General features: G+C 37.7%; 2 protein-coding genes across 5 annotated transcripts in view; both read left to right on the forward strand.

Moving 5' to 3' along the window:
- The window catches only part of HRH1 (histamine receptor H1), an 18,766-nt gene extending 5,928 nt beyond the window's left edge, over positions 1-12,838 (forward strand). Inside the window, exons 2-5 of one of the 3 annotated variants that reach the window (XM_082767844.1) lie at positions 779-858; positions 6,664-6,789; positions 7,352-7,447; positions 9,007-12,838. In XM_082767844.1, coding sequence (XP_082623970.1) covers positions 9,127-10,554 — 1,428 coding nt within the window. In that variant the 5' untranslated portion in view covers positions 779-858; positions 6,664-6,789; positions 7,352-7,447; positions 9,007-9,126 and the 3' untranslated portion in view covers positions 10,555-12,838. The remainder of the gene's footprint in view (positions 1-778; positions 859-6,663; positions 6,790-7,351; positions 7,448-9,006) is intronic. The other 2 variants (XM_082767846.1, XM_082767845.1) reach the window with 2 other exon arrangements.
- A 3,779-nt stretch (positions 12,839-16,617) lies between these two features.
- ATG7 (autophagy related 7) lies at positions 16,618-119,515 on the forward strand. 2 transcript variants are annotated; one of them, XM_082768334.1, is made up of 20 exons: positions 17,754-18,122; positions 19,973-20,162; positions 20,397-20,451; positions 23,229-23,346; positions 24,618-24,695; positions 25,265-25,381; positions 26,599-26,748; positions 27,701-27,789; positions 28,851-28,972; positions 29,990-30,086; positions 32,045-32,189; positions 32,766-32,924; positions 35,940-36,134; positions 40,296-40,499; positions 40,753-40,868; positions 41,603-41,678; positions 44,812-44,892; positions 60,074-60,196; positions 99,232-99,294; positions 118,685-119,515. In XM_082768334.1, the coding sequence occupies exons 2-20, from the start codon at positions 19,985-19,987 to the stop codon at positions 118,715-118,717; spliced, it is 2,199 nt and encodes a 732-aa protein (XP_082624460.1). In that variant the 5' UTR covers positions 17,754-18,122; positions 19,973-19,984; the 3' UTR covers positions 118,718-119,515. The 2 variants fall into 2 exon arrangements, with proteins under 2 accessions (XP_082624461.1, XP_082624460.1); XM_082768335.1 differs by lacking the exons at positions 17,754-18,122; positions 99,232-99,294 and adding an exon at positions 16,618-16,652.
- Positions 119,516-136,290: the final 16,775 nt, after the last annotated feature.

Genomic DNA, 136,290 nt, shown 5'->3' on the forward strand with positions numbered 1-136,290 from the left:
TAATGGGTTTAGGAGGGCATGGTCAAATCACCAAAAGAGATAGTTATTTCTAAGGGAGACAAAACTTTTCACAGGCAGATATGGTACACCATTGTAATCAAGAGTTGAGCTCAGACAGCACTGTGGTGACACGTGGATTCACACACCCCACTTCCTTACACAGTTCTGTCCTCACACAAAAGCTAAGGACTTGGGATGGATGGATGGAATTAAGGACATCATGGCTGCACGCAGAAATTTGTGCTAAAACTTTGACTATTTCAGAAGGCTATGGAAGTCTAAACTTTTTGCTGGCAGAGAGCTAGAACTGTAGTAGTTTCAGTTTGATGCCTAGTGAAGCCGGTGAAAGTATAAGAAACAGCAATCAGAAAAATCTGGTCTGACAGCAGCTGCCAATATAGGCTGCCAATTTAATTGATGCAAGTGGCTGCAGAAGCAACTGCACCAATTCCAGAGAAACTAAAGCCTGAAAACATCAGGTACAATCAAGTCAATCATCACCTACAAGATGTAAGTGGAACTTGACTTATATTTTCAAACCCCTTCTAGCCTGCCCAAACATCCTCTTGCTCTGAGGCAATATTACGCTTTGTTTCCTTAAGTGATGCATTGTTCAATCAAGTAAAAGCAGAAGTATTTATTTGCAATCCGGATAGTCCATACCCTAATAATACTCCCCCCCCCCCCCCCCCCCCCCCCCAAAAGAGTTCAAAGTTACTTAAAAGTTCAAAGTTCCCTTCAAGATATGCTCTGAGCTCTGTCTTTTTGTTGTTCTTAGGGTCTGCTTGCTATCCTCAGAATATCTCTATCCAAGTTAGAGGAATAAGGATAAATCTGACATCACAGACCAGACCACAGGTAAGCCATATAGTTCCTGTATAACAGGGCAGAAGCGATGACCTCGCTCTAGTCCCCCTGCAATACTGCATTAAGTGGTGTCCCACTCACTGCACCAAGCACAAGAGGACCCTTCACAGTGTACTGTATGTTTAGAACAAATGGATGCATGAACTCCAGGAGCCTTCAGTTGTTGTAGTTTAAAAATCAGTTGTCATGTGGATTTCTAGGAATACTTGAATAAATGTATCTCAGGAGCATGGAAGTAGCTACCTTACTCCTTCTGTCCTGCTTGGTTCTTGATCTGGTATTACACAACCCATTTACTGCATTGAACAGGCAAGAGATGACTCAACCAGGAAGAGGAGGAGAAATGTAATAGTTACAACACTGAACCAGTCCAGCTCTTCAGAAGTGAATTTGAGGAGGTCTCAGAAACAATCTGCTTGTATTTGCCCTCCCTTTCACCACTAACCACCGACATGCTAAAGGCCTGCACAGTTTTCGAGGGTGTCTGACTCCTGGGATCAATATTCAAATCACAGATCTGACAACTGACAGCACTTTCCTCTGCTTTCTAAGTGGTAAAGCAGCTTCAGCACAGCTGCTGTTGCATCCATCTGCTACTTTAGTTGTGCCTTCGTCTGTTTCCCAAGACATCATTTACATAAAGAGCCGCTGCAAACCCTCTGGCACCAAATGCGTGTGATACGAGGTTATGCAAAACTGACAGCCAGATGTGCAAATCTTTTGTGGTAAGCAAGAGTCATAACTTAGATATGGAATGAAAGTATTTATGGCAGTCTATCTTGCTGGCTCATGTAATGAAAGATTCGCTTTTAATTGTCACTACCTTTATTTAAAAAAAAAAAAAAAAAAAAGTATGTAGGGAGAATGGGACCATTTGGGAAGACTGTTAAAGTTTCACTGAATCACAGAATATCCTAAATTAGAAGGGACCCATGGCAACCATCAAGTCCAACTTCTGGCTCCACAGAGGACCACACAAGAATGAAACCCTATGTCCGAGAGCATTGTCCAAATGCTTCTTGAACTCTTGCAGGCTCAGTGCCGTGACCACTGTCTTGGGGAGCCTGCGCCAGTGCCTGACCACCCTCTCAGTGAGGAGTCTTTTCCTAATACCCAACCCGAGTCTCCCCTATTGCAGCTTCATGCTGTTCCCTCGGGTCCAAATTTGACTGGTCCTGACATTAAGGCTATAAATTATGCTGTCTCTTCATTTCAGGCTAAATACAAGAGACAAATTAAATGTAGACACAGTCCATTCTTTCCATTAATAGTGGCAGATACTTTTCTGGAAAAATCTGTCTCTTCCTGGGCTTAGGCACTAGGTCATCTGGATGGAAAAATGCCGTGCATCTTGCAGATGAAAGGCCAGCAATAACAAAATATGCTAGAGTAGCCAAATATGTATTTGAAATTATATAATTTCAGAATTATATATTCTGAAGCATTTTTTTCTCTCTAGGTAGATCAGACAGGTCACTACAACCAAAGAGAAGTCTAAAGGGAATTGCATGCATCTTGTAAACTCAACTTTGTGCAGGCATTTGGAAAATACTAAACTGAGAACACCATTGACTGCTGTAGCCAAGGAGGCTTTTTGTTCCAACAGGAATCACTTGTAAGAAACTGAGATTCAAAACCATGATATGTGTTTTTAAACACTAAGAGGTGTAAGCCACTGGAGTAACTTAACAACAGTCGTAATCAATTAGTCATCCTGCAAATGCTTTAGCATTAATAAGAACCAGACATCTAATATGGGCGATGAGACGCTGGAGAGCAGCCTAGAAGAGAGGGATCTGGGGGTCGTGGTAGACAGCAAGTTGAATATGAGCCAGCAGTGTGCCCTGGCAGCCAGGAGGGCCAACCGTGTCCTGGGGTGCATCAAGCACGGCATCGCTAGTACGTCAAGGGAGGTGATTGTCCCGCTCTGCTCTGCGCTGGTGCGGCCTCACCTCGAGTACTGTGTGCAGTTCTGGGCACCACAGTATAAAAAGGACATGAAACTGTTGGAGAGTGTCCAGAGGAGGGCTACGAAGATGGTGAAAGGCCTGGAGGGGAAGACGTACGAAGAATGGCTGAGGTCACTGGGCCTGTTCAGCCTGGAGAAGAGGAGGCTGAGGGGAGACCTCATCACAGTCTACAACTTCCTCGTAAGGGGGTGTCGAGAGGCAGGAGACCTTTTCTCCATTAACACCAGTGACAGGACCCGCAGGAACGGGATTAAGCTGAGGCAGGGGAAATTTAGGCTTGACATCAGGAGGGGGTTCTTCACAGAGAGGGTGGTTGCACACTGGAACAGGCTCCCCAGGGACGTAGTCACTGCACCGAGCCTGTCTGAATTTAAGAAGAGATTGGACTGTGCACTTAGTCACATGGTCTGAACTTTTGGGTAGACCTGTGCGGTGTCAAGAGTTGGACTTGATGATCCTTAAGGGTCCCTTCCAACTCAGGATATTCTATGATAATATGCGTAGATGCAACATGGACCAAGTGTATCAACAAAACTCTAGGCCATCTCATGTAATCACAACCAGCTATTCTAAACTAGAGAATTGCCAAAAATGGATTGAACATGAATCACTGCACTGCTTACTTCCTGCAAAATAAGGGGAGAAAAAGGTAAAAACAAAGAACAAAAAGAGATGAAACTACACTGATATCAAGGTAACTCTTTGTAATTGCCAGAGAAAGCATATATGTACTGAGTATGCATATAGGATTACTTTACCTCAGAAAGCTTTATCTAATAGAGAAATAAAAAAGTCTTTGAAAAGAAAGTTTATCAACCTCAAGTATGTTAATGCTTTTAACGCACAAAGAAAAATATTTAAAAGGTCACTAGAAACAAATGTGTTTCTTAAATACAACACGGTCGATGTGAAATCTGACCCTACCGTCTGCCTCGGACTTAGAACAAACAAGGTGATGAACATGAATTTTATTCCAGATTAGCCTTTTCTTGTTGTAGATAGAGCTTCTCTAAAACTCTCTTACAAGAAATATGCTAGCATCTGTTTGTAGAAACTTTATCCCATTCAGTCAAGGCTTAATAGGTTGCACCTGCACTACTGAGTCAAGCAACTACTTAGCATCTCCCAGCAGACTCTTCCTCAGAATTACCACAGTGATACAATAACAAGCAAATCTCAATTGCTGGTTTTCCACGCAGGAAAAAAACAACTCTTTAAAGACAGTAAAAGTGAACAAAGTACTTTCATGATGAGGTCAGGGTTTAGAAATTCCAAAGAGCTGTCCAAGATGTTAGACTGATATTTTTATTACTTTTTTTTTTTTTTAATTTAAAATCTGTTATTTATTAGTGAGCTTTGGCCCAGTATAATGAGTTAAGCCACCCAACTATTAAAACACATGTATTTGGTATTCTTATAGCTCCTCTATTGGGAACTGAGTTCTAGATAAGGAATTAAGTTCTGCTGAACAGGGGTGCGTAAACAACAAACAGCTTATGGCCACTACAAAATGGTGTGTACATCTAGGAAAGAGCAAGAAGTTGGCATTGCAGATCACAGTGCTCTCACCATCGCTGAACACTGACAATGCTAATATCACCACTATTGATGATGGTAGGAAGTTTAAGAAAAAAGTTTGTAGATTATAGTCTTCACTAGAGTCCAGAAGGGGTGATCAGTGGATTACATAATATGGAGTAGGGTATATTATTTTTTTGGTACCTTCCAGTGGACAAAGCTGTGTGGCAAAATGTGCCAATTCTAGCAAAAACTGGCAATCATGTAGCAATTCAATGTAAGCTCAGTGGGCAAGACTGTGGTACAAGGGTCAGAGCTCCAAATAGAGGCCAGTGGGCACTGACTGATGACATTTCTTCAACTAAATACTTTTCCATTTTGTCTACAGTTACCTTCGCTTCCTAGGAGAAGCTCAGTGTATTCCCTCTTACAGTTCTGTAGAACTTTGTAGGAGAAGGAGATACTGATCCCCTGCAACTCACTCCTTATGGAGAGAGCATGGACACTTACAGGAGCAAAATGCACAGAGGCTAGTGTGTTGGAGGTCTTCTTTGAGCATCTAGAAGGCTCAAGAAAGCCAGAGACCTCTGTTCCCTGTGCAAACATCAGTGTAGGATAGCAGCATGTCTGATATGCTGCTGAACACCTATCATTACGTACTGTTAGGTAGAAACAGCAGCAGCATGTGGTGTTGCATGCTAGGGAATGCAAAAAGAGTCGCGATGACTAGATCGTCCAAAGGTAACACTGCATTTTTCTTCTGTTCTAAGCATTTTGTGGCCAACTCAATCTCTTGTTACACCTTTCTAATGGATTCAGAGGCAAAATGTCTCCTCATATAAAAATAGGTAGGTAGGAAGTATGTGCTGGCTATACAGCTTCCATGCTGAAGATAGGGGGGCCCTCTTCTAGTTACCTCTTGTAGTGGCTCCTTTTCTCATCACCACTCAACAAAACAGAAATTGCCCAAACCTTGAGAACACTCACAAAGTCAGGGGCGTTAAAAACATTATATGTAGAAAACATAACTACTCAATAGGAAAAATGCAGTGTTACTGTAACATTCAAGCATCCTAATCCAGCCTCAAGAACTACTCACCCTAGACCAAGGCAAGTGGTTCTTGCCACCCCTCTCTAGTGAGTAATTAACCCATTTGTTACTGGGTATGGTCCCACTTCAGTTATATTAGTCCCTGTCACTTAAATGGCCTTATTACAACAAAGATCAAAAGCAGATTAAGTTGCTTGCACTGGATTAAAGTTTAAAAAATAGGCATTTAATTTCTAAATCAGTATTGTTTGCCTAGGGTGTCTGAATGAATTCAGACACAACATCTAGAAAAAAACAAGACAAACAAACAAAACAGTATACTAGTTAGGACACTGTTTGGAGAGCCAGGGAGCTTTGGCTGTTTTTAACTCTAACATTCCTGTATGATGTGGAGCAGATCACTGTGACCTGTTCCTCAATGTCACTTTAAAATTTAATAGCGCATGGCCAAGCCTCTATGAAGTACAGAACATAAAATCCAACAGGGACTTTGAACTGCTCAAATGCCATTGCCATGAAAATTACATTATCAGACAGAGAGTACCTGTTGGCATGTGCATTTTGAAAAGTTTAAAAACACATTATTCTGTATTTTCTTTGTTCTTAGCAGTCTCAGATGATTAGCATGTAATTCTTGGATTTTTATAGCCTGTACAACACTTGACAACACTTGACATTCTCCCTCCTCCAAAACAGCAAAGTAAGCAGACTCTGTCACTTAACTAAAGATCAAGAGTGGAGCAAGAGTTGAAAAACTGGAACTTCATGCCTTCTTTGGAACAGAAGTACTCCTAAAACAAGACCTAAACAAGTTCTGTTGGCTGTTTCATAAGTCCTACCCTTATGTCAACCTTATCAGCAGTGCTAAAGAGACAGCTTGGAAAGCAGTCAGCACCATCTATTGTAATAAATAATCTGATTCATTCCATATGCACTTGACAAGTAATTGTGGAGAGCTGTCTATCAGGTACCTTTCTTAGCTGTTATTCTTTCAGCTGAAGACTCAAGGTTGCTGTCTCTCCCTTTATTTTGTACATTTACTTGGAAGTATGAGGAAAGGAAGATCTATAATTTCTTATTGACTTGAGGCAACTGATATCAACTTCCTGACTTGACCATACCCTGTGTACTTCAGCAGAGAGATTACACCGTATAGCTGTCAAAAGAACAGTAACAGACTGGGATGTAACCATTTCCTGCCACCAGACACATTGGTTTAAGACATGTAAAGTGATATCTGTTCCCTTTCTCAAACAGGAGATGCTTGAGGCCTCTCTGATCTTCTGACACTAGCCATCACTGAAGAACGGTACACAACAGAACACAAAGGTTGTGCAGAACACAGAATTACAGAACAGAGCTCTTGAGCTCATACTCCTCAGTGTACGTATTTCCCCTGCCTATACATGCTACTGCAACCAAGCACACCTCCTTCACCTCCTTTTTCATAATACCAGGCCTTTATGGGTAAAACTTAAGGAACAAGGAATTTGATCTCTCAGAAGAAAGCATGCAAATGTTTCAGCTCCATCTTTGATTGTTAGAATAAGAACAAGATAAAGCTAGCATGAAGTTAACATTGAATAATGCATTACACTGCATTGTTTTGACTAATATTAATATTTTAGTCATTATTATTATTATTAATAAATAGTAATTACAAATATTGATATTTGGATTAACAAATATGAGAAATCTAATAAATATCTATCAGTGTTAGCTGTATGAATGTTGTGAGCCAACATGTCTAAAATCTCAGTTTCTTTCCTCATTGCTTTAAGAGATACACCAAAACACAGACTTGGACAAACACTATAAGAGAAAAATGGCAGAAAATATTTATCACTCTTACAGATGATTTTCTTATATATCTTGGAGATAGAATTGGTCAACTGATGATATGCTCCAAGACTTACAATACTGTTAATTCTCCTTTGAACTTTAGATCAATTCACAAAGTTAGCAGCTGGGAAGTAGAAGATATCAAAGGCATAGAGAATTTGTAGATAACAGAAGAGCATATCTACTCAGCTTCAAAAAGGTACTTTTTGCTATACTCCCTCACTTTCTTTTCCTTCTTTCCCATTTTATTGCCAATATTTGAGTTACTATGCTTGTGTTAGAAAATGGAAGAAGTAACATGCTTTATAATTAAGGCCTTTGATCTCAATAGAAACCTCTATTGTGAAACCATAAATGAAGTATGAACCTATATTGTTTCCCTATGTAGATCAAGTCAACATAAAGCTACACACCACCGTGTCTGTAAAAATGAAATCTGTCACTCTGATAACACCTGCCAAATAGTATGTAGAAATAAATGCCACTAGAAAGCAAGATTAGTTGCGCAAATGTGACCCTCTGTGAAATAGGTTTTGTATATGTCATGGTGGATGTTTAATAGGTTTTCCCTTTTTTTTTGTACTGCAGCACATGTACTGGAATTTTGAGACACTCTAATTGTGGGAATATAGACGATTTAAATGAATTTTAACTCTGAAGGCTCTGTATGTGTCTCATGCCAAAGTTTAAGCAAATAAAAGTAGCTCATTTATTAAAGACAAATTATCAGAAAAAGATACTTAGGCATAAAGCAAAGGTTTGCTATGTGTCCAGCCTCATCTCTTCCTATTTCCAGTTTAATTTCAAACTCAATATGGCAAACAGCAACAGCAAGCATGCACAAATGATGTGGCTTCTACAACTTAATGAACAATAGCTCTTGTGTATGTTTCCTAGGCACCTGAATGACTCCTAATCTTCAGCGTATATTCATGGTTGTATATCAACCATAGATTGATATACATTTGAGAGTTGAATATCATGGTTGTATATCAACCATAGATTGATATACATTTGAGAGTTTGCCAGATGCTTATTAATCAAAAAAATCCTATTGCTTTCCCTGAAATTATATTAATTTGCATTTGAAATAAAATATATGCCCATCTTTATGATTTGAATATATGTAAGCCTAAATTGGGTAGAAAGAGATTACTTGTAACATATAATTTTAGCAACAGCCTACCAATGAAAACATAGGCACTAGCTACAGCCTTAGGAATTATTTGTGACTTTATCTGTGATTATTTGTGTATCAGCCAGAGGTGTATACTGACTGGAGCTTTTTTTACTGTTTGGAATACCAAATCCAACTGCTATATTCAAACTATTGGATATAGTTTGTAAATAATCATTGTTTCGTTTCAAACTATTTAGTACAAAATACGATCATAAGTTTTTTTAAGACACTCTAAATTGGTTTGCCAGTATGTAGTTTATGTTATGGTTCATGATCATCAATTTAATGAGAAACTCAAACAATGAGGACTGAAATTTCTTCTCCAGATTCCAGGGTCAGAATTACAAGGAACCCCAAGGAGTACCTTTACAAACATTTTTTGATTGGTTCATAGAAATTGCTTCAATACTTTTCATAGAATATCCATGACATTTGATATTACTCCTATGTAGAATGATGTAAAAATGCATTATTTAGGGAAATCCTAAAAGGGAAATTGATAAACTGAAGGACAGATTAGTTTCATTAATTTATTTTGGGATTACAGTGACTGAACATATTTTTTTTCTTTTCGATAGTTCCGGAAATAAAAGTCGCAAAGCAGCCCAACAAGTTTTCATCCAGGAGTGTAAACGAAGATTGAATTTCCAAGGCCTGGGCACCTTCTCTGATTTTAATTCTCTGTACTTGAGCAAAAGATGACAGAAAACGCAACAGTGAATTCAACTGTTAACACTCACTCAGCTCTCCTAGGTCTGTTTCTGGGTAGCATTTCACTGATCACTGTTGTCATGAATATATTAGTACTATGTGCTGTGAAAACTGAAAAGAAGCTGCAAACAGTTGGCAATTTATACATTGTCAGCCTCTCTGTTGCAGATCTTATAGTTGGTGCAGCTGTTATGCCCCTTAATATTGTTTATCTCCTAAACAGCAATGTGTGGACCCTGGGTGTAACAGCCTGTTTGTTCTGGCTGTCCATGGATTATGTGGCCAGCACTGCATCTATTTTCAATCTCTTCATATTATGCATAGATCGTTATCGCTCAGTCCAGCAGCCACTGAAATATCTCAAGTATAGAACAAAAATGAGAGCATTACTAATGATTCTGGGGGCTTGGTTGTTGTCTTTCTTGTGGGTCATCCCAATACTAGGGTGGCACATTTTTGGTGGTGAGGGGGAAACGAAAGAAAGAGTAAAGAAGTGTGAAACTGATTTCTCTAAAGTCACCTGGTTCAAAGTGTTCACAGCCTTTGTCAATTTCTACCTACCCTCTATCTTGATGTTATGTTTCTACTGCAAAATATTCAGAGCTGTTCGTAAGCACTGCCAACACCGAGAGCTCATCAACAGATCATATTTGTCTTTCTCTGAAAGCAAAAGTGTACATCCTGGTAAGACAAAGGACAAGCAAAGTATTTGTCTCCAAAAGCAAATCTTAGATGAGAACACACCTCCCAAAGACAAGCAAAGGTCCCCTCAGCCCAAAAATACGGAAGCAAAGCTTCATTTCAGTGATCCTGACAGCTCTTCAAAAGTTATCGTTAGCAGGAGTAATAGCGAAGTCCTTAAATGGAGCTGTTTCCCTCTCACCACTGCCCAGTCTGAGCCAGGCCTGGATAAACCAGGAGAGAAGAGTGTAACAAAGGACAACAAAAATGAAGAGGACCTTTTCTCACAGGACAGTGACTTGAGTGATGCATCAGACAGCCAGACTTTCACAGAGGAGGTACCTTGTGGAGAGGAGTCCAGGCCTAACCCTGAAAGAGCCTGCAGTCCTCAGGAAAAGACAGAGAACAGGGACTTCAAAGGACTGACTTACCTGAGGAAAACCTGGCAAAGACTGCATACTCGTTCCAAAAACCATCTTCGAAGACTGCACGTGAACAGGGAGCGGAAAGCAGCTAAGCAGTTAGGGGTCATAATGGCAGCCTTTATGTTGTGCTGGATTCCCTATTTTGTATTATACATGGTAATAGCTTTCCACGATGATGAACGATATAGCACAGTACAAATGGTCACTATATGGCTTGGCTATGTGAATTCCACCTTAAATCCATTCCTGTATCCTCTTTGTAACCATAATTTCAAAAAGACATTCAAAAAGATCCTTCACATTCCCTGATAATTGTCTGATTTATTTTGAGCTAAAAAGCATCTCATAAATTCAATCAAACAAAATGTTCCGGTTTCAAAGGCTGGGTAAACGTAAGGCATGGATAAAGTAGAAGGTTTTGGAAAACTGTCATTTATAAACAAGTCTTTGTACAAGTGGGAAATGTGCATATAACACCTTTAACATGTTTGAAGAAGAACTAATTCCAATCAGGAATCTGAAAAACTCAGGGGTCAATCTCAGAACTGTTACATTATTGTACATATTTTACAATTTGAGATTCTCTCTTTCATCACGTAGAACAAAACTGGAGATATGAAAAGAGATCTTCAGTGATTATAAATTATTCAGATAAGGAAAAGGCAGAAACAGAGTATGGTTTCTGTGGTTGGTCAAGTGGTTTTTTTTGTTTGTTTTTTTTGTTTTGTTTTGTTTTGTTTTTCTCATTTAGCTTACTGTTTTAAACATGGGAGCACACTGCTTGAGAAGAGAGATCTTCTGCAGGAAAAGGTACTTTGCATAGCCAAAAAAGAATGTTCTACTGTTTGAAAAATCTGACCTATTTATTTATATCTTCCTTCAAGTCATACACTTTTTGGAAAGCCATATTGTAACATACCATTTCTCTTTAATAACATGCTTGCTTCATTTATACCAGTACCTGTCAACTTCACTGAAAAGAGTAGTATTTTTATGTCCTAGATACTTCCCAAACTCCTCATAGTATCACTAATCAAGAAGGATAGGCTGTTGCCTCTGAACTTACAGAATGCGGTTAATTCTGGACTACGTGTATTTTCTTCTTCCTGTGCCTTGGCAAATAGCCTAAGCTTGCAGTGGCAATACCAGTTCACGTATATTTTTATCTTACAATAGGAAAACTCTTCTGACTATAATGAGGGAGAGTCATGAGCAGCAACTCAAGCTTGCAAAACAGGAAATAAAATACATGAAGTAATTTTTTTTACCCTTTCTATCCTTTATATTTAATTGCTTATTATAAGTCACACTGTAAATGCTGTTAAATATTTCAGGAGAAGCATAGAATGATACTTAATACTTCAGGTTGGAAGGAGTCTCAGGAAGACATCTAAATACAACCTACAACTCAAAGCTGTGCTAGCACTGACATTACATCAGGTTGCTCAGGGTTGTCATGTAATGTCACTGTTGTCATGTAATGTCACCTGATGTAATGTGACTGACATTATATCAGGTTGCTCAGTTCAATCCAGAACTTTAGCAACACACCTCTGTGAAAAGAGCTTCTTTGGAAAGGTTGGAAGGCGGCACTGACAGAGGCGTTTGCAGATACATTTCACCCTATCAGCTCCAGGCTTCCCCTTGCTCAGCCATTGATTTAACTGTTTCTAAGTATGAACACTAATTCCCAAAAGCAGGCGTGCCCTTTTATATAGCAGCAATCAATCCCCTCTCCCTACGTGCAGTGAGTTATAGGGTACTTCCCAATCATGGGAGGAAAATACAGTTCCTTAGCAAAGTACGTAGTGAACTACATTATATGAACTATATTATATTATAACTTATCAGGAAGCTGACAATTTAACAGAACAGTTACACCAAAATAAATGAGTCCACAGACTGGGGAGAGAGACGAAGAACTGAGGCCAAGGAGATGTCTGGCCCTATATTACTAACTTCAGCAGCTGAAGTCACATTTGCATATAATGGTGAGTTTGTGTATGCATTTTTCCATAAGTTTGGGGATGATTGGGGCATTCTAAGGGTTCAATGTACAATGTACAATGTTCAATATCCTCTCACTGTCATTTTGCTGTGTTGATGAATTTATCACATCCTGAATGTTAGCTTGCTTCAGAAATTGCTCAGTTAGCTTCACAACAAAGGTCTGATGGAACTGGAGCTGTTTTAACTGAGTACTGTCAAGAGTTTGTTGGGAAAAGTTAAAGGGATGTTCTGTGTAACGTGTTTATTACTTCAGAAAATAAAATGGTTGTTTAATGGTTGTAGGAAAAATTCTGAATTCTGTGTTCATAATTATGGATCTTGAGCTACTTACTCTCTCTGTGCCACATGTGCCTATTTTGTAAAGTGAATATGACAAAATTTACAGTGACAATGCGACAGCTAAGGTGACTGCATGATGCTTATAAACTTTGGATATAATACACTAACTAAATGCAAAGTATTATTGTCCTCCATCAGTTTTATATGTCTGAATTACATGTCTGAATGTCAGTAGTTGTATTTAAAGTATTCAATATTAAATGAAGCCCTAATATCTCTGCAGTTTAATAAATTGGTACTTTGATATTTGGAAAAAAATCTGCTAAATGAATGAACTTTAACTCAGTCTGTTTTAATGTATCAAACAAGGTTCCATGATTTATCCTCTTTGGTCTTAAGTGTTATGCAAGAATAGCTGCCATTAGGGAACTCTAAACTAGAAAAAACATGGCAAAATACAGAGGCAGAATAATAAATATAAGTACCAAAGTTCATTACAGAATTAAGGCAACTGTTCCACTGCAGGAACAGGATCTGCACAAGTAATGAAGAACACCTTCTGTTGGGCTATAGAGAAGCATCTTTTGAAACATGCCCTTATTCAAGGTTTTTTCACAAACATTTGCTCAGATCAACATCCTTTCTGCCTTTTTTCTACTGTCATATGCAACAGCAATTCTAGCCAAAATAGAAGGTAATTTAGGTGAGCCCCGAGGAAATCAAAAAAGCAGCATCCTAATTCATACACAATTATTAGTTAACACGGCTGAAACGTGCTCACCTACGGGCTACTTAGCTTAGCAAGAAGGCTATCCTCTTGATCATGACAATTGACTTTTCTTACTTTAAAATGCTTTAATACATGAACCAGCAGCTAAAACAAAATCAGTGAAAGCTGGTCTAAAAATGACGACCATTAAAACAAAGAATACCTCTGGTACGATTTAAAAACATTTAAACATAGAATAGATAAAATTAGGCAAATACAGCTGCCTGGATGATTTTGTATCCTTTCATTTTTATCCATAATCTTAGTGTCACCGTGGCAATGACAAAAACAGGGTATTGTCACAGTAGACTTCTCAGATGCGATGCATACAATAGGTAATAATAAAACAGGAAAATGGAAGACTGCCTATTTGAAACTTTCAGGTAGCCAGGTGTGTAACAGGATTTACCAGTTTGTTTCACTAAAAAAAAAAAAAAAAAAAAAAAAAAAAAAAAAAAAGCAATCCAAATGGCTCTAGATGCAAGAGAAGCAGAGGAAGGCAAGTTAGGGTAAAGAATGGAGAAGCCTACTACCATGTGGGGCCAAGCCTCAATAGAACATTCCAGGCGTGGTTTCCTATAAATATTTTCAGTGTTTTCCAGTTAATAAACAAGGTCAGAGGAGTCGTAGCTTTAAAAGAACATAACAAACTTCTTGGAATTTCTTGGACTGGAGTTCTACTTTGTTTAAGGTGTGGTAAGAACAATCAACTTTTGAGACAGAAAAAAAAAGTCCTCTCCCAGTTTTTTCTGTTTCAGTTGTGACATCTAGCGGGCAACGAGCAGAATTCTGGGCTTCTTGTGCCGGTCCAAGTGCCGTGCGTTACTTAAGTTTATTAAGGGAGCGACGCAGTTTGGAAGTGCATCCTGCCATCTAGTACATGTTTCGTTTTCCATCTTACTTTCAGGAAATGTGGAACTCAATAAAGGAAATGGTAGTGTTGGTGCACACTTTGGCTTAATTCCATAACTAAGAGGATATCCATTACATCCTCTGTGAAACCACTCTGTGATGCTCTTTGTGCTAGCGCAGTAAATGAAAATGACTGAAAGATTTGCTTTAAAAATATATTTCTAATCCTAAAGGACTAATATGGAAGCACCACAGACACCTCTGGATAGAGCAGGTCCTGAATTCTGCAGATTGGTATATTTTTGCAGCACTATCAGAGATGCTAGAAGACTAGCCTCCTAACTAAAGATGAGGTGTAACAATACACCTGCAAATTTCTGTCCATGCATTTCTTACACCAGAATAAGAAACAGCCCATTTGGAACTGCCACTTAAGTTTAAATACTATGCACATTTACTTTTGTTTATTCATTACATACAATGACAAAATTATTAATTTTCATCAAATTATTTTTCTATTGAAGAATTAGAAGGGGAAAAAAAATACAAATTACACTGTGTGAGAAATAGCTCATGGAAATAGTTTACAATCTTTATCCCAAATTCCAAATTATCTAAAATATATACCTGACACCAGAATAAACCATTTCTACACAGTTATCTGGCAGTCTAAAACAGAAATATAAAAAGGCAAATGTGTGATGTACACTTTACACATGCTCAGACACATGACCATATGTACCAGTCTACTACAAAATTGCCATTTGAGATGTCCACCAGTTACAAAGTATTAGAGCTCCCACTGATGAGATGTATGCTTATATGTGGTGATGATTAAAATCATATGGACATCTGCTAATTCTAACAATATTTTTATTTTCAAAATTTGTTGTATTCCTTCCATTGTGTTTTGTTTACGGAGATATTTTGTTTAAACTGTGTTGTGTTTCAATTGAAACATGCCTTAGAAGGAATACACAGCACCCATTACTATACATTGATACCATATAATTAAAATAATATTTACTGTATAAGTAAATCTAATAAAATCAAATGTATTTGTTTTGATCAGGCATAATGCTGTCTTCAAAAGCAGCACAGTCAGACCTGGGAACAGAGCTCAGGTCTCCTACATGGCAACCTAATTTTCTCCTCACTAGACATGGATAACCCCTCAACTCAGTCCCCTGAGGAGTAACAAATGTTGCTCTGTCTCACAGCAGAGTGCTCATAGCAGAGTCAGCAGCCTGCGCCAGAGAAATTACGGATGGTGCTCACAGGCATCTACCAACATGGCAAGTCAATACCTTTGTCAGCATATTGCTACCACTACTGTTTCTTGTGTTCTTTGTTAAAACATATTTTTCTAAGTATGCAACCTCTGCAGCAGTGAGAGGTGTACAGCATAGGACTAGGTGACTTTTGACAGTTTTTTTTTTCAATAAATTGAGGAAATAATTTTGCTGGTGTGCCTGTACTTTGTGATCTCATTTGCTGAGAATGCTGTATAAAAATCATTTAGATCGTTAAATGATCTAAACTACATAAAAGCACTACATAAACCCAAAGATGTATTATTTTTATTAAACCATATAATAGAATCTAATCTGAACTACATAGGCCTGGAAAGTTACCATCTCCAAACCATGTTCAGTCCGTATTTAGAACTGTCTTTGTTGCAGAATGTAACTATTTCCTTCCATCTTTACTGTGTGCGTCTCTGGGAAGGATTTGCCCCCATCTTCTTTGGAATGCCCCTTTGGGTTATGTGAGACCTGAGCTCACATAACCCTTTAGCCTTGTCTCTGCATGAGGCAAACCCAGCTCTCCTAGCCTCTCATGCCATACATTGCAGCCCTCTGACCCTCTCGGCAGCCCAGTCCTGCAGCGTACCAGTTTGATGTCATCTCTGGGCCTGAGCTGGGTTTCCTCACGCAGGTGGGTGATGGTGATTATTAATTAGTTGTTAATTAACATCACCAGCCCTGGTACCAGCCTGAGTGGAGAGCCCCCGAGAGCAGCTGTGGGCTGTTTCACAACGCGTTGAGCACTTTCGGTGCCCCACTGCGGGGATTCAACCCAGGTTGCGGTCCCCCTGCGCCCCTCAGGTCGCTTCCCCAGCACCGTGCTGGGGGCAGGGGCTCCATGGCAGGGGCTGCGCGCACACCCGGGCTGAGGGCGTTTGCTGACACAAACCTTCGCCATCCCCCGGTGCTCCAGCACCACACGTTTCACGGATCGCTTCCAGAATATCAGCTGCGGCTGCAGCACCCTAAAACCCCCGAATGCTTCTCCACGACCACCCCCACCACCGCGCGGGTCCCTCGCTCCCCGAAGAGCAGCAACATGCACCCACCCCCCTCAGCGCCGCCCGCCCGCCCCTGCGCAAGCCCCGCCTGGCTGACGGGGAGCCCCCCCCCTCGGTCACGTGGCCGCGGCAGGACGGCGTCACTCGGCCGGGCCGGCGGCAATGCCGGAAGTGCGGCGCGGGGCAGCGGTGAGCGGGCGCTGAGGGGCGGGAGCCGGGGCTGCGGTCGCGGCCCCTCAGCCCCGGTCCCCCCGGGCCCGGTGGGGGCGAGAGGCGGCGGCGGGGCCGTGCCCCGGGGGGCAGCGGGGGGCTCCCGGTCCCTCCCGAGGCAGCGGGGTCCTCGTGAGCGCCGGGGCTGCGCTGCGGGGAGGGCGTGTGGGTGTTAGGGGGCTGCGCCCGCTGGGTATAACCCCGTAACTCCGTGGATGTTTTAAAGGGGGTTGAGCCCCTCACCATAAAGCATCAGTGCATCGGCAGTGATCGCCTGTGCAGCTCTGCGTACATCTGCACAGCACAGTGAGGTCCCCTGGTTTTGTGCTTCCACTTCCATAATAGCCATGATTTCGACACAGGAATAATGGCAATAAGTAGGAAGTTGACGCTCCATCCCAGAGGATGCTTGTAGGTGGCTGTTTTCGGTGTGTGGTGCTCCGCTGCTGCCAGGGCTTGTCGTCTGGCTTCTTGGTCGTTTGGAGTGTTTGGCAATACGCTTCAGTTGTTGCGTATGTTGTGGACTTAATAATAGAAAAAGCTAAAGTAAAAGCTTTACTTGTTCCAAAGGCTGAACGAGAGCAGCAGTTACATCAGGGTTAATTGTCCTGGGTATAGGAGATGCTTTTATTGCCTAGCATGTTGCTTTTCTGCTGGTAAAAAGTTTAACGTAAAGGAAACTGAGAATGAGTAAACTTCTACTTATAACAGAGGTTGTCTGGCAAGGAAAGTAATGACTTTATGTTGCTTTCTTTGTTATTAGTTATAAAAAGTAGTAAGTAATAGCTTTCCAAACTTGCTTCAGAAAACAAAGAGGGGAGGAGAGGCTTTAATGGATTAATATTGTCTAGGCAGCTATTGAACCTCTGATTAAAAGTGTTATAGAAATCTTGGCACGATGTGCAATGTAATATGACTCAGGTATTGCTAATGTCTACACGACACACAATTGCCTGTTTTATGATGAGCTTTCTTTGGCATTTAGTCAAAAAAAAATCTGTAAAGCATTTGTAGAAGTTAAATGAACTGGTTACCAATACATAAATTGATGTGACTCTTATATCTTACATACAGGAAAAAAAAAAGGTTTATGAAAATGGTCAGAAAATTCCATACAGTCAATACTACTTCTTACAGTCCTTGTACATGGAAATTTTCAAGAAACTCATTTTCTTCATGCTAATAAAAGTGGCATGAGAGTTTTTTTTTTTTTTTTTTTTTTTTATATATAAGTAAGCCTTCAACAGTTCATGCTACCACAAATTCCAGCTGTTAAGAAAATAGGAAAAAAATGAAGTGAAAGGAAGTGGCATGTTTGTAATATCCTGGTTGAAGTAGACATAATGACAGAACTGAAATATATTGTTATCTTGATGGAAAAAAGTGGAAATCATCAAACCCATGCCAGATAAATACATAATTTACCAGCAAGGAAGAAAAGCCTTTACGGTAAGAGAAGGCTTTTAAAATCTGTATGATTTTAGCATAGAATGAACAGCATGGATTACCTCAAAGACTTTTTTTAAAGAAAATACTGTAAAAGGAAATACATAACTTTGACTTTCTTGGAACAATTTTAACACATCTGAGAATTTCTTTCAGGGAAGAGGTTGGCAATGTGACAGTCACTAAGAAATTAAATGCACCTTTCATTCCCTTACCCCGTTCCAAAAAGAAGGAAAGAGAATTGTGAAAGCTCATCCTGTTGCACAAGAGACCTCACGGAACAGTAATCTTGGAACTGTTCAATTTAATCCAAGCTATGCTACAGCATGGGAGCCCTATCCCGATTTTTCTGTATCTAGAATCCTACCATTGATGTATGTGTAAAGGTAGCAGGGCTTTTGTGAAGGGCCAGTAACAAAAGCAATCACATGAGATTATGTTGTGCAAACTAAAATTTTAGTCAATGTGGTAATTGAAGGATTAATTTCCAAATTATTATTCCAGAGTTCAAATCATTGATTTGATAGGCATCATGAATAAAACCAAAAAAGGTAGTGGTTGATTTCCTTTCTGCACTTAGAAAGCAGCAGTTACTAGCTTGGTAGAAGGATGTATTGGATCTTATTTTTAATATCTAGCAAGTCCTTGTTCTGCAACATTTTTGCTTAAATTACCTATTTAGTCTAAAGCAATGCAACTCATAACAGGCAGACCTTCCCTTCCTCAGGTGTGCATTTGAATACTTTGTGCTGTTCCTCCACATGTCAAGGACTGTCTCTGAAACCTGCATGTTAATCTGCGTAGGCATCAGGAGGAATACTGACAGTAACTAGGAGCTTCTCAAGCAGAGAATGTCAACATTTTTATTTGATGAGTTATGGGGGGACGGCTGAAACACCTCATGGCAAAGTGGATGCTGGTGCTAATGTGAGCAAGGGGACTGTTATGTGTGGTTGAAGTAGAGGCACGCAATTGCCCAGTTTAGCTAATACATTCCTCATTCTGGTGTGGAATCTTCAATTTGGAGAGGTGTTGTGAATTGAAGACTCGGCTTATAGGAATACTGATATGGAATAGCGATTTCTGCTGATTTTTTAATTAAAAAAAAAAAAAGTTCTACTTACACAAAGTCTATAGAAGGAAAAATGTGTAAGAAAATCTAGATTTGTATATCACATTGACATTCAAATGGCAAGTGAAACTATTAAGGAAGTTTTAGGTTCTGTTTCCAGCTTTGCCCTTCACTGGCTGTAAGACTTCTCTTGGTTTGTTTTCCTCTGTTAGTTTTACTGCTAATCTGTAAGCTCTTTAACTCATCACAGGCTGAGAGGTGAAGAGAAGACCCAGTTAAATGAAATGTATGTAATGTTGGTTTAGATTTTAAATGCCATCAGAACTTAAGTGGTACTGAGAGGTTTTTAGACTGAGTTCTTTCTGTTATATAGATAGTGGATATGGGGTATAGTGTTTTACTATTTTTATCTGCAGCAGCAGCACTGTACAAGTTATAAATCAGAAGTACGTGATTCACGTGCAGTATCCCATGTAATAGGAGAAATCATGGAATGAGTGTCAGAAAGTCAGGTCCTGCTGGGTAGCTTGGCCAAACAGAACATAAACTTGAATAACTTTACATACGAGAAATTGGAAAGACTTTGTTTTGACTGTAGAGACCTCTGATGAATGGCTTGAAAAGTAGAACTTAGATGTTCAGAGGAGTAAGGCTTTCTATACTTTAATGAAACGCAATGTATTAAAGAGAAATTTTAAGTAGTCAAGAGTAATGTGGTCAGTTGAGTATATGCTTATACTGCCAGTCTGCTTTTATAAAAACTTGTTTCTTTGTTTAACAGTGAACTACAACCATGGCAACTGCCAGTAATGAGGCACACCATCCTGTAGATCCTGGCATTTCAAAGCTGCAGTTTGCTCCCTTCAGCAGTGCCTTGGATGCAGGATTCTGGCATGAACTAACCCAGAAGAAACTCAATGAGTACCGACTGGATGAGACTCCAAAAGTTATCAAAGGATATTACTACAATGGTATGCAGAAACAGAACATCGTGCTTAGAAGCTTGGGTTTCTCCTGTCATTCCTCTAAGTAGCCATGTAACATATTTTAGGTATTTTGCTGAAACATTGCTAGAACTAGAAAACAGCGCCGGATGAGCTGTGAGTTCTGGTGTGTCTGTGGGTAATTGATAACTTTGATTATTCACTCTTTTTGTAAATACATGTATTTTATTTAAAAGATGCATGTTGCTGCTTTTTGTCTAGGTGATCCTTTGGGCTTGCCAGCTCGCCTGACGTTGGAATTCAGTGCCTTTGATATGTAAGTGTGTATGGGGGCTTACCTTAATTCAGATACGGAGACGCTTTCTTGTATAACAGTAATGCTTTGACAGAATGTCACTTGGGCCAATTATACATTAAAATAAACATATGTTTTCGTGAACTTTAACAGTGGAGATGCTGCTATGAGTCTCAAACACTAATGCCCTGGTTTTGAAGTAGTGTATTCATCTGAAGGGCCAGGTTTCAAATATGCTGGCAAGTCTCAATTTCACTCACTGTTTATGTGTGTTTATATAATACCCTTTTTTCCCCCATTTTCACAGGCTCTTCTGTGTAAAGAAGGATATTTCAGTCATCTGATTAATTTTTTCCGTGGATCTTTATTTACTTGAATGTTCTTTGTTAGAATTAAGATCTCAAAATAGTTTTTACAATCCCTGGTTGTTACATTGTGTTATCTTTGAATCTTTGAAAGTATTTAACGTTTGACTGGAATTTTGTGGTTTTTTTTTTTTTTGCTTTTACTCACGAAGTGGAAGCTAGAACAAAATTGTCCAGTGTATGCAGCAAAAGTGAGATGAGAGGGGAAGTCTTTTTTTTTTCCTCACCTTAATTTTCTGCTAGAGCAAAAGCCTAAGTTAGTGTAGCTAATGTAGGCACAGAAGAGGTCTTCATAGTTAATGCCTTATATGTTTTAAATTGGTGGATCACAAAATTGTAGATCACAGAATTGACGTTCTCTTCCTCACAGGAACATCCTGACCAAACAAGGCATAGTGTGTTTTGAGATAATTTCATAGGACACTTTACTCTGTTCATTTTTATGTAAGGACCTTTCGGCATTATACTGAAAGCTTGTTCAGTGAAGTGCAATTGGAAGAAATCTCTGATATGGGAACAGGAATTTCAGGTTAGGGAAAAATGTATGGTACCGTGGTATTTGATCTCACTGTTATGAAAAATAAAATGATGGAAAGTTCACTTACATAGTACATAATTATTCCTTCTGCTGAAGGAGTTTCCTCTAATTGTTTCTGTACCTTAGGTAGTCTGTTTAGATGATGAAGTTCCATTTTAGCTTTTCCAAAAAAAAAAAAAAAGCCTGTAAACTATACATCACATATACAAACGGCTGTATGTGGGCTTTAGCAGTCATCAGAATCATAAGGTCAGGAGTATGATGTTAAAGGATTCAAATCAATCGGGTCTGTGAAGTTATTTACAAAAAACAGGGTCTCTAGCTGCTGATGTTACAAACTGTATTAGCTACTCAGGCTTCTGTGTGGTTTAGGCTTCCTTGGGGGTGTCTTTTTAAACACAAATTTTTAACTAAATATCTGTTGATGTGAGTGAAGTATTGACATGTAAGTTCAGTCTTATTTTTTTCTTTGTGGATGTCACATTTGTCATGAGTAGTTTATATTTGAAATGAATTTTTAAATCTTCCTTCAATCTCGTTCAGTGCTACCTTGCTAGAAGCAATATAGATGCCTGAACTATTTTTGAAGTCATCATGTACATGTTCATTTGCACAGGTTCTTATATCACGGAATCACAGAATCACAGAATTTCTAGGTTGGAAGAGACCTCTAGATCATCAAATCCAACCTCTGACCTAACGCTAACAGTCCCCACTAAACCATATCCCTAAGCTCTACATCTAAACGTCTTTTGAAGACTTCCAGGGATGGTGACTCCACCACTTCCCTGGGCAGCCCGTTCCAATGTCTAACAACCCTTTTGGTAAAGAAGTTCTTCCTAACATCCAACCTAAAACTCCCCTGGCGCAACTTTAGCCCATTCCCCCTCGTCCTGTCACCAGGCACATGGGAGAACAGACCAACCCCCACCTCACTACAGCCTCCTTTAATGTACTTATAAAGAGCGATAAGGTCGCCCCTGAGCCTCCTCTTCTCCAGGCTGAACAAGCCCAGCTCCCTCAGCCGCTCCTCGTAGGACTTGTTCTCCAGGCCCCTCACCAGCTTCGTCGCCCTTCTCTGCACCCGCTCAAGCACCTCCATGTCCTTCTTGTAGCGAGGGGCCCAAAACTGAACACAGTACTCGAGGTGCGGCCTCACCAGAGCTGAGTACAGGGGGACGATCACCTCCCTAGCCCTGCTGGTCACACTGTTCCTAATACAAGCCAGGATGCCGTTGGCCTTCTTGGCCACCTGAGCACACTGCTGGCTCATATTCAGCTGACTATCCACCAATACTCCCAGGTCCTTCTCTGCCTGGCAGCTCTCCAACCACTCATCTCCCAGCCTGTAGCTCTGCTTGGGGTTGTTGTGCCCCAGGTGCAGGACCCAGCACTTGGCCTTGTTGAACTTCATGCAGTTGACCTCAGCCCATTGGTGCAGCCTATCCAGATCCTCCTGCAGAGCCTTCCTACCCTCGAGCAGATCGACACACGCACCTAACCTGGTGTCATCTGCGAACTTACTGAGGGTGCCCTCAATGCCCTCATCCAGGTCATTGATGAAGATATTAAAGAGGACTGGCCCCAGTACCGAGCCCTGGGGAATGCCACTAGTGACCAGACTCCAGCAAATTTAACTCCATTCACCACAACTCTTTGGGCCCGGCTATCCAGCCAGTTTCTAACCCAACGAAGCGTAAATCCATATCAATCCATATTCAATAAAGCATTGTGATAATAAAAATGTTTTTACTAGAGCTTTTGTTAGCTCTTATTACTGTGCCTCATCATTTTTCAGTTTTTGGACAACCCCACAATGTAGGATAACAACTGCTGCTTCTGCTGTGTTAAAGACCTTAGCATACAATTCTCAGAGTTTTTTTCCTTTTATTCAGGAATGCTTCAATACCAGCACGTTGCTGTCCTGCTTTTGGAACATTGTATAATACCAACACTTTTGAGACTTTCAAGTCTTGTGATAAGAAATCACTTCTGGAGAAAGAAGCAAATGAGGTAAGGTTAAAAATCAAATCAATTGGTAGAGAAGTAGCGTTGAAAGTCAACAGTGAAGTGTTTTAGTTTCTGGCCTGAATATTGAATATACTGTCCATACTCACCCATATAGTAGCCTTAGGATTTAAATTATTATGGAGACAGTAGTTTGATACTTATTTTTTTTCTTTACTCTTCTTTGCAAGAGAATAGCAAATTACACTTCAAGAACTTCATTTGGTGTTCTAAGCCACAGTTTAAATTTAATGGTGCTACCAGAGGTGCCAGAGTACATCTTATAATTTGTTTTGACACCAGAAACCAGCAAGTGTCTGGTTTAAACTGTAGGTTGCTTCAATCCATCTGTGTGATAAAGTGATGGGAAACAGCCAGAAGATTGAGGTAAAGCGAGAAAAAGTTGTCTGTCAAAGGAAGGGCTTATCTGCTTGCACTGTAACCAACTAAATTAACTGTCATGGCTTAGGGACAAGAGAAAATCAGACAAAGACAGCCTTTTAATTTTGGAGACACTGTACTTTGACTAGTCTTTGATTTCCTTAAATAGATTTATTGGATGCCTGCTGGCTTTGAGTAGCAAAGTTTTCCTGTATATCATCACTCAAGGCTTGTATTCCTGTGGTGGAGTACTTCCCTGTCAGTGGCAGATACAATGTGGTAACTTTAATTATCCTCAGAGAAACTGGGAAGGTCAGAAAGCTTTATTCACTCTTGCAGATTTTTTATTATTTCTAAGGCAAAGCTCAAACAGCTCTTCCTCGCATATGTTATAGCTTCATGTCTCACCAACGTGCTGTGCATTGCATTCCTCATTGTCTCTGTTTTTTAGTTAAATCTCATACTAGGTTATTCACAAATCTAGTATCTGCAGATCCTGTGAATGAAACAGTGAGAATAATAAAGGGCTATATTAGCATCACAGTATGTTCTGTATTACGGCAGTGCTAATAGCTCACATACATGACAGACTTTTCCTGGTGAGGTTTATTTTGTTTGATTTAGTTCTCTACTTGGTCCCCAGCATTTGTAGTTTGTGTTAGATAGTACATGCCTATGGTACCTTTAGAGTCCTTTTAGTGTGCATAATAGTGTGGATGAGATTAGTGGGAAAAAATCCCAGGGGATTACTGGGAGTATTAATTTCAGTATTTCTTCTGCAGCTGGATGATGGGAACATTTCAGTTGTTCTCATATTGTCTTTGTTCAGTTGTTCTCATATTGTCTTTGCATTTTCTGTCCTTTCTCTTCTTTCTTGGCTCCACTATCAATGACAGATATGGCAATCGATAAAATCCGGAGCTGCGCTCGAAAATCCTATGCTCTTGAACAGGTTCCTGCTGTTGACATTTGCAGTGAGTAATGATAATGTCTTACATACTTACGGCATTGAAATGGAAAAGTAGTAGTTTCTTTGTAGGAGAAATAGTGAATTATTATTGCTATGTTAGTGTTATTAGGGTCATTCTCAGACATTTAATATATCCCAGAACACTTTAAAACAACAACAACAACAAAAAACTCTAAGTCATTCACATGTACAGATATAAAAAAAAAAAAAAAAAAGTAGAATGTATTTAAAAAATGCTGATGCCATCTCAGCTTGTTTTCTTCAAATGTATGAGAATGACTGCCTTACAGATTTTAGTAAAACAACTTTCATGTTCAAAAAATTTAAACTTCTAATGCATAGTGCTCTAACAAGAATGAAAGCATTGTACACGCGTTGTCTGTTTAAATCCTAAATAAAAATGTATGTGGAGAAAGGAAGTGTAGTATTTTTTTCATTATTTTTTTTAAATCGTGACAGTGCATTTTCAAGTAAGAACTATGGTTAGTATCATCAACCGTCAGTAATGATCAGTATTTCAAAAAATATTTCAATTTTTATATCTGTTATCTAATCTTATTTTTCTTTTTCTAGGATTTAAAAAAGTACCACTTCTATTACTGGTTTTGCTACCCTGCTCTCTGCTTTCCTGATGGAATACATATAATTCAGAAACCAGTGTGTCTTGGTGACAGGTTCTCTTTAAATCAGGTATACTTAATACCAAATGTTACGAACTCCGCATAAAGCATGAAGGGGTTTTATGGGCTGTAAAATGCAGTTGTTTTGTTTTTTTTTTTTAGCATGTACTGAGTTAATTTGAAAACCTAATTTCTTTTAAAATCTCTCCTTATTTCTACTTGGTTTTTGTTGTTGTTGTTGTTTACCTCTTTTTATTGTATAATATCTGTCACTTTAACGTTGTTTCAGCTTTATTAAGTTAAATGCAGATGTGGCAGACAATTCTTGGAGTTAGTTGTATTTACCTTAATTTTTCCTATTCATCTTATTGAATATATAGCCATGTTCTTGAAACTTATGACTACTTAAAAATACGTTTTAAAAGGGACATACTCAGTGTGTGCTTAGTGATTAGCAATTACAAAATTCTTAGTAAGAAAATAATAAGAAAAGAATGGGTAGTGAGTAATATTTTATGCATAATAATATGATATGATAGTGAGTAATATTTTATGCATTTTTCTTATGCATAAGAAAAAATGGGTAGTGAGTATTTTAGTAGAAAAGTTAATTTTTCATAGTTTGATTCATATTTCAGTGTAAAAGAACAAAAAACCAACTTTCCCAGATGTGCTTTCTTCTCTGACAGAAGTTAATGTGAAACCTTGAATGGCTTTTGATGTCATAATCCATGAGAAAGTTTTGTTTTTTATTCAGTGGAGAACGCTTCTCTTATTCTCACACGACCCTTACTACTCTTACAGAAATAAACACTGAAAATATCTCTGTAATTGTCCAAAGATGGAAGAATTTTGACTGAACACTGGAAATAGATGACAAAATGGATTGAATGATTAAGTGTCTATGGTGTAGTATGGTGATCAGTGTTTACCAGTACTTAATCCTGTACTGAGTATTTTTGTAGTTTGGAAACAAATCAGACACTGTTTCCATGCTAGTAATAGAGGGGAATAGATTTATTTATCAAGCTGTTATGACTACCAAAATGAAATTTTCTTTTTTTAAACTTTTGTTGGTAGAGCAGTTTGCAGCAGTGGTGATGGTGCTCATTTCAAATTTGCATTGACAATTACAATTTTAGCAACTGAATTTTTGATTTCAGTTACTGTGGTAATAATAAACTTTAAAATTTCTGAACGCGCTTTATTTCCAAATGCTAAAACAATTTCAATGTTTCCGTATAAGAGCATTACAACTGTTGGTTTCAGTTATCTTTTTGCTTTTAGATTCAAGCACTTCAGAAAGCATATGATGACCTTTGCCAGACAGAAGGGGTTACAGCCTTGCCTTATTTTTTAATCAAGTATCATGACAATTCTGTGGTGATATCTTTGCTCAAAAAGTGGGATAGTTTCTTTCAAGACCAAGAAGGGAAGGTAATGAGAATTGTGCATCTTCTAATAACCTGCACATGTTTAATTTACAAATAATTTGGAGATTGTCTATAATGCTGAACTGGGCAGCGTGGTTGGCCAATGAATGGATACAGTGAATATCTGAAGACCACCAGCTTGGCTTGATTTCTGTGTCAAGAGTTGAGTGTCTCTAAGTTCTTACCTATAAGCCAAGTTACATTAGATTAATGGTTTGAAATCTGGGTTCTTCGTGGTCTTTTTACTGTCTCCCTTGTTATCAAAACAGGAACAACATAAATTTTTGAAAGTGTTATCATAATGATTAAAGTTTTCCAATCACTAACTACAATGCTATTATAATGTAGAACACTTTTTATTTGTCTAATGAAATGTAGTATTCATATATTTTAAGGTTCTGTTGGATGTGGTAACAGTAATAAGAGAATACTTAATTAGATAGGGATATACAAAATCTGTAAATATCTGGAATGTATTTCTTTGTAAATGCCTTTTTTTGGAGGGATATGCCAAAATTTTAGAACTATCAGATAAGATTTATTGAATCATTGATACAGTGATGATACTGACTCTGGAGCCTGGCAGTGTTCAGGGAGCCAGTTGAGCTTGCTCCCCTGGAAGAAAAACTTTTTTTCTGTTGCTGAATTAACTTCCTGCTAGTTTATGAAACTGGAGCAACTTACTAATGCCATGTTTAATGAATGAAAGGAAGGTAGACATACTGTAGTGAAATATGAGTGTCTGTAAAGAAGCTAAAATGAACAACTCTCAAAGCTCTGGCAAACGTTTGACTTAAATCTAGTGTGACCATGCAGTAAACACTTCTAAGTATGTAAAATGCATGTAGTCATTTTCTGTCCAAACGTCTTACATGAAAAATGGCAGGTAACTTTTATCATGAATGAAGTATTAGTATGCACAGATAAGTTTTCATTTAGAGCAATTTTTTTTGCAGGTGACAGTTGGAGTTTATGACCCATGTAATTTATCCCACTATCCAGGATGGCCACTGAGAAATTTCCTGATCCTGGCAGCTCATAAATGGTGTGTTTAATTATTTCCCAGAGATTATTTATTTGATTAGAGTCAAATTAGGCATTTTTTTCTCCATGACATTTTTTGCATCATGGGTCTGAGGCTTAACTTCATTCCTTGAAATATCCTGACGTTGAGATGACTCACCTTTAGTGGTTCTGTTTTCATGTATTAACTCCTTTTTTTTTACTTCTATCTGTTACAAGTTCCTATTATTTCTTATCCTCACGTGTGCACGCTTCAGACCATGTCAATACCCTCCTTTTAGGCTCTAGGTGTTTTAAATATTTTAAAAAGTATTCTGTGATATAATTAATGCCAACTGATAGTAGCCCTAAAGTTTGAATATCAGATACATTACAAGAAAACCTAGAATTACCATCTTGATTTTTTTTGTTGGGTAATAGTTGGAGATATTCTTTTCAAATACCATAGCATAAAAGTATTTAACTAAAATTGGGTTAATGTAACAAGAACATAATTAAGTTGTATTTTCATAGTTTTGGCGTTTACATTTTATTACAGAAAGCACATTAGGAAGAAGAGATCCTCAATTAGGCGCAGCATTTTCTGGGCTGAAGGATGTGCAAGTACCTGGAGTGCTTTATGCATTCTAATTTACACATTCTAGGATTCAGAGGTTTTTAGGCATGAAAGCTCTAAGTCTTTCATTTGGAACTGAATTATAAGAAGGAAAAATGATATTACATGAAGAACTATCCAGTTTTGGTTGTGCCATGGGGAAGTACAGGTGTACATCATTTCACCTGATACATGGTCTGATACTTTTCTGCTTTTCATTCTTCTAAATGTGCTATTTGTCCAGCAGCATGATATAAACAACAGAGGACAGGCTGCCAGTGTCATTTCATTGGAACTGTTTCACAACAAAGCGGTCATTTTCACGCACTAAGCAACTGTGTTTTTTTTTATAGTTAATAAGAACAGTAGTGTTACAGTACTAACAACAACAAAAGTAGAATCTGCAAGAGACTGAAGCTTTGTGAAGTAATGTTAAAAGAAAATTCCTTTCCTACTAAAGTTGAATGTGAGTTTTTTTTAATTGTCAGGGGGAGTGTCCTTCAGACAGTTGAAGTGCTCTGCTTCAGAGACAGAACCATGCAAGGGGTGAGAGACATAACACACAGCATCATCTTTGAAATAAAACTTCCACAGAGAGCCTTTGGTCAAGGTAACTAGTTTAAAAAACCAAACCTTTCCCTTTTTTCTCTATCCTTTATCACTGTGAAGAAGGAAAAAAATATTACTGCAGAATCATTGCCTAAACTGACTTATTTTGAGTGAATTTAAAATCACTTGAATCTTGGTTAGATTCGATATCTGTAATGAAATGGTTCCTTATTTAAAAAAAAAAAAAAAGCTCTTTTTTGAATTAGTAACAAGATTTAAAGAGAACATTTGAGGAAAAAGTCCTGCTGGTATCATAAGAAATACAGAAGTTAGATGGTAACTTACAGTATTTCATGCTATATATAGCGATTAAAAAGCAGTCTTTTCTTAAAATTTGTACATGGTCCTTGGCAAATGCATATGATGGTGAATTTCTGTGGTATAAATTTTCTGTATATTTATGAAGAGGTAAAAGCCTGCTACAGAGTGGGATTGTTTCTTCAGTCTCACATGCAATAAGCTTGTAACATTAGAGCATAAACTCAGAGTTAATTTCTACGTACAGGACAGCATGATTTTTTTTTCTACCTCATCTAATCTAAGAAGTTCTAAATGCTTTATATATGATAGTTGTAATTTAATTACTGTATAATTAGGATATGTAATTCTCTACTGAACGTACAAATGAAGTCTCAGGAATATGGTGAGGAATATGATTGAACTTGGCAAAACTTATTGTAGTTAATTCTGAATTTACTGAATGCTGAATGTGGCAGTCTGTTTAATGCTCAGGATCATGAGGCTTGATGAGGAATGATGCTGTCTCCATCTTAGGTTTGAAGCAAGCTAAACGGGCAAAAAACAGCACACCAGGCACCTTATAGGGAAGTGTTTCTCCAAGAAGCCATAGTTTCATTAGATATGAGCCAGCAACACTTGTATAGCCACACACACTAAGATGCGGATTATTTGTTTACAGGTTTATTTTTTTCTAAGAATGTTAAATCCAACAAAACTTTTTTCTGTCCTGTGATACTAAGGCTTCAATTCTCTTTCCTTCTTTCCTTCCATCTTTGAGAAACAGATTGCCCAAAAGCTGTTGGATGGGAGAAAAACCAAAAGGGAGGCATGGGCCCAAGGATGGTCAATCTTAGTGAGTGTATGGATCCAAAAAGGTTTGTTTATCATCTTCTAGATTTCTGTAGTTTCCTCCAGTTGGACTTAAGCCATACCAAGTTGAAATGTGAGGACTATCTGTCTGTTAGTTAAGAATATACAGTAAGACATATATTACCAAATAGTTTTCCAAAGAATATTCCATGCATATGTATCACTCAATCTCTGGATGGTCCTGGTGGAGGTACAGATCTTATTAGAGAAGAGTGCACGGCATCCAGCAGAAGTGTTTACAGTTTGTGACACTAGCTTAAAATTTCAAAAGCATTATGTAAAACTTAGTGGAACATGGGTCATAATGTTATAGACCTGTGTTTTTTACTGAATTCTGTAACCTGCAGGTTGTTAAATATAATGAAAATAAATATGGAGAACAGTTCAGCCTCTTGAAATTGTTAGGATGTGACAGGAAACGTGACTTTAGTAATTTTTATCATTTTGCGCATGATATGCGGTAGGGGATTGAAAACAGTCTAGTTCTACAACCTTTTGGCTCATCTGCTTTCACTGACTACATGTGGGTGCCTGACTTTGAGATTGTCAGGGCATGTTGACCTCATCATTTAGGTTAACCTATTTTACCTAACAAGCTAAGCAGTTTTTGTCTTGCAATTATGTCAATTTAGGGTAGACATTAGGGAAGGCTCATATGAGGGCTTTTAATCAATTAAGTAAATGCAATTTCACCTTCTTTACTTTTACAAACTGACTTTTAATTCTCACAGAATGTTGGTAATCTGACAGCCTTGTCAGTTGTGATTTTGAACAATTGCTCAACAAATAATGTGCTAGATACATCATGAGCATAATTTTCACTGTATAAAGGAATGAAACTGTCAGGAAGACGAGAGGCCAAAGAAGCTTAAGAGATTGTATGAGAGGGACAAGCATTACTGTTCTGTGTGAAGCAATACTCCCCTTTGTGAGGAGGAATCAGGGAAGTGAATGAGATAGTCATGCTTTTTTTTTCTTCAGATATTTTACCATGCTCTATGGATGGATGGCTTGTAATAAACTTATTTGATGAGTGCTTTAAGACTTCCTATTTTGATGAATATGTAAAAAATGACATTAAGTTAAACCTGGATTCCTTACCTCATTTTCCTTCAGAATGTCCACAAAGAACTTACTTTCTTGAGAGAGCAAGTATAATAATTGGTGTTATTTAAAATAAATAAAAAAGAAACAAATATATGGACAAATGGTCTGTCTTACCATTCAGCTTAACTGGAAAGGAATCTTGACTGAGGCACTTTATTTTCATGCTTGCATCAATTTTGCTACTAATTTTTTTTATTTTTTTTTTTTTCAGAAGCCCTTAGAAACTTCTTTCAGTAGTGATTTCCTATGCTATTTTAAGCAGTGCAGTTGCAGCTTTGGAGAAATAGGTATAGGTATCCATTTGTATATATTTAGCAGGGTTTTTTTTAATGTAGATTTGTTGGTGAAAGGAAAAGCTCAATTTAAATATGTCAACCTAATCACTTCTATTTCTTATCAGGGAACTAAGGCCCTCCTCTTCTCTTGGCCCATTCATGTCTTCAGAATCCGTGTCCATAAGTAGTATGTTCTTGCACTTGAATACCATCATATAGCAGAAAGGTAGTAGAACAATAGATCTCAGACCTAGTGAGAAAGGAGAAATAAGGCAAAAAGATAATAATAACTTTGGAGACCAGAAAAAACATGGGTTCATTGCCATCAACAGTAAAAACAAAGGAAAGCCAAAAGGCAGCGGAGATCAAATACAGAGGAAGGGAAGGGTGTTAGAACTACTGGCATGTGCCTTAAGGAGGGAAAACATAATGGTCTGTCGCATTGTTTTCTCTCCTTTTTAAAAACAGCAACAACAGAACTTCCTCAGGTGAAATAATTAATTGCTCTGTTGAAAAAAAAAAAAAAAAAAGCACAAGAACACATTCAGAAGCATTGTTACTATTTTTTTTTTCTGACATAGGTTAGCAGAATCATCGGTGGATCTTAATTTGAAATTGATGTGCTGGCGGTTGGTCCCTACGCTTGATTTGGAAAAAATTGTGTCTGCCAAGTGTCTGCTGCTAGGAGCTGGTACTCTAGGTTGTAGTGTTGCAAGGACCTTGATGGTAAGTCTTGAATTAATCATAAAAATCTGCTCTTTCTCTAGATTTCTGTATGATTTTTTTTTTGAGCAGTGGCCATGGCACACAGGGAAAAACTTTATTCCTCTGTATTAATGTACACATTTGTATTATAAGTTGCAGGGAAGAGGTAAGATCTGTGGTGTATGGAAGTGACTTGAAATTCTGCAAATAGTAGCTAGTAAGAGAACCTTAACAGAATAATAATTTGTATTGAATTCATGTAAGATTGAAAAGTTCTGGAAACAAATATTAAACAAAATCAAATTCACAGTGAAGCATGTGAAATAAGTAGCTGTGCTGTTATTTGCTTTCAAGGATGTTTACCACATTCCACTGAATTCTGTAGCTTTTGACTGATTACTGCTAAATATAGACAAACCAATTTACCTCTTCTCTAAGTTCAGAGTAAGTAAAAGGTTGTTGCTGTGAATGGCTTCAAAAGCTTCTGTAGCTTGATCTTGCTAGGAAAACTGAATAAAGCTTTTTTTAATTTTTTGCCATTGGAGAGACAAAAGTATATGGCTAAGCCCATTATATACAAATTACTTTCTTGTTTAGGGTTGGGGAGTGAGGAAGATTACATTTGTTGACAACGCGAGGATCTCCTACTCCAATCCTGTGCGACAGCCACTGTACGAATTTGAGGACTGTCTTAGCGGTGGGAAGCCAAAGGCACTTGCAGCAGCAGACAGGCTACAGAAAATCTTCCCAGGGGTGGTAAGACTAGTATTTAAAAATCTCATAATAAAACCCTTAAGAGAGTACTGATGACTTTAAATAACTCTACCAAGTTCTAGTACTATTTAAGAATTATTGTCAGCACATGAGGATGGAGGAGGAATGCAAAATACATCACTTATTGATAAATTTATAAGCGTTTTAATGGATGGCAAGTCCTTGAAATAAGGTGTATTGAGACAGTAAATATTTCTAATGATGAAATATAACTAAGGATCATCTGAATCATCTTGTGGCTCATGGATGGTTAAGTAATTTTTTTCCATGTCTATTATGTCCTATGAAACTTAGGGTAGTAGTTTGTAACAGCCTGGGGAAGTTAGCAATACTTTTGGCCAAAGTACTTCCTCCTTTGAGGAACCTGGAGGTAATAACTTACTATCAAAATTAAGTAGTCGAAAGGGAAGAAAATATAAGAATTATTTTTTTATTATTTTGGAAGTGTATGATAAAAGACCCACCAATGCCAGTCTTTATCCTTTTTGACACCAGGAGCATGCATTATATGAACATTATTCAGTGCACGGGTTTAAACACTCCTACTTTTTTCAGCACTAAAAATTAGATTTAAATATATATACAGGTTTCTTCTGTATCTGTAGCCTTCTTTTGGGGTAGGAATTGATATTGCCTATAATTTCAGAATAGACACACTCTCAGATTGCTCTATCATTAACAAAGTTTCTTTATACTCACCAGGCACATGATAGAAGTCTCCATTGAGATGTTCATATTTTTTACTTTGGAATTGGGACTGTCTTAGAGTTGGTAGCTATATTTACCAGAGCTCAACTGACAAGCAATATCTTAACCACTGAGTTTAACAACTAAAGGAGTTATGTACTGCTACTGTACAATTCTGTATTTAAAATGCTTCTGTTAGTAGTCAAAATATTTGATCAATGAACAGTGAAATATAGATCAGTTATGTTGTTGATGATCAGCATTGTTAACAAGCTTTACAGAAGCAAGCACCTTTCCAAACACTTTTATGCTCATTTTGATTCGATTGCTCTATGTTGTTCTGTTTTTATTTGTATTATTCCTATTATTGTCATTATTTAAGAATTTCAGTACTGGTACAAAGCAGTTACTTGATAAATACTATGCGTTCTTTGTTTCCTCATACCATGGACAGGTCATATTTGATCGCCTTCCAGTGTGACTCAAACAATTTTATAGCTATTTTTCCAGTGCTTGACTGCAGAAGTGTACCTCAACCACTGCTACTGGTGACTGCTGTCTTTTTTTTTCCCAAGGGACAGTTATTCAAATAATGTTTAAGGTATTGAAGCTGCTAGGTTTGCGGTTATCTCTTTAGCCACTGGACAGAGCATTTCTGTGAATTCTAGTAAGATTTTAGTATTTTGTAAACCTTGTTAACAAATTTCTGCGCAGCTAGTCTTCAACTTGACTTGTTCATTTTAATTTTTGAACAGCAATTACCTTCTAAACCAGCATTCAAATGCCTTACAGGGCCTTGGTAAGTTGTTCATCAATACATTATTCATGTACAGCAAGGATTAAGTTCTATGCTCCTGGCACAGCTTTTCAGAGCAGGTAATGGCAATGGAAAGTAAAACCTCCACCAGTAATTGCCCAGTGTCTGTACTGATGGTGCAGATTCTGGGCTGTCGTAGCGGGGACAAAGTGGAGTTACTCTGTTAAGAGCATTGTAGTTCACCTTGGACTCCACATTTTACTCCTGTAGGAGATCTGAAAAAAAAGAAAGCATCCTTTTGCTATCATTGATGAAAATATTACCCAAATGAATTTCTCCAAGTTGATATATTTGTTGTTGGGTTAGCTGATACTTTTTTTTTTTGTTTAGGGATGAGTATGATATGTAGAATGTATACTTGTTTCTTCTGGTTGTTTAGCTCACCTGGATTTATGATTTGTGCGTGCACTTGGAGTATAGAAAATTGCTTTCCACCAACCTTTCTTCTCTGTCCATGTGATTTTTTTTTTTTCCATGTGATTTTGTTTGGTTCATCAAGCTTTTAAATTTTGGCTTTAAAATTGTTAGTTGCTTAAGGTACAGTGATAGCCTTGGGTAAGGCCTATGCTTCTGCAACACAAATGGAGGATCAATTGTTCTCTGATACCAGATGGCTGACAGATTGTGTTAGTGTGTTTCCAAATGAGCGAGCGAGTTGTTTACATTGTATATGCTTATTTGGCTCTTTAGCTATTTTCTGCTCAATATGTTTTATCCAAATACGGAGTTGGAAGAGATGAATGTTTCTGCAATACGAACGAGCTCTTTGAGTATCTGTGCAATGTGAGCCTCCAGGCAGCCAAGGTCTGGAGTCTCAAGTCTCAGAAGTGGTTTTCTTACGTATCAAGTTCATGTATGGCTGGTGAAATTACATGAAAATCAATCAAGACTATTGTTCTTCTCTGAATGAATTTAAAACATGAGAATGGATATGTTGTATCCATCTTAGTGTAACTGAATTGATATTCAATATTAAATATAAACTTAATAGTGTCCATCCTGTTAACGTTGTGCGTAAAGTGGCTGCAAAGACAATCCAGGTTTTGCATAACTTCAATATTATGGTAATTGTAAGAAAGATCCATCTTATTGCTTTTCTTGTGATGTTTGTTCCCTCTGGGACTAGAAGCAGTTTAGCTATCTTCTGGCAGTGATTTGTTAGACCTAATTAGCCTCCTGAGAGACTGGGATGTTAGTTCAGGCACAGAGCCACCTGAACATCATTGGTTTGCTCTCATGATCCAAACTATCCAAACTTGTGTTGAGCTGCTCTGTTTTTGGATAAATATAGCAGCTGAGACTACCATTCACTCAAACTTTTGCTCTGTGCTTTAGTTTGTAGTACTGATACACTAAGAGATGCAAAGAATAAAGTTGCCATTCTGCCAAACAGTAATTAAATTTATATTCTACAACTTGTATTGCACTTAGAATTATTATAATGTGTTATTTTTTTCTATTAAGTCACATGTTTATTTTTTATTTCCATGCAGAATTCAGAAGGCTATAACATGAGCATCCCTATGCCTGGCCACCCAGTGAATTTTTCTGAAGTAACGATGGCACAAGCACGGAAGGATGTGGCTACACTTGAAGAGCTTATTGATGCTCATGATGTTGTTTTCCTACTTATGGACACTAGAGAGAGTCGGTGGCTCCCAGCTGTTATTGCAGCCAGCAAGAGGAAGGTAGTGTATTACACATTAATAAACAAGAGCTGAAATATAGTGACAAGGAGGTTAGCAATCGGCCGTATATACCTAAAAGACCCATATGGGGCATTGAAACGTTTTATCAGTCTGTTATGACTGTGCAAAGATGTTGTCTTGCTTTCTGTATCCTCAAAGGTTCTGTATAAGACAGAAAGAGAATGTTGAAGGGAAGAAATAGGTACTTCAATCACAGAAGCATATAGATTGAAAGGGTCCTCTGGCGATGATCTGATCCAAATCCCTGTTTGATTTAGGGCCAGCTTACGGCATGTTGCTCAAGGTCTTCTCTAGTCATCTTTTGAGCATCTCTAAGGGGAGATAGTGCATAGTAAAGTGGCTAAGAGAAGTGACTTTGTATAAGAGAAACATTGTAAGGAGGACTAAATCCATTAAAATAATAAATGACTGAAAGGGGATGTGAACTCTAGCAACTTGTTTGAAACTATATTTTCAAAATTTATCTAAAATGTGAAAAACAGAGTGCGTTCTGAACTGAAAACGCACATCAGCACTTTTGGTCAAAAGTTAATTTTTTTTCCTAATTACCTTATCTGATATATGCTGTTGTGCTGAGCCGATGCATCTAAACTCTGTATATGACTCTTAATCAGGTAATGCAGAAATAGCTAAAGCAATCAACAATGTATCAGCAATATTGTCATGTTAGACATAGAAATGACACGAGAGGGCTACAGTACATGAAATTAAGATCTTGAATTCTTTTATATTAAAAAGGAGTATCCTAAACTTTATATTCTGTATAGTTAATATTATAGGAGATCGGTAACGCTATATGCATAAGCGTTAACGTGGTCAAAATGTCAAAACATCTTTTGTGATAGGTGTACATGAAGCAGATTGAGAAGTTATGTATAAGCTTAACAGAAATGTTTCCAGGAGAGTCACAGAAGCATTTGGGGAGAATAGTTTGAGCCACTTTTGCCATGTTCTACAAATCAGATATCTGAATCAGATATGGATAGAGGAGACTTTAATTTTATTTGAATATTCTTGAAGACAACATGGCATCCAAACTTTTCCTGTGAAAGAATATTCTAAATCACACAGGAAACTGCATAGTTCTCTCAATTACTACAGTGGGAAAATAGTGTTTTGTAGAATCCAACTAATTTATCCTGAATATTTATTTCCTTTTCCACTGTGACATAGACCTTTGTAAAACAGTCTCTACTAATCCTGATATTTCTTAATTTAGGAATTGTGCAGTTTCATGTTTGCTCAGATAAAATAGCACAATTGGAAAATACCCATGTTAAGCTTTGAAGATGTCAGCTTAACTGCAGTGCACATCCTGTGTGTTTTGTGGCACAAATGTAATGATGTCCATAGCAATTTAAGTTGCAAACTGAACAGTAAAAGAAAACAGTACATGTGACAGGGCTGTGTCAATGTTATTGGATATATATATATCCAATTATATATATATATAATTTCTTCAGTGGTTTTTCAGCTATGGCAACTCTAGTTTCCTAATCCTTAGTAGTTGTGTGTGGTTTCTTCTGTTTGTGTGTTGCACCTGGGGCACAACAACCCCAAGCAGAGCTACAGGCTGGGAGATGAGTGGTTGGAAAGCTGCCTGGTGGAGAAGGACCTGGGAGTGATGGTTGATAGTCGGCTGAATATGAGCCAGCAGTGTGCTCAGGTGGCCAAGAAGGCCAACAGCATCCTGGCTTGTATAAGAAGCAGTGTGGCCAGCAGGGCTAGGGAAGTGATTGTCCCCCTGTACTCAGCTCTGGTGAGGCCGCACCTCGAGTACTGTGTTCAGTTTTGGGCCCCTCGCTACAAGAAGGACATCGAGGTGCTTGAGCGGGTGCAGAGAAGGGCGACGAAGCTGGTGAGGGGCCTGGAGAACAAGTCCTACGAGGAGCGGCTGAGGGAGCTGGGCTTGTTCAGCCTGGAGAAGAGGAGGCTCAGGGGCGACCTTATCGCTCTTTATAGGTACCTCAAGGGAGGCTGTAGCGAGGTGGGGGTTGGCCTGTTCTCCCACGTGCCTGGGAATGGGCTTAAGTTGAGCCAGGGGAGTTTTAGGTTAGATGTTAGGAAGAACTTCTTCACTGAAAGGGTTGTGAAGCATTGGAACGGGCTGCCCAGGGAAGTGGTGGAGTCACCATCCCTGGAGGTCTTTAAAAGACATTTAGATGTAGAGCTTAGGGATATGGTTTAGTGGAGGACTTGTTAGTGTTAGGTCAGAGGTTGGACTTGGTGATCTTGGAGGTCTCGTCCAGCCTAGATGATTCTGTGATTCTGTTTTCATAAAAAGTGAAGAGTGCAAAGGAGAGAATACAGATTTTTGGTATTTGCAAATTAGTTTTATCTTGTAATTTCAAGTATATTCCCCTTTCTCCTCATGTTTGTTCTTCTGAACTTAACTGAATTTCCTCTGGTCCTGTTTTGCAAGCAAGAAAGATTTTTTTCAAATCATTTAACAAATGAAAACAGTAAGTAGAACTCTCCTTTTCAGTTTTGTTTTACAAAAGCCAGGAATATAGTTTGTTCTTTCTTAATTGACGTTACTTATGGTATTTCATATGCCAAATTAAAACGTTATTCAATTTCCTCAGGTTAAGCATTACAAACAAGTAACCACTAAAGTTAGAGTGTATTTTCTTTAATTCTTTATCTTAAGTCAATTTAAAGAGATTTCTGATCCTAAGCAATAGCTCTATATACCAAAGTTGTCTTTGGTACTGTACTTTGAGGCCAAATTTCTTAATTTCTTCGATAGTTCTGTGCTGTTAGCTTAGTGCCTGACTTAGTGTCTGACTGCATCACTGTTATTTCATTTTCATAAGATCACTGATGTATGCAGATGGGATTGTCTGTCACCGGATACGCACAGCACGGAAACCTCAAGGCCTCCCAGCTGAAATGCTTGGCATCAGCTTTTCAATGTACTTTGTGTTAAGCATATAATGAGAGTTCTACTTCAAATGTGAATTTGTAGAGCAGCTGCAAATCTAAAGTACTGCTGAAGTTTTGACCTTAAGGTCTCAAAACAAGCATGTGGGGAAAAATGAAGAACATTATGATAATCTGTGTAAATTTATCTATAAAGGGCTACATGGGTAGAAATAAGAGTCAGTTTCCATACGGGGTTATCATTCAGTTGCCTTAATGATCTTGCATCTACCTGCAGTCCTTCCTCCCAAAACAACTTAAGTTTAAGGACAGTTTAAGGACTGGTTCTCTGATATTCTGGTCATAACAAAAACTTTATCTGCTTAACTTTTATATAAACTTCAGATTACTCTCAGCACTTGTCACAAGCTGAAGGGGAAAATGATGACAAAGCAATCGTGCATCATTGCTGCTTGTGGCCCCCATGTGACTAAACAGATGCATATGAAGACCATAAGTAACAATTGCTTTCCTCTCTGAGCAGGATTTTTGGGGATAACAGAAGTCACATAGAAGTGTTTAAAGTGTTATATTGGAGCACAGTGAAGTGAAAGAATACATACTGAGAATCTCAGATGGTATGAAAGCTTGTTCTGATAGCCACTGTGATACTTAAATGGCATTTGAAATATTGTAGCACTCAGAGTTTCAATGTTTGGTATAGAACGTGCAGCAAACTGGAGAATAAATTCTAAGCGGGAACCAAAATAAGATGTTCCAGTAACAGTACTAATTGCTGTGTGAAAATTGGGCCAAATATGAATATATGGGTGTTGATCCATTTCAGTGCATAACTGCTCCAGTAACGTCAGTGAGGCACTGAATGTTACTGTGAAGTTGCCTTCAAATGTTAACTAAAGCAACACATTTATGGAGTTCCTGTGCCAGTGTTGTCTGCAAGTGTACCTAAGTTTGTGCAAAGAAAAAAGGAAGTCATTCATTTGTATCACCTTGCCCTGAAATTGTCCCCTAATTGTGGACTTCTGAAGCAATTTAGCATTTTTTTTAAATGCATTACAGTGGGAATTTTCCACATATCAGAGAATCTGGTTTGGGGTTTGCTGTTTTTGTGGCTAGGATGATAGATAGGTGGTGAGGTTGTCTGTATACAGATTTTTTTGTTTTGTTTTTGACGCTTACAGTGAACCTCGAGGCCTTTTTTCCTCCTCCCCTTTAAAGCTCAGTTCAAATTTGTTCTTCTGTCTTTATTCTTCATAGCTGGTCATCAATGCTGCGTTGGGATTTGACACATTTGTTGTTATGAGACATGGACTAAAGAAACCAAAACAGCAAGAATCTGGTGATTCGTGTTTCAGCAACGCCTCCAGTTCTTCTGACCTGTTGGGATCATCACTCTTTTCAAATATCCCTGGCTATAAACTGGGTTGCTATTTCTGCAATGATGTTGTGGCACCAGGGGATGTGAGTAGAACCTTATGCAAATGGTGGTGATTATGCATCTCTTTCATTGTGAATTGAATTCTTATTTCTTTTAAATGGTATTTTGTCAGGGATCCTTTTAATGTTGAAGTATAGATGATTAAAAAATAGTTCATATTTTATTTGGAACATCAAATAAATGAATTGCACATAACTGAAGATATTTTGTGTAGTAGAGCAGCTAATTACTTTTGAGTTACTTTTTTCTTTTTTTTAGAATTGTCTATCTTTGTAGTCCACCAGGGATCGGACATTGGATCAGCAGTGTACAGTCAGTCGACCTGGATTGGCAATGATAGCTGGAGCTCTTGCAGTGGAATTAATGGTTTCTGTTTTACAGCATCCAGAAGGGTGAGTCATTTCTGAGACATGGAGTGGTGTTTAAGAGATGTTCTCTGAGAAATAAGAGTTTTTTTTAATATAATCTTCTGGGAGAAGGAAGAGGGAAGTACACATTAAGTAGGGCAATTCTGTAATGTGTGATGTTGCCTGTAAGTTAATCTAATTTATAGGCCATATCTTCTGTTACTGTAATTTAACAGTATTAAGAGAACTGAATGATCAAATCTATATATAATTTTTTTTTTTTGTATTGGAGATTGGCAGTTTTCCCTCCTTCTGAGCTCAACAGTAGAAAAGTACTGAGAATATTTCAGAAGAACAGCGTGTTTCCTGTTACTAGATCTTGGGATTCCTTTGCTGAAGAGTGTGTTTTAGTGTAATGAGGAACTGTAATAACCACTTCTGTCACACAAAGGGCTTTCAGATAAGCAAAGTGTTTCAAAATCTTAGCTAAAATTATGTGGGCTTAATTCAGAAATGACTCTGGAATTCTGTAACCTGAAATTTAGACTTGTTTTTCTTTTTAAAAATCTTTGAAAGAGAAGGAAAGCTAGGTTTGGATATGAGTATGTTACAAGTCTCCAAGTTCTGAAAAAGGATTTTTGTATTTTCCTGCTGAAGCCTGGTTACTACTATGAAACAGACTTTCTAAGTTCTAAACTGCAACCTGTAATGAAATGTATGGTAACTTACTGTTCAGTATGTTGTCGTTGTTCTGACTTTGATTCTTGGATTTTTGGCAGTGGTTATGCTGTGGCCAGCAGTAGTGATGATAGAATGAATGAACCACCTACTTCTCTTGGACTTGTTCCTCATCAGGTAAGTAATCTGTGAGTAAATGTTTTTGTTTAAAAGCTGGGTACTGATATAAGACCCATATCGCAGCCTGTTTCCTTAATAGAATACACTGTATGCTGATCTGATTCTTTTCCCACAAGGACTGAGTCTCTGTGTTTGGTTTAAAAATAAATAAGAAGCCATCATAAAAGCCAAGGCTGTAGTGTTCCTGGTAATGTTTCTGTCCCAACACTGCCTACTTAGCAGGAATTTATTTGGACAGAGGAATCCCCTAACGGGCAACATTTAAATATGTAACCTTTGACTTTTCCCCATCAGAGCTGAGACTGTGAGCATCTCAAAGTCGCTCTAATTTTCTTTTTAAATTCACTCTTAGGTTGAAAAATAATGTTAAAATTCAGCCAACATCTATTATAGTTCTCTAAAATATTCATGCATTTTGGATGCAGTACATCAGTCTTTATTTTGTTCTACTCAACCCAAACTCGAGTTACAGATTAGTGTTTAAGGTACTATTTTCACGGTAACAAAGACAAGTCTATCCAGTATATCGATACGGTCTTTCAAAATACTACCCTGTTGATCTTACCCACTTAATCAGATATCCTGTGATGTATCACTGGGAATTTAAAGTCTTTTGCTCCTCTTGCTTTATATTGCTTATCTGAGTATCTCTTTGTTCAGATGCATCTGTTGTATAAATAATTCTTTTTTTGTTTATAAATGATGTCTTTGGATTCTCTTTGTTTTTTGTGTGCTCAGAGTGAATCTTAATTCAGAAAAAGACAAAGGTACTACTGTGCTTTCTTTTGTGATGTCCAGGTAATCACAGAGAAGTCTACATAAAGTTAGTCTAATTTTGTTTATAATTTTATGTAGTAACCAGTATTTACATATGGATCATGTTTTACAGTGGGGTTCCCTGGGCTTTATCTGTTTTTTTTCTCTGTTAACTCCGGAATCTCTCCAGTTCTCTCTCAAGTGTGTGTCTCTCTATGCATCTCCTTGTTACAGTGGGCACTGTCAGCTACAGCATTGGTAGAGAATATCCTGTTCTCCACAGACTTGTTTTGATCCTGTCAGAGTACCTTGTAACAACTATCTGTCCTCATTGGTGTTCATAATCCATAATCTGCTCATCTGGAAAGTTATCAACAGTTTCTGGCTTTGGTGTTAATTGATTTGTTTGTAACTTTCACAATGACAAGTTGTTTGCAGTCAGGGCACTCCATTATAAACTAAGTTACTCCCTTAACCCTCTTGTAGCTAATATGCTAATGCTATTGTCAACAAGACCCAACCTGAGACAACTGCTGCAGTATCTTTTTGCTTTCCTATCTCAAGAGAAAGAGCCAAATCTGTCTGTCACTCATTTGATGATCCAGGATAATCTCCTGATTTAGTTCTGAATAAGATTTTGCTTTCTTAGTTGAAAACTGTATGGCATAATTAAAATCTTTCATAGTTTTCTGTAATCATCTTGATGCTTTCCTCTGATATGAAATAATGCTGAGGTGTTCGTTTTTAAAAGTAATGTCAATAATTTTGAAAGTTAATATTTTGAGTCTTGTTTTACAAGGAGACTTTGTTTCAAAATTATGGCTTTATTCCAAACCTCTGGAAAACAGTTCTGAACTTTCTCTTAGCATCTAAGAAAAGCAATTTTTTTCCAAAGGAAAGCTAGAAATAGGAAGGTATTTAGCATATACTTTAGGAAGTTTACTCCTTTCTACTCGAAAAATAATTTTATATATTTCCTTATGAGAATGTTGAGACTCCAGTCAGATGTGTCTGCCATTTTTTTTATACTGCATGTGAAATCACATAGGGGTATTTTTCTGTTTTGGGCTATACTTTAGAGATCAGATTAAAGTCCATATTTGAGGTGGATCATATCTTGCTATTAAGTTATCACTTGTCAACTGTATATCTGTTTTCACGCTTGTGTAGTGACTGTCGTGAATGTCTTCTCTAGTTAGACATTCTAACGCGTTTAGTAGATATAGATTGTAAAGCATGTTTTTGAAATATCATGACAACTAATTTTACAACTGCTGGTTTATTTGAGCAGTCATCCATCAAATCAATTCAGTGAGCACGCTACTTTCTCTAGGAATCTAGAATTAATGTACTTTCTGGTGTGTGTTTGTGGTGTTCTGTGGTTATTTTATTAGCAGTCCTCAGTATTGAGAACTTGTTCCTTAGTGGCTAATAAATTCTGTACACTCATAGTCTTTGTCATAAGTGAACCAAACATATTTCCAGGGAGTGTCTTGGAGTTCCCAAGATAACAGAAATACAAAACATGTGGTGTCAGAAAGACTTGATTTTCTTGTTTTCCTCTTTTCCTGGGTGTGGTTTGTGGTTGAGAATGACTGCATTTTTGCATTCTAACATTGTGGATAGCTTGTTTTTCCTACAAAATTGTCGTGGAGTTAATGCTATTTAAGTTGCTAGTGGCTTCCAAGATGTGTGCCATTGCAACTGCATTAAATGTGTAGAGTGTGTTTTGAAAGTGTTTTCTATGATAGACTTCCATGTTAATTCAAGCATTATTACTTGTATTGCAGAGCTACCTAAGTTCTGTTCTTAGTGAGCGCTCTCTGTCATAGCAGACCTTTAAAAGCACAGAGTAAAAAGAATAATCAATGTTACAGAGTTTCAGAGTTCAGTCAAACCAGTCACCCTGTTTGCAGAGCTATCCCTGTTACAAGAAACTATGGTCTAGAATTTTAAAACTAAGTATCACTAATATTGTATTAACAGCATAATTTAGTCATGTACAACAGTAATTTTTTCCCATCCCTATAACATGTTTTTCAGATTGTGTTTATCTTGTTATACCATGGCTTTTTGGGAACTGGAAAACTAAGTAAAAAATAAACTCAAACTGCAGGTGGTGCTGTGCCTCTATGTTTAAACAGTCTTGTGTTCAGACAGTTGTACCATTATTTATATATAGAAAAACATCAATATATGCTGTGTATAAATTCAGTACAGCTGGTGGTGGTGGTCTTCATTGTGTTAGACCATTACTACCCTAGTTACAGCTGTTCTTCATCGTTATACTGAATGTGTCCAACTCAGAGAATTTTGGAAGTATGTTTTTTATAATTATAAAAGTGTTTTGTTTTTTTTTTTTTTAATCTTCCAGATCCGTGGGTTTTTATCAAGATTTGATAATGTTCTGCCGGTCAGCCTGGCATTTGATAAGTGCACAGCCTGTTCCCCCAAAGTAAGTCTGAGTTTTCACTGTACTTTGTCTATATACAGAATGTTTTGCTCTAGGTCAGTCTTGTGAAGCCAAGGTCTGCTTTGTATTTAACATTTTCTTAGGGCTTGGAATCTGTGTTCTCATTTCTTGCTAAAGTTCTTTTTGCCCTCATGCTCATTTTTTAGCTGTTTTCCAATTTTCATTTTTTTTTGCATAACCTGTCAGCATGCTATCTCCACAAACATTTTGCTCACAGCTGGATGAAAGCAGAGATTAGAGATGACACATTTCTAAAAAGTTAATCATGTATGTACTGTTAAATGCTTCTAACTTTATAGGAAGAAATAAAATTGCCATTTTTGTCTAAGAAATTATTTCTGATGTCCAGGGAGTAAATGTATCTGTTTAAATGTCTTGAAGTTAATATTGTTACAAATACGTGAAGTTGTCTAAATTTGTGTTCTATGGTATAAAACAATATATAAGAAATACATAAGAAAAAAAGTACTTCCATAACGTTTCTTTATTGAAAAAAACTGTTTCATTTTGATGCTAGTGTTGACAGTCCTGAGTCACCTAATGGATTTACAGCTGTTGCTAGGATCTGAGCTATGTCTTGCCAGAACACTAGGGCAGCCCGCTAATGTGTCTGTGTGAGGCCTCCTCTTCAGTCTTGGATTGTTTTCCTGTATTGTGGCCTTAAAGTTTTTCTGGCAAGTTTTCTATGGCAGTGTAGTGCAAGCTTAAGAAGCTTTGACTGGGATATCTCAATATGAAGATTCAGAAGTTTTGACTCATGATTTGGCCTGCTTGGGAGTGCCATTAATTTAGTTAACTTTTATGTACCTAGGGACTTATTGCAAGAATTTCTTTCCATTGTTTCCACTGCAGTTATCCTTCCTGTTTCAAATAGCTATCAAAAACTCTTGAGGGACTATCATTTTTTGAGACTTTAAGATGTCTTGCAGAAATTCTTCTCTTACAGAATTCCTGTTATTTCTCCAGTCTGTCCTGGTACATTTGACAAGTTTTGGTGGAATTTCTATGTCCATTTTCTTCTCAAAAGTTCAACCATGAAACTTAAAACTGCAGTTATTTTTTAAGCAATGTGTATCTACCCTCTTGAATAGCTAAAAGCACAGCAGTAGTTAGAAGTGATAAAAATTTTAAAACAAGCTTGCTTTCTTTTTTCGTTTTATTTCTGATTTAGGGACATATTGATATATGAAAACATACATTGATGTAGATAAATTAAATGCAGGTATCAATTTTTTGTTAGCAAATCATTTCCTCTTGGAGGTCATTTTAAGAGAGCTCTGTTTTAAATAAACAGACTTGATGATTTAATAAAAACTGACTTGGATTTTAGCAGCTGTGCTATTCCCAGAGAGATCGCTTTTCATGTGGTTTGAGTATTAAATTACTTTTGTGCTGAAAAGGTTGCTTCATTGGCGCACGTATTTCCTTACAGTAGAAACACAGCATTTGTTTACTTTGCTAACTTTCTGTTTATTAGCATAAGAATATGTCACCCTGTATTATCTGGAAATCTGATGCTGATACTTTGAAATGACAAATCCAATTACTATTTAATTGCAGCCTGTGCGTTGTTGTTGCTTTTTTATAAGAGCATTTATGTCAGATTTGCTGTAGATTCAAACTTTTAGTAAGGAGAGAAGTGGCTTTTCTGATATAATTGAATTTGCTGGTACCTCATCTTTTTTCTTATGTCAGCATTCCCATTCTCGAGCTCTTGTCACTTGAACTCTTCAAACATAAAACTAATGACTAAGGAATTCTTAAAAAATGTAGCAGTGCAGCTGGATGACTTAGAAGAAGCTGCTAATGATCTGCATGTTTAGAGATTAGATTCCACTTCGTTTTGACTCACAGTCATGACTTAGTTTTTCTGTTTCTGAAACTGAACAACCCAGACATCCTAGCAGCCAGCTATTCCTTACCCAGAATTGTCCTAAACAGGCTGCGCGCCAGACGAGCTTCCCACAGGCAATTGTTCAGGAATTTTGGGATGGTCGCAGCAGGAAACCAATCTATTTTTATTCCGGGCCAAATTTTCCTCGTATGATTTCCCCCTGTGTATTTTTCTGGTGCTGCACAATCGTGTGCTTGAACAAAAGTCTCTCTCGGGGCTACCAGCACTGCACGAGCCAGTTTAGTAGTAGGTGTGAGGAGCTGGATAAGCTTTGCTATTGCACTTCCCTCATCCATGGTGAACTTGTTCTTTTAATGGGAGAGGAGAGTCCAAAGTTCTTGGTATAGATACTTGTTTTTATGAACTGTTTTTCTTAATCAATGAAATATTACTTGGTGTGCTAATTAAGAGCACTTTAGCCTGTTGGGAGCAAAATAAGGCTATTTTCTCATGATACAATGGTGAGAAGCATTACAGTCCCATATGAAGGTAGGCTGGTCATGATTCATGCAGGCAACTGACTGAAGCCTTGAAACATAGAGGTTAAAATATTTATTTTTCTCAATACAAAGTTGCTAATGTTAATATTTTATTGAGGGCAATGAAATTTTTCCCGTCCTTGCTCCTCCTCATGCATCCTGGAATGACTCAGGAGACCTCACAGATTCACAGGGCTTAATGTCAGAAAAGATGATTGCTACAAACCAACTAGGGTATACATGTCCCCTGTTTTCATCTATAGCTTACAGATGTTATTTCCTCCTGAGTTCAGATTTGTAGTCCACTTTTTGGAATGCATCCCAATTTTCTGTAAAATATTTCTTTGCTTCCCTTATTCAATTTGTTCTGAGTTGGGATCATCTCCACTGTCAACTTTAAGAGCAGAGAATTACTCTTTAAACTTAAACGTTCTTAAACTTCTTATTCGGCATGCTGAAAAATTGTGCTGCTAAAGTCATAGCTTTTTAAATACTGAGGAATTTTACTGACTCTGCCTTTAAATGCTTTTCCAGTCTCATTGCATTTCATGAAAGGGTAGATACCAGGATCAGGGATGGTATTCTGGGCACTGTTACCATTTCTGTTTTCAGTCAAGATATTTCCCTGCCCTTACAGATGTTTTCCTTTTTTAACATCCCAGGAATAGTTTAAACTGTCACTTCTGCTGTGACATTTACTAAGTGCTTGCATTGCATAAATTATTTGCGAGTGTTTCAGTTTTGAAATCTATTATCATGTAGACATAACAATGCTTTTATTGTTCTCATCTGCTATCTGCTTTGCATGCATTTTTACTGTAAAGGGCTCAGATCAGTTATGACAGTAGCTGGCATTATTCAGGAACCTACTGATTATTTTTTTTCCGTTGAGATAATTTTAATTTTGATTTCAGCAAGACCCTTCATACTTGCCCTAACTGCATTGACAAGAGACTTTCACATTTGGATTTTCTGAGTAATAACCTAGACATTTCTCAATTCAAGTATTGTGTTGATGTTAAACAGAGACATGTAAATCATGGGATGGGAAAAAAAGGTTTGTTTTTTCCTTAAAAAAAGCTATCTTGCATGGCTTGCAGAAATGATGGAGGAAGTGGGGAGAAATGCTTGTCCTTCAGGATTGAACACTTTAAAAAAAAAAAAAAAAAAAAACAAACTATTTTAAATAGTTGTTTCTATAGCTGTGCTCTAACATTGTCTTTGTAACCAAGTCTGTTTGTAACTTATTTCCTGAACTTGCAGATGTTAGCATTTGACACTTGTACGTATAGTGCAGCCTCTGTATTAATATTGGACAGATTTCATTCAGGCTTAATGCATCATTAATATATGTAGGCATGCTTTCTGCACACTGAGTTAAATGTAACTTTTCTTACTCATAATGTAGCTTAAAAAGTTGCTTTTTGAGAAGTGACTTACAGAATTTTATTACTTTTCTTATCCTCAAAAAAAGTCATTGTAACTGGGAGGATCAGGAATCAGGATTATTTTGCCCATAACTTAAGAAATTTCAGACAGTCTTTACATCTGTGGATGTTTATTTTAACTTCAGTAGGAGAATTAAAATACTTATTTTTCAAAATTTGTCACCATGAGGATGGCTTTACTTTTGGTTGCCAGAAAGTTGCACATTCTTGAAATCTTATTTAAAAAATAATGATTTTTGATTACAAAATCAACAAAATATGATGTAGATTATCTCAAGGAAAAGCATACTAACAGAAAGAAGTTGTGATGCTTACTAATAATGCAACATCATACACTAAGAAATGATCACCATGGAAATGTGACCATTATAACCAAATTTTATCTCCCTAGAGAAGAGTGCTACAAAAATCTTAAAAGTAACGTTAACTTTAAACATTTTGTGAGCAGAGGAAAGGGTGAGAAATCGGGGGGTGTATTCTAAAGTGTCTGTACAGACAGGATGGATGAGGATTAGAAAATGGAACTGAAAAGAGAAGCACTGAAATCTAATGAGTTGAGAGAGAGCTCCTTATCTCTGTCATGTATTTAAAAATAAATAAATTATGATGTTAATGAAGTGTATGTAGTTTGGTGTAACAGACAAACCTCCTTGCACATAAGCTCTACAATAAAGCTGTGGGGAAAGGTAGGAAATATTTACATTCAATACTTGTATTCTTAAATCATACCACTTAAAAAACTCAGAAAGCAGGTTGAGATTCCCATGTGTTAGCACTGTTATGGCTAGATCGTAAGAGTTAGAAGTGACTTATGTACTGCACCAGTTATTCAGAGTTGTGGGATGCAGGTTTATTGATGTTTAAGAGCTAACATCGTATGGTACTAAGGAGAATTCTGGTTGTTTAAAAATTCAGGCAGATCATGAGAAGCATAGTTCAAGACTTTAATGAATCCTGCTGCTGGCAGTGACTTATTTGTTGTCTTCTCCCTTCCCCCAGACATGGTGATGCTGGAAATCTTTAACGAGCAATTGCTCTTAGCAATTCTGTTGTCTTCACTGTAACATTTAGCATGTCTGTGAAATAGCTGCTTAATCAATTTGTTTTTCGTATGTTTTCTTCAACTAAGAAACTTGTAGTAAGTATAGAACAATCGAGGAGACGTTTCAAGTTAAAAGCTCTTTTTGGAGAGTCTTTTAAAGTCTTTATTTTTGGAAACAATTTGCTCGCTTTACTCTCCTGTACCTCCCCCCCCCCCCCCCCCCCCCCCCAAAAAAAAAAAAAAATCTAACAGGAGAGTCTAATTTGTTTATTATTACTTATCTTAAGGAGTGGAAACTAGTGTGCCTCTTTACAACAAATCAGTATGACATTCTTCCATTTTAGCTTATGTTCGCATATTTATAAGTACGAAGAATTGGCATGGTTTGTACAAAGTTAAAGATCAGTTGGTGTCTTGAGACTAAACCACCCACCCAAATATTTTCGCATGGGTGAGGACTTGTTTTGGGTTCAGGGCTCTCAGCACTGAGAGGAGGATGCATTTTCAAAACTTCTGACTTCAGGATAAGTAAATCTTAGCATCTCAGAAGCTAGCAGCTGTATGTGCAATGTCAAAATATTTGTTTTGAGTGTGGGTGTTTGCAACTGTGTTTAAATGTTGAGAGCTGGAGGTTTGCATCTTTCATGTTTTGCTGAGCAAAACCAGTTTTTATTGCCCAGCCTACTATCCCAAGATAATTGTCTTTTTTTTTCCTAGCCAGTCCATTTGTCTTCATCACGTAAGAGTTTTTCTTCCCAGACGGCAGATGCAACCGTTGGATAGCTTAGGGAGTTTAAATACAACGTGGCATAGAAAACATGCTTAAATAACAATGTAAAACACCACTCTTCCCCAAATCATTGTGGTCAGGGGTCTTGTCATCTTGGCACAAGAGAGAAGATAGCTAAGGCTTACTGCAGGGAGTGTTTAGGAACTGCTCTCCAGTATTGGGTTCTTTGCAGTGGAAGTTTTCAACTCTGATTATGAAGGCTTCTTGAGATGGAGGAGGAAAGAGGAAGGGAGAAAAAGGAACAAAGAACGTACAACTCTCCAAAACTTATTCCCTCTTTCTTCTGCTCCAGAAAATCAGCAATTATAGTGTTATTACTGTTGGTTTAGGAATAATAGAGCTGCTAGATTAAGAATCCCTTTCTAGTAATAAGTAACACACTTTTGCCCTTCAGAGAAGAAAACAAATAATCATGTTATTCCATGTTTTTTTATATGGTGAATTTAAGTGGTTCCTGATGTTTAAGTGAAATAGCATCTTGATTTTTACCGACATAGGAGTGTAATACATTAAATAGTAGAAATAAAGCGATGTTGCAGAGGATCCCAGAATCTCTTCCAAGAAGCAGCTGGGATGACTGACTAGTTCATGGTGTTGACTAGCTTCCATGTTTTCATGTTAAATAACATTAAAACAACAACAACAAAGTCTCAGTATTTTTCAGTGATCTTAAATGGATGCAGGATATTATTCTAAGCGTCTGTAAGTGGACTTCATATAGAGCATTCTCTCTCCCATCTAAAAATAGAATTTTTTTTTATCTGACCCAAAAGATAAAGTTGTACATTTTTAAGCTTAATGAGCTTTAAAATACTGTTTTTAAGGGGAAGAAGAAATCTGCTGTTGTTATTATTTTTTTTAATTATTTATGACTGCTTTTGTTTGTGTTGTATTTAAAGTAAATTCTGTGAGTCTTGGAGTTCTTTTCCCAACATTTCTTCCTCCAATTTGATTCAACTTTAATCACGATTAGTACAAAGAAAAAAGGACTGTCAGCAAGCAGGAAAGAGCACCACCATAATTTTCTGGTATTGATACATTGTTCAATACCTGTCTGTAATACAGTTTTAAACTATTTATTCTAATGGCCGCTGGATGTGGTCTTGTCATCTTTCTGTGATGCTGTTACAGGGTGTCAGTAAAAACAAAACTGGTCTAAAGTACCTTGAGTTAAAATATGGTTTCTGAGCCTGTTACATAAGATGAAAACAAAGTTGAATAATACTGAATTGGATAAAAACTGGGAACATGCTGATATGGTGTTGATGTTGATCCTTCTACTACTGCTAAATGTAGAAGTAGTTCAAACCAGATTCTATAGGTTTTGTTCTGAAATTCAAAAGGTCAATTGTTCATTTTGCTGGATATGAGTAGTTTGTAATTTCTTTACCTCCATAAACTTTTCTTATGATTCGTTAGTACTAATAACTATTTTAAGTCCTTTAATATGCTGACGTATTTAGTGCAATAAGCAAGACAAAATACTTGCTCGTATCAGTTATATGCAAAGTGCTGATTATCAGTTGTTGGTTCAGTTTCTTGTATGTACCCAAACTTGAAGAATTGACAGGGTTATGTGAAGGTTTGATCACATGGATGAAAATTTTAAGGCATACAAGGCTGTCCAAAGCAGTCTTTTGCATTGACAGCTCTGATAGAGAAATACTTCAGATTTATACAGTGCAGCACTGTGCCTTTGCAGTTTGAGCCACAATTCTGTTTCCACGTAACAAAAAGTAACAGCAACACGCTTTGCTGAAAGAATAGACATAAATCCATGTTCGTCTTCCATGGCCAAGTCTTGTAACACATCTAGAATTGGGTGATCACGGGAGAGTTTGATTATATTTTTCCACTAGCCTATATACTATATTTGCTTCATTATAATCTCATATTTAAATGATTATAAAATGCATATATTGTAATATATTGAAATACAAATGAATTATATATTTACTACAAGCTCATGAGATCAAAGGGGTGCATCTTTATCCTGGGTAATTATCTTTACACAGATAATTTTTTGCACTTTCTTGGTTTTAACAGTTGTATTTTTTTTCCTTTATATGCTCTTCTTCATTCTTACCATTCTAGACTTTGATGGGAGGCTGTTTATGTCTATACCTATTTTCTATTGTCAAATTTAACAAGTTTTTTAAACTTAACACCCTTGCTTTATTGGTCAAATGTTCTTTTGTTTGCAAATGGCCATTTAGGCATTTTTAACAGTTTAAAGTTCAACCTTTATTCAATTTTTCACATTTTTTACAGGATTGCCTATATTTGTGTCTTTGCAGAAGTGCTTCCAAGACACATTTTTCTGTTCTCTTTGAAATTGGAGAGAAGTGAAGGAAATTGAATTAAAAATGATGGTAAAATGACTGAAACTGATGAAATCCAGTAAATATGTGTGGTTTTGGTTTAAATGCTATTGTTTCTCCAGTGCTGTTTTGCATATGTATTATAGAACATCCAGATAATAAAATCTTCTACTCTTCAGTAGTCTATAAAATACTGTTTTTTTAAGTTAAAAGAACTTTTAACTTAGAGATCTAGTTTTAGGAGCTACTGAGCAGCTACAATTTCTGCGTAAATTAGCGATAGTTTCGGGTGCTCAGTGTCGAACAGGTCAGGCCTTATTACTGGACTGTGGCTGGCAGGGGAGAGTTAGCTGGAATAGCTCATGTCTTTCATGTTACACAGTCAGCATTGGCTTTTTGTTTGCTTATGTCAACCCATTGAAGGCAGGGACCATTCCAATCTTTATAAAATGTTATTTGTGTAGAAAGCCAAAACGATATTCTATGTAAGTGAGTTTGCTTTTCTGTCAGAAGAACCATTTGGTCGCTTGAGGAAGTGTCCGTGTTTTACTTGCTTTTTGTGTTGTCTGGAGAAGGTGAATGATGTTTCTGGATCTTTTCTCAAAGTTAACATTTAGGGTTGTGCTATAGATGTCTCTCCCTATGCATAACAAATAGGTTCTTCTTCCACAAATCATCAGTAACCTCAGATGTGACTAGGGAAAAAGGAGGGCTTTCTGCAGTTGCTGTACGTGAGATAGTAGCTAATGCTAGTATGAACTGGAGCCAAAAATGTTGTAATTGCTGTTGAGTTAATCAGCATAAATTTTGGACAGGAAGCAGAACAGGGATAAATAAAGTTGTAAATATCCATCAAATGTAAAATGTGGAGCAAGCAAGAAGTGGCTATTAGGTGACTGAAGGATATACCTATGTATTAAACCAGGTCAGGACAAATGAGCTAATGATACTGCCTACTTGAGAAACTCTTTTGTTCCTCAGTTCTCAGTCTCTAAAACTGAGATGTTTTTCTACTCTTCCCCCCCACCCCTCTTTTCACTTTTGTTTGCTAATGCTTCCAGGCAGGGAGTGTCTTAAATGCTGTCCAGTAGGAAGGCCTTACGCTGGCTGTAATCTGAGGGTGTCATTATGTTTCAATATAGGAAAATAAAATATCTAAGATAAAAATATAGCCATTCGTTTGTATAGTGTATTGATTCATACTGGGGGAAAATGGTATATAAAACATGCCAAGGTTATTGCAGAAAGGCTCAGAATGCCTGTAGTTCCTGGGAGCTTCATGTGGAAAAGACAGTGTTTAAACTGATATCTCTTATGTCTTGAAGAACGCTCCTTCCCTCTGCATCTTTTAAAAGAAGAAAGTAACAAGACTAAGGCTTAAAAAAATAAAATAAAAATCATCAGAGCCTTTCAGGGCATATTCTTTACTATGCTAATACTCTTATTTTCTGTCAGTTGCAATTCAACTCAGTGTAGGTAATAGCAACAGACCAAACACATCTATGCTACACTCCTACTCTAGATTAAACCAGCCATCTCTTCAACTAATTGAAGTACAGTTTTGTGCTGAAAACTTGTTTTCTACTGATCTAATTTCATTTTTAATAGTGATTATGGAAAAGTATAGGGAAAACTGTACATGCAGAAGGTGTTTTAATTATTTGAACATTAGCCAAAACTGATGTCATTTTTGCCTTGTGGTTTGTAACCTTCTAGTCTTTTCAGAATAGCCGTCTTCGTCTTGCACCTGGAGTACAGCCTTCTTCAGAACTTTGCTTGATGGTCTGGATCTTAAAACTTCATTGTGTGCAAATGTACAAGCATGGGTTGTACACATTACACACTAAAATAATACTCACAGGACTATTACCAAAATACTTTCTTCAGAGTCATTTTCGTGTTCATGTTAACGTTGTCAGATTTTACTGTTCCAATATCATGATCTGGATTCCTGAAAACCATGATCTTCAGAAAAGTTTAGTTTTGTTGTGATCCATCTATGAAAATGAATACCTTAGTAGGCTAGATCTTGTTAGGCTGGATCACAAACACCTTACTGGGTTTCTCTTTACAACTTCTAAGGGCTAAATGATGACAAAAATTGAGAACTTCATGAAATGGTAAGAGTCTCAGTGTCAACTTTTTTTAAAGGAAAACATAATTAAGGCTCTCATGATAAAATTTTGGAAGTTTAGCAGTGCTGCCTGTGCAATGGCCTAGACCCAAGCTCCTGGTAGCTCACGTGCTTCTTTGTATTCTCTTCCCACTGTTGAGGATTCTTCACAGCATTGTAGTCTCTCACCAAACTTCCTGTTTTAATAGTGGTTACATTCAGCTTTGAAAAGTTTAACTCTTAACTTTTACATGTGTGTCTAATTTTACAAGCAGATGTAGAAACTGAAATGCCAACACTCTCAGTAGTATTCTATTTGTTCTTCAGTGCCTGTGATAACTAGACAGCTAGCAGTGTGCAGACACGGATCAGGGTTTTTGCAGGTTTTCTACATAGGGCAGTGAATGTCTTGATTTTTATGACACTGAAATGTCAGTGAAGATGACAATATAATGACAATGAAATCAAGTCATTATCATGTTATATGGTATTCTGTTCATCTGCTATTATAGAAGGTAGTGTTTAATGCTAAGAAGATTGTAAAACACAGCACCTCTATTATTTGGAGGTAGGCAATCCATGTACCTTATTTAGTGTAACCAGTAAATCTGGTAATATTAATCTCTAATTTTTTCCTTGTAACTAAACATTATTATTTCAAGCTCTCCACATACAAAATACTTGAGTGAACAATAAAATGTAAATATAGGTTTAATTTTTTTAAACATTGTGACAGAAATAAGCCATAGAATGTAAGTGGCCAGGTTGTTGTGATTAGAAGTTTCTTTTGTATTCTTATGTAGCCATATACAAACTTCTATGCTATAAAGCAATCCTGCAGCTAGATTCCCTTTGAGTCTTTCTACCAAGTAATTCTGACTTCTTGATGAAGAATGCTATTAAAAAGAATATAATACCAACACTTTGCATCTGTTTCTGATTTCAAAACATGTTCTTTTACTTCAAGTTTTTGATTTCTTTCTCCTACCATGAGATTCATTTTTTTCTTTAGTAAGCAACTGAGAATAAAAAGATTTCTGATAAACTGAGTCAGTTTGTAGTATGTACACAAAAGCTTTAGGAATGCGTTAATTTGTCCCCATTGTTATCATGTGTATCCACATTTTATAAATACTGTCACTTAAAAATAAAAATCATGGCACCCTTTGCTCTGTAAAATGAAGAATAGAACCAAGGCTGTAACATCAATGTGAGAGGAGATTTAAATGTATCAGAAAACTGTGGTTTTCAAATTTGGGTTTTCCTGACATTATTTGTACCAGACATGACATAAGGAGGGCACACTACTTTTGAATTCTCCTCCTGAGCTCCCAAAAGTGACCTGCAAGTGAGACAAGGATACAAGTTTCTTAATAAATCTGTACTACTCCAGCCAGCCTTGCTCAGCAGAAGAATTATATCCTTTGGGTTTTCTTTGCTGCTGCTTTGCAATTTTTTCTGCTTGAGAAAATTAATTGTTACTTAGTGACATGTCTTTGTTCTGACTGATAAGTTTATTCCCAGAAAAACAGTCCTGAGGGTTATTGGTGGTGTTTGTTTGTTTGTTTGTTTGTTTTTTAACATCTGCACTTGGTCACTTGCTTGAGATCAATAATAATCTCTCTCAAGTATTTGCCCTCTTGAAAGGGCATTATTCAGAATGATCACACTGGTACCAAGCAAAGAGAGTTGTAAGGAACAAAAAAAAAAGCAACCTCCTGCCAGCCATGGGCCTTTAGAAATTTTACCTTTCCACACAGCAGCAACAGGGGCAGTGATTAAATCTGGAAACCTTTTCTAGGATTTCATTGTCTGTTTGACGTCTAGCCTGGCTTTATTCCCCTTGACCTGTAGCGTATGCCTGTGTGGTCACCTGGCATATGAATTTGATGAGAGTTTTATTTTACGTCATTCTTTTTTCCTTTTGAGGTGTGTTCAGTGACTACCAAACAAACCTATGCCACATTACATTAATCAAAGGATAGTTTTTGTTGAACTTGTATACTAGATGAGGGGCAAATTAATGGTATTTATCCGTTTGGGACATGAAGTCCCTGAAGGTGACAAAATATTGTTTCAATTGCTGCCTGTGTTAAGAGTGGGCTTTCTTTGATACCACCACTGTTCAGGTACCAAACTGAGGGATGCTGCCAGGTCCTTCTTTGGTCCCTGAGAGGCTTTATTCTCTGGGCCACGTTGCTGCGGTTTTTGTTTTAAAACTAGGTAACAGATATTTCTTTTTAGCAGACCATTCCCGTTCTGGAAATGGAAACAGCAAGTGTGCTTTTTGATAAAGTTTCTCCTTTCTCTAGGTGCTGGTACAAGAAAAATATTCTGTATTGTTTTCCCTGTGGCTTAGGTTTTGAAACCTACTCTTCTGACTCTCCACAGTCAGAAGTGTTGCCTTAACCCATGTTTGCTATCGTAATGCCATGGAAAGTCTAGCAGGGTGACATGAAGGATTTTCTACAGCAGGAGAAAATAAATTTTCAAATCTTTCCATAAAACCAAATGTGGTTGTGTTAATGTGTATTACTCCTATATGACTTCTTTTAAGTAAAATAAACTTTAAAAAATGCAATTCACTAGATCCAAAAATAATGCACCTTTGACTCATGGTTCTGTGGTCTTATTTTATTAAAAGTAATGTTTTCTCAACATGCATTTTAAAACAGACTTAATGGGAGACTTCCTATTCTCTTCCATGTTATTTACAATACGTGGTAATTGCAATTTGATTTAATAAAAAAAAATAATCTTTGAGATGATTCATCCAAAGCTCAAGTTAGACATTTTAAATGTCGGTGTAGTCATGCAGCCTGCTCGCTGTGAGTACATAAGAATTCGTTTACAGTTATGGCCAGGACCATCGAAATGTTGCGCACATCTCTGAAATAAACCAGGGCAGTTTGTGCGGGGGGCGGGGGGGCCCTGGCGGGCTGAAGTAACAAACTTACCAAGGAAACATTACCTGGAAATCTGCGCTTCAGCCTTGAGTCACAGTTCTTTGGAAATGAGGAACAAGGCATGTTTAGCTGAGGAACAAACCAACTCCATTTAAAGGCTATTTGTTAGACATATTTAACTGTATGCAGCGAGGCTGCACTCAGCTCCCTGTTCTGTTGTTAAGATTTGCATAGCCCAAGAGCATCTATGTCTTCCACTAGTTCTACCTCTGGAAAAAGACAAACATTTTATGGTGTTGTCCCTGCATTTCTTTGATATGCTGTAATATTTTAGAATAAGGCTACTAGGCTGTGTATTGTTTTAACACATCATGAACTATTATCTGGCCTACATCCCTAAAAAGATGTCTCATAAGCTCTGTATTGTGGTTCCAACAAATTAAAGTAATAGCAGCGCATTTGATAATGCTGATAGCTTCACAGATTATACGCAGGCAGGGCTGTGAACACAATCCAAGTTTATAAATTGATGTGTTTATACAGTGTTTCACAAAGAGCCAGACACAAGAGACCTCTGCACATCTGGTTGTTTTAACAGAGGTTTGGAACACAGACTAGTCATTAAAACGTGTATGTATACGTCCACACTAATTTCACAATATATGTAATGGCTAATATTGGGAGGACACATCTCAAATGGAATAGTGAAGTTTCCCAAATCTCTGTGTTACATTATGAACAGTTAGCTAATCTGTCTTGCTGTGTTTGTCTCGGGAATAAAGAAAAAAACAACAGCCCAACCCTAAGAAATGCAACTAAGAAGTCTTTTATTTTTTTTTTTCAGTCCTTTTTATTTATTTATTTTTTTAATTTCCGATTATTTGTATGGATCATTGCAAAAATATACAAACACAAAAAAACACCTACGTATGGTGAAATGAATCTTTAAACTATAAGGAACAATTTCTCCAGATTTAGTAAGAGCACATGAAGTGCAGTTTTTATTGTATTTTTTCAGACATATGAAGCATACATACCTGTATACATATTTGTATATATATTCATGCATATTTGTATATTTTTAAACCTAAGTATGCAGTGGATAATTTTGCTGCTAAGTGGACATTTTGTGTGAATATCTAAATGAAGACCCCAGTCTGTTTCACTAGTAGATGTGCAGTTCTGTCAGCTAGCTATAAATTTTTTGAGACAAACCTGAATTCCTGTGGGACTCAAGTAGGAGCTCACTAGACGTGTTTTGCTGGAGAATGCTGTTGGGCTGTGCAAGTCCCCACAGTTTTAAGGTTCTCCTAGGCCTTTAGGAGTCGTTAAATTAGGAAGGAGTGAGATTGTTGAGAGTAAGTTGTGATTTTGGTTGACATAGATTAATATGTATTGAAACAATTTTCTTCCTCTCTGCCACCTCCCTTGATTTTTTTCTTATTATCTGAAGAAGGGTGACTGGATTCTTTGGGGAGTGGGAGGGCAGGGGTTGCCTGTTTGTTTTTAAGCCTCAGAACGAAGCTCACTTGGTTGAATTGCCTACTTGTGATAGAACAAAACCACAGTGCTTCCAGATTTTTTTTAATTTTATTTTTTTCCTTCTTTTCTGGAGGGAGTTTCACTGGTTGCAGGGAATTGTCTGTCCAGCAGGAGTGGATAAGTTTAAGGAACGCGTTAACCATGTAACTTCCTGCTTCTTTCCTAAAATAATGCAGGTGGAAAAAATACTGCAAAATAATATAGAATGTGTCTATGCCCTCTGCAGTAGTATTCTGTATAAAAGAATGCTCAGTGCTTTATTTAGAAATGTTTTGCAAGAGCTGTACCTTTCACTTAACTGATACATTGGAGCAGTATTTTACTGTGTTTAGTGTAACTCATATCCTTCTTTCAGGACTTTGCAACTAAGTTTTTTGTGTTGCCCTATCATCTCTTTTGTTATAAGCTTAAAAATTCGTTTGAGGCAGGAAATCTTAAACCTCACTTCCCATTTACCTCCACCTTTCCCCTTTTAGAAATCAAGATGGGAGAAATTATCGTATTTTATAATCTTCACCTGCTTACTATATATTAATTTTCTGAGTGTTATGAAAGTTTGTACTTTTATTTTGTGACCAAAATATGATGAATTATTTAATATTTTTTTAATTGTTATTTTATTTGACAGGTCCTCGACCAGTACGAACGAGAAGGGTTTAATTTCCTAGCTAAAGTTTTTAATTCCTCACATTCCTTCTTAGAAGACTTGACGGGTCTAACTTTATTACATCAGGAGACACAGGCTGCCGAGGTAAGAAAATAACTTTGGATGTTAAAATAAAATGTGATAGTTAAGGGTGCCTTGGTTGTATGTTCAGCTGTATAACCATATGAGTAAATGAATCACTGGTAGACTCAAGCATTGCTTTGTAATTTACAGGATGATTTATGTGAGCCATATGCACGTTCCATACAGTGAGATAGGAGGTGTCCTCTTAATGTTACAGGATAAGAAACATTGTTGGATATGGGAGGAGTTCTTTTGTTTGTTTGTTTGTTTGTTTGTTTGTGTTTTTTTTAAGCCTAGGTGATGCATAGTATGGGATGCATGTTGACAGCCAGTTAGAAATGTGTAGCACTGTTGTTAATGTTCATTTTATTATTTCCACGTTTTGTGAAAGTGACAGTTGTTGCTTGAAAATTCTGGATTTACATGGAGGAAAGTTCCTGTCTGTTGTCTTTTAGGGTGTGTTACACTGTTAGTGTAAGCTGCAGTTGATGCACACATTGCCAGGCCAGCTTTAATCTACTGTATGCAAGTGCTGATAATAGTTAGCCCTGATAGTGCAGAGCCCAGTGTGGGCTAACAACCACAGCATTTACACAGGTTCCTAGGTAGGTGTTGGTATTGAATGTGACTGTACATTAGATGTTTTCTTAAATTAATTGTAATTTTTTAATATCTGAATTTTCAAGTATTTATTTTAAAGAAGAAAATTACTTGTATTACATGATGTAAGGAAATCAGTTATCATTTTAGGTCAGTCTAAAGTGTAATTATTATACAAATTTGTGGATTATAATATGTGGAAAACAATGCTCTTTATTCATTTAGTGACAAAAGTTGCAACGTGGAATGAAATTGAGGTATGTTTTGTTCTCATGGGAGATACCCTGCATAAAGGGTTGTGATATTGAATCTGTTTCATCAAAAACAGATTCTGTCTTAATGTTGTATTTAATAATGATTTGTAATCCTTACTCCCTTTGTAAATGTCTATGGTCCTCTACATAATTCAATTATGGTATGGTAGTATCACGTGGATGTTTCCAAAGTTGGCTTTAAAAAGTGATTATTCAGTTACTGTAGCCTGTGCAAATGGTATAGCTGTTTTTGCAGCTGGAAATGGCTCAGTGGTTTTCCTAATAAGGTTTGTGAGGGTAATGCAGACTTGACTCTCTGTTTCATGTTTTAACGTTTTAAAATAATTGGAGCAGATACTGGAGACATTAAACCGTAAAACACTTGATGCACTCTTAAATCAGTGTAGTGATACATCCAAAAAGTTGTGTGTATGTGAGAGAGATACAGCAAAGCAAAACAAATGCCCTTTACCAGGTGCTACCCATTACCAGTAAGAGTCATCATATTCCAATTGCCATATGTGACTATGAGGCTGCTTAGAAGGCTTTAGTCTGCTAGTGACAGCATAAAAAAGTTATGTATGTCCTAGTTAGTGATCAGTTACTTTGCAGGTATTAATTCTTGAGTTCTGCATCTTCATAATGCGTGCGGGTGTTTATTTATAAAGGTTTAGATACTCTTTACAAAATGTAGTTTGCTGCAAGTGCATTGCAACTTCCTAAAGTTCAATGTTTAATGATAAAGGATGGGATCAGTGTGCTTCCAAAAATCTTTGAGTTCAATAACGAGGTTAATGCAATGTAGTTATTGCTCGGAAATAGAAAAACAATGCAGTTCTATATAGTAAAATAACATAATTCAGTTTTTCTGATAGAATAAAAAGATCTTGCTGAATAGAATGTCGATTTTTCAAAACCTAGGATATTTTCATGTTTTCTTATGTATTTAATGTAGCAAGTATGTATCAAGTGGTATTTTTAATGTCACAAATATATAAAAATTTTAGCTATTAAAAATTAATTGGCGTGCAAGTTTTCACAGAAATAGATGTGTCCAATAGTTAAGTCCAGATAAAATAAAAATATTTGCTTAGAGAAGAGACCTCCACTTTAGGAGAGATAGTTTGCACAAAGGAAAGAGAAGGCCATTGTAATACAGAATTAGCCAAAGCAATAATTTTTTAATGGATCCCTTTATTTGCAGTGATGCTACTCACAGTACTGCCTTCAGTTTTCAGTTTCATTAAATCAGATTGTATATCAGGTACATAGATTTCCTTACAGAAAAACTGTTGGGTGACTTGTGGATAATGATTGTTCCGGGCTGAAAGGGATGGTGACGTACACAACAGAGGCAGTTCTGTACCCTCAGTACATAATCTGGGCCAGTTTAAAAAAATATATATGCTCAAGAGAGTGCTTACAGTACCCGTTCTATTAATTGCTCTCGTATTTTGAGCTCATTTTTCTTACACAGTATGATCGGTATAATTTATATTACCATTTTGGAAGATTTTCAGATGGCTTTTCTGACTACTTCTGAACTGCTCTTAACAGAATGTGTTCTCTAAAATTTAGACGTAATTTATTTAGGACTATGTTAAGATATTCTTGATACATGACATTCTAAAGATTGTAGCAAAAGTAGTAAGAAACTGCCTATAAGAAGATACCACGTGTATTAAGAGTTGGAGTAGGTGCTCCTTAACCCTTAAGTGAGGGAGGTTTTGTAAGCCATGTTATGGCCCAGGTTGGTGATCAGAAAATTTGGCTGTTTTGTTGAGAAGTTACTTGACTTTCCGTGCTCTCATTCTTCAAAGGGATTTTGTAAAGGAAGTTTGGGTTTGGGAGTTCATGAAAATGGCTTCTAATAACTGAAGACTTTCCTTTCTTTCTGTCTGGTAAAACTTGAGCAATGCTATTGCTCCAGTGGAATGAAAATAAACTTGTAAAGTTACCTGTCATCCAACAGTACATTTACTCCAGAGACACCATAATTTGTTGTAATTCAATATATAAAATCACTGATATGATCAAATGATTTGTTGCTTGCATTAGACTAATAAACTTGCATTGGACAGAGAAATGTACCAAATGTTCGTATTTTTCTTAAAAGGAACACACTTAATGATCTTAATGTTATCGAGCTTTTTAATTGAATGCTTTTCTCAGGCTGCGGTTAGAGGAGTTGGAACTTTTATCACATGCTTCAGTGTATTGCATCCGAAGTTAAATCACCAAACTCTCTTTTTTAATGCGCCTAAGCAAATGCTTAGCTGCTTTCATGAAGTCAAATTTGTATAAGTGCTTTAATGAGCTAATTACTAAACTAGCTTTGTGGTGCTCAGAAGACATTCTGGGTATGCCATGCCTGTTCTGTAAGAGGCCATCCATTCTGGGATCACCTGAAGTTTCCACGAAAACATTGCCTTCCCTGTGCACTTAGTACAGGCTGTGTTCACCCAGACTAAAGCAGGAACATATGCAAGACTTTTCACATACTAAATATCTTTTTAAGATATTTTATTGTTCAATTTCCTCTCCCAGTGCCGTGCTGTTGACCTAAGTATTGATAGCATGTTGAAATCCTGTATATGACTGATAAGAATATAACCCTCATTCAGTGTGCAACATAAGAAGGAATCACAATACCAATTTAGTTTGTGGTTCAAATTTGATACTAATCGCAGGATTTTTAGTTAAGAGCACCTGTTTCTTTAATATAAGATGCATCAGGAAATTATAAATGTTCTGCATGACTTCCTTAATATGACAAGTTAACCAGTAAATAATAAAATTAGCAAATGTTTCTATTCTGTCTTGAAATGACAGTAAATTTCAGACATCTGCTTTTTCTACATCTGGCTTTAATTTAGGTTCTGTGGAACACTTTTTATTTTTTAATACCAGTTAGATATTTATGTACAGCTTCATCAAGAGTCTCTGATGAAACCCATGGCTTTGAAGGCCAAAAGAAGCTGTGGGAAACTCCCACATCAGCACTTAGGCCTTGTTTCCACTGGATGCAGTTCACTTTGGGAGCCACCCAAGCTCCCTTAAAAATTGCACTCCTGTTTTCCAGATCACGTTGTCTTCTTGCTCCTAACCTCAACCTCTTAACGTCACCTTTGGTCAATATGCAGTCAAGTTTCATATCTGGGCTTAAAGTAAAAAGAGCTTATGCATCTCCTGAATTATTAATCAGAAAGCAGTGGCGTTGGTTTGGAGACAGAACAAAAGGCAGCTTGGTTCAGAGCTTGGCAGGGCCGCCTGCTGGTGGTGACATTTCACAGTGCCTCGCTAAAAGCTGCTGGTTTGCTTGCTGTGTGCACCAGACCTAACCCTGTGCAGTGCATAGCCTGATGGTATGGAGAGCGCTTTAAATTTAGTCCTGTCTAAAACTGGAGCTTTTCTGACTACTCTGTTGAGATTAATTTTTACTGATGTGGCACACTTCTGGAAGTGAAAACTGACACATTTATTAATAAATCTCACAGGCAAGTTTGTTCTATAGTTGTGGAAGAATCATTATCACTCAAAATATTTTCCACAAAGCTTACGTCTTAAGGGTACCCATTTTCTTGTTGCCTTTTTTCCTCAGAAATATCTGCCATTGTTCTTTAAGGCCCAATTAAGCAAATTAACCAGGCTTGTGCTTGCTTTAACACCTGTAAGTACTCTGGATTCACAGCGAGCGCAGCACCTGTTGGAATGGCTGCAATGGGAGGAGCGTTTATAGCGGTGAAGTGAAATTTTTGCATGAATTCACAAACTTCAGTAAATTATGTAGTTGAATTTCTTTACAAACTTTTTCAGCTACATCCATTTTTCAGAAGTACAGACACTTAATTTCTCTCTTTTCTTAATGTGGCTCAAGTACAGATGTCTTACGTTGGATTTCAAGCCCTGAATGAAGTGGATGCTTTAGGGAGATTTGCTTTGTGTGCTATACTCTCTGCTTCTGTCAGGATGAAAGAAAATCATATAATAAAATTTTTGCTGTATTATATGACTGATTAAAACACAAGAAGTGGTAGAACTCTTTGAATTGAAAAGGATTGTAGAGTCCGGAAGAAATTAAACCACAACCAGAGTTTTCTGAACGAAAGGCATAGTGCTTATAAAGGTCAGACATTCATGCCAGCAGGTTGTGATGTCTGTGTTATTTTACCTTAGTCATTTTGTACTTCGGTTCTTTTTTTCTTTCTCATCATGTGGTCCTTAGTACCTACAGTTTCTGTATCAGCTTTGCTGTCAGTGAGTGAGCCCCATTTGGCACTGACAAGATGCCCTTGCTCTGCTGGCTCACCGGTATCCCAAACTGCAGCATTATGCAGAACTGAACTCTTGCCCCGTAGAAGGGTAAGTAAAAAATAAAAATAAAATGCTAGCAAATGCTAGTAAAATACATTGAGCTCCTTGGATAGGGGAAAATATAGAAAACTTTTTTTCATCTGATTTTACACTTAATGAAGCTTGTGCCCAAGCTTTTTTTCAGCCGTTTCTTGGAGAAGAGGGCTTAATTGTAGGCAGCTGGTATTCAAAGTAAAATTTGTGCTTGTCAAAATTTGGAAGAAAGTTCCCAATTTCCAATGTACTTTGCTTCTAAACTGTCCTGCTTGCTTCTGATTCTGCATTTTATTATGCAACATATTATGCAACAAATCTGTAACGTGACTGGTAATGGGGCTGAGTCTTCACATCCCAGCACCCTTCTGTAATGCCCGCACCATTCTGCACTGCAGTTGGAGAGGTCGCAGCACAAACCGTTGCCTTTCACAGCATTCTGCCTCCGATCCTGATGGAGCAGCAGTGTTAAACACAAGCCAGGCAGGCTGGCAGTAAAGTCTTGTGGTTTTTTGTTTTTGGAATTGGTTGGAAACAGAAGTGCTGAGGTACTAACAGGCAAGCTCCTGTTGTTACACCTGCAATCAGAGTGGTTCAAAAGAACATTTATTAATATGCTGATAGGTGTTTATAATTTTACATACATATGTATAAATATATACGAATATATATTCAAATATATATAATGCATATAAAGAATTTATGAATAACAATAACATATAAATAGCAAAAACAGACAAACAAAACAGAAAAACCCAACTTCAGCAATATTATAAGTAAGTTTGTTACTTTTTTGTTTTGTTTCTGTTAACCAAACAGTATTGAGAGTTAGATTTTACTTGATGTTGTAAGAATTTGCTACAAGGAATACTATGAATAGCTAGACCAAAATTAATTTTTCTGTGACCCTGGGCTTTTTAATCTGATTCATTTCATGAGATACTCACTTTGACAGATTCAGACCTGCCCTGGAATCTTTTATTGATGTGCTTTCTTTTAGGAGAAGAGATTTTTGTCTGTTTGTTTTGAGTTTTCTCCTGTCAATTAGTGTCAGCAGCTTTCTTCGTTCATTAAACAATATTTATAGATCCTCAAATAACGGTAAATTTTAAAAAAAAATTTAAAAATCCTGTTGAACAGTGTCCACCTGGGAAATGTGTCTTGCTTACAGTGTATTTTAAAATCCAGGTAAATTTCCAGTGCATTCTGGATATTATGCTTTGCTCTTACATGCATAGAATAGATTGGATAGGTCTGTCTTTTACCACTCTGTTCTGCTGAATCTATGGTATTTCTTCTGTGTAAATTTTGCCAAGGAGAGGAAATTTTCACATCAACATGAAACAGTTCAAACTGAGTTTTATAGCCTTTGAACAGGCCCAGGAATGTTATTTATACTGATACTTTATGCTGCTGTTTGGAAACTCTTTGAAGAATTTAGAAATACCTGTGGGGTATTTCTTCTTTTTTGTACCAAAACATGATCTCCTTGTCTTTCCCCTCTCAACTCTGTGGATAACTTCAAGTTTTCTTACTAATAGTAATCAAATGCTCTTTGTGGGACTTCACTTGTGTCAGCAGGTGATGTGCACAAATACTCATGTTTCTTGATATATTTGAATGAATGTATATTTGTGCCTTCAGGACAAAGAGGCCCACATGCAGTCATTCTACTTAGGTGACTGCCAGGAGAGAGCAAGCGGAAGGACAGGTGATTATAGGGTTGTACACAATAAAAAGATTTCTTTGAGTGTGCTGGAGGCTTCAAGGTAGATCTTATGGGTGAGAGCCTGCCAGTCATTGGAGGTAAGACTTATGGACGACCAGAGCCTGGAGTGTTATAGTTCTGAATGTACTTTCATCAGTCAAGCCACATTAATGTTGAAGTTCCAAAGAGATTTTAAAAGCGAGGACAGCTATAGAAATACTGTCCATATCACTTCAAAAGAATAAATATACATTGTCATAAACATCCTCTGTGACCTTGTCTCAAAACTGTGAAACAGCCTTGTAAAATATTTTTAATTGCAAATTTTGACTTGTAAATGCTGACATCCTTCAATAAAAGAAACTACCGAGCAACAGCTTAGATTGACAGATTTATTAAGCTTGTCTAGTTATTAGTCAAATTAATTGAATCTCTTTACAAATGCAAATGTAAGAATGAACACTTTGGGCAGAGATAGAGAGATGGTGAATATTCAGCATAAAGACTTTCTTACCTAAGTTGTTGTTGATATTGAGCTGTCTTTTTAGTTTAAATATATGGGAAAAAAATGAGACTAAAATCACGAAAAGGAATGGAATAGTTGATGGTTGACTCATACTGACGTGAGTTAGTAACAGCTGGTAATTTATCTTACTTTTTCAAGGATTATACTTAAACTGTGAATTGCTGTCATAGTGCCAAACGTTGATAGAGTTTAAATCTCTCTCTATAAATTTTCACAGTAAATCTTGAGTAGCTATAAAATAGTATATAGAGTAGCTAGAAAGTACTGCTCTGAGTAAACTTAAAATTGCATCAGTTTTTATAAAAGGGGTGAAAAGTTACATAACAAATAGCAGTTAGTGCCTTGTTTTATGTGCTATAAATATATTAGCCTTAGTAATGTAGCACCTTTCAAGGTGCTATGAAATAGCTGTGATATTAATATTTAGTCTATGTTCTTCATAATGCATGTGTAGCTTTTGAGCTCTAGGTAATAACTCAAAATTGTTTGTCCTATTTATAAACAGTATTGATCAGTGGAGGTTAGTACTGTTCTGTGTCAGACATTTTCTACCAAGAAGGGTCAAAGTATTTGTCTTTCTTCTGCTTCCTGTTTTAACAATATCAGCACCTCAAGTACAGTTTCAAGGGCATGCTAGTTTTCTTTTTTTATTAATTAATTGCTCTCATTAGATCAGTATGTAAACTTGCAATGAGGAATATTTGCACTGATAAAGTAACACTTCAGGATTATAGAATGCTTTTAGTTGATCGTGAATATAACACAAGAAGTTCTAATGTAACTGCTATAAGGAAGCTGTAAATCTGATAAATGGATGGATTTGATGTCCATAGAAACTAGTTGTGCCTCTAGAGAACTTTGTACACTTAATCACGTTTTTTCCTATTATGTTTGGTAAGGCAGAAGGAGATGTACTCTCTGTTTTCTCATGTAATGGCCAATCACAATGGATTAGCGTTAGTGTGAATGGTTTCAGTACTCTGGCATCATTTCTTTGCCAGGTTCTGATGTTACTAAGTGAAATATTTGTAAATGATGATCTCTTGAGGTCCCTTCCAACCCCTACAATTCTGTGATTCTGTGAAATGACTTTTGCAACTGAAACAGAGAATCAGGCAAGTGGGGACTCGGTACTTCCAAAGTGAATCCGAAGTCTAGGCATATACTACTATGCCACTGAGGACTTTTGCAATTCAAAGTCTGTGAAGAATTCATGGAAATGATTAAAAACTTCTATTAAGCAGTTAGTGAGAAAGCAATGAGGCCCCAACTGTCACGTGTGGCAGGAGAGGACTGAACAAGAGTCGTTTCTTGGAGTTAACCTGAGATAGGGCATGAAGTGTGTGCAAGTGTAGCACCATGCTATCACTGTGTTAAATAGCCTCCATCCCTCCTTTTCTTTGTCTTTGGACTTGAAGTGCAGTTCTTGTGTAGCAAAGGTAAAACGTTTTTCTTCAGGAACATTCCCACACTTCTGATACTTGATTGAGGCAGAAGTGCTGCACATCTCTGTTGCATAGTGCCTTGGTCTCATTTGCTGTTTCGACTTCACCTGCTGGTATATAGGTAAGAAAATAGGCTTGCATGTTTTGGCTGCTTCATTAGTGGACATAGACATAAGATCTACTGGTCCAGGCATAAAATCTAATCCCATATAATAGGTGATCAGAAGAATTAAAAACTCAACTATGTTGCCCATGGAGATGGAGGTTGGCAAGTGCTTTTGCTCCATATCCCTAGAAATTACTCAGAGTTTTAAGATAAAGCAGTTCTGAACAGACGTGCCTACGAGCTCATATGGGATCACTAAGTGGTGTGTCGCTTCAAAACATCCAAGTTATGTACATGAATTTCCTATAAATTCTTGTCTAATTTGCTGAGTCTGGCACCTTGAAATTTGTGGGGAGTTACCCATGGAGATTGTAAAATCTTTCTTCATAATTGGATCCAAATGTTTTTGGCTTGTAGTGTGTTCTCTCCTTGTACTCTGTTTCCTCTTCTTACTACCAAGAAGGGGACTAGTACTTTACAGCACTAACAGTGTTTTTGAGAGATATTTGTTACGTGGCTAGTAAGAGGCACTGATAACTTTAAACCTTTAGCAGATTTTATACTCAGTCTTCTCAAAATTTTGCTTAAAGTGGTAAAATATCTCCTCCATGTTCTCAGTGATGCACTTCAGCAGTCAGATTGCATCAAAAAGTATCAGAAATGTGGTAACAGACTATAACAATAAAAATAATAGTGTGCAAGTCTACCTTTTACCTTCCCCTCTCACTCTTATTAGTTCACATATACAGACGAGAGTACCCTGATACATGTAGAAAAATAGGTCATAAAATATATAGTAATTTATTTACATTATTCCACAATTTCTGTATTTAGTTACATTATCCCAATATTGAACTGTCCAGCTGCCTTGGTATAGAAAATGCCTGGCAGATTTTGATTTAGTTTTATTTGAATGTTCACCCAAACCTACATTCCCATCACCTACCTTTGTTGTCCCTCTACATCTGCCTGAGAGAATAGTTTAGCTGGTTCAAGTGACCTTTGGCCAGTGCTGCAAATTCCTACACCCCTGTTCTATTAAATCAAGATACCATTTATTCCTCTTCTGAATGCTGAACATTTGGTATTTTACATGTATTTGGGGTGAGGCTGCAAGGGTCTAGGCAGTGGCAAGCTGCTGGAAGTGTGCCCAACATACTGTACCCAGTCCTTTCATCTTGCAAAGATTCAGGGTGCCCCCAACTCCCATCATTGCTTCCCTTGCTAGATTTATAATCAAGACCTGACCGTAATCCTGATGAGATTTACTGAAAGTAAATGCCACTGAGGTCACCCTGTTTAGTGAAGATGGTAACCATAAGATAAAGATGAAAACGAAAACCTATGAATTGTCAAGAGTACTTTTTGTCTCATTACAATTGCGTTCAAGAATCCCTGGAGTAAAGTTTTGGAGAATAACTTTCTAACATTTTAGTAATCTGCACTAATTGAAGGTTCATTTTGTGATTCTATATTAAAAAAAATAATAATCATAGTGAGAAACTGAAGTTCTTGAGTTAATGCTTAAAATACTGAGCTAGTGTGTAACTGGAGAGGAAACTCTGATCATCTTGGTGCAGGGCTTTCAGCCCCCTTCCTTTCCCTTCCCAGGATGCTGACTTTTCCTTGCCCGTGCTGTAATCAGTTTTCCTTCCTTGTGGGTTTGGGGATTGGCAAGGACAAGAAGATTTTTTTCCAAAATATCCTGCTAGTTTTTGCAGGGGAGGCTTTATTAAAACAAAACTCTCTTTGGGCTAGGCTACAGTTTTGACCTACATATATCAAAACTAAAATAACAGTTTGCAAATTAGGAAATTAGGATTATAATCTGCATGGTTCCTTGGGGGGGGGGGGGGGGGGGGGCAGTACAGGGAGGAGTGATGATTCTGTTCTCGAAAGATTTTCAAACTATGTTGATTCCTTTTTTTCTAAAGGAAAAAGTCTCCGCTAAAGAAGGGAGAAGTAAAAGAATTTAGGAATTAAATCTCTTCCATTCCAGTATGTTTTGTTACAATGAGGAATGAATAGACTGTTCAAGATGCATTCTGTTATTCTCATGTGAAGAATAAGAAATTACACAACATAGACAAACATGCTGATAAACTTTATTTTATAATTAAGAACATAAATTATACAATGTGCATCTCAGTGCAAATGAACAGTTGCAGAGTATATGGGCCCCCTGTAGATTGAGTAAAAAAGAAAAAAAAAAAAAAAAAAAGTTTGCTGCTGGACAAATCACTACCAGATGCAGATTTCAATAAACACATACTGTTGTAGACTTACCCAAAGGTGCTATGAATTTCTTGAAGCAAGTCTGCCTCTACATTCGCTAAACCATTGAACCTTTGAATGTTACCGGAGGTACTGTATTGTGCTCACCCTTCCCCCTGTATTTATTGTACTTGTCTTGTAGATTTTTAAATGTTGTCCTTAAGAGTACTGAAATGTTAACCGTGTTTGCATTCTCCTGACAACTTATATTTTATATGGAAACATCTCCAAAACTTCACTTATGGAGTTGTGTAAGAGAACTTGTGCTATCAATTATCACATATTCAAAACTCATTGGTATTTTATTGTCATCATTTAGTTTTGACAAGACCTTTCTGTACAAACAGAAGTAGCTTTATTTTTCAAACTACTGTAAGTATAGATGGAACTTTTAATTCATAATAAAATAAGTTAATAACTGTAATGCCAAGAGTTTTTGAAAAATCATGCGGACTTCTCACATGTTAATGGCAGTGATTGCTAATTCATATTCACATACTGACAATCAGAGAGAAAGCTAAGTATCGCAAATTAAATAACAAACCATCAACATAAGACTTGGCCCTTTGTAGAAATCTTGTATTAAATTTTCATAAGGTATTAGGGTTAGGGGTTTTATGAAGCATGAAATAATTTTACCAGCCTGATTGTTTAAACATTTGCATCCATATTGCTACTATAATGCAAATATTGTTGGCTAAAGTTGGCACTGATTTTGCAGAGATTTATAAAACAGACATGGATCAGCAACAGTGAATTTGAATAGCCCTTACAATGAGTACTAACCATAGCTCTGACCGTCCTGAGCTTTCTGTTTGTTCCTGAATAGTTTCCTGTTGTTTACCCTTTAATGAGTATCTCTGCAGAATGCTGATATTTCCTTTCCTGTATTCTGGTTCAGGTTCTAGTGAAGTTTCTTTTTTTCAATCTCTTCTTCGTGAACACGTAACTTGGCTTCCAGCTGAAATTTGCTTTGCAGCGTACTTGTTTTGTGTTTATGGAATTGGCTGGAGTCCTGAAGAGCCCACCTGATAGCTTAGCTGGGACAAAAATATATGAGCAGTTTCATAGTTAAAACCCAGACTTGATTCAAGGATTAGTCATTTTGTGCCTGAGAAGATACAGATCACTTCAGTGATCAAGTTTTTCTTAACAGTGACTTCAATCGGTTGATTTAGGTACAAACTGCAGAAATGTCCTCTCCTGGAAAATCAAAGTCGCATCTGACCTCAGGAAGAGGCATTAAAGTTATTCATAAAGTATGTATTTCTTGGCTCATTTTTAAGTTGTGTGAAATCATGTGGGCTAATCAGGAAATGTAAAAAATACGTAGGTAATGATACAAACTGTTACTTAGATGGAGGTAACATCTAAGATGCTTATTTATTTTTCTGCAGCTGAAATAGAAAGAGGAGTCGGAGAAATAGAGAAGGGATGCAGAAATAAACCTGTGAAGTATATAGCCATTATTTTTCAACCTCTCAAGGGACGGAGGGGTTAAGAGATACCATTTTGAAAGGGTCTATGTTGTTGAAATGTTTATTTATCTAAGTGTCTACTGAAACAGCATGCCAACAATAGCAAACCCAAAATGAAAGTTAAAAAGAGAGAAAACTACTACTGGAAGAGAATATGAAGCCATAACAGAGCTATTTAACATTATTACAGTGCAGCAGCTGTTTTTGCTAATGTTTCTTGGTTATTTAAAAAAAAAAATCTAAGTTCTAATTCCCTTTGTCTTCTTACTTTGAGTAAGTATAGTATATGAAGTTTGCTATGACTCATTCTTCCCACAAATACTATTTCTTCGAATAGCCCTTGTAAAAACATGCCTTTCATATTAATTGTCTTAGTTGGCAACTGCGTAGCCTTTTTTCTTCCTGGGTGAGTGATTTATACCTACCGATCTCTGGATCTGCCTCATGCTACACATGGTGCATGCCAAGCTAGTGGTGATATTATGCTGTACCTATGATTACTTGCATTTTGAAAGACCAGAGTTGGGTGGTAGAATATACCGATCACTGAAATTAGTTTTCTGTCTTTCTTCACAGGCAAATAACTTTATATGTAACAATTTTTTCTTATTGTAAATCTTGTACTTGTTTTCAGAAGATGACACGCATTACATAGAGGCTTCATTTTTAATTCTCAGTAACACCAAAAAAGGATAGCGGACAAAGAAGGGACAAATGCAAAATAAGATGTTATTTCCAGCCTCCAAGAGAACCCTCGTTGCATGACTTTTGCTCGCTATAAGAAATACTAAAAAGAAACGTGGAAGTTAAATGATGAAAGTTCATTCAGGTAAAGAATTGAAAAGCATCTGTTGTAGCTTTCATATGTGAGTGGCTGCTGAGCAGTCTATTTTAACTTCAGCATCATAGGCAGTCGTGGCAGTACAAAGAACAGCCGTGGTTGTAGGCTTTCTAGTTGTTTTTGTAATACTTCAAATTGCTCTGATGGCACAATGCAACTGTCATGCCCTATGGGAGAATTTTATACTGAATTACATAGACTCACTAAGTTTGTCCAACTGCGCTAGCATGCGCTCATGACAGCAGCATGCATGGGTATTGCTATGGTCATCAACTTCTCCAGCTGTCTTTGGTTGCTGGAAGAAAGGGGTGGATTATCTGGGGACAGCCTTTGGAGTGAGTCCAAACTGCGAAACGCAAGCTCACCCTTTTTAGAGGGGTAATGAAATCCTTTAAACGTTGCTTTTCTTGGTTGGGGTTGGTTTTGTTGGGTTGGTTGGGGCTACGTTTTTGATACTTCTTTTCTCTGGATTTAATCAAGAGGTTAGAAATTGGATCAAATTGTTTAATCCATTTAGTATGTAATTTAATATTGGTTAATATGTGCTTAATACATAAATTCATGCTTGTAGATGACTTTTTAATTACTCATTCCTCATTCTTGCTAAAGTAACAATAAAATCTTGGTTATAGCTGAAAGGTGTTGATGAGGTTCAAGGAGCTGACAGTGACTTTTCTTTTTAGACAGTGGAAATTAGAGATGGTTGTGAGGGATTTTGAGTGGGAAATGAGGTAATACTAGTTGTTTTTTTATTTAAATGGAGGCATAAAGGTCACAAACGTAATTGTTCCACTAAGAAAGGTAACTCAAACAAGGATGGTCATTAAAAAAGTCACTTTATAATGTAGCACATCTTTATCTTGTAAGTAATAGCTGGTGGAAGATGTTACATCAGCTCTTAAGACAATACTGGAGAAAGGTTATTGTGTTTGGAAAATTGCAAGGATTTAAGCTTACTTATGAAAGAGGAAAGTTTGTTTTCATCAAGAAATGTATAAATAGAATGAATATTGTGACTGCTGAATGTTCTGCTTTCAGAGGAGAGTGATGTTCACCAGCTCTAGCATAAAATCTGCTATCCTTTGTTCTGATTTTGAGATTTTGCTTTGCTCTCTTCTGTGCAAAAGCAAAGCAAACAACTTACGTCCCAGAGAAAATTGGTTATAGAACAGACTGCCTATTTACAAAAATAATTTTAATTTGAAGAGTTGAGGTAAGAGATTAAAACAGTACTCAGAAAGTTGCAATCTTTTATTCTAGTATCAAAACCAACTTTGTCTAGATCTTCATCATACTTTTTTTTTTTTTTTTTTCTTAATTTCCTGTGGGACTTACTGTATCTGTTTCAAAAAGAGTATCAAGACTACTCTAATTTCATATTTAAGTAAGGGATCTGATTAATACTTCAGGCATGCAAGAGAGCTATAACATTAATACTGTTGTTACTGCAGCGAGATGCTATTACAGACATCACAAGACTTGTTATACAAGGAAACATGATTACTCTGGATTAAAGAAGTTGCCAAAGGCTTGAAGGATTTATAAGTGCTCCTGCTTTGAGTTATATATAACTTCATTATTTTGTTGAAAATGTTTAGATCTAGAATTAATGAAGCACAATAAATGCTGATGAAATGAATCAGCAGGTTTGACAGCCTTTAGCTGATGCTGAGCAGATGATGAATTTTACTGTAGTATTCTTTAAGCCTCAAAATTGCCAGATACATACAGAAAGTAATAAATTCAGCATTTGCACAGACAAATGAAAGCAATATTCTTTATAACTGGAGTAACACTGCGTCTGGTAAGACTTGAAGAAACAGTGCCAAAGTTGTGCCAGGGGAGGTTTAGACAGGGTATTGGGACCAATTTCTGCACAGAAGGGGCTGTGAGGCCAGCAATGGGCTGCCCAGGACAGTGCTGGAGTCCCCAGCCCTGGAGGTATTGCAGAGACATGTAGAGGTGGCACTACAGGACGTGGTTTGGTGCTGGGACATGGTAGTGTTAGGATGGTTGGACTGGGTAACCTTAAAGGTCTTTTCCATCCTAAAGGATTCTGTGGTTCTCTGATGTGCTTGAGAATTGCCATGAGCAAGGCATCAATTTAAGAACGTGTCTGAACTGACTTATTGTAGGGCATGTGAGAGAAGAAATGGTGTGGTGACCTCCTGGCGGAGGTTTTTGTGGTCTGAGTCTTGGGGGAAAAGCTGGTGAGAGCAGTCACCGTCTGCAGAGTGGTGAGGGTGTGAGGGGCGATGTTGGTGTGCTGGCCACGTGTGTCTAAGCGAGACCAGGATTGAGGACCACTGAAAATTTAAGCTGTGCTGTCCTGGGGACAGAAAAAGGGATTGAAAGCTGTGTGAAAGAGTTCTGGGGCTTGCTGAAAGACTAGGTAGGCTGACTGAGTTAGTTGTAAATGTTCGGAGATTAAGAGGGACAGAGAACAGGGTTTGCAAGCCTCAGGCAAAGAGGAAGTGGGAAAATGTGGCTTTTGAAACAAAGGGCTTAATGTTGGCTTTTTCTGCAGCATCTCCAAAATTTAGTCACAGTGTTAGTGTAATTAGAAGGGACAATGAAATGTAAATTCCTCATGGCACTGCTGTGTTCTGGGTTGCCGCAAGGTCCCCGTTTGTGTGAGTAAGAGTTCAGTGAATGCATATCATGTCAGTTTGATCGCTCCATTAATCTCAGCTGCACAAAATTGGCTGTATTTTAAAATAGCTTCATTAACCCAGCCCAGAGACTAGTGCGACATACAGTAACTTGTTGCAGACAGCTGCGTCCCATTCCAGTGTACGAAGTCTGCAGTACTGCCGAGATGTTTCAAAACGGTTATTATTTTAACATCTGGTTAATTACAAATTATTTATTCTGATGTTAAATTTAGTAGAGCAGTCATCATTTGCTCTTGTTACCACGATGCAGAGTTGGCGTGGCATGTATTAATGTCAGTGTTAGTAAATCTGAATGAGAAACGAGCAGTAACCAATGATGAAAGGCTTTCCAACTCTGAAGTAGACTTACTGCATTTGTTTCTTACAGGCAAGACTATAAAAGGAAGATATTTAATGGCAGAAATTGTTTTGCAGTTCCATTTGCCCTGTAATGTGACTCAGGAATTCACTTCTGTAAAACTATGACTAAGTCCCTTTTGCCTTTGAGGTATAGACCTGGATGAAATCCAGTAGGAGATTGGATTTCAGCAAACTGGAGAAGTTCTTTCCCGGGCTTTTTAAATTTGCAATTAGGACAAAGCTACATCAGAAGTCAGCACAGATTTCTCATGTAACTTATTCCTTGATCAGGTGGGTTTTTTTGTTTGTTTCTTCAGATAGTGTCTGATTACTAAATTAATCTCCCAGAATTATTAAAACATTCCCCTGCCAAATCAAGTCTACAGATGTAGTACATGTTGTCCTTTGTTCCTCTGGAAATGTTAGGTTTTATAGCAGCGGAGCGAATCCCTGGATTGATAGAGCAAAGAGAGAGAATAAAAAGGAATGCAGATAAATATTGTGTCGTTTTTTCAGGTGCCATGCTTAATATATGCCAGAGTGTTTGAAAGCAATGGATCAAGTCCTGGTAATGGTATCCTATTTGTGAGTTGTTGGGGAATTTTTGGTAAGGTTTTTGTTTGTTTGTTTTATATAATGAGAAGACGGTGTGCTCTCGGTCACAATCTGCCCAAGCAACTGTTTTGAAAAGTCTGCTACACTCTGTGGTGCAGTGCGTTTGAGTCGCATAGCTGCGTTGTGTGTTTGCAGTGACAGTAAATGTAAGCAGGTAGAGGAGCACAGAGCACGGTCATCCTGCACTGGGCAAGCCCTGCTCCGAACAAACCAGCCAACCCACCTGGCCAGCCCTGAGTGCTGCTCGCAGTGGAAGTTCATACGCCTTAACGCTCAGGGAGCAAAGTGTCTGCAGAGGCAGCCATGTGGGGAACATTTGCTGGTCTGGGATTTTGCATGCTGACTTGCAAAACCTACGCTCCAAATTGCATTGAATATATTAACTTCTCATTTCTTGCTTCACGATATACAAGGCATCAAGGAGTCAAAACCTTAAGGACAGTGTATTTTCTCTGTATGTTTTTGGAGATGGAGGACGGGGAAGAACAGAAATGGTCTCCTGCCAATATTATATGTTAGTGGCAAGTAGAAAAAAGTCCACAAAGACCAACAGCTGGAATTTATCATGTCTTGCAAGCTTTCAGCTAATTTTTCTCAGTGTATCCCACCCAAAGGTATTTTTAAAACTGTTTGGACTAAGCTCTTTTTCTCTCCCTTGTGCTTATATTGACATAGTCACAGATGTTGTTACTATGCAAACCACTATTATTTTTTTTTTTTCTTAAATACTTTCCTGGTTTCCCTTTTACTGTGACAATTTTGTTGTTGTTGGGAGATGGAACTATTTCATTCATGGGCCACAAGTGTTTTCTTTTAAGTATTCAAAGTGTCTCATCCTTCTATTGTGTTTTTCCAGTTTACTATAAAATGCCAAAGTCCTATTCCAATATAGTTTTGTTTAAACCTTCCACTCTGGTTATTTTTTTAATTTTCTCAGTATTGCTTTAGTTTTTCAAGATGTATCATCACTTTCATTTCAGCGATGAAATTATGCTCTTTCATTGACTTACTTCAGTCTCATCTGTTGTTAACTGTGTGTTTAACTATATCATAACACTTTTTTTCTCATGTCCTGTCATAGATTAATTTCTCTGTTTGATTCACTCCCCTCAGCATTAGCTTTGGATTCGAACATCTGTATGTTTTATTTTAAGCGGTCACCAGCATGATTTGAATTTAAAATATTCATCTTTTCAACTTCCAGGTTTACAAAACAGCTTTATGTATTCCGTGGTAAACTCCCTGAAAAAACACAGTTCTAGATTCCTATTATATTTGTATTATTTTGTTATTGTAATAACCAATAAGTTGGCTCAGAAATGCTCCTAAACAATTTACTTTTTAATAGGGAACTTGATTTTCTATGAGAATGTCATACAAAAATTTTGTTCAAAAATGGCTTTCTTTGCTATTTTCCTTAGCTATTTTCCTTGTCATGTTAAAAAGAAATCAGAAATTTTCTTCCATGTTTTCTACTTTCACATTAACATGGGCAATGTGGCGTTTATTCTGTTTATGATCACAAACACTTTGATTTTCAACAAGGGCTCGACAACTTCAGTGACTTCTGTTAGTAGTTACTGTGAAGCTGTTTACTGGTTTATATTTAAATTTATTTTGGTTTATATTTAAATATTTATTCTTTGTCTTTACAAAGTCCAAGACTTAAGATTAGGATCAAATACTCTGTTGATATTTCATTTGTTTTTTTCATTTACTGGGTGTTTGAGATGCCAAGTATGCTGCTTTCTGGATTCAAGAGAAAATTGCCTTGCCTCAGTGTTTATACTTTTTCTTTTTCTTGAACCTATAAAGTCAATTTAGTAGTCTGAAACACAGGTTGATTTCCCATTCTTGTACAAACATGCATCTTCCAATACTTGTATTCTCATTGAGCAATCAGAAATTGCAAGTACCAGTTTTTCCTGACTGTTAAGTACTGGGCGTAATTCAGCAGTCTCCGAGGGGAAATACTCCTTCAGCTCCTTGCCCCTCATCAGCAACCCAGCAACCTTCTTCACCTTTGGGACGGCTTCTGCCTAGAGTATTATTCTAATATTCATCTGTTGCTATGTCCTGTTAGTTTATAAAATTGACAACTTAAAATCAAAAGTTACATTTTATACACTAATGTTCATAGAGAAAAGGCTCCCCCAACTTTTCTTTCTGCCTTATCTTGCTTCTCCCAGCCTAAGACTTGTATTTGATCTAACATAACTTCATGGGTTCCTAAAGCAAAAGGCAGGCTATGTGCATAACGACATACTGCCTTAGATACGGAGCACCCTCTGTGTTTTCCTTTAAATGTTTTGTTTGCATTGTCCAAAATAGCCATGTCTGCCTTCACATGTGGTCTAGGAGTGAGTTGCAGTGTGAGTCAGTCTCTCTGTTTCTGGCTCATACATTTTCTGTCAGCCTTCTCTGTTTGGGCTGTCTATACATTTTATTGCAGGTTTCTTTTTTACTATTTTGTCTTTCTCTCCTAAATAATGATATCATTTCACCACAATTCTGTGAAAAGAGTGAAGCACATGAAAAACCTGGACTGAATCTGTTGTATTGCAGTTAGGGATTCTTTACTAAAACTGCTGTCAGTCTCTTGGGTTTTGTTCTTCTAAGAGCCTGAGTGTGTTGTTTTTCCTAACAATTTGCACATATATGTATATTTTCACCCCCATGCATACAGTCGGGCAGGAGGAGCCCCCCGTTGCGGCCTGTTCACGCGTTCAGCCCAGATCCCTGTCTGTTGCTACACTCTGGGCAGAACAGCCAAGTAAGTGAAATACCAGCGAGAAGTTTGACAGTGTTGTTCTCACCATTGACTTGAGCCCGTATTAAGTCTAGCTTTTATCTCTGGCACGTGAGTATCTCTTCACAGAAAAATACTGGAAGTTCTTGGAATTGCAAAGATAGCGAGCCGCTAGCCAAATTTTCCCTGGCTAAGCAGTGACAAAAGCTGCCAGTTGATCCGAGTTTTATGTGCTGTTTTTTCTGATGAGAACTACTGTTCACTCTGAGATCATCAAAACCTTGTTCAGCTAGGATTCAACATTAGATTAGAATTGCTCTTTCCAGAGTTAGAATGTGAATTCAGTTATGGAACAGCGATCAGATCATAGCTAAAGTTGTTCTCCTTGAAATTTTGCAATTAAATTAAATTGAATCCCACTATATTAGTAATTTTAGCTGAATGTTCTAATCCAAAATGAAAATCAGATGTTCTTCATGGAAATAAGGAAGTCCAGACAATGGGTATTGTATTTAGCTTACAAGACTTGTGGTCTTTATTTTTTTTCAGTTTTCATTGTTTACGTTTCAGGCAAGTTTCTGCTCAGTTTAAGGAATAAAATTATTAGTTTTAAAACTTTTTTTTTTTTTTTTTTTTTTTTTTTTAATTTGTATCCAAAAATATTTCTCTTGAGTTGTATAAAAAATCAGGTCCTCTGGAAATTCATTGCCCTCATGAATGGAGTCCTGGTGAGTGAGGAATTTTTATGACTCCCTTAAAAAACAATTGCAAGCATTCCACAAAAAAACAATACAATGATTTGGGGCGACGTTTTAATGTGTATTTTACATTAATTTGTTCCCCGATGTTTATTTCAGCATGGCATTTTGTAATTTTTAATTTAATTGTAATAAGAATTCTCTTAGTTGAGAGTAGAGCATTGGACCATGACTAAATGCTGTTCATCAGCAGCTGCAGATACAGGACCAAGCATGGTGTTGGTTCATGGATTTCCACTGGTTCTGGAAGAAGAGCCAGAATAGTTCAGTTACATAGGCCAGCTGTTCTCTTTCTACTTTTTTTTTTTTTTTTCATTATTTTGCAGTTGTTTTAGCTACTTAGATCTTTTTTTCCTCAATTAGTTTTCCTTCTGTATTTTTCATTAATAATAAATTTCACATGTGATTATTTTTTTTTTCCCTTTCTTCTTTTCTAGGTTAAAAGGGTTGCTTTAGCTGATAGTTGGCCATAATAATAGTAGTGTTGGTATTGGCTTTTGCAGCCCTATGTGTAAGCTACTGCAAGTGACAGTTCATATTGTACTGGCACAATTAACCAGTACACCATTGGTGTGACAGCAACATATCTTGGTGCAGTAGAAACCCTGATATTGTTGATAGTTGCAGAAAAGTTTAATTTTAAAAATTTGGGGGAAGGGGGAGTTAACATCATTTGGTTGTTCATTGCCCAAGGGAGTCAGAGTTGCATGCCTATAAAAGTTTTTGCTGTTGCTTTTGGACAAGTTTTGCTTTCTACTGCACAATCTGCAAACAATCCAAGAGATCCTGTTATCACAAGTACAATTTAAATTCAGATCATGTTCAGCTGCTGCAATATTTTTTCTGATTTTGATTTGTGTCAATAATATTAAGCTAACCCCGAGTGAGCTCATAGGGGAAATTACAACACTTAGAAATGGAAAAATGTTATGCAGCCAGTATGAACCTGTTGCCTGGGGTTTCAGACAGACACTTCAACCTTAGTTTCCACTCTTCTGTCAGATCGGTGTGTTGTCATGTTCTCAGCTCCTTTAATCTGTTAAGTAGAATTGGGAACTGCAGAAAAGTTGCAGTGCTGTGCTGCTCTGGGTGTGCAAGCAGACCCTGTTCTGTAGCTGGGAGCAGGAGATGAGTTAGCAGAGATAACTAAAGCCTTCTGCTGTATTTGCACATGAATAGCAGAAGTATAAAGAAGTAACTGTGGAGATCAATACAGAGACTTAGGCTGATCTGATTTTACAGTTTGTTTGGTTTTGGTTTTTTTTTATTTAAGAGAGCCTGGCAGATCTTCAAAGGTTACCTCTGTCAGAAAATCAGAAAATGAAAAAATACAAATCAAAGATACAGTGATCTCCTTCCAACTAAAACCACCTTAATTAAGCAACTGCAAAAAGTCACTCTGTCAAAAAGCAGATCGCTTTGTGGTTTTCCAGAGCCGCACAGGGATAGCATCAGCGTGCAGAGGTGACAGATCATGGTCTGCTGGTGGATATTCCCAGGGCTCAGGAAGGGAGCAAGATGCTACGAAGCGGTGCTGCTCTGTACACACTGGGATTTGCAGTGTCTCTGTTACATAGCTCCTCACAGGGGCATCCTTACTGTTTGGGCTGAATCAGTTTTCTTGACTCATAACAATGCTGAAGTGATTTATATCATGGTTCAGCACTGGCTTGGCCTCAGCAGAAACATCAAAAAAGTGAGTGTAAGCTCCAGAAGTAGGTGTACAAACTGGGTTCTCGCTTGGGTATTTTTAGTGGGTAAGAGTTGCTGGGTTTGTGTAACTTCAGGCTTTATTGATTTCTCTGATTTCTGGTTCATTAACAAATATCCTAGAGGTTTTCTTTCAACAACATAAAAAGCCTTTGCAGAAGGTATGGATTTTTATTACTGAGGAGCTGAAAAATCTTCCATGTTTACTGTTGCACTCTGGCATTTGGATGTAACCAGCAGAAGCAGAAAGAAGGCCATTAAAAAGCAATCTATTACTTCTATATTGCTGTATAAAAAGCAATACATTTACTTCTTAGTTGCTGAAGGATAATTTTAGTTTTAGGGATTTAGAAATACTCTGCGGTTTCTGGATGTGAATTCTCTTGATCCCGGAGGATGCTGTCCGGTCAGGAAGAAAGGCTCCCAGCAGCCGTAGGGAAGGCAGTCCCATTCGCCCCATCCAGCTACACGTCTGCAGGGATGAACGGTCCCTTTAGAGTGGGGCATATGCAAAAGAGAAAATCTCATGTCCTTTCTGCTGACTAGGAGATGAATTAGGGAAAGCTAATGTTACTAAATAGTGTGTCAGCAGTTCCAGTGAATTAAGGGAGAGGAGACCAAATTGAAACTTGGATGTCATCAGTATTAATAATACAATATTGGAACTAGGTTAAAGCCTTTTCAAGTTGCTGTTGCGGCAGCTTTAGTTTACTGAGCTGTATCTTAAAAGTACACGTATACTAATCTGAAATAATTTGTAATTCATTTAGCAAACTCCATTAAAATTTTGTTATGGAACTGCCTCAAATAAATGGCAGCGAATAAATGTCTTGCCATTAAAAAGGTTAGCGGAGAAAGCGAATTATCACAGAGGAAGCAACACGTTCATATTGTATTTTCCTCAATGTTCTTTGCAATACAAAATGAACATGCAACCTCTTATATAATTAGCAGTCGTTTACTGGGGGAATTTCGGTACTTTCATGTTGTACAAGCTTTTGATCAAAATTTGCCTACACTGCCTTGTTTAATTCTGGCCATCTGGATTAAAAGGTTCTCTTAATCTTAAATACAGATTATAACTCTTTCTTTTTGAGTGCACTGCCATAAAAATTTGGCAAGTTTCCAGCTTTCTTCATTAAAGCTTTCTTTATTATGGTTTTTCGGCCATTAAATGATTGCTATGCACAATGGGTACTTGATTATAATTTGCTGAAACTGGGAATCAGTTACAGCAGTAATCCAGTTCTGTAATTAAAAGAGAGCATGTTCATACCTGCTAGGATCTTCTCAGAGCTACTATGGGAGAGGAGAAACCAAATAGTTGAAAGGCAACAATTTATGCTAACAAAACATCTAAGCATTTTAATCTGACTGTATTTTGTGCTGTGTTGTGGAAGTGTGACTTTTTGCATAATAACTAATTTTGAACCAAAATCTGTGTTCGGGACAGGCATAAAAGGACAGTTTAATTTGTCATAAACCTTCTCACATCTTTTGTTTTTCTTTTGGGTTTGGAATAGAATGTGCATTTCTAGCAGAAAAGGAGCAATCAGGGATGATCCTTGAATCCAATCCAAGTTTTGTTTCTGCTTTTGTGTGGCTTTTGTCAGGGAGTTCAAACTCACTTTCAGTGTTTTTCCACCTGTAAAGATTTGGAAAAAAAATGAGAAAATTACTAGCTTTAAAATAATTTTAAAAGTGAGTATTTCATAGATTTCATCATTTAATTTTGGTTGTTGTGAAATCAAAACAAATGGTAAGTTGCCTTAGCTGTGTAGTTGAACTGTTTTGGATGAGGAATATAATAAAATAGCCGATGGTATAGTTAATTCTGATTCTTGGTACGTTACAGATAAAGTATATACATGATAAATAGAAACAATTTAAGAAAATATTTCTTTAGAACAGTATAACTGTGTAGCAGCTTTACGCTACTTTTTCTCCCAAAGTTGTATGCCTTCTCTGCTTGCGCTCTATCTTCAAGATTCCTGTTAGAAAATCCTCACCTACAGAACTCTAGAACCTGAATCTGTGCAAGTTTTTTGAGATGAAGCTGCTTAATGAAATCATTTCATTTAAAATTTTACAAGCATGAATTTGGCTGAAAACAATCTTATTCCACAGCTTAACTGAAGAGATGCAAACACTGTATGTGCAACAAATTCCTCTCTTGAAATTAACTTTTAGTCTTTAGTGAATCATTTGGTATATCAAGACGTTGGTTTTTAATCTATTCTATCTCTTGATTTTTCAAATTAAGGAAACACAGTGCTCCTTATTGGCCAAAATAGATCGTCATTTAGGCTATGCACAATGCAAGATTGAATAAAAATTAATGAAAGATGAAGACTTTAAGTGTTCGTTCTGCAAAGTCTACTCAGAATTGTTGGTGGCGTAATTAGGAGTTTTCAGTGCTTCTAAACAAGTGTGTAATATAGTCTTGAGTTTCTCAAATGAAACTTTAATTTTTAAAAAAGTGTAATTCATATTTTTCTTAGTTTACTTAGTCTGGTGAACCATAGTGTTCTGGTCAACATACGATTGAAATGTGCAAGTCTTTTAAGAATAATTAAATAACTTGGAAATTTAGAGTTACCTGAAAAATCCCTTCCTCTTTCAAACAAATCTTTTCATTCTCTTTTTATGACTTTTTTTTTTAATAATTTTGTTGATTTTGGAAAAAGTAAAAGGCGTTTCTTGTGAATCTAATCTTCTCAATGGCAAGCCCTTGCAATTCTTTTGCCAATAGTTTATTTCATATGTATTCAATCCAGTTTTCTTTTCACATACATGAAATAACAGTTTGGCATGTGGTAAACAAAATATATATACAGAGAAGGAAAAAAAAAGATTTTTTTTTAAATGAAAAGATTTGTTTTATGAAATAACCCTTTCATTGAAGTGAATAATTAAAGTTAAAATAAATAAGATCTTATAAGAGATTGCACAGTAATTATGTAACTTTTAAGAACGAAGAGTTCATGGTAATGAAGTATTTTCATTTTACTAGGTTTTTCTTGGAAAAGTACAATATCATGTGATGATATACCACAGTGTGTGAAAGTAGTTTGCTGGTACAAAATCCAAACATCACAAAGTAATTTCCAAAGACCAGATGTTTATCAGTTCCCTTTTAGGGAAGAGAACAGCAAGGTTCTTATTTAAAGTTTGTCTGCTGGAACCGCAGTGTGGCTCCACAGCAGGCTTCCATGCAGCGGAGCTGAGCGCTCGTGTGTGACCCACAAACGATGTCCTTTTGAAGAAAGAAAATTGCATATATGGCTGCCTCATCAATAACCAGAGCATTACCTTTTAGAAACGGCAGAAAAACTAGCTAGAGGTATTTCTGTGTTCAGTAAATATTTGGCATGGCTTTGGTTCAACATGGCTCATGCAAGGCTGCTTTAACTCTCGTAAATTGAGCCTGAATGCACCTTTGGTTTTTACAGTAATGGTGGTGAGGCCTCCTGCCTCTTCTTTCCTAACTCTGCATAGTTAGCAGGGTTTTTAAGGGGTGTTGGAGCTGAGGACAGACGTTTGAATTATATTTTTCCAAGAAGAAAAGCACGTAGGCAATGTGGCCACAGTTAGGTCTGTGCTGTGACCCGGGGCGCATCACCTCTGTCTCATGTCTGCCTCCTTTTGGCTGCGTGTCTGTTAGCTGAGTCCTCTTCTAGTTCAGCGTTGCTCTGTGCAAGGCAGAGTGGGAACTGTAGTCTGTCTAACACAAGACCTAGGATGCAACCAAGCTGACTAAAAGCCAATATCACAACCTTTTCTCAGTGCACATGCCCTAGAGTAACACCTTGTACGAAGAGAAAGATCTTAGAGAATGACAAGGATGTTCCTTGCTGGGGAGAGTGTTCAGAGGGCTGGTGTAGAGGAGAAAAAAAAAAAAAAAAAAAAAGACTCTGATTGGAACCTGAGCTAGTACAACTCTGAAAAACACACCTACATGAAACGTGGATTGCTCTGAGTTCACATTGTCAACACCCATAGTGAGAGTGCTTTCCTTCGAGCGTGCCCCATTTATATCAGGTAGGTATTGATTCAGTTGCTGCAGCGTAGGCTGTCATAGCATAGGTAGTGAACCTCCATTTCATAAAGCTTCCATGTTCTTTTTTGTTTTAACTGATACATGACACAACCATGAGTAAAATGGAAAACAGCAGTTCCTGAGGCAAAATGAAGAAAACATCAGAAACAAGTGAGTGAAATGGCAGTGTTATGCTGAATTTTTCCAAATACTTGTTGTACATAAACCACTTCCACTTGATAGGGAGGTGACAAAGCTACGTATCCTGAAAGCTGCGCACACACCTGCACACAAAAAATAAAAATATATTTAAAAAGTATTAATGCTTTTTCAAGCAATCCAGCTAGTCATCTCAGTCAAAATAAGTTTTTGTTGGTTTAAGTTCTTTCTTAATTGACTCTGGTTTATCCCTGAGTATCTGTTGTTATTAAGTTCTGTATCAGTTACTGATACTTATTGTTCACGTGAATTGTAATTGAATCTTATAGAGACACTGAAAGTTAACTGTTATGCCCTAATACCCACTTGTTTAACCAGTTATAATATTTAATAATTTTTAATGCTTGAATTATATACAAATTTAGCTCACTTTTTTCATTTTTTGTTTCCTATGTGTATTTTATTGTGTACTGACTACTTACAGACAGTAAAGCAAACAAAAGAAATGGTTTAAATTGTATAGTATGTTTTCTGCAAGATTTATTTTATCATTTGAATTTGCCTTGCTCTTACGAGTGACATTTATTCTGGTTGTTCTTCAGCATCCACTTTTATTTAAGTGTATTCAAACTTTTCTTCCTTTTTATACTTCTTAGCATTTCTTCAGTAATTATGATTTGAAGAATAAAATGTTTTCTTTGTCTGACCTAGTTACTAGCATGATTGACAAGCATAAGTATAATCTTCACTGGGATATTGAGTTTGTATCTTTTTGTATCTCACTAGAATTTGACCCCACACTCTGGAAATTCATTTTTCCTATTATATTGAATACAAACTGAATGAAATCATAAGAAATGTCTCCAGAGTATTTGTTTGACACCCACACACATTCTCAGGTGGTGAATATTATAGTAGGTCTGGGTATAATGTACTGTTCAGCAGCACCAGCATGATGTTTGTCACTGCTTTTGATGCAACTGTATTGCTCTTGTGCTAATTTTCATTAAGGCTGCATCAGAACTTGCTGTGCCATGACTGTGTGGTGTTTTGCATTATAAATAATTTTAATCTAGCATGTACCCAAACTGTGTTCTTACTAATTAGTAGATGCATTATGGCATAATTGAAGGGCGACTTAAATTGGAAGAGTAGACTGCAATGTGTATCTCTTCATCCTGTTTGCATGCTGTTTGTCTGATTCGTTGCTGTCATGCAGTGTTCCTTGGTTCTGTGCTGTGGTTTCCTAGGATACCATGATATTTCTGCAAAGCTTAAGTCAACTATTCCTTCTTTTTAAACTATGTTAACTAGAGGGTATAGTTAAAGATATTTAATCATGTATTTGCCCGACTGCTTTCACAGGATAACTAAAATACTAATGTGAGTTTAGACATCTGATGTTAGCAGATTGTGTGATAATTAGGGGCATTGAGGAGAAGCTAGAAAGAAAGCAGAACCTACTATAAAAAAAAATAAAAGGAAGAAAAGACAAAGTGAATGCTGATTTTTATTTTCTCTATGATAGTTCTAGTTACAAAATAGAAAGCTTCTGAAATTGAAACAGCACATACTTAGCTAGGCATGCAGTCGTTTTTGATTTCTTTCTGTAGTCCAACAGAAAGAGATGTATTTTTCCAGTGAGTTTAGTTACCATCTATTTCATCTTTGCACTGTTTTCTGTGCCTGATTACAAATGCATATGTACTTGATTTGACATGGGTGCTTGCATTCTGACAATAACGTAACAAAATATCTATGGTGAATTAGACAATATTTTGTTTTATTTCAGTTCTGAAATATACATGTCAATCCATAAGTTTAGCAAAGAGCAGACTTTTCTTCCATACTAGCATACAGGATCTTGCTGCTAATCAAATTGTGTGAAATCCATTCCTATGCAAATATCATGTGTTTTTATGAGGGTGTTTTGCACAAAACTTTCAGCCATAAACTCACTTCTCTAACAAAAGAGGGACTACGGCTGTCTGGAGAATGTTCATTCAAGCTTTGCTATTGTGATGCACTTATAATAAAGTAAGGTTTCTAGGCATGGTCATTTATGATTGCAACTGTAATGCTAATTTATTCCTGCAGTTCTTTCCATAGTGCAGACAGGGTTTCTCCGTTCCTGTTATTTGCATTTAGTTTAAGTATTTTTATTAACATTCAAATGCTTAAATTAGAATTTAACAGTATTTAGTGGTGTTCTTGTTTCACGTCACAAATTACAGTTACTGCAGTTACTGTACAGTTACTATGCCATTATAAGAGGTATAATTTTAATTAATAACTTTTTTAAAAAATGCACATATTATCATTATTATATATATATTATAATATATATATTTACGAAACACAGCTCCAGATGTTGCTCTGTTGAAATGGGAAGGGAATTAGAGTAGATTACATCTGAAGTATTTGTATGATGCTTGCAGTACTACTGTGTGTTTTAGGAGATGAAGGATTGATTTAAGAAGTGAAGCCCATGGGGAGTTTCTCAACATCTATCAGAATTTTCACATGCAGTGCTCTTCTCTGAGATCTTAAACTCCTTGAAGTTACTCAGTGCCAGTCAACATCTTCGGGTTATAAATTACTTTGTAATTAACATAATTGAATTTGAAAGAAGATCACATATTCCTTTCTTGAAAGCTGGCTCTTATGTAGCAGACTTTTCCCAGGTAACCTCAGTAACTTTTCCTTGGGAAAATAAGAGAAATTCAAACTTAATAAACAGGAATGCAAGTTTTACAAAACTGAGTTCCCAGTTGCATTGTCTTACCCTTGGCAGTTACCATATCTCAAATGTATCTGCTTTCATACGCTCCCTTCTTCACAGGTATAATAAATAAATTGTCCCTTCAGCAAGTGGCACCTTGTACTGCCACTGTAGCTTTAGGCCACTGACTAATGCAGTTTCTTACAGGAGTCTGACACATTCAGATGACTAGCAGGGAAAAGAAGAAGCTTAAGCAATGAAGATGTAGGTAATAAATTAGTTTTATATTTATGTTTTGTTGTGTTTTGTTGCTAAGGAAGGGATTTAAAAGGTCTGAATATAAAAGTTGTATTGGAAGTAGCCTAAATCTATTTTTTTTTCTCAGTGCAGCAGTCAAATTTCATTCCAGTGTATTACAATGCTCATCTTCAGATATTTGAACTATGGGATAAAAATAACACTAAGTGCAAATTTGGACAGTGGCTTTTGTATGCACTTAGCTCCTAAAACTGTGCTAGTATGTAGGGCTGAGTCTGACATTTTTTGCTAGCTACTATTTGAAAGGAGCTTTTATTGTTAATACTTGAGCTGAACTGATTTGGCTTCATGTTTGTAGAGTGTTGTCTCATGATTTAAACAATGTACCGTGAGTCTTTGGAAATGTTAGGCAAATAAACTATACCTGAAAGAAGCAGGTTATCTTGCCCTCTGAGTCATTAGCTGATCCAAGAGGCTTAGCATTTTCTGGGTACTGATGGTGTTATTCATCAAATATTTGAGTAAAAGGAAAAAGAGGAGGAGTTTGGCTTGAATTTCAGGTCTTTATGCCTTCACAAATGTCTTGCAGCTCTTCAAAACACAGTAGTCCTTGCTTCTCTTTGTTTCCCTGGGTGCATCATAAGAAAGCAATTTAAAAATATCAACCAAGTTAAGACATACAACTGGAAAGTAAACTTACTTGCAAGACTTGTAATTAAGTTATGAAAAATTGTCATAGATGTATCTGGCTAGCGTTTCCAGAGAAGCAATGGTATTGAATAGGCATCCAAGCTAACAGGGAGCCAATGCCTCCCTCCGTCTCCACTTTCTTTTCCACAGTTTGTTTCTAGGTGTGTGCTTCTAGACTGCCAGCATGTGAACGAGGCTGATTCTGTTTCGGTTTTGACTTTTTAGTTAATTTGCTAACTAACTAGGAATCAAAATTGTAGCTGAGACAATATGGTCCTTCTGAAAGTGGTATAAAGAAAGAAGGAATTTCTTGTTGGTGGGGTGGTTTTTATATTGCATCCAAACAGCTGTAGAGATGTTTGCAATCCCTTGAGTTATGTAAGATGCTCTCTAAAATCCAGCAAATTAGAATATAGTTGCATGTGCTCTATTATATGCAATGTTTTGAAAATGAAGAAGGCGGTAAAGTCTTTTTTGAGAAGTCCTAATAAGTGCTGGTTTTTTGGAAGTATTTGTACCTTCATGCTATTTTTGGTTTCGTTGTCCTAAACAGAAAAATATTTATCAGTCATGCGATAGTTGTTGACTGTGTAAGTTTTCTTTTGGGGAATTTTCCTAATGAAATGTGTTGCATATTTTAAAATTTGGAGCAAAAACTCAAATACAGTTTGGCTTTAAAGATACTGTTTTTCCTGTTTGCAGGAAAATAAGCTTAAATTGAATGTGTGCCTTTCTTTATTTGGACTTGGTCTTAACTAAATAAAACAAGTCCTTAACTGTTTATTTTAACCGAATTTTTCCTTGTAGTCAAAAAAATAAATAAATTATACCTGTCCATTGTTTCATTTACTATAGTGTTTGTTATGGTATTGTTTATGGGGAAGTCACTTCTTTGAATAGGTATTGAAATCTGGTTTTCAATGAAGATCAAGGTTAACTTGCAGAAAAGGGGCATGTTGTAAAACAGCTCTAATTACAAGCAGGATTCATTTGTATGAAGGTGAAGAAAAGTTCTGCTACTAATAACGTTCAGCCATAAACATTTGTAATTTTACAGAGCAATAGTTGACTGTAGTAGCCAGTTAAACAATAATGTGGTGAAGCAGCAAGATTTTTACATTAAAATAGCAATGCAAGCAGGAGAGGTCTTTATTCTAGAACCATTCTAGAAAAACTTCTCATAATATTTGGAGTATTTTTTTGTTTGTATGTTTGTTTTTTAAATAGTCCCACAAAACTAATTAGGGCACTGCACTTGCAATACAAAATTTGTTTTCCTAAGTATGCAATTCTGGCAAATGTGGGAAGGCGAAATGGTGAATTTAAGCAGTGGGATACCAAATCAATAATTTCTTACTGATAGTTTACACATAAAAATTTTAATTGCACAGTAGTAAAGTAGTTAGTCTGACGTATCTATGAAGGGTGTGAAATGTTACAGCTAACATCAGCCTTTAGCCTTGGTTCATTTCTTGACATGTCAAAAGAAGTCACAGAGCTTGCAGCTGGTTCCTTTCTAGTGGGAGTAATTCTTTAGAGAGTGAGGACAGTGACATTAGACAGTACAGGCTGAGGAGAAGGCTTAAAATGATGAGTTTCCTATACAGTTGCTTGCAAACTATTTTTGTAGCACTCCAGTAAATGAGACCCCAAGAGAGAATCTTAGATTTCAGCAGACACCGATCGATTGCTCAGGAGACTTGAAGCTGTTTGGGGCTGATGAGAGGAGAGCCAGTTTTATCTGCTCTGGTACTTTGGCAGCTCTGCCTGCTGTAACATCAGGCACTGCAGTGCTTTGGTAGCCATCCTCCTCCACCTCTGCACCTTGTTCCTCATTGGGAAAAACAGGCCCTGACAAATAGTTGACTGAAAGGCATTCTTACTGCTTTCCTCAACATCTTTTTCATGTTACTAGTTGTTAATATTGCTCTTAACTTTCAAATGTCTGCTTGAAAATAAAGATTGATGAGCAGCTCCTTGAACAGCAGCATGTCCGTGAGGCAAGGAGAGGTAGCCACGGCTGTGCTGGCAGAAGTGTAGCCAGTGGACGAGGAGGTGAGACCTCATCTGGAGTGCTGGGCCTGGGTTTAGGCTCCCCAGTGCAACACAGAGGCTGATGGCCACCAAAGCAACTCAAGGGTAGGAGCATGTGGCATAGGAGATGTTGAGACAAGCCGGTTGTTCAGCCTCGTGAAGAGAAAGGTGAGGGGGAAATCCTCCTGTCCGCTCAAGCACCTGAGGGGAACGTATGGAGAAAACAGATGGCTTCCTCCTGGAAGCACGCAGTGACAGGACAGCTGCAGCACGGGAAATTCTGATTTCGTGTGAGGAAAAAGGTTTTTCGTTTGTTTGTTACCATGAAGGTGGTTAAATACTGGGCAAAGGATGAGGTTGAGACTTTAGAGATGTTCAGAATTGGACTGAGCAAAGCCTGAGCAGCTTGGTTTAGTTGTCCGTGCTTGGTGTGTGGATGGGGGGGGTTACAGTAAATTTGTTCCCAAACCCAATTTGTTCTATGAATCAAAGCAAAAGGATAATAATTCTTAGAGAAGAGCATACAAGCGCTATAGTTCATGCATAAACCTATCACTGGGCTTAGTTCTTGTTTTTCAGTAAGCTTGCACTTCTGAAAGTTTTGATCACTCAAAACATTTAAGCCACATTTAAATCTCATAACTAGCTTTCCTGTTTAGTACTTAATTATAATAGGAATCTTAATGTGTTCAGCTATGCTTTTGAGTTAGCAAAAATAAAAGTAGTCCTTGATTGTATTGCTTAATGAAATTTCTTACTACCATCTTTATAAAAATCATTTGAACACTGATTTTAATTTGTGGATTATTCACAGCTGATGGCATGAAAGAGTGAGTGGTTTTGCTGCAGTAGAAACACGAGAGAGAAGTTTGCACATAACTAACCATGCTCAGAAACTTTCCAACTCATTGGTTTTAAATGTAGGACATGCTATTAGAACACAAGTATTACCCATAGCAACTGTTTGTGAATACTGCTTCTGAAATTGTGGAGTATGTTGATACACACATGCAAGAAAAAAAGGCTACTTTTTGCTAGACTTCAGTTTGGTACTTATTAAGGCTTTCTCTGGTGTGAGACTACAATTTTCCCTGTAGGGAAGCTTCTGTTTCTGTTTTGTCAAGACAAACAGCTTTGGGAAAAAAAATGCTGTTCCAAATTAAAAATAAATAAAAAAAAAATCCTACTAGACAGTGTTGTTCCCATCTCTGTCCTTCTTTCTGAAGAAGTAATTTATGCTCACAATTCTAGTGGTTTCTTCTGCTAGGAAGTGACCAAGATTTTTTTATAATTCTTGAATTTACTCATTAGTATAGAATGTTATGCATCAAGTTGGGGCCTATGTTCGGGCATGGTAGGGACTGCCCAGTGCCTAAATCTCTGGGAGCAAAACTGACCATAACCTTTCTGGTCATGCTTGTCTGCAATTTTTATGTAAGTTAATATCGAGTGTTATTAAGAGTGTTACCTCTTTTCCTTAAAAGTAATTGTGATAGGCAGTATTTGGATTTAGACAGCTTCTTTGCTTGTTGCTACTTTCTGTATTTGACATAATGAAGCTTGTAACTGTGTTGAACATGTCTAAACTATGTTGAAACTAGGGGTAGTGATAAACACACAAAACCAGTTTTGAAAAGCTGAAAATCTTATCATGAAGCCAAAGGAAGTTTTGCTATTGACTTACATAATGAGCGATAAGGTGCAAGCAAGTCTTCCTTGCTAAGTTTGAAACCTGACTCATCTTCTGTGATTTGTCAGATAAACTAAGGAGAGTATCTCGACCGAGTGGCAGCAGTTTTGGTGAAGTCTGTAATTGCATAATTTCACCAGCTCCACTGTGATCTGCCTAACTAGTTTTTAGTACAAGCCATTTTCAAGAGAAGTCATATACTTCAAAACAAATAGTAAGGGGTTGAGAAGCTTGTAAAAACTTCATAATTTAATGTCTACAGCTAGGTAGAAACTTTAGCAACATATATTAGACACTCCTATTTTGTGACAATGGGCTCTGTGTTCTAATACACCTTTTTAGAGCAGATGTCAGTTGGTACACTTTTGAGTTAACAGTGGTAGTTGGTGGCAATGTATCATCTAAGCGGTTAATGTACAACATTATTTTCTTCAGTAAGAAGTAATGCAGTGTTGAGCAATTTAAATATATGAATGCTTTGGGAACATTTTTGAGTTTCCCTTTCTCAGTCTCACAACATGAATAAATGAAAATTGATTCTAGCAAAGCCTGCTGGAAATAGAATAAAGATTGGATTACTTTTTCTAGATAACCAGGGAGAGTGGATGTAATTGGAATTAAACCACGTAAGACTTGTTTAAGTCATTGCTCTTCTAATTGTATACAAAACAGTAACAAAAAAGCATGTGTAATATGTGTTAACAGATTTTTTTTGTGTGTCTGAAATGGCTTTGAGTTTACTTGTAGGACTTGTATTTGATATTCAGTTTGTGTATGTAAATGCAGTATGTACGCGTATGCTAACTTCAGTAGTGTAACTTTTACTTTAACCAAGTAAAATGGTGGAAGAGTTTTAACTTTCTGAACTCATGTTCAGAATGTTTTCACACTATAGCATTGTGCATTCTTGCAATACAGAAATCTTAAAAGCAGTGTAAAAATCAATTAGATATATTTTTTGTGGTCTTGCTTAACCTAGCAATGGATGCACTATTTTGTAGAAACAATTATAATTGACTTCAGCTACTTCTAACTATTTGCCTCAGGCTACGAAATTAAGTTTTCCATTCTCTGAATAGTAACCCTGACAAGAAGTCCCTCTGTTTCCTGTTCTTAATTCTTGCCTGACTCTGCGGATTGAACTGGGTGACTTAACTTTAAAATGAGGTGGTGTGTGTTCCTTCCCAGTCATAAGACATATCGCTCTATTCCAGGAAACACCACCCACTATTGTTTCCAAGACTTTGCAGATCTTATGTACATTAGGTAATTTAATTGTGATACAGTAATTAAGACCAGAAGTTCTTTTGCTCCCCACAAAACTGTATTATGTTTTTTATAATATATATTTAAACAATTAAAACATTCATATATTTGGCATAATTAGAAATAGACACAGTTCTATTTAAATCTATATAGAAATTTTAACATAACTATATTGTTGATACATCAGCATAGAATACTTGGTTCTTCCTGCTGTGTGACTGGCTGTTCTAAGTATTCTTAGACAGAATAAGCACACAGTTGTTTTTTCATTAGCAATTTCTATCTCTTATTAACACAGCCATTTCTGCAGCATTTCAGAATATTGACTATTATTCACTGATTTCTTCCTAGCCATCAGCTTAGAGATGGTAAGTCATCTTTTTTTCAGAGCAGTTTACACATCCAACAACTTTTTTTAATTTTCCATTTTAAGGCAAAGCCTCATTTGGGTCATCTCTCAAAGACTGAGAGATTTGGGTCATCTCTCAAAACCCTTGCTATAATGGAACAGAAATGTTGAGATTATTTTAATACTAAGAGTAGAGAATATATGCAGCTCTTTGTGCTTGTAATAGAGACAGCAAGATGTGGAAGTGGGTATTTGCAGAGTGCTTTCAGCACTCAAAAGACTTGAAATTCTAGAGAATCCATGCTTATAAATAGTCCAGCAAGATATAAATAAGATTACAAGGAATTCAGAACTTGTATTAGTCTTTTGAAAACATGTTCAAACAATACTAGGAACTATAAAGTGATTGCACTATGTATCTGCATTCAGTTGATCTCTGGACCTGTGCACTTTGCAAATGGGTCTAATTGGGTATGTAAGAGAAATATTTGATGCCTTTTCTCTTCTTCCTGGAAGCCTTCAGGTATCATTACACCTCAACTTCTGTTATTCTAAAAAAAAATCTGAAAATAGCAAATTATTATAATGTGCTGTGTACTGGAAATATAAGAACATGGTGATGACAAGCCACAGTGGAAAAAAAGTCTTTTTTTCCACGTTAGTTAGTACTTTTAGAAAGTAGTAGTAATAATAATAATACTCTCAACAGTTTTGGGGTGTCCTTGTTTCTCATTGAAGCAACAATCAATTTTTGTAAAATAAGTATTATAGCTTATCTGAAATTGAAAAAGGATTCTTTTCTAAAGGGAAAACCTTGGTAAGTTCATGAACGTTTTCCAACAGTAGAATTAAGACTTTGAAGTGTCAGATTTATCAAAGATATTACTCCATTACTGAAGATGAGGAAAAAATGTGAATAGTATTTCAGGACTGCTAAGTTTTTACAAGCTTCTGATTCAAATGCTTGCATTAACAAGCATATTGTATAATGAAATCTGTAGAACACGTTGCAGCGTTGTATCACCTCTGCCAAGCAACATCATGGTGCATTTCAACTGAAGAGACATGCTGAATGCTGAGATGAGTCTGAAAATAAATGTTTTGATTGGCTGTGTCTTAAAAATGTGTTTTAATTGATTTTATTAAGACTGGCATTTTTCCAAAGCTGCTGTACAAACACTTTGGGATCTGATCATTCATCGTTTAAATAAATGCCAAAATTCCAGTTGACTTCAAAGAAAGCAGAATTAAGATCTTAGTCACTAAAAGACACATTCTGATTTTATCACATAAACAGAAGAGTCATGTGTGATAGTTTGTTTGAAAGACAGAAACAAGTACCTGAAGGGAAGTGGTGACTGAGTGAGTCTTCTTCATTTGAATTAACACCAAAAGTGTACATTAGCTTGCTCTCAGAAGACAGCCTCATGTTAAAGATGTCTCTCACGGGACATGATGTTAGGCCATCAAATACCACAAGTTTGCTCTTAACAAGTGGACTTCCTTTGGTGTTCCAATTGTCCAGATTATTCATTGGTCCTAGGTTTCAAAATTGCAGTGGTTCTCTCGTAAGTGTGTTACATGGAACAAACTCTCTTACGTTTGTTACGTGGAACAAACTTTGTTTTGCTTTGGAACAAATTCAAGATTTTTTTTTTCTTCAAAGGCAGGTCAGTTTCCGAAGTTATTTCCTAGTGCAAGATCACTAGCTAGTGGTGATATGGCTGTGGCAGTGTAAGGAATAAACTCCAAAAAGTTTGTAGAGAAGGTAATATTTTTGTCAGACATACTGACATAGCTGGAAAAGCAAGAGTATCTTTTGATATTCAACCTTTAAATGCAAAGGAAAAGCTGTAAAATTACAGCTGTCTGAAGCTGAAGCATTTGCTCTGAGTCTGATTGAGTAGTAGAGTTTCTCCTTTGCTTCACTGTCATAATTTCCCTTTATTTATTTATTTGTTGCTTTGGAACATTTTTTAGATTTATTTTTAAAGGGAGGTCAATGCCCTATGTCATATTGTAGTGCAAATTCATAAGCAGTTGTATTGGCCACCACTGAAAGTCTGATAATCTGCAGTTGTAGGCAAGAGGGAGCAAGCAGAGAGCTTGTTAGGCTAGTTCCTCTCCAAAGCTCACATCTCACCAAGTTTACTGCCAGGCTCTGAATTGGTTGGATTTATCAGATGACTGGAGAGAACTAAGTGGTCAGGACTACACGAGGAATGTGAGCTCAGAGATGGTTTGATTTTATGGAAAGAGATGGGTGATTTTATAAAAGCTGTTTTGTTGTTGATAACTGGGTACTTATTTCCAGATAGTTTGGGATGCTCTTCGTTGGTATATTGGCTGTAAAACGTTTTCTAGAACCTTTCTGGTAAAGAAAATGTGCCTACATATAGCTGTTAGTTAACTTCCTCCTCCCAGATTCTCTGCATCTCCTACCCCTTCCCATGTCTCACTTTCATCTCTGGATCAATAACAATGGCTATTTCCACAATTCTGCAGTATTCCAAGCCATGCACCGGTCATTTGTTTTTCTGTTGCACTGATTTAAAATATAATTGTTTTTCCTTCGACATATTACTGGTCACGACTCAGTTAATATATGGTGTCTGTAAGAAGGAATTCAGTTAGGAATTATGGCTTGAAGTTGCAGGTAGCTGACACTTTTTGGTTGATACTCAAAATGCTCTGAATGTAGAGATGCATCTGTAAATAGGCCAGAGTATTTGGCCTGCAGGAAGGTGGGTGGCCAAGAGGAACACCAATGACAACAGTGCAGCTTTATAAGGCATGCTGGTTCCATCCGTAGGGAATACACAGGCCTTAGACTGCAGCAGGAGCTCAAGGAGCAACTTTCTGGTTAGCTTCAAACGGGCCTTAGTGAATCACGACATCCCGACAGGAGCCCTGGGCTGCTGCTGCACTGTAGTCACTTAATAGCAATGAGTACTGAAGAAGAATAGTTACAAGTAATGCCAATTTTATGGATTTTACTTTCTGATGACAGTTATGTGCAGTTATTTGATGGCTAGATGCAGCGCAGAGGACGGGAGCAGGCCAGTGTCTTTTGAAGACAGTCCAGCGTTTGCGGTAACGTAACTGGAAGCAGTGGGAAGTTCGATGTTACGAGGTACTAATGAAGGCTGCTCTCACAGTTGGCTACCGTGTCTCAGCTAACAGATGGTAACGTCTTACTGTGACGAGTGAGAGTCGGGATGTAAAAATGGTTTCTGGATTTGTATTTTTATTTTTTCAGAAACCTTGGCATGGTTCTGTTAAAGCTATTTGCATAGCAGAAGTTAGCTCCAGTGACCACCTTTTGTTGTTACAAGATGTGTAGGAGAAGGCCTAATGTTAGTAAAATAGGTAACAGACTCAAAACCCCATGGTAGACAAGGTTATTTTTTTTTTCATTTCAAAGTCAAGCTATACAGATGTGTGTGGAGAGAAGAATGTCCTTTGCATCCCAAAGCCCAGATTACAGGTAAGAATTTCTGCTTGTTGATGACTGGCTTCTTTCTAGTTAAACAAAAGAAAGAAATGTTTCTCTTTGAGCCAGAGAGAGGAATTTCATTCAGCTGTGAAGACAGCTGATTTGCCTTGGGGCAGAATGTGTGAAGAAACAGATGTCCAAAAAAGGAGAGGCACGAGGGAATAGAATAATTGAAACTGCCAAATAAGAGTTTATAAATAAAGCATGTGAAAGCTTACTGGACATAAAGTAAAATCGAATTAAGGTTACTGCATGCTATCCACTACTTTAATGGACTCTTCAAACTAACATTGTTCTTGTGTTCAGTCTTGGTTCAGGCTTTACAATACGGCAGAAAATCTGTCGTTTTCAATAAGTGTATACACATCATGTAAAAGTAACGTTTAAAATCTTAAACTGAGTGCTACCTGGATTTCTCTTGAAGATATGTTGCCTGTATTCCTTAGAGCATGTTCTGATCTGTTCTTAAAACAGCAGGAGTGAAAGCATTGAAAAATTCAAACTGACATAGCAGTGTTATGAACTGACATTGAATTTTGCAAACTCCTGAAACACTGTCTCTACAGAGCTTATAACATCTGCTATTATAAATATTTCTTCAAAGCTCATAGAATAATTCTTCAGGATTAGTTAAGTTACTGTTTGAACTTTTGATTCTTCCTTTTGGTGAATATTTACATGCGTCTCGGTGATGATTTTAAATATTATGTTTGAAAAGTCTTATTTAGCATAGTGCAGCCATCTGATATGCTGGGATAAGCCACTACAGCTTGTTGGGGTCATAGGGAACAAATCTGCCCCTAATTCAAATTTGTGTGTTGGGGAAAAAAACGCTGTTCTACTGCTGAAGCTGAACACTTGTTCACTGTAACTTTGCAGAACATCTCATGACAGTGTATATGTAGGTCAGCATAAAGAATAGGACTTTGGTTTTGTCTCAAGAAATTCCCTTTATTTCTTTGTGGCTTATACAATTTCACTGTTTCTGAAGAGAGAAAGTGTTCCTATTAAAAAAGCATGAATGTATGTTGAAGGCATAGAATTGTTTCCAGTGGCATTTCTTCATCTTTTTCTTGTAAGAATAATTTTAATTAATTTGATTTGTAATTACTGCCAGAGCAACAATTCGGAGTCTAGTTGACACAGAGAAGGTAAAAAATACAATGGGATAAGTCTGGGCTTCCATTTAAGAGAAAAATTCTGTTCCTGCTTGCCTGGCGTTAACTGCAGAGCCTTACGGAGCCTTCCCCATGGCCCCCCAGTCCCGCTTCCTCCCCCCACCCCATAGCCATAAGCGCTTCATCGTGTTGACACTGGCAATCGAACTGTCTTGCTTTGAGTATGAAAGAGCTACTTTTATCATTTCTAATATGCAGCCTAGGGCCAAAACAGACAAAGCAATTTTAAAGGACTGGGTTCAGAAGGAGGCTGGAATTCCCATTGTACAGCCCTTGGGAATATGAGTTCAGTAACCAACTCTGAAGCAGTTATTTGTCATGATGACAACTGCTGGGCTGCCCATACTTGGTCAGCTGCCTTCCACACTGTTGGATGGTAACGAGCTCCTTGCCATCCTTCCTTACAAACAAATAATAATAATAATAAACCATTTGTTATGATTGGAGCTGTCAGGAGATCCCTATATTATTTAATCTGGATTTTAAATTCAAAGATCATTTTCTTCCATATTACTTAAAGAAGTTGGTCTAGAACATTGTTTCAGCAATTCAAGGGAATTAGCTAATTCTTCTGGTAAAAATAATGTCAGGACTGAAGCCTCCTTTGTATCAGGGAGCATCTTGGCATCTCTTCGTGTCCAGGGTATTCTATTTTTTATTATATGGTGCTGTCCCTTCAGACCATGCTCACTTCGTCCAGTGTTTGTGTTTTGTCTTCAGGAGTTTTTTATTCTGGTACCTCTTTGTTGTTCATATTCTCAGTCCCTGTGAGTTTTTTGATGTGCACCCATCTGTGCATCTTGTGATCTAACTTTGTTTGTCTTAAAAAATCTTTTTACTTTGTGAGTCTTTTGAGCTGCCATCACCACTGCTGTCAGCTGGCACCTTTCTTTTGCTGGAAAAGGCTCCCAGTCTGCTCTGGTATTAGAGCCCTAGTTAATGCCATTTTAATCTCCGTTTCTATGAAGCACTTCCGATAAATATCCTTAAAGTCATTTTTTATAAAGCCATCAGCGGTAATCTTTGTTATTAACCTTGTCATATTTATCGTTAAACTGATAAAATCAAGTGATGAGATTTAGAGGCTGCGTTTTCTTGATATGCACGTACCTGACTTTTTTGGTACGGATTATAAACCAGGGCAACAACCCCATCTTCTCAAAGCAATAAAGATTGCCTATTTTAATTTAAGCATGTCATACAGTATATGCCAAGGAACGTAACTGTGTCACCACTACTACGTTGTCCCACTCATCTGATGTTCCGTCAGCCCAGTTCACAAGCCTGAGAATGCAATACTTCTCCCATTCCCCATTGTCTTTTAATAAAGCTGGACTTGCTATGTAGTTTTCCATAAGTTTTTTATGGTACTTATAATCTTTGTGCATGAACTTTAATAGCTGGAACAACTTGGAACTTGTTCTGCGTTTTGAATAATTTGTTGTTTTGTGATTTCTTGTTAACAGCAATTCCATCATAAGTTTTAAAAATTTCCTCTTAAAACAAACAATGTGATGTGCTTGCCCAGCTTTGTGCTTGGTGTCCGTATGAACTTCGTTTTTCTTCTGTATGGGAAAAATACTGGTCTAGAGATAAATCCCTGCTCTAGATAAAGCAAAGAGCAAGTGTTCCTAGACTAATGTCATTGATCTTATCACTGTCCAGATTAGAACTGGACTGCGGCTTGGAGACATCAATGGAGATACATCAGTTCTGTTATCAAACCTGACTTTTTTTTTCCTTATGAAAACCAAATCCCATTTGGTTATTTAATCGGCCATGAAGCTATCAGCCTAGACATAGTTTTCTGTTCTGTAGGCTTGGAATTTAAAATATGCTTAGGCCATTCATTACATTAATTTGTATTTATTGCTTAGTATTTTGTTAAAAATGCATAACAAATACCTTAATCTGCCACCCGATATGGTGGTTTTCTTTTCTCCCCTGCAAGGCTGCAGACTCCCCAGAGTGCAAAATGGAGCTGCAGGTAAGGAAGAGTCTGCATTTCCATACATAAAGCACTTCCACATCACAGTTCCTCGTGGGAGCTGGCCCTTGTCTGAACACAGCAGGATCAGCCTGCCTGTCTGCTCGGGGAGCTCTGCCACCCCAGATGAGACAGAGAGATCCAAAGCTGTGTGCTGTTCTGTGGATGCATTTGTATCATGTTTTTGCTTGTTGTCTGGACCTTAATGAATTCCAGTGTTGTGGGGCAAGATTGACCCACATGGAAAAGGTACCTGTGAAGCTGCTCTCCACAAAGCTGGCACTTCACATATCACTTCATAATCAGTGCGTTCGTGCCATCTTAAAACGCCTCTCCTTCCCCTATTGAAATGTAGGTAGAAGACGGAGTATGTGCTGATAACTGTGGTGCCACTGCCAAAGCAGGAGAACATTTGTCTGTTTGCAGAGCACAACACTGCACTTGTTCCTCGCACAGGTGATTTACATGCGCTCCACCTCAGTGCTGTTTCCAAATATCTCTTTGTGTCATGCGCCGTGTTGTGTAGGTGAATGGCTTTCGGCTGTTTTGGAACACGGATACAAAACTTGCTGGGGGATCTCAGGGAGAATCCTGCGGTACCACCCCGTCCTTTCTAAATGAAGGAGCCAATTTGAATTCATCTCCCAGTTTCAGCTGCTGCCTGTTTGCCACACTGTGGTTCGCTGTGAGCTTTAAATATATTGTTGCTATCCTCGGTGGGCACTGACACTTTGAATGTGCTTGTTTTGAAATTTCACTGAGGCATACTTAGACTCTTACAAAATCCCTTGCAGACGTTAGTGTAAGTGTGTTGGCACTGCATGTCTACTAGGGCTCCGAGATTGTTTCTTTGATTGCTCATTTGTGAGCTTCTATTAAAAGATGACTTGTCTGTTAGCCAGGTGTATGGCCAACCTGGGTAATGGTGTCCGTATGTGGAGTGCTTTGGCTGGAAGAAAGAGGCTTAAAAACAAGCTTGGAGAACTGATTGACCTATGTGGAAACAGCCTGCACAGATGTGTTGTAATATCCTTCCCACTTCAGCAGACATGACTAAACAGACTTTGTCTGCTCTGAACAATTAAGATGTTTGCCAGTGTGTGCAGGGCCCCGTGCATGTTCCAGCTTGTTCCTGACTGGTGGAGGAGTTTTTCACTTTGTGCAAAAACATTTTAGCTCTTTGTGTTCTCTTCATTTTATGGTTTAGTCGAGAACTTTCAACTTTTCAAGAAGCACCTTAGGCTTTGCACAAATAAAAACACTTCCAGTCTTCTGATTTTTTCTGGTCTTCGTAATTCCCTGGAAGCAGTACTTAGATGGCCATGAAAGCAAACCTTGCTGTATATGAAAACAAAGTAAGAAAACCCGGTGATATTTATTCATGACCACAGCAGTATTCCTGTCCTCGTGCTCAGAAAGAATTGGAGAATCCCTGCTCAGAGCTTTGCTTTAGTGTGGAGGTTCCTGACTGTAACTTTAGAGCTCCTGAGTGGTATCCACAGCTTGCAAATGAAACTGAGGCTGATGCTGTGTACTTGGTGTCAGCGGGAACTTCTTGCCGTCAAATTAAATAAGACAAGGAGCAGAAAAGTCACTTGTGTCAGGAGGCTACCAGTAAAAGCTCTGAGAGAAACAAGATCAGGTTTATCGTGCCAAATGGTGTGGTCAGCGTGGGTGTTGGGCCTGGGGTTAGTTACTGAGGGTGTGTGACTGGCCCATCCGAAGCTACCTCTGAAGGTGGCACTTCCAGAGCCAGAAAATTGGGCTGTCCCGAGGGGGGCTGACGAGTGAACTATCTGCAGAGGTGGGCTGGCACACCGAGTATCTGTAGCTGAGTCTTTTCTCCAAGGCAGATGCGCTTCCTTTGGGTTACCTACTCCCTGTGTGTCTCCTATCTGTCTGGTAGGTAGGGAAACTGAATGGAGGTAGCCAATTTGAAACGTGGAACGCTCTGAAGAAACAGCTTTCTGATACGAAACACATAGATCCAAGCCTGGGATTTGATTGTTAATGTATTGGTTTTAATCCCTCAGTGTTGTTGGTTAATGTTAGGGAAGGCTTTTTTTGTTCTTGAGACTTCGATTTAGCTGTATTACTACAGAGTCAGGAATACAAAAGTTTCTGTGAGCGGCTACTTCCCTTACCTCACCGAAATCACCCAGAGCAACAGTACTTAGATATCAGACTGCCAGGAAATGACTGCATCAGACTGCGGGAGCTGATCATTCAGTCTTTCAGAAACCCTTTGAACTAGAAAAGAGTTCTGTGACTTTCAAAAGAATAATTGTAAAGCATGTATTTGTTAGTAAGTATAGATCGTTTGTTCTGTATTAAGATGATTAAACCGTATTTGGCTAAAAGTTTGCTACCTGGGGTTTTCAGCTGGGACTAGAACTTCGCTGTGGTGCATACTGAGCAGCACACAAAAATGAAATGCCCTCTCTTCTTCCCCTTAGTAGTCCCCTTTCCCACCAACAAAGAAGCCTTTAAAGCAAACAAGGAGTGGTTCAGATGCTAAACCCATTAAAGGATTTAATTGATCGCAATGGATATTACTTAGTCAGCTGAGTAACATCGTGGTGCTGATATAGTTCGAATTATAACACCTAACTACAAGTTGTTCAGTATAATACAGAATCATAGGAGATTTAGTCTGAAAGGAAGCTCTGGAAGTTGTCACATCCAGCAATGCCCTAAGTGCAGGGCTGCACCTGTGGGCAGCTTGTTCCAGAGCTTAACCATTGCCACCTGACAGTTTTGCCTTATGTCCAAACAGGATTTCTCTTGCAGCAGCTTGTGCCCATTGCCTGTTGCCATTGTCTTCCAGTATGTATCCCTCAAAGGAGCCTCGTACCTGATTCCACAGGCAAACATTTGCTGGAACAGAAATGCAACATCGAATTTTCCTGAAGGGAGTTATTGCATTGACATTTGTGTGCTAGAGAAAGAAGGAATTATATTTTTCTAGACACGGTAGGTTATTTAGGTGAAATACATGTATATAGAGCCAGGAAGATTCTTCCTCTCCCTTGGAAGCTTGCCTTATCTGAAGAGTGGTCTAGCAAAATAGAGCACTGCTTTTAAAAAATCATTACTTGAACTATCTTGTTATCTCATGTAGAGCAGGATGATTTATAAAGATTGCCTCTGCCAAGGCTACATAGTCTTATCAATGGAAGAAACAGCTTGACTTGAAGAAGGAGGAAAACTTTGACTGGATCTTTATTAAATGTTATGTGAAGGACTACGAAAATAGTTCTTCTTTTTAATATTCTGTTTTAATGCCCCCCCTCAAACGAAAATCCTGTCTTGAAACTCTACTCACAAATTCAACATTTTATTGCAGCCCATCATTTGTTTCTTTTATTCCCGAATGTGATGAATTAAATTTTGAGGAAAAAATATGAACAAGTTATCCATGTGATATCATACAGTTTTTGGTTGAGAATGTGTCCCTTGTGGATAGCTCAATGTGGGAGAAAGTCCCATGGTAGCTGATAAAAAGATAAGTGGAGAACTGATGCTTTCCTGAAAGGCAGGATGATGTGCAGTCCCTTCCTTAAGGTAGGAAATGGCTTGGGCTGTTCAGGGCAGTAACATGTAGTCAGAGGCAAGGAGTCTGTGGGAGAAAATAATACCAGTGGAAAGAGAGAAGGAGAAGATTTGTAGTTGGAATAAGAGACCTAAATGATAGATCTGTGTTTTGACTGGGATTGAAGCAATCAGCATAACTCTCAGAACACTGAGAAAATTAAGGGAATTTAAAGCATAAGATGATGTGGGCTTTACTGAGGGCCTCTGGACAGACAGGAAGATGTTAAAAATGGTTGTGGTATGGCTTAAAGTCGTCTTGATGTGTGCCTCAAAGAAAGGCAGCATTTAATCTAATACCCAGGATGGACTGAATTACTGGGGGGGAAAAAAAAAAAAAAGGATTTCAAAGGCAGAAATGACTGGTGCTAAATACTTCCTCACTTACAGTTATGAAGAAACCAAACTTTATTTATGTCTTTTGAATCTCCTTTTCTCCGTGTTGTTACTTTTATAGTCTTAGATCCACAACCTGGATATAGTACGACTCAAATTTGGATTTAGCTCTTTTGAAAATATCTCTTGAATATCTCTTGATACCAGTAGTAAAAAAAAATAAAATGTGGAGGAAAACAAAACCTCGGTTCTTAGTTGCAACAGAGTTTTCTGTACTGTTATGAAGAGGAAAACTGTTCCAATAGAATTCTAATGCATTAATCTATCAGAAAAGAAATAGTAGGATTACATAAGAGCTTTTAAATATTTTTTGTGATAGAGTAGCAGGCATTTGAAAGTTAAATCCAATACATGTGGTCAGCTCCATAGAAAATACAAAACTCAAATTTTGAGCTTCCATTCAGGATGCTTTGGAAGAATGGTTTCCTAGGAAAATGATTTCCTAGGAAAACCATACTTTGTGTTAGATTTTTTTTCTTTGTCTTCTGCTGTAAACAATAGTTGAGTACAATGCTAATTCTTCTGTAAGGATATTCCAAAAATATTATTGAAGTTCAGTGTAAGTCAGAATGGTTAAGAAGGAGATGAATATATATGGATCTGTGGGCCAGAATACAGCTTTGTAGTGCGCACGGTGCAGGATAGGTCTGCCAGCTTGCACAAAACAAAATTCATATTTAGGGATCAAGGTCATATGCCATCAAAATATAGAAAGATAATCAAAATAGCTCTTGTAAGGTGTTTAATTTTGATAAAATCATTGGCCTGCCTGACATCTATAATGTAGTTATTCAATACAATCTTAGATTTCTCAAGCTTAGACCCAAACATTTAAATTAATGTTTTGAGAGTGCTCCCTCAGATTTTTCTTCAGTTTGAAAAGAGGAACTTAATGTTTCAATTATTTGTAAGAGTAACTTCTGTGTTTTGGTTTATATCAAATCTCCCCTTATCTCCTATGCAATAGCTGTAATCACCTGTTCCTTTTAGTTTCTGTTTATTGTAAGCTCTATAAGAATTGAAGAGCTTTATAAGCTGAGTAAAAGTTTAAGGATTGTTTATTACTTGAATGAAAGATTTTTTTTAACGTAACATGATCTTACATGTTCATAAATGAGAATAATTGTAATGTCATCTGAAAAGAAAGCATCACCAACAGCACATCATCACTCTGCTGCTTGAGCCTGGTCCTCTCGGAAAAGAGATGCAATGTCGGATGTGATGGCAGCGCTGCTCTCTGCTGCAGCTTGTAGGTCTGGGCTTACGGCTCAGTTGGGTGCTGCGTAGTCTGATGTCCCTTGGCTTACACAACCTGCTGGGAATCACAGTATGAGAAGATACCTTGTTAGGCCCTGTCATGTTTTACAACTTGATGTTTGAATTCAAAGACTTCATTGCTCAAAGTTATGCAGAACAACCTCCTAAGTATATTCCGGTTCTTTCTTTGGGGGAGGAGTTGGTGGTGAAATGAAGAGATGCTATATTTAAGATCATGTAAACTCAGTGCCACAAAGAGGTAAAGTATGCATTCATGGTGCAGGAGACTTGTTGCTTGTTTTAAGGTGAATTTTGTGGGGAATAAAAATCATTTAACAGTCTTGGGTTTTACTCCCATTTTGAAAACATACTGACTGTGTTTGCTATTTGATTGCAATCAAGTTTTTAAAAGTAGCTGCTCACTCCAGCGCTCACAGTTGGATTAACGTGTTCTTTCTGTGGTCCCTGTTGATCCCATAAACTCAGTGTAATTGCATTCATATAATAGGCAAAAAGATCAAAGTAGTCCCATATGGGGTGGGGGGTGGGGAAGAGCATTCTGAGCCAAAACAAGCTGTTTGGCTTGTAAGCAATTGGAAGCCTTTCCTGCAGCACATCTGCAATGTACTCTGCCTTAGCTCCATAGCGTGGCTCGCTGCGTCCTTCGTGTGACTGCAATCCTAGGGAAAACTTACAAGTAACACTGCCGTGCTAGTCTTGACTTGACTAAATAGACTTGTAATCAAAGGATTGTTTAGTACCACATATATTACATTGGCGGGGCAAAGGTTGGCGCTCTTCTTTTCCAGATCATTGGGTTCAAGTTAATAAAGTGCAGCAGAAGGAATTTGAGTTTTGACTTGGTGAACAAGTTGCTGTACATGAGAAGCACATCACTTGGCATGGTCATGCCAACTTTGACCAGTTTTGTGCTGTCAGGTTGAAATAGGTTCATGGACAGTTGGGAACTAGTTCAAGCATGGTTTTGTGACTGCATTCTGCAAATGGAAAAGGCCAACACTTTGTTAAAGCAAGTCCAGCAGGACAGATAGGTATAAGGAAAGGGAAAACGAGGGAATTAGACATGGAGATGTGATAGCTTGGACACATACAAGTATTCACAAAAGATCTGTTAGCCCAAAGGATGTTGAAATTTAGTGGTCAGAAAATCTAAAGCAATTTTGAAGAGGGTTACAGAATCTGAAGTCATGCAAGACCCTCCTAGCACAAACACTGTGTACAGTTTAATCAGGATTCTTGTTGGTTCAGTTGCATACTAATGAGATCGGTTATCGTAAAATAATTCTGATGCTAGTAAAAATTTTCAGGTGAATCTAGGCTGGATTTGTGGTTTTTAAGACATTTCCTGAGTCACTAGCTAGGTTTTTAAATGAATTTAAAGCTGCCTATATTATAGAGAAAGTTGTGTGATGCACGGGCATAGCAAATGCAGTAAGAGCGAGGCAGCATGCTTACAGAGGTCTGGTTTTGCGGATGCACTTTCCGCTTCCTCATGTTAATTTTTTTGTCCACTTGAAAGAACAGGGTTCTAGCAGAACTTAGCCATAAACCTTCTCCGCCTGTTGTGTTTCTAGAACATCTCTGCCTTCAATATCTAAATATTTAATAATTGTGCTTTTATACTGATGCTTGCAATTTTGTATGTTATGTTCATTTTATGCTATTTGATAAACATCATGGGAAAAGTGACGTGTAAGATTTTAATAATAATCATGGGGAAAACTGATATGCAAGATTCTGATACTTATGTTCTCTAAGGTTTTGGAGTGAATTACATGAAATAAAAATCTGATTACTGCAGTATCATTTATGTGTTCTAGGACTGCAAACCATCTTCTTACATTTGCTTAGTTTCACCTGGTGTGTTCAGAAATTATTTTAGTTTCTAACAAAATGAAGAGCATTTTTCCTGCATAGGAAGAGAGAGGAGAAAGTTTTCCATCACTTCTTCATGCCTCCTCCACAAGCTAGAGATGTTGTGTATACACCACATGTATCTCCATGGAAGCAGTGATGAGATCAGTGAGGTCACTGGATAAATCAAAACTGTAGCAAGATAATATTTTGATTGTTTTTCAAGTTTTCTATTACTTATGCATTATATACAACACACTAGAGGAAATATCTTTATACTAAAGAGGCATGCAAAATATGCATGTAAGATGACATAACAGCATGTGGGAAGTCTGTATCACTTTTTCTGCCAAATACTGTTTTCTGATAATGGGACTTGAGCTGAAAAAGATCCATAGTGTTGACTCCAGGATTATTTAGAGTAATGCATATTTGGTTTGTGTTTGCCAGCTTCAGTTTGGGAACATGGTTCTTTAGAGTGATCTATATGTCTTGCTTTTTAAGGTAAAATTCTCAAATTCGGGGTTTTTCAACTAAGAAAATGTTCTGTATTGATGTACCCTTTAACATTTGCCTGTTTTTATGAAGGATTCCGGTTTACCATTGATTGGTGAGCTTCACAAGAAGTTTTTAAGTCTCAGATGATAGCTCAGTGAATAGATGTGACGTGCTGGAAGGAGTTGGGTGTAAGGCCACAAACATGATTAGAGGGTGCACAGCACATGTCTGTAGGCTGGGAGACCCGGATTTGTTCAGGTTTAGGAAGGCTGAGCAGAGAATGTGTAATTGTTGTCTTCAGCGACCTGATGGCAATGTACAGAGAAGACAGAGGTGCAGAATGAAACGATGAGAGCCATCAGGCAGAAGTTGTGATGTAATAACTTCCAGTTAGAAAGGGAATAAAAAAATCAGCGTGAGCGTGGTCAAACGCCAGAACAGGTTTCCTAGAGAGGTGGTGAAATCTCAGAAATAGTTAAAACTCAGCCAGACAAGGGCCTGAACAACCCCATCTAGTTGGCATACTTTGAGGGGAGGATTTGACAAAAACACCTGCACGGTACCTCCAGTCCAGCTCAGTCAGTGCATCTGTGATCCCACATCGAACCGAGTGGACTTTAGGTATCATGTTTTATAATCTCTTTAAGATTTGTCTGAATTGTTTACCTCTGAAAGTCACATGAAGTAGCCTGTATTGTAAAACTGCTGCTCTTTTTTAATCACAGTAACTGAAATGTTTGATTTGTATGACCTGAAAACTAATTTACAGATCTTCCATAGCAGTTATGTGTCACTTGTGAATTAAAAAGCCGGGGTGGAACATGGCAAGCTGCTCATTTACAGCAAAGCAAAGTCTGTGTAGCTGGAATGGAATAGGTTCGGGCGTGTAGATCGTGATAATTATTTTGACACATCCATTTATGCATATGATTCGGATTTCCTGTACAAATTTGTGAAACCCTTTTCAAGTAAACGTGCATTTGTATCTCTGTTGCAATTTTTTTTTGGAGATGTATCTTTTTACATTTAAAACTGTAAAATCTGGGCTTATCGAATGAGGAAAAGAATTTGAGTGTATACTTTTGTATACTCTAGTGTTTTTATTTTCAGTTCAGTCAAAGGATTTATGAGTGCTGATCATTGCTATGACGATATTTAAATTAATTGTGGCTTCATTCAAACAACTTCTGTTTGGATAATTGCCTTTTGGTGCTAGTAAAATAAAGTTTCAAATCCCACACCAAAATATGGTAATGGAAATCATCATATCTGCTTGCTGGGGGGTGGTTGTTTGTTTTCACACTTACTTGTTTTCAGTTTTTAAGAGCCTGAGGAAAAGACTTTGTAGTAGAAAGTACCCCCATAGGTAGATGTCATCCCAACAACCCAAGTGCCATGCCCTGAAAAATTGCCTTTGCAGCTCCAAAGACCAGTCAGAGGTGATCTGACTGCGGAGGGGGATTGGTTTTCTATTTGCTTGCTTCTCTGCTTTGTTTTTTCCTGGCACAAAAAGAAACAATTGAAGGAAATGTGTTTGTGTGTCTGAGGCTTTTTTTTTGTTTTTACTATAAAACTTGTATGCACTTTGTTTGCTTTTGTTTGTTTTATTGGATTGTTAACTATCTTTTAATTGTGTAAAAAAAAAAAAATTAAGAATGTTTTCATATAATACAATGAAACAGCTGGGAAAACTACTATAAAAGCAGAAAGTACTAATTACTGCTGAGTGCTACTCTTTGTATATCTGTTTGAAACACAGAAGATATGTAAAAGATTTTCAATCTAAAAGTTTACAGTCTAAACAACAATAATAAAATCAGCATTGTTTATTTGCCTTTTTCTACTTAAATCTACCTTTGGAAGTATTTAAAACCTTCAGGTGCCAGTTCTGCAGGATGCTTAGAAACTGGTCTGGCTTCAAGTGTGTGAGCTGGCTGAGACCCTGTGCTAAGGAGCTGGCTGAGGCGGCGGGCTGACCAACTGCTGCAGGGAACGTAGGCGGTTCAGTCTAGTGTAAAGCCCATCCTGGAAGAGGAGGTTTTCAGAAAAAGGTTGTGATCCCTCTGTCCCAGCCTCCTAGAACACTGAGTGCTCAGGAAAAAGGGCTATGAGTACTGAACTAACAATAGAAGGGCGGAAAACCAAATGCTAGACACCTGTAGCTTGATAGGATAGAGGACACAAAAGGAAATCAGAAGAGATGTCCTGAAACGGTGATCACAAGGTTCTTAACCATACTGCAGGTAGCCAGATGAAGGCAGCAGGGCGATGCGAAGAGGGGCAATGTTTCCAGTTCCTGTGAAAAGTGAGGCTGTGCATGAGAGGTATGGATATAGTAGGGAGAATAATGGTAGCTGCAGGTTAAAATCATTAGTTAGATTTTAAGCTGTGGTTATGGGCTGAAGATACAGAATTTTGGAAAGTCTATAAAGGGAAAACAAGCATCCTTCAGGGACGCCCTCATTGACAAAAGCAGAGTTGGAGGTGAATGTTATTGCGAGGCTTTAAACCATTTGAACTGGGAGGGCTGTGAAGTTTCTAGCAGAGACAGAAAAAAGGGATGTGTGTAGGTAGCAGGGGTGCCAGGAATTTGTCAGCAGTGTAAACTAGTTAGGATAGGACCGTTGTGGATAGGGATCTGGAAAGAATATCCACTATTTGCACTACCTGCTATATAAATAAAGCAGCCTGGAGAAGGAAATGCAGTTTTATAAGCCTCTGATTTTTTTTAGGTTAATCTATTTGTGTGTGTGTGTAAGTATGTAATTTCTGCAACAGCTGAAGCCAGAAAGATCTCTTAGTCTGTAGTTAATTCTTCAAACATGCAGCCCCAGGGTAGGAGAGCCTACCGGTATGCTTGTATCAGAAACGTGCTTAGATCTCTGGCTTGCTGTTAGAAATAGTTTCCTTTGGGATGGCTGTAATGACCCCTGACACCTGGGTATTCTCTCCTTCAGGGTTTTCTGTCCCTCCTGCAGGGACATCTCACCTTGTTAAATGTCATGTAAGGAATATCTATGGCGTAAGCTGTAAGGTAAAATAAAGCTGATTTTGGATATAGTTTTGCTGGCCACAGTTCTCTTAGAGCAGGTGGACAGCCACTTCTGAAAAACATAACTCTGTCCTGCTGCAGAAATAGGGACCTGTTGGAGCAACACAGATAGGTGTGGATTGGGTGAACAGCTGTTGTGGGGGAACCGCTGCAATTATGGTACGATAGGCTGTTTCCACTGTGAGCAAGAGTGACTCCTTATTTAGGTGCATGGCCTTAGTTTCTTAGACAGCAAAGAAAATACTTCACTGTAGAAGTGCACTATGCAGGCATTGGCATGCATCTCAGTATAAATTCTAAGTAAAGCTAAATGCTCTCGCTAATGGAGAATCGTGTTCATGTTGGCTGTTTGTGGACAGCTTTTCTTTCTTTTTTTTTTCTTTTTTTTTCCTGTGGGAAAGGGGATAAGTAAGGAGATGTTAAATATGCAAAATGCTTGAAGTTTGTTTTCAGTTGCAGTAAGATGAAGGGTGGGACTTACTGTGCATCACTACCCAAGATGAAAGGAGGGTGCTGAACTTTATAATTAGCATCCCTCAGTCCGTACAGTAAAGTTTGAAAAAGTTACATGTTGGAACTTGCATACACTTAATGAATTTCAAGTTGCAATTTCATTTCTGTTGCCATTCCTGAAAGATGCAGTCACTGGACCAGGAAGAATATTGAATGAGCCACACAAGTACTGTTAATGCAGCCTGCTGTAGCTAGTTCATCTGATTGTACGTTATATTTACATACACAAATAAACATGCTTTGTCAAGTAGGTGAGGCTGACAGAAGCTCTGATATACTGTCTCTCTGCTTGAGTGTAGAATAAAAACATGTTTGACCTAATATCTATCAAAAAGCTCACTTTTATAGATGTAAAATAATTAAATTTCTTTAAATTTAAAATGCTTGAATATATATATGTATTCATTTGTTTAGCCTTCCTGAGTAAGGGTACATTTCTAAATTGGGAAGTAAGATATGAAGAGGCTTAATTGGCCTGGAAAGCTGCCTGTTCTCAAGTGATACCCACCGGTGCTGTTTGATGCAAGTAACATATGATTTTTAGCCTCACCTCTGCCTGCAGAATTTTACTTTTTCCTTACTCTTCACCGTCTTTGGAGCAGCTACAACATAGTAAATACTGTGGTTTTCTGAGCGGCGTGCATTTGATACACGTGTCTGTAAATTTCTCTCAGGTGCGTGTGGAAAGCAGCGCGTGGGGCATGGTGTTTGTTTGCTTCGCCTCTCTTAATGAGGCAGCCAGTCCTGTGGCAATTGCTGCTGGATCCATGCTGGCAAGAAACCTTAAAAAAATCCCCTTGGGATATGCTGATATTCTTGCAGGCATGTTTATAAGGTGAACAGTAGTTCTGTATTTGAATTGCACATGAAATTGAATTCTAAGAGATGGAGCTGTGTTTCCATATGTGAATGCTACCAGGTGTTCTTGGTGTAGGAAGAGAAATCCCACTCATTTCAGTGGGATTATTGAAGATGCAATCAGAAACTGCTTAAAATCAGTCACTGGGAACTTGTGAACAGTTACATTAATACACTTTTTTTCCCCCATTTTTTCCTATTATGTAAGAAAATAATACTTGTCATTTCAAGAAAACAAGTGCAGGAATTCTCTTATCCTGAATAGCCGTAATTTCCACCTGAAATTTAACACCCTCTGCATGGCAGTTTGAATGTAAAAGCAAGTACTTGAAAAAAACAGGTGCATTGAGGTAATCTGGCCAGATTTGTGTTTAAAAAAAAAAAAAAAAGAAAGAAAGAAAAAAGGTTGATTTTGACAGCTAGTTTATTATCTTCCTATTTTATGACTTCTCCTGTCATTACCTGTAGCTGCATTTAGGCTGACTGAGCCAGGTGTGCTGCAGGACTGAGGAGAGGTGAGAACAAAATCCGCATTCACAGCTCAAGCGGGGTGTCAGGTTCTTGGCGTGAAGAACCTGATCATTTTAGATCATTTTAGATATTGTCTTTCGTGCCTTTCTGTGTTTCTTGATTTCTGCTCTGTAAAAGTTCCACAGTTTCAAAGTAATAACCAAAGTTGGCGTAGTAATAGAGCATGTCATTTAAATGTCTTTTCACGGAAAGATGTCCTGCTATTAACTGAGAGCCCATGAAGTATTGGAATTTAGTTATCAGTACTGACATATAATACAAATTCTTCTGTGCAGTGTAGTATAGCTTGTTTTCTTTAGGTTAGCGTGCAATTTTTAGCTTTTGTGTTGAATTTTCCCCTTCTTTTCCATGTTCTCCCCTCCGCGCTGCACATGATTTATTAAGGCAGTACTTCACTCTTCAGAGACTTGTAGGAAGCTTCATCACGCAGTGCCGGGGTTGTGCCAGCTCTGATAAGCAGACGAAGTGTAAACTGTCTTATAAAACTGTCTTACACCTCTTGCTCAGTCACCTTGTCACTGCCGTAGAGAGAAGTCCGTCTCCTGGAAGTAAAATATGAGCATGCTGTTCAAATGTTAAAAATAATTCTCCTCAATCCAGGATGAGATTGACATTAAACATCACATTTAAATACCTGGAACCTCAGTTTCAGCCTTTCTGCAAATATTTTTATAAGACTCCTAGAAAAGAGGTGTGCTTTAGATAGGAAACAATTGGCTTGTTGTTCTTTTCTCTTCCCTTTCCTGCTGCTGTTAACAGTGCTGTGTTTCCAGGGCCTTAGCTCTGTAGCGTCGCTGTGTAGCTGGAGTTACTCAAATACCCAGATGCACTTTACATTCTAGCCATGTAAAGCTAGATAAAATTGGAGCTAATACTACACCTACGAGTAGTAAAGAGGCACGACTGGTCTTTCTGATCTACCAGCTGTGTGTCAGAGCCTTGCATCGGCAGAGAGCTGCAAGGTACAAAGGCAGGAGACTCGTGTGAATGTGCCGCCCAGCCCATTTTGCACCGTTCAGGTTTTCAGAGCTGCTTTGAAGGAAGGGCCTGGGCTCGAGCATGCAGCCAGGTGCCAGGTTTTTGAAGCAATCTGAGGCTGAGCAGTGCTTCTCCCCCAGCCAGGAGCTCAGGCTGCCTTGTAGGCACTGCCGCCGGCTGTGCAATGGGCTGGAGCGCTGGAGCTGTGCTTGGGCTGTAAGTCTTCAAGTTACTTGAGGCCCTCTATGGGTTGCCTGTCCCTGGCTATTGAGGCTGAACAGAAAACTCCGTTATTCTGTTATTCCCCTTTTCCTCCCAAAGCGGAGTTACAGCATTGTCGGAGCTGCTCTTTGTGCCATACAGGGTGTCGGCGTAACACAGGCGTTGCACATCACAGGTGTAAAGCCAGAAGGCTCTCTGAGCCTCACAGGAACAATGCAACAGCTAGGCACTTTCTGGAGGGAATTGTTTCCATATCACATAATTACTAATGTAACTGGCAGCCTTACCAGCCTTTTTTTTTTTTTTTTTTTTTTAATTAAAAAAAAAAAGGCAAACCAAAAACCAAGCAGAGTGTACTTGCCTTCTCACCCACACTGCTCAGATCAGAACTGATGATGGGAAAGCACGGAGCAGAGACGCTGGCTCTGCTCCCAGTGTATCTGTTTAGTAGATAAAGAAGACTTTTAGGGATCTCAGTCAGCTTCTTTCTCTTTTGCCTTTGAATCACCTCATGGCATTTTTAAAAGTATTTATTGCGTTTCTTTCTCATGGGGGAGTGGTTTTTGAGGGTTAATAACTATGGGCTTTGTTCTCAAAAATGAGAGTAGGCTAGACAAAGATGGGCTATCAGTCTGAACTTTGGATTTCTTGCTGATTGCCAGTTTGAATCATACCATAAACGCTATTTAAAGATTTTGTTTTTCGTATTTATTTTCCACATCCTTGACCCTGACTGGTGAGCTGGACATTTGTGTTTGCCTTGGCAAGCTCCAAGCTGCTCATCTAGGGCAGGATGAAAACTCTTTTTTCCTTTTGTAAACAAACTGTTCCTTCAGTATTTTCCATAAGGATTTACACCACCATTTTGCAACGCTTCTAGGAACTGAGAAAATCCTGCCATTCAGAGTTTTCATTTTACACAGCTTGTAGAACTGCATAGAAAGCTTTGATTTTATATGACTAATTGCTTCCTGGGGTTGGATATGAAGAGCCTTTTTCAGGATATTTTCAAATTCCAGAAATATCACATTTTATCATGCAGGGTTTTACTAAAACTATAGGTAAGTATTCTTTGTCACCTGTCCAGAAATGTGGTTGTGTGTAGTTATTATTTGTCTAACACCAATGTGTGCGGACCAGCCATGAACACATTTTGGTACCTTTGCACATCTTGATACTTTTTATTGGGAAGTAGAATACACAATTTTAAAGCAAGCTAATGTTACCAACAGAATTTATGTATTGGTATTAAAAAGTTTAAATCTTACCCAAACATGATGTACCACCATTATCTCCGTGTTCTTGACTGTGAAGTTTTCTGTTATACCATTTTGTTGTGTTGAACTCTGAAAGGTTTTAGAAAAGTTTGAATGATCCTGAAGAAATGTCCACATATTGGTGGCTCTTTGCTGGCAGAGATGAGCTTGCTCTATTCAGATGATCAGAACCAAGCAGGTCAGAGCCAAATCCAGCTGAAAGCTCTGTACCTGTCTTAGTCCTGATCCCAAACTACTACAAGCCCTGCCAACTGGAAAGAGGGTATTTGCCATGAACTAAACCTCAAAATAAAATAATCATAAAAACCTTTTGAGAGCACCCACATTTTCCTAGAAGAAAGTTTGTAGAATGTATTCAGAATATGGTCATGTTTGATTTTTTCAATTAGTTTTGCTTTCAAGTCTCTGTATTTTTCTTAAGGTCATGGTAACTGGTATGAATTTGTAACCCTCACTTCAGTATGTTCGTAAGGATGCCAGATTCCTTGGTGTTCTGTGAAAATACTTTTTTCCCCCAATCTACAAATGCTCACTGAACATGGACAAGTAGCAAAATAAAAGTACAGTTACACAGAACTGTAGAAGTAATCTGTGTAAATTTTCTTTTCTTTTTTTTTTTTTTTTTAAACAATAAAACATGTTTTAAAACAAATAAAAAGAACAATTTTTTACTTAGCTTTTCATCTTTATGTTGCCATTTATGAGATCTAATATTTGGGTGCAAAAATAATTCTCTAGTTTGTTGGAGAACAACTAGTTCTTCATGAGTGTCTTGAAAATTTTCTGCAGTTTCTAGTAAAGTATGCTATTTATTTTAAGTTATTATCCAGATCAAGCACATGCTAATGAATCAGAAAAACAAAACTAAATGTCTGGTTTTTGCTCTACTGCTTACTGTAAGTGATAATAAATAGCAAATAGCCAATCTGACAGTTCAGGAACAAATGCTGAGAAGTAGGCTGAAAAACACCCCCAAAATAGTGAGTGCAATGTAGGTTGTTAACAGAAGAGAAAAGCACCGAATTGAGTGTTAAGCTCCATTGATTCTAGTCAACAGTCCATAAATGTTATTTATCCGTCCTTTTAAATAGTAATACTAATTTTATAAAGGTATATTAAAAGCATGTTTGAACTCCACAAACTAAAATTACGCTTTATTCTGTTGCAGATCTGGGACATGAGTGATGATGAAACAGTCTGAAAATCAGCTGAATAAGGTGGAAGATGACCTACTTTGGACTGCAGTGCTGCCTTTTATCTGTTATTTGACAAGTTAATGATTGCTTACCTATTCTGACTGCTACAAATATGAACAACTATAAACCGCATAGTGACATGAATATCTTCACCGTAAAAACCGTCTGTTATAGATATAACTCTCCTTATTTTCATTTTTATTATGTAAATAACCAAAGCAATGTGGTTATGTTTAAATCTGCTCTTCTTCTCGTCTTTTTTTTTTTTTTTGGTTTATGTATAAAATATGCTGCTTAAGTAAAGTTTGGTGTTTTATTTGTTCCAGTTTTTATTTTCTTTGTTACCAGACATGTCTAAGCAGCATGTCTAAATGTCCTTTTTTTCATCTTTACATTTATACCCCTTTAGCTAGAACTAGTTAGAATTTATTATTGAGATTGAGAATATTCTGCTGCTGGGAATTAAACTGCACCTTTATTTAAAGGTGAGCAGGAGTAGGTAAGAACCTACATGTACAGCCTATGCCACGTTGCTTGCTATATGGAAGTACATAGTCATTATTTCCCTTTTCTTTGTTTCAGTATGGTTGTTCTTGCCTGTGTCAATGGAGATGTTATTCTCTGTAAAGATCTCATAATTTCATGCTATGGAAAAAAACATGGTTTGACTTATATTTACACAGGAAAGACCAAAATGTGTCTGTATCAAGATTAGTCTTCTCTGAAGCTTAGAGAATGTGCTATTATGTAGTAAAACTTGCTTTAAAGGTGATTCACTAATTCAGTAAAAACTTGCAGAGAAATTCTGAACTGAAATAAGACATTGGTTCTCTAACTGTGCCATTCTTGAGTGCTGTCATATGCTATTTTACAGGTGTTAACAGACACCAATTCTGATTTTCATTTTGGCTGGATTTTAAGTATTTCAATTATTGTGGCATCAGGAATAGCTTTACAAGTATGATTTATCACAAACAGTAGTATGAGGATCCTTGATGGATTCTCAAGAATTTAAAAAATAAAAATAAATTGTAAAATATCAAAGCACCTTACTACCAAATTGAATCTATTGTTTTTTATCTTGCGATGCATTTTAGAAATATATTAGAAATCCTTTTTCTGGCTTTATTTTGTGGAGACTCTGTACTATCTTGCTCCAAAGAAAATGCAAATTGCTTTATCTGGCAATCTGTATTTCCTGTATATATTATGAAAACTAGTTGGTAAATCCAATTATTTCAGTTTATTTTAGTTCCTTAACATAAGCTCCAAATACCTGGTGCAGATAATTTCACAGTTTCTCTCTTACTCCACATCAGAGGAAGTTCTGTCAGGTCAAATTCACCTAAAAGCAAGGATATCTGCGACTCCCATATTCCATTCATAAAAGAAGATTTATTGAAATGTGCTGAGGTTTGCGTTAAGTGTCTCCAATACTTATTTATTGTTTGTATTTCTTGTAACTATTATATTAATAACATTTATGTGATTACTTACAAAGCTTTAAGGGAATGTCCAGTTTAGCTGACTTCATTGCAATATGTATATGAATCATTTTTTTTAAAAAGACTAATAACCATAGGAAGCTGATCTTTTGGTGGTTAGTTAATGATCAATAAGATTGATAATGTGCCATGTCTGTTTTAAAGCAGTTTGTTAATATACAGAATTACTTATGAAGTTAAATGATTTGCTGATTTGCATTTCTGTAGTTCAACTGAAATCATTAGCAAGTATCAGGGTAGTTTAAAGGGAATCATCTCATTTTTATCTTTTGGAGTTGCTGAGTATGTAAGAGTCTTCTGCAGTTTTTGATTACCTGAAACTTCAAAACTAGACATCTTTCAGAAATCTGATAAGCATTAATCATTATTTTAAATATGTAAAACTTTGATTATCCTGTTAAGGTTACATTGCATCTTTACATTGAAATATCTATTTAATTGCAGAAGTATGCAAGATCTTAAAGTTCAGAACTCAGGGTTAATATGATGTTTCCTTACCTCTCTAATTTCAGTAACATACAATTCTCTGAGGCTGAGCTGCTTCCTGTACATATGCTTCCCAGATGTCTCTGATGTTCAGAAACACTTCAGTGTAACTTAGAATAACTTCCGTTGTCTAACTTTAATGTTGTTTTCTTTCTCCTCGTGGACCAAAATTGTTCTTATTTTGCTTTTATTCAATGTCTGGGCGTTTACTGAGTGAGAAATCTTGAGAATACATTCAAATGAAATACCATTAACATTTCCATTACCATTTAAATTCAAATACCATTAACAGATAAACATGTTTATTTACTGGCTTGTGTGTACTTTAATGGCAGGATTTTGGCACAGCCCCTTCAGCTGCAGATACTGCTGTTTAGTAGAAGAAGCTAAACTTTGACCTTTCTTCATGGAGGAGGTAGGAGTTGTATTTGTTCTGCCATGACTTCCTAGGCAGTGCTGAAGAGCCCAAATTCATCTTTTTGCTGTACAACCCAGCAGCCACCATGGCTCCTTAGGAGTTAACCAAATCTGTTGGGAATAGGGAGTGAACAGCCTCAGAGGGACCTACTCTTCTTTCTAAGCTATCTAACAGAAATGCAATGGCATTACATGGCAGTGTGTTTGGGACCATATCTCAGAGAAGGCAACTATGACACCTATATCTCGCATCTGGAAAGCCATTAGAAGATGACAGATCTTGATGGAGAGCTGTTGACATCATTTTTGTGTTTGAATACTATAAAATCTTATGGAACAAATACCTTCCATTTTGTTTTAACTCTTTTACTGTCCAGAATTTTTGTTTTGTGCCATCTCTTCAATGTGTTTGCTGGCTGAAGTCTAGGATTTGTTATAGAATAGCACCACATTCTTAAAATGAGTAACTTGAAATTTATCTATAAGTTCTTTAAGACCCTCACTTGCTTTCATCCTTGCTTTCACAATCTGCCGTTAAAACCTCTTTGCCTGTGTCCTAGTCTGTTGATCTGGAATAAATTTCACTTAGGGCATGTCCTTTATGTTAGGTGTAAATTGCCAGTAAAATTGTATCCAATAGGGGGTTTAGACCACATGAGAATGTGCTCCGTGGAGCATGGGGCTAGTTTGAGTCTGAAGCCTTCAACAAGTTCTACAAGGGAGAAGGGGCACAAAAGTGTAAGCAATACTTACGTGTAGATCCATGCAGAAAGATTCGTGATGTTCCAGACATGTTGCTCTAGAAAGTTGCCAAGGAATGGAACCTTAAATGTATGCAATAGTAGTAGCAAAAGTGAATATTTTTTCCATGTGTAAGTGGTTTCTTCTAGTTTCTCATTTGTCATTTGTAATTTCCCTCTTCCTTTAATTTCTTTCTTATACTGTGGTAGAAAACTTTTACTGATACGAGTTTTGTCTGTTTCTGAACTTTTTACTCTGCTATTATTTAGTATTCTATAATTAGGATCATGTCACATTACTGTTGTTTCTTCTTCATACTGAATGTGTATAAACTATTCTTTTAATTGGAATTGCTAATATCTAGTTCATCATTGCACTACTCTGGCACAGCGTTGGGTCATGTCCAGGTCCTGACTTGCCTTTGAGTTTTCATCCTCTTTCCAAGCTGGATCATAAAGAGTCAGATTGCTGAGATGTGACTGACAGTAGGCTTTGGTCTGCAGGATTCCCAATAATGTCGATAATGTGTGAAACAATCACTAAGCTTCTGAAACCAGTTTTTGGGATCAAGAACAACTCTGCCTGTTTCTTATGGAACCATTAAGAGCCATGACAGAATCCATGAGTGTATTTTAAATGGTTTCTCTTCAGAGTATAACCATATCTTAAGAGTTCAAGGAGAGTCCTAACTCTCCTATGGGAATAGGAAGGATAGCTCACATTCTTGAAAATCTAAATATGTCACAAGCCAACACATAATTAAAACTTTCTTGTCATTCTGCCAGTTAAAGACATCTCTGTTGTGCAGTGCAAGTCCAGTCAGTCCTCCATGCAGTGCCAATAGCCATTCTCATTCTGTCCAGTGGTTCAACGTTTGCTGTTTGAACTTTGCATTACAAGTACTCAAAAGCTGATGAGAGCATGAACAGCTGGATGGTAGGATTTTTTCTTGCTACTTTCCCAATTCTTACACCCAAAGTTTTAGGTTTTTTTCTTTTTTTGTTTGTTTTTAAATAATGATGCAATACTTTCCTTAGAAACAGATAAGCATCTATATTACAAAGACAGACATAAAAAAAAAACAAAACATTTGTGACATGGTAAACTTCATCAGACTTCCTAAAAAACATAGTCTGAAAGATGTCCTAAGCCTTTTATCATGTTTTCCCAAATCTTTTGACAAGACTTCCTAAATTGTTTTTTGTTTTATTTTATTTTATTATTTATTTTTGTAATAATTTTTCAGTGCAGATGTTCTGCTTTTGTATATCCTACTAAAATGAAACTTTTCCTTCTGGAGGGCGTTGTGCACCTTTTCTCTTTCAGAGCACCTGAATTAACAGTTATGAAAGACAGAAATGCCACACTAGAAGAACTTTGGACTGTCTCAGTCTGTCGATGTGTAAATTCCTAATCCATGAAAAACTTGCCTACCTGTCCCATTTCAGTTCCAGATCTCTTTCCCTTCCAGTTGCCTGGACTTTCTCCAGAGCCCTAACGGTGTTTAAACATACTGTGGAGCCATACAGGTTGTGCTTTAGGCTTGTGATTAATACAGACTTTACCTATTAGCACTTCAGCTCTCCGGTGTAATCATTTTTTCAAAGTTTGTTTTCTTATTTGTCCAGCACTTAACAGGTTTTGGAATAAAAAATAAAAGAAAACAAAACAAAAAACTACAACACTGTTTATTGGCAAAGAATGTTTTCAGTCTCCTTTGTTATCAAGAAACCACACCCTTTGGTCCACTACCACTGACAGTGGTGACTTACAGTGAGCAGTGACTGATGAATGGAGGTACTGAAGGGCTTCCTGCTTTGTGCTACTAGGTTGACACAGAGAGGTTAACAGTCCCTGTTTGTTTTTTTGTTGTTGTTGTTTTGTTTTTTTTGTTTATTATTAATTCCCCAGCTTTAAAAAATGTAAAATGTACAGAAATTGGCTATATATACACTTGGCAAAGAATAGCTGTTTTTTGTTTGCAGTTATCCCAGGTCAAAGGAACTAATCTGTTGCTCTGCCCCATTGTTTTGTTGAAGTATTGTTGAGGATTGTTTGAAGTCATGCAGTGCTAACCAAAATAGGCTGTGGCTTGGGCTAATTTGTAGCCACTTTTCTTTTAAGTACAGTAGCTGAAATTCAGCAATCCTTATTCTTCCACCAGCTAATGACTGGTGCTTTGTCCAGGTTGTAGTGAAGTCTTCTGAGTGAGTCACTTGAGGATTGTTTTAACCTGGCAAATTAAATTGGCTGTGCAAAAGGGAAACTGAAGCTACTGCTAGAAGAATTAATAGCAACACACTGAAGTAGCAATGACGTGATATATGTTAAGGTATTCTCTGTCGCAGAGCAGCAAATTTTTCCTCTTGTTTTCCAGTTTAAATGATCTCACCCCAGGATAAGGATGCAGAGGTGTACTCCAACCATCTATAATTTCAGATACAAATAGCTGCCCTTGGTAACTGACAATACAGTGTCTGCCAATGGCAACTTCACCATAGCATTTTTTCAAATCTGATGGAATTATTTTGGCCATTCTTTGACAAGATAGTCAAAGTTTCCATCAGCTGTTTGTCTGAATTTTGCATATGAATAGCATGTTTTTTTTCCTGTTTAGTCAGGCAATGCTCGCTCACAGTTGTACCTTCTTGCAGGCACTTCCTTGGGCTGGGGAATAGAAGGGGGCAGTCAAGAGTTCTAACACAAATGCGTTAGCTTTCCCGGCATGGAGTTTACTTGTGTTCCCATTTCCTGTAGCAGTCTAAATGCCCGTTTCAACTTGTTTTGCCAATAGAGAGCTATGTAATACATTGATATAATGTACAATGCTTTGCCTCTGGTCACATGCACACATGCATTTCATTTTAAGTGCTAGAAATTTCAGATTATTTATTAATAAAATACTTTAGCAAGCGAACAGGAAGGCAGCAGCATACACATAGTGTTTTACTGCTGCAAATAAAGGTGTATTTTTTTAATTCATTCTTTCTAACTTCTCTCCTTTCCCATACAGTTACTTTCTGTTCTTAAAACGCTCTTTAGGCATTCAAAAATTCAGGCTTGTGTGCAACTTCAGTTTGCATTTTACCACTGGGACATTGGATTTTTTTTGCGTGATCTCAACAGAACAATTCATTTCTAGATTTGTTAGTGAACTCATATTATGCAGTATGTAAATAAGAAATGGGAGGCAGCATTCTGTTTTCTTTCATACAGAGGAGGGCACTAATGTTTTCCTCACTTTCTCTTTTGGTCTAATGTGTGTGCGCGCTTAAAAAACTTCAGTTTATGCATCCCTGCCAAGATGAGGGAGTGCTCAAGGAGTTTGGTGCATTTGAAATGCAAGCTGTCTTCTCATTTCTGTCATAATTCTACTTTCTAAATCAAAACCAGTATGGGCTAAAACCGTGTGGAGAAATGCTGTTGAAATTGTTGCCGCATCATGTCAGTATAGACTTGGAAGAACAGCGAGGGCAGTGGAGCTTCCAAGTCTGGCCCATTCTGGCTACGTTTGAACCTCTGGTTTTTGACAGCAGTAAATTGCTGCCCTCATTTTTTTTCATTATCTCTTTTTGCTTTATTTCCTCCCCAGCCCCATTCTGCCCCTTGCCGGTAGGGGCATGGACAAGCAAATTAATTTTTAGTGTAAAATCTCTTTTAAATTTGGATAAGAGGAAAGGAAATCTATGAAGTAGGTATAATTTTGCTTGAGGGTTTTGCTTTGTCTTTAAATGTCTCTGTTTTCATTTTGTGCTTAAAAGTCTGACTTTCATACAGTAATTCTGTAGGTGTTACCACTTCCTCAGGAACCTGTGACTCAGGCAATGTATAAATGAAATGACATCACCGGCAACTTTTGTTTGAATTGCCTGTTTCCTAAATAGGTACTGTTGTTTTTTTTTCTTTTAATACTTGCATAATTGTTTTTTGTTTTGTTTTGTTTTGTTTGGGGGGAGGGGAAAGGTGAAATGAGGAGGTTTAGTTATCTAAGGCAGCCTTGCTATTACAATTAACCACACTGAGGGTTTTTACCCTTTTAAATCATTGAATTTAATATATTGAAGTTAATTTAATATACTTTTGAATTTAATATACTGAAGTTTACTTAGAAGATTGGCATTTCTACACAAGGTATTTGTGAATGAAATCACTGTAATTAGGTGTTAGGAGTCTGTATAAAGCATTCTTAATTCACTGCTGATACGTTGAGAAAGGAAGAGGGGGGAAACGGAAAAGGCCTGAGTGGGATTTTCCATTAGTATTCTGGAAGTAGTGCAAACAAAAGAAATGTTTTATACTGCTGCCTAAACTGCAGTTCTAAGTGGCTCTCCCTTGCTGCTCTCAGTAGCTTGTATTTATACCACAGGAGATTCTTGGTAGATTTCAGTGATTACGTCTGTGTAACTGATATTTTTCAATGATATCATCATGAATATATGTAAGTAAAATAGGAGGACCTGGAGTAAGGTTTGCTTCTTAGCAGAGTGTCCACAGACAGGCAGGAGCGCTGGTTGCAGCGGGCCCGGGGGGACCCTCAGCAGCTGCATTTCTTCCTCGGACGCAGCTCCCCTGATGTCACTGCAGGAGCTGGCTGCTAACCGTGAGGAGTCATGTCAGGAATTGCTGTCATTGGAGGAATGCGGGGAGTTGGATGTCTGTCTAGGTCATTTATTCCTGGTGTTATGGGACAGGCTATAAAAGAGTTGCATTTATTTATTATTGTCACGCACAAAGGATCGCTGTTCCTTCGTTTAAATAGTAACAGCTTTGGGACTTCAGAGGCACCAGTACAACAGAGGCTGCAGAGTACAGCAGAGTCATTTTGGCTCTGCTTCGGTTGTATCCGTTCTCACTGAGTAGACAATGTCATTGTGTCTGCACTTTAAAGGAAAACGCAGAGAAAGCCCATGTGTTCAGGGAGGTGGTGTTAGTGGCTACTGTAGGTTATGGTCTTTCTTCTGATTATCTCAGTCCATCTCAAACTTTGGCACTGTTAAGAACTGCATCACTAAAGTTATTTTTTAAATAAGATGCTAAACCAAAGTCCTAAAAAAAAACCCCACAGGTTATATATGTCTTCTTTGGATTTTGTTTTTAATAGTATAGATGGCTTGGAGTGTTTTTGTTTGTTTGTTTGTTTGTTTTTTGTTTTTGTTTGTTTTGTTTTGTTTTTAATTATTATTTCACCCTCTATTCCTGAAGTTACTGTTCAATTTCCTTTGGATCCTTCATTTTCTAAATGACCCTTGCCCAGGGTCCTCCATGCTGTTACTGAAAAACTCCCACTAAAGTTCCACCCAGTGGCTATCAGAGCAGTAGTTATGTATTATTATTGGTACTAAGTCAGAATGCTTTGAGATGATGGATGGTATAAATGTAATAACATTACAATTACTTGGTCACTCAGACATAACATAAAAACAGTTTTTCTCCACTTTAATTCAAATGTTTGCTGTTGTATGTCTCTTGCATGCTGAACTAGACCGTATATGTGACACTATATCTGTTGTAATACTAGGACTGAGTGAGCTGTGCATGTTCTGCCCCATGAACCCTGCTGGGCAGCAGCTAATGTATGGAACGTAGCTGGATCATATGCTTTTGAGAGACTAGTGCTCTCAAAAACCACAGTAGTAAGGCATTTCAGTTCCTTGCTAACTGTATTTGGTTGAATAGGAATTCGGCAGTGTTCAGCACTGAAACATTGCAAACCAAGACTGGCTTTTTGTAGATGCTTGCTCAGATTAGCAAGGGAGAAGGAGAGAGCAAATCAACGTGTGTGCACAGTGTTTCTCTGTTGCTGGAGACATTAAGGTTTCATTTCCAACAACAGTATCCATTACTTAATTTAGCTTCCTGCTGTTGGTGTTTGGAAATGTCATTAAGAGATTCTTATGGATAATGTCAAGATACACAATGCTTAAAAATCAGCTAGGAACAGTGAATAATAACATACCTGTTGATCTGAGTGCATGAAAAAGAAAGTGATTTAAAAGTCAGTGGTATAGATTATATACGTGAGCATCAGGAGGAGGCTGTCTTTTTGGCTATAAGGGCATTTAGTGGTATGCTGTTTCAGAATATGACCAAATTACTGTTTTTAAGTTATTCTGCTGCTATAATAGTAAGTGATTGTGGCTTCATAAATTTTTGAAGCCAAAATGTTATGTTCCAGCTTTCACAGTATGAAGTGAGTTTTAAAAGCACTTCTTTATTTAAAGAAACTTTGTCCTCTCCATAATTGTCATAAACATGGAAAGAAGGATTGAGACAGGACACGGGCTGTACCACAGACCTCCAGTGAAGTCACAGTAAGTCACGTCATCTTTGCCTCCCATCCATTGTCTGAGCTTGTTTATTGGTAGAGTCTCTTTTGTTGGGTCAACGCCTACTACAGCAAGACCAATCTTGATCGAGTCAGCTAGGCAGTAGAGGAGCAGAAATGTACATACAGGTATATCGCATCTCTAGCATAGTCAAATAATGCCTTTTAATTTAAGCACCGTGGTCAAGGATTTAGTGAAATTCATTTGTCTAAATTTTTGGATGCCTGATTTTGGATGCTCTAAGCCAGACTTTCAATGATGTCTTAAACTGGGTTTCAGAGTTCTGAAAGGAGTCTGATTTCAAATGTAAAGACAATCATACATTAAGCATGTATTTTAAAATTTTTATGTGTGTAAAGGAGGATTAAATAAATAAATCTGTTATTAACTTTTAAATGATTGCTGTGTCAGTTTGACTCATTATGTGTGTATGTGCTGGAAAGTATGTTTACCAGAGCAAACATTAGGTTTTGTATAACAAATCAACTGAAATATTGAGGAGAAAAGCTTTGTTATTCTGTGTAAAAGAAGTAAGGAAAAGGAAGAAGTTAGCTGGATTCACTTTTTAAAAACGACTTTCTGATTTTGAGGTTTGTGTTTATCAATGTGACGACTAGAAGCTTAACTGTTTCACAGCAAGTGCACCCTATCCACATTATGCCTGGTTTCTTAGCGTAGTTGGCGAGGAGGGTAATATAATTTAGCAATTCAGTCTGAGAATGGTCAGAAATAACATCAGTTTTGTTCTCCAAGGTTTGCACTCCCTTTTAAAGTCTCTGTCCTCTGTACTTAGAGGTTTGGGTTAATTTGCAAAAGGAAGGTGTGGATTGACTTCGGTAATGGAACAGAAAAATTAAGAAGCAAGAATAGATCTTAAAATTGAGAACTGAGGTAAGAATTTGCCTTTTTTTTTTTTTTTTTTTAATTGTCTTTCTTAACAAACATCTCTTAATTAGTTCTGATCATTTAATGTAAAGATACTCCAGAGGAGGAAAAAAACTTTTTAATCCATTCCCAGGATAAATGGTATAAACAAGTTGCCATCACCTGTAGTTTGTTGGACTATATAGTAGTGGTGGTGGTGTGTTTGCATTTTACTAAATTTTCACAGTGTTGTCATTGGCTGTTTTCCCCTGTTAATCTTTTCATGAATGAAGTACAAAATAAATCTAGCGTTACATATACAATCACTTACTTCATAAAAGAGCAAAGAAAACTTCAGTTGTGAAAGAAGAACAAATAAGCTGAAATCCTTTGAAGTCATTCCCCACAGTCCCAAATCTCTATTGTAATGAAGCTCCTGTCATTCGTTTGTCTGGCCATGTTATTATTTCCTTTTCTTCCCGTTTCCATTCTAGCTGGGAGATATGAAGGGGCAGAAGAAAAGCACAAGTGCCAGAAGAAGAGGAACCTGGAGGAGAGCCAGGAAAGACAGCTATAAAGATATTTCTGTTTGAGGCTTTAGAAGCAATGGATCAAGAATGACCCAGTTTAGGAGCTTTCCCGTCAGAGGTATTCTCATTGGCTTTGAGTAGCTTACATTTCTCCCAAGAGCTTCAGTTCATTTTCTGGTCAGGGTCTGTCTATGGGAAAGTCTCTAGACACTTAGCATCAATTCTCTTCTATATTGGGGCTTCCACGTGAGTTGCTGTAACTATAAGGTTTCAATGATTTACAGGGAGTACAGGTTAGCCAGGCAACTTTCTGCCCTTTCATTCTGTTGAAAAAATTCAGTGCTGCTTCTGTCACCCAACTTTCAAGCACTCTCAGGGAAGAGAACATTCTTAATTTGTGATTATAGAGGAATTAGACTGATACGCTTGCTCAAGTAGACTTCTCACCCAGAAACAAAGGGTCTTTATGCCTGGAAGCTTCATGATCTGATCCTGCACCTTAACAAATGTTCCTTACACTCTCTAAACACCATCATATGTGGAAATCCTTAAAATGTTTTTGTTTGAGGTTATAGTGTAGCTAATTCCCATGTCAGGTTTGCAAAGCTAAGCAATGGATGTTTCCCGAGGAGAGAATCTCTACTTTTCATCAGTCTGACTCGTTGGGTAGACAATAGTTATTGCAACTCTCAAAATGTTGTTGCTGGTCTCCCGGCACTGTTGTTTTTTTCTTCTTGGGGGAGGGGAAGAGTGTAGGGGGGTGTTTTTGGTATTCCTTCAAGTCCCAAGAATCTGTTTTCTTTAGTTTTGAAAAGGACACATCTGTTTTGTGGCTGTGTAGAAAGACTTCAAATGTGAAGCTAAATGGTTCAAGAACAGAATTAATTCCAAATGTAATTATTTATAATAACCTGATTTTAACTTTAATTTTGCTTCTGAAAGATCCCAGTGAAATATTTTCTCATGCAGTGATTTCAGTAAGTTCTAGAGTAAATAACGTGGTTGTGGTGGGCTATCAGTGTTACTACCTTTCCACCTTACAATTATTCATGTAAGTTAAAACCAAAATAACTGCATGGCAAGAAAGCTTTGTAGTCGCTGAAACACTTCGGTATTGTTCTCTTTGTTATACTTTGGTATCTGTGCAGGACAAATGCCCCACAAATCAACTGAGATTTGTACAAGTACTACAAAAGCAGTGGTCTATATCCTTTCCTCAATACCACAGAGCAGAATACCAATTTTTGAATCACTATGGAGCAGTGTAAAAAAATCCTGAAGTACAAATCCCGTTGATTCTCTAGAAGCAAGATTATATATTTGGCAGCTGTGGTGTATTATTTCCTCTGTATACCAGCATTAAATGTTAAATTCTGGGCAGCTAATCAAATTGGATGCACTCACAGTTTTCTTTCTGTTGAGCTCTGGAAATCAGCATTCTGAGTATGGAGTGCTAGTCTATTAATAGCTCACGGGAAGAAATTCTTCTCTTATCGTTTAAGTCAGTTCAAAGGACTCTGCACAGTGGCAGATTTTGGAGCCTTGGGCAGATTTCACTTTCATAGTGACTGGGAGGTTGCTGTAGGTATTGCTGTAGATAACTAACTCATGGGTTGGTACCCAACTGTGACCAAAATCATCCTGGTTTGATTCCGTTTCATTCTAAAATACAATTGGATATCAGGAGAAATTTCTTTACGGAAGGGTTGCGCGGCACTGGAACAGGCTGCCCGGGGAAGTGGCTGAGTCACCAGCCCCCGTGGTCTTCAAGAAATGTGTAGATGTAGAACTTGGTAGCATGGTTTGGTGGTGGACTTCAGTACCAGGTTACGGGTTGGACTAGGTGATCTTAGAGGGCTTTTCCAACCTGAACGATTCTGGGATATCTATACCAGCCAGAAGAGTTGTGTGAAGAGGGTCTCGTGCTCCTCCCGAGTGCTGAACTTTGTGTGGATGGGAAGGGCGGGATCTAGTAGAAGATAAAATGACAGGAAAACAGTGGATTGATGTCAGAGCTAGATTTACCTGTGCTGATAAAACTAACACTTCTCTCAGAGGAAAATGTACGTGGTCTGCTCTGGGAGTGTGCCGCAGAAGGACAGAATGTGGAGAGTCTGGCATGGGGCAACAGTTAAAAGGAACAAACTATTCATATAAATAAAAGAATATTTTTTCTTGCCTCCATTAGCTTCTCTTTCTTTAATGATGTATTATGGGTGGATCTACTGTTGACTTTAATCCTCAGCCTTTGCCCAGGCATTTTTCAAATGTCCTGTGAGAATTGGTAAGACCAAAACTGCCTCCAGAGTTCAGCTATAACTGGACAGAGCAGGAGGAGAATCCCACACTCTTTCCTGTATTTCCAGGCAGAAATTGTTTATTTGTTGGATTAATCACTAAAGTTACAGACATGTCAGCAAAGTCACAGCTTGATTTATTACTGCTGATCTTGCATCATCCTGAAAGGTCATAGCCTGACTCACAGAGTACATTTATAAGCCTGGAAACAACAAAAGCATTATTTTTTCTTATGAGGGGAACTCATAAAAATTTTCAGAATGAGAGCCCCAGAATCTTGCCATGTTCTTTGTGCTGCTGATTTTTTTTCCCCAAAAACTCAATGTTTGACCTAATAGCCTCACGATAAATAGAGTAGGGCAGCTTTGAAGGGAAGCTAAAGGTTAAATCAGCATATTTATGGAATGGCAGAGGAGTGGTTTCAAAGTAAAGGTGTCAGAAATGGTGTTTTATATGTCTGTAGTGCAGTCTGTAAAAATGGGAGTTCCTTTTGCATTTATATGTTTGATTATTCTGAATCCTGTTCTTAGCCTATATTCAGACAGGCACACTTTTATTACAATTACAAAGATGTCTTTTGTGCTCCTGTATGTTATTTTCCCCTGGACTACTCATCTTTCCTGATTTATGAAGAAAGTTTTCTTAAAGGAAAAGGGAAATTTTAGGGGGGGGCGGGGTCAAGGGGCAAAATGAGAATATTGCCTGCTCTTGAAAAAAAAGATATACTTGTTTCAGTTGCTACTTTTCTAAGCTGGCTCTGCAGGTTAAGAAATGACTTCTGTGTGTCTTGATTTTGCAATTCCTGGGGGAGGTATGGGAGCCACTAGAAGAGGCTTACAAAAAGCGGCAGCAGGTTACTGTTCAGGTGACAAGGTCTCTGAGTAGTGGGCAGAGATGTGCTTCTTCAGGTAGATATTTGTTTCGGTTAATTTCTTTCTAGCATTGTCATTAGTAGGGGAAATCAGATTGGTGGTAGGAGGTTTTCACTGGGGCTCTTGCCCATTTGAACTGTCAGAGTTTGTAACGTCTCCAAAAGCAGCCACCTCATTCAGAGTGAGGCTGGCTGGACCCTGGGGCACCGTGGAGGGAGCAGAGCAGGGGGTTCCCTCTAACACTGCTGAGATTTGTGCCTGGGAAAGGTGGCGGTGGAGGTGGCCTCTGCCCAGGCACTGGTTTGCATGGGGCCTTGCCAAGGGAATTGTCTGGGGGCTGCTCTGGGAAGCCAGGGTAGATCTGGTGGCTGCCTGTATGGCAGGAGTGTCAGGCGGTGAGGGTTTAAGTTTTAATTTTTTTTTTTCTTTAAATTTTTAATTTAAGTTTTCTTAACTCTCTGCAGCGCTATTACCCTGGTTTAGTTTTTAAATTAGGTGTGTTAGCATCATTATATAAATCAAAACAAGCTCCAGCAGCAAGACCAATATCAGTAACCATTAATGACATGAGAAAATGTTTGATAAATAAAAGTAATGTTAAGTTAAATAAAGGTGCAACACTGAAAGTAGGAGAAAAGCATTTTGCTGCTGTAAACCCCATAACAATGCTGTATTACCCATGGTGCCTCTTGAATACGTGTGTTTTCTTCTGAAGTTAATAGTCTGAGGCTTTCTGTAGCTTTATCAGGAGCCCAGGAACTTGCCTTTTGGAAGGGAAAGGAAAAGGGAAGGCCCTTGCTTTAATCTCTAAGTATTGTTAGTACTTTCCACTATTTTCATCCCTACTCCCTGCCCCTTACCCTGCCCATTCTCCTCCCATCCCCCCCCCCCAAAAAAAAAAAAAAGAGACATATTTTTTTTAACTACTTAAAGCATTTCTTTTCTGAAAAAAAAAAAAAAAAAAAAAAAAGGTAATTTGTTTTAACTAACTAGAAGTAATACAACTGAAATAGTTTATCACTGGTACATTTGCAGGGCACTTGCAGGGCAAGCAGGCGATCAGGCTCAGTCAGGATGGGTTTATGAAAGGCAGGTCCTGCTTGATGAACCCAATCTGCTTCTATGACAAAGTGACATGCTTGGGGATGAGGGACAGGCTGTGGATGTGGTCTACCTTGACTTCAGGTGCCTTTGACATCGTTACCCACAACATTCTCCTCAAGAAACTGGCTGCTCTTGGCTTGGACTGGCGCACGCTTTGTTGGGTTAGAAACTGGCTGGATAGCCGGGCCCAAAGAGTCGTGGTGAATGGAGCCAAGTCCAGTTGGAGGCCAGTCACTAGTGGCGTCCCCCAGGGCTCGGTGCTGGGGCCGGTCCTCTTTAATATCTTCATCGATGATCTGGACGAGGGCATTGAGTGCACCCTCAGTAAGTTTGCAGATGACACCAAGCTATGCGCATGTGTCCATCTGCTCAAGGGTAGGAAAGCTCTGCAGGAGGATCTGGATAGGCTGCACCGATGGGCTGAGGTCAACTGCATGAAGTTCAACAAGGCCAAGTGCCGGGTCCTGCACCTGGGGCACAACAACCCCAAGCAGAGCTACAGGCTGGGAGAGGAATGGTTGGAGAGCTGCCAGGCAGAGAAGGACCTGGGAGTGATGGTGGATAGTCGGCTGAATATGAGCCAGCAGCGTGCTCAGGTGGCCAAGAAGGCCAACGGCATCCTGGCTTGTATCAGGAACAGTGTGACCAGCAGGGCTAGGGAGGTGATCGTCCCCCTGTACTCAGCTCTGGTGAGGCCGCACCTCGAGTACTGTGTTCAGTTTTGGGCCCCTCGCTACAAGAAGGACATCGAGGTGCTTGAGCGGGGCCAGAGAAGGGCGATGAAGCTGGTGAGGGGTCTGGAGAACAAGTCCTACGAGGAGCGGCTGAGGGAGCTGGGCTTGTTCAGCCTGGAGAAGAGGAGGCTCAGGGGTGACCTTATTGCTCTTTACAGATACCTTAAAGCAGGCTGTAGCGAGGTGGGGGTTGGTCTGTTCTCCCATGTGCCTGGTGACAGGACGAGGGGGAATGGGCTTAAGTTGCGCCAGGGGAGTTTTAGGTTGGATGTTAGGAAGAACTTCTTCACTGAGGGGGTTGTGAGGCATTGGAACAGGCTGCCCAGGGAAGTGGTGGAGTCACCATCCCTGGAGGTCTTTAAAAGACATTTAGACGTAGAGCTTAGGATATGGTTTCGTGGAGGACTGGTTAGTGTTAGGTCAGAGGTTGGACCCAGTGATCTTGGAGGTCTCTTCCAACCTAGATGATTCTGTGATTTTAAATGTAACACACAAGCCGTATGTCATTAAGAGAACCACGGTATTTTACTGTCTCAGGAAGCAGGAGATTTGAGCTTTGTGTTTTCCTGAATTAGAAAAGGTAATGCTTATTGCAGCATGAATAGCAGGACACTATCAGAAGCATTCTGCTTGCATAGTATTTGCTCAAACTGAGTAAACAGTTTAAAGATAAGCAGCTTTTTGACTATTAAATGTAGCTGGCATCTGGCTGACACGGGTTCATGTTGACAGATGCCTTTGTGTCTGTCTTTGTGATGGAGAGCACACAGATGTTCTCCTTAGCATTTAAGGAAGCTGCTGCTTAGCAAAATAAAATGTAAAATTAGAATGAACAGCACAACCATGAGTAGTGTAACTGCTTAGCCTCCCAGGAAAAAGAAATGGAAGAGTCTCCTGCAGTAAGTGTTCTTACTGGAACTCAGTAGCTGCTTGGTCATTTTTTAAAAATAGCCTATAGAAAAAAATCTGGTTTTGCGCCTGTTAAAATATAAACGCATGTCAATCTGAATGTCCATGTATGACTAATCCCATGCCAAGCATTTTTAACAGAGAAGCGTGTCAGTCAGATGTAAATGCTTAATACACCAATTAGCAGTTAGAAAAACCCTTAAGTGAGTGTGCATTGTTGTCTCTTGAATTGGGCTCCTGATTGTGTCACAAAGGAAAGTACGGGAAATCCATATTTAGTATTTTTGAGGGTTCTGGTGGCACCTGGGGATGGAGGCTGCCTTCAGTACAACCTTGTCCTCTGGCACCAGAGGAAGGAGCAGTGCAGGAGGTGCTCGGGCTGGGAGCAGCATGGTGCTGCGGCACCATGCCCACTGCGCAGCAGCTCTTTGGGCACGTACCTTGGTCCCATCCCGAGGTGGTGCATCTGGAGAGCTGCTGCTCTGCTTTCTCGTTGCACCACATGTTGTCCACATTAATCATAGAGCATGTATGGAGACTTTAAGAGCAGTATCAGCGAGTCATCTGGTGCCCTTCATGAATGACACCGTGCTGGCCCAGTGACAGCTGTCTGTCTTAACTCAGTGTCTTACTGCTGTGGGAGTTCCTAGGAGAGGGAAAACCCCATGAGTGACATTCAGGAGCCCTGAACAAAGCCTGAGAGCTGTGCCCAGGGTGATGATGTTGCCTGGGCACAGCCCCGAGAGTGTGCACAAGTGGCCTGCACAGGGGTCCCAGCCTCCCACTAGCGGG

This window comes from Aythya marila (assembly GCF_965140915.1).
Source record: "Aythya marila genome assembly, chromosome: 10".
Classification (NCBI taxonomy): domain Eukaryota; kingdom Metazoa; phylum Chordata; class Aves; order Anseriformes; family Anatidae; genus Aythya; species Aythya marila.

Coding starts and splice junctions, on each gene's coding strand:
- ATG7 (XM_082768334.1), top strand. CDS start 19,985: ATGGCAACTGCCAGTAATGAGGCACACCATCCTGTAGATCCTGGCATT. Junction 32,925..35,939: donor AGAAAATCTTCCCAGGGGTG/GTAAGACTAGTA, acceptor ATTTCCATGCAG/AATTCAGAAGGCTATAACAT. Junction 40,869..41,602: donor GTTTTACAGCATCCAGAAGG/GTGAGTCATTTC, acceptor GATTTTTGGCAG/TGGTTATGCTGTGGCCAGCA.